At 41.3% G+C, this 144,179-nt stretch overlaps 2 protein-coding genes across 2 annotated transcripts; one reads left to right on the top strand and one right to left on the bottom strand.

The window, feature by feature from the left end:
- Positions 1-44,734: 44,734 nt before the first annotated feature.
- Positions 44,735-111,749, top strand: ZNF280C (zinc finger protein 280C). Its single transcript, XM_010354802.1, has 19 exons — positions 44,735-44,922; positions 53,137-53,183; positions 66,306-66,452; positions 69,501-69,566; positions 69,667-69,803; positions 73,969-74,080; positions 76,975-77,145; positions 77,291-77,397; positions 82,872-83,095; positions 84,462-84,619; positions 85,812-85,912; positions 86,685-86,831; positions 93,080-93,211; positions 97,800-98,110; positions 98,875-99,015; positions 104,750-104,812; positions 109,066-109,184; positions 109,328-109,364; positions 109,485-111,749. Exons 2-19 carry the CDS (start codon positions 53,153-53,155, stop codon positions 109,498-109,500), a joined length of 2,220 nt encoding a protein of 739 aa, XP_010353104.1. The 5' UTR covers positions 44,735-44,922; positions 53,137-53,152; the 3' UTR covers positions 109,501-111,749.
- Positions 111,750-128,567: 16,818 nt separating this feature from the next.
- RAB33A (RAB33A, member RAS oncogene family) lies at positions 128,568-141,868 on the bottom strand. Its single transcript, XM_010354801.2, has 2 exons — positions 141,181-141,868; positions 128,568-129,152 (listed from the first exon to the last, which is right to left on the bottom strand). Exons 1-2 carry the CDS (start codon positions 141,436-141,438, stop codon positions 128,697-128,699), a joined length of 714 nt encoding a protein of 237 aa, XP_010353103.1. The 5' UTR covers positions 141,439-141,868; the 3' UTR covers positions 128,568-128,696.
- Between the last annotated feature and the right edge of the window lie 2,311 nt (positions 141,869-144,179).

The raw sequence follows: 144,179 nt of genomic DNA, 5'->3' as shown, positions 1-144,179 counted from the left end.
AGGTTGCAGTGAGCCAAGATCACACCATTGCACTCTGGCCTGGGCAACAAGAGTGAAACTCCGTCTCAAAAAAAAGGGTGAAAGACCCAATTAGACACTATTCCAAAGAAGATATACAAATGGTAAATAGATACATGAAAATATAATCAACATCATTAGTCAATAGGGAAATGTGAATAGAAACTGCAGTGAAATACCACTTCACACCCACTAGGACAGCTATAATTTAAAAAGAAATAAAACAACAAGTGTTAGCTAAGATGTGGAAAGTTTTGAGCCATCCTACAATCCTGTGAGGAATATAAAATGATGTGGAAAACACGTGGCAATTCCTCACAAAGTTAAACATAGATTTACCATGTTACCCAGAAATTCCACTCTTAAGTACATACCCAAGAGAATTAAAACATATGTTTACACAATAACTTATACACTGATGTTCATAGAAGCATTATTATTATTATTATTATTTTTTTTTTTTTGAGACAGAGTTTTGCTCTGTTGCCTAGGCTGAAGTGCAGGGTATTATGAAATCACAGCTCTCTGCAGCCTCAAACTCCTGGGCTCAAGTGATCCCCCCACCTCGGCCTCCAGAGTAGCTGGGACTACAGACAAATGCCATTACAGCTGGCTAGCTTTTTCTCTTTCTTTCTTTCTTTTTTTTCTGTTGTAGAGACAAGGTCTCACTATGTTGCCCAGGCTGGTCTCAAACTCCTAGACTCAAATGATCCTCCCACCTCGGCCTCTCAAAGTGCTGGGATTAGAGGCGTGAGCCACCAGCATTGTTCTCAATACAGAAAAAGTGGCAACAACCCAAATGTTCATCAATTGATGAATGAATGAACAAAATGAGACATACGCATATAATGGAATATTATACAGCTATAGAAAGCAATGAAGGTGAAGGACTGCTAACGCTACCAACAAGGGTAAACTCTGAAAACAATATGTTAAGTGAAGGAAGCCAGGTACAAAAACCTATGCATTGTGTGATGTCGTTTATAAGGAATGTCTGGAATAAACAAATCTATAGAGACAAGAAATAGATTTGTGATTCATTAGAGCTGTGGAATGGAAGAAGAGGGCAATGATACCTAAAATATATGGGGTTTCTTTTGAAGCAATGGAATGGTGCCATAAAAAACTGTGGTTATGGTAGTATATTTGGAACTAAACAAAAGCAATTAAATTTTACAGCTTAAATGTGTCAAATGTGTGTATTTGATTTATATGCCAATAAAGCTGTCTTTAAGCCAGTAGTATTTCTATATACTGGCATTGAATAACCTGAAACAAAAATTAAGAAAATAATTTCATTTAACTAAAAATGGAATAGGGCCTGGGCATGGTGGCTCATGCCTATAATCCCAGCACTTCAGGAGGCTGAGGCGGGCAGATCACCTGAGGTCAGGAGTTCGAGATCATCCTGGTCAACACGGTGAAACCCTGTCTCTACCAAATATACAAAATTGGGCAGGTGTGGTGGCAGGTGCCTGTAATTCCAGCTACTCAGGAGGCTGAGGCAGGGAGAACTGCTTGAACTTGGGAGGCGGAGGTTGCAGTGAGCTGAGATTGCATCACTGCACTCCAACCTAGGCAACAGAGCAACACTCCATCTAAAAAAAAAAAGGTACCTAAATGGATACCATTAACCAAGGAAGTACAAGGCTTGTACATGGAGAGGTGCAAATATTTTTTTAAAGTAAAGAAGACCCACATAAGGAGAAACGCATTGTGGCTTCTTCTTGGGACTAGAAGAATTAATATTAAGATGGTAATATTCCAAAATCTGTCTACATATTGAATGCAAGATCTATAAAAATATCACCAGCCTTTTTGCAGAAATGGGTGAGCTGATCCTAAAATTTACATGGAATTGTGAAGATCACTGAACAGCCAAAATCTTGAAAAAGAGAAACAATGTAGGAGGATACACTTTCTAATTTTAAAGTGTACCTGAAAGCTGCAATAATCAAAACACTGTGGTCCTGACACAAGGATAAAAAAAAAAACAGATTGGTGGGATACAATGATTGTCCAAGAATAAACCCATATATATGTAGTCAAATACTTTTTGATGGATAAGGTTTCCATGTAAATTTAATCTGAGCCGGGCACAGGAGCTCGTGCCTGTAATCCCAGCACTTTGTGGGGCTGAGGCAGGTGGATCACCTGGGGTCAGGAGTTCGAGACCAGCCTGACCAACATGGTGAAATCCTATCTCTACTACGTACAAAAAATTAGCCGGGTGTGATGGCGCATGCCTGTAATCCCAGCTACTCAGGAGGCTGCGGCAGGAGAATCACTTGAACTTGGGAGGTGGAGGTTGCAGTGAGCCAAGATTGCACCATTGTACTCTAGCCTGGGCAAAGAGTGAAACTCCATCTCAAAAAAAGATAAAAGAAAATTTAATCTGGAAACTATAGTCTCCTCAACAAACGGTGCTAAGACAACTGGATAAATACATGCAAAAGAATGACATGGTCCCCTACCTCAGAATGCATACAGAAATTAACTCAAAATAGATCAAAGACTTAAATGTAAGGCCTGAAAATACGGAAATCTTCGAAGGAAACATGGTGTAAATCTTCATGATCTCGGATTAGGCAACAGTTTCCTCAATATAACAAAATCACAAGGAACAAAAGAAAAACTAGATGATTAGCATTCTTCAAAAGAAAAAACTCTAGGCCTCAAGGGCAATATCAAGAAAGGGAAATACCAAAAGTGGGAAAGGAGAAGGATGAAAGGCAGCCCCCCTGGCCGGAATTGGCTGGGAGCCAGGAGTGACTTCCCAGTGCAGGGAAGGGGTGAGTAAGAGTCTACCAGTGACCCACATCCCCAACATGGAACCATGCAATCCTGGCCACAGAACTCCTTGTCCCTCCCAACCTCTGAAACTAACATAGGAAGCTGCTGGGAGACTGTGGGTCAGAATTGTTCCAGGCAGGGAGATCACATTGGGTCCCATACCCTTGCTGAGACCTAAGCAGCAACAGTCAGGCATCGTTTTGAAAACTAGCCTCTGGCAACTACATGTGGTTATGGTAGTATATCTGCAAGTAGGCAAAAACAATTAAATTTTACAGTTTAAATGTGTCAAATGTGTGTGTATTTGATTTAGACGCCAATACAACTGGGGGTTTTGGTTTTTTCTTTCTTTTTTTATTATACTTTAAGTATTAGGGTACATATGCACAATGTGCAGGTTTGTTACATAGGTATACATGTGCCATGTTGGTTTGCTGCACCCATTAACTCGTCATTTACATTAGGTATTTCTCCTAATGCTATCCCTCCCCCTGCTTTTGACAAACCTGACAAAAACAAAAAATGGGGAAAGGATTCCCTATTTAATAAATGGTGCTGGGAAAACTGGCTAACCATATGTAGGAAGCTGAAACTGGATCCCTTCCTTACACTTTATACAAAAATTAATTCAAGATGGATTAAAGACTTAAATGTTAGACCTAAAACCATTAAAAAAAAAAAAAAAAAAAAAAAAACCCTGGAAGAAAACCTAGGCAATACATTTTTTTTTTTTTTTTTTTTTTTTTTTTTTTGAGACAGAGTTTCGGTCTTGTTGCCCAGGCTGGAATGCAATGGTGCGACCTCAGCTCACTGCAACCTCCACCTCCCGGGTTCAAGGGATTCTCCTGCCTCAGCCTCCTGAGGAGCTGGGATTACAGGCGCCCACCACCACGCCTGGCTATTTTCTTGTATTTTTAGTAGAGACTGTGTTGGCCGGGCTGGTCTCGAACTCCTGATCTCAGGTGATCCACCCACCTCAGCCCCACAAAGTTTCTGGGATTATAGGCATGAGCCAACGCACTCAGCTCAAAGCTGTTTTTTCTTTTTTAAGCCACTAATATTTCTAGATACTGGCATTGAACAACCTGAAACAAAAATTAAGAAAATAATAAGTCTTGGAAGTGCTGGGACTGAAGTATTATGGAAATTTGGGCTATCACTGCTGAGATGTGGGAGTGAGCTGGAAGTTCTACTGCAACCAGGGTTAGGAAGTGACTAATACCTGGGCAGCAGCGGCTGGTGCTGGAATCTAGGACAGGGACATAGGCAGGACATGAATTGCTGCTGGGACTTGGTCACAAGCTGACAGTGGGCTCCTACAGCCAGGGGTAGGGGAATGGGGGAGTTGAACCCCACAGGGACTTGGGTGTGAAGGAAATACACATTCTCTATTCCTCAGCCCAGGCTATGACCGCTAAGGGAGGCCCCACCCTCTCCAGTAGCAGAGCCTCTGCATAGCTGCTACCACCCCTCACTCAAGCACTACAGATGGGGCCTGAGGAACTTCCTGCCCCTGCCCTCCATGGCTGATGCCTACTCTCACCACTGGGGGACCTCAGCACAACCTTCTTAACCCAGGTTTTCCCTCAATCCCCAAGAGACAGAGGACACAGCCTGGGTTCCCAGGAATTGCCAAACTCAATCCAACACCTTGGATACCTGAGCACTCCTCCTGGGTGCCTGACGTTGGGTTTAAACTCCCAGCTACTACCACCTCAGCTGGCACCTACCTGCAGGAACTACCACCTGCAGGCCTGGAGACTGTCCTACCAAGCCAATTGCAGCCACCACCAATATCAATGCACACATTTTGCGACCCAGAGAATCATTTCACCATTGCTATTCTTATTGCCCAAGCCACACCAGCTGCCCAGAAACCTGAGAACTCGCCAACCTGCCCAGTCCACTGCTTCCAGTACTGGAATCTGATCAAGCCACCCTAAGGCAAAAGAATAGACCTGCCAGTAACTGCCAACAAAGGCTCCAGTGCACTCTGCCCTGCAGCACAAAGATAGGTTCACTCAGCCCACTACCACCACCACTGTGCCCTGAAGCCTGGCCCGCCTGCCATCTCAGACCCCAGCACAACTTCACCACAGCCTCCACTAATAATCACACCCTCACCCATCAAGGAAATCACAGGTACTACTAACACTGTTTACAGCCAAAGAAATCATACAGAGACTACACTACTGCATGCACCCAGAATCAAAGCTGAAGTACCCTACTGAAACAACATCATACATATATCTTCAGGAAAAAGTCCTCCCCTATGAAAGTAAATTTGAAAATAGCAAGAAGTGAGAATAGTTTGGAGGGTCCTCAGAAAAACGAAAAATAGAGCTATGATACAATCCTGCAATCCTACTGCTGGGTATATACCAAAAGAAAGTAAATCAGTATATTAAAGAGATATCTGCACTCCCATGTTTATTGCAGCACTGTTCACAATAGCTAAGATTTGGAAGCAACCTAAGTGTCCATCAACAGATGAATAGATAAAGAAAGTGTAGTAAATATACACAATGGAGTACTATTCAGCCATAAAAAGGATTGAGATCCAGTCATTTGCAACAACATGGATGTAACTGGAGGTCATTATTTTAAGTGAAATAAGCCAGGCACAGAAAGACAAACATCACATGTTCTCACTTATTTGTGGGCTCTAAAAATCAAAACCATTGAACTCATGGAGATAGAGAAGGATGGTTACTGGAGGCTGGGAAGGGTAGTGGGAGTGGGTGGGAGGTAAGAATAGTTAATGGGTACAAAAAAATAGTTAGAAAGAATGAGTAAGACCTAGTATTTGATAGCACAACAAAGGAACTATAGTCAATAATAATTTAATTGTACATTTTAAAGTAAGTAGTAGAGTATAATTGGATTATTTGTAACACAAAGGATAAATGCTAGAGGTGATGGATACCCAATTTTCCATGATATTATCACTATGTGTCGCATGGCTGTACCAAAATATCTCATGTACCCCATAAATATATACACCTACTATGTGCCCACAAAATTAAAAATAAATTTTAAAAATATATATTTAAAAAGCATTAAAAATAAATTAGTTTCTAAAAAGGTACACTGCTTAGGAATCATTTTAACCAAGGGAGTACAAGACTTGTACACTGAAAGCTACAAAATGTTGTTGAAAGAAATTAAAGAAGGCCTAATTAACTAAAAAGACATCTATTTTTATGGACTAGAAGGCTTACTATTGTTAAAATGCCAGTATTTCCCAAATTTATTTACAGTTTGAATTCAAGGTTTATCAAAATATGATCTGGCTTTTATGCAGAAATAGACGACCTGATCTTAAAATGTATATGTAATCGAAAAGCATCCTGAAGAATAAAAACCGTCTTGAGAAAGAATAACAAAGTAGAACTTATTGTTTTCAATTCCAAAATATTATCAACCTGCAGTAATCGAAACACTGTGGTCATGCCATAGGATTAAAAAGAAAAACAAAGCAATGACATACAGTGAGAGTCCAGGAAAAAGCCCATGCATTTATGGTACATTGATTTTAAATTTTGTTACCATGACAATTCAATACAGAAAATATAACCTTTTCAAAAAATGATTCTGGGAAAACTGGATACCCATGTGCAAAATAATGTATTTGGCCTCTGCCTCATACTGTGTTCAAAAATTAACTCAAAATGCATCAAAGATCTGACATGCAAGACCTAAATACTCTAAAATTCTTAGAAAGTAATGCAGGTGTGAATCCTCATGAACTTGTATTAGGCAATGATTAATATAATATTGAAATCACAAACGACAAAAGAAAAAAAATAGATAAATTGGATTTCATCAAATTGTAAAAGTTTTGTGCCTCTAGGAAACTATCAAGAAGGTAACAAGACAACTTAGGGGATGGAGAAAATATATGCAAGACACATATCTCATAAAGTTGTAGTATCCAGAATATATAAAAACACTTGTAACTTAAAAAGATGGGCAACTTCAGAAAAAAAAAAAAAGGCAAAGGACTTGAATAGACATTTTTTCTTTTTTTCAAGTTCAGATTCCTTTATTTATTTACTTATTATTTTTTATTTTACTTTAAGTTCTGGGATACATGTGCAGAACGTGCAGGTTTGTTACATAGGTGTATATGTGCCATGGTGGTTTGCTGCACCTATCAACCTGTCATCTAGGTTTAAATGCATTAGGTATTTGTCTTAATGCTCTCCCTCTCCTTTCCTCCCATCCCGACAGGCCCCGGTGTGTGATGTTCCCCTCCCTGTGTCCACGTATTCTCATTGTTCAAAAAAGATAAACCAATGGTCAGTAAGCACATGAAGGGGAGCTCAACATCATTAGTCATTAGGGATATACACATCAAAACCATAATGAAATACCATTTCACATCCACTACGGTAGTAATTATTAAAAATTTTTAACAACACAAGTATTTGCAAGGATGTGAAGTATTGGAGCCCTGATACGAGGGTGGTGAGAACATTCTGTAGTACAGCTGATGTGGAAAACAATTTTTTACAGTTTTTTACAAAGTTTAGCATAGAGTTACCATGTGACTCATCAGTTCACCTCCTAGGTATAGACCCAAGAGAATTAAAAACATATTTTCAGACAATAATGTGTCAACAAGTGTTCATAACAGCATTATTCTTTTTTTAATTTTTATTTTAAGTTCACGGGTACATGTGCAGGATGTGCAGGTTTGTTGCATAGGTAAACATGTGTCATGGGAGTTTGTTGTACAGATTATTTCATCACCCAGATATTAAGCCTAGTATCGATTAATTATTTTTCTTGATCCTCTCCCTCCTCTCACCTTCCATCCTCCAAAAGGCCCTGGTGTGTGTTGTTCCCCTCTATATGTCCATGTGTTCTCATCATTTAGCTCCCACTTACAAGTGAGAACATGTGGTATTTGGTTTCCTGTTCCTGCATTACCTTGCTAAGGATAATAGCCTCCAGTTCCATATATGTCCCTGCAAAGGACATGATCTCATTCTTTTTTATGGCTGCATAGTATTCCATGGTGAATATGTATCACATTTTTTTATCCAGTTTATCATTGGCGGGCATTTGAGTTGATTCCATGTCTTTGCTAAGCAGTATTATTCTTAATACACAAAAAGTAAAAACAACCTAAATGATTATCTGATAAATGGATGAACAAAATTAGGTATAGCCATAAAATGGAATATTATACAGCCATAAAAAGTAGTGAAGTATGGCTACATGCTACCACATGAAAAAAAAAAAAAAAAAAAAAAAAAAAAAAAAAAAAACCTTGAAAACATTATGCTTGGTGAAAAAAGCCAGACACAAAACTTACATATTTTTTAATTCCACTTATATGAAATGTACAGAATAAGCACATCTAGGGAGACAGCAAGTTGATTAGTGGTAGATTATATTTTGGGATAATGGAGAGACACTGAATCACATGTAAAGTGCACAGCTTCTATTTGAGGTGATGAAAATGTGCTATAATCGGCTGTGGTGATGTTTCCATGTATCTGTGATTATACAAAAAACATAGAATTATAGACTTTGTGTGGGTTAATTCTATGGTACGTGAATTATATCTTAATAAAATGCATACATATCTAAAAATGGTTGCTCTTTTATATATTGCCATTGAATAACCCAAAAGCAAAGTTAAGGAAACAATTGCATTGAAACTTGTCTCATAAAGGATAAGATACTTAGGAATAAATATAACCAAGGAAATACAAGATGAATATGCTGAAAACTACAAAATATTACAGAGAAGCATTAAAGAAGATTTAAGTACAAAGACACCTGGTTCCATGAATTAGAAGACTTAATATTGTTAAGATGGCAACACTCACAAGATTTATCAAAATGCCAATGCCCCCCCCTTTTTTGCAGAAATGGGCAAATTGATTCTAAAATTGATATGGAATTGCAATGGAATAGCCAAATATCCAAAACAGCCTTGTAAAAGAGCAATAATGTAGCAATACTCACATTCCCAATTTCAAAACTTACCAAAAACCTGCAGTAATCAACACTGTGGTTATGCCAAAAGAATACATATTAAAATATTAGCTGACAAATACAAACAGAGTCTAGAAATAAAGCCCATATGAAAAGAAAAAAAATAGTGTCTTCAACGAATGGTCCTGGGACAACTGGATATAAACATGCAAAAGAGTGAATTTGGGGCTGGGCGCAGTGGCTCACACCTGTAATGCCAGCACTTTGGGAGACCAAGGCAGGCGGATCGCTTGAGGTCAGGAGTTCGATACCAACCTGGCCAAAATGGTGAAACCCTGTCTCTACTAAAATTAAAAAAAAAAAAAAAAAAAAAAAAAAAACACCAGGCTTGGTGATGCATGCTTGTAATCCCAGCTACTCGGGAGGCTAAGGCAGGAGGATCACTTGAACCCGGGAGGCGGAGGTTGCAGGGAGCCGAGATCATGCCACTGCACTCCAGCCTGGGTGACAGGGTGAGTGAGACTCCGTCTCAAAAAAAAAAAAAAAAAAGAGTGAATTTGGCCCTTGCCTCATACCATACAAAAAAATTAACTCAAAATGGATAAAATACCAAATTGTAAGAGCTAAAACTATAGAACTCTTACAAGAAAACATAGATGTTAATCATTGTGACTTCAGATTAGGCAATGCATGCTTAATTATGATACCAAAAGGACATTTAGAAAAGAAAAGTAGATGAATTGGATTTCAACAAAATTAAAGATTTTTGTGCCTCAAAAGATACTATCAAGTAAGTGATGAGACAAACCACAGATTGGGAGAAAATATTTGTAAATCACAAATTTCATAAGGAATTAGTGTCCAGAATATATAAAGAACTCTCTGAACTCAAGAGTAAAAAGATAAACAGCCCTGTTTAAAAATGGGTAAAGGAGTTGAAGGATTTCCCCATAAAAGTTATATAAAAGGCCAATAAGCATGTGAATAGAGGCTCAACATCATTAATCATTAGGGAAATGCACAATCCAACAACCACAGTGGGCTACCACTTCATACCTACCAGGATTGTGATAATTTTTCTTGAGTAAAGTGTTGGCTAGGATGTGGAGTAACTGGAACCTTCACGCATTGATAATGGGAATTTAATATGATACAGTCACTGTTGGAAACACTGTAATAACCCAGTCATTCCACTCTAAGATATATACCCTAGAGAATGCAAACATATTCACACAATAACTTCTACGCAAGTGTTCGTAATACCAGCCCCAAAGTGGAAACAACCCAAATGTTCATAAACCAAAGAATGGATAAGCAAAAGGAGATATGCTAATACAATGAGATATTTTTCAGCCATCAAAGGGATGAAGTACTGCGACATGCTACCACATAGATGAACCTTGAAAATATGATGCTGTGTAAGATAAGCCAGTGACAAGAGACTGCATATTGTACCATTCCATTTGTATAAAAGGTACAGAATAGGCAAATCTATAGAAATATCAAGAATGGAGTTTGCTTATAGCTGGGGAAGAAAAGGAGGTTAGTAATTTACTACTTAATGGTATAGGTTTCCTTTTCAGGGTGGTTAAAATGTTCTGGCATTAGATTGATGACAGTTGCACAATATTTTGAATATACTAAAAACGACTGAACTGTATACTTTAAAATGATTACTTTTATGGTATGTGAATTTTACATCCCAATTAAAAATGTTTTCCATAATGAAAAATATAGAAACCAAAAAAAACTTATGTTTATTTCTAATCCCACCAAACAGATAGCCAGTAAGGACTTTTTGGTATATATTCTTTTCCTTCTAATCTGTGTGTGTGTGTGTATGTGTGTGTGTGTGTGTACATATATAGCACATATTTGAAAACTGAAAGTCAGATCTTATTTTAAGTACAAGTTTACAACCTAATGATATTCTATGAAAAAATTTATACCCTTATCATGTGGATACAGCAGTATAATTAACCTCCATGTACCTACCATTTAGATCAACAAATATTCAACTCACAGCCAATTTTGCCTTCTCCTTACTTCTTGATTAATTTGAAGGAAATCCCAGATACCAATTCATGTTGATGGTATCGGCTGCAGCAGGGAGGCGTGGCTGGGGCTGCCCACTCCGTGGAGCAGGCAGGAGCCCCACCCTCCTGGGTGGGGCTGCAGCTGCCCAAACTGTAGCTGTAGATGTGAACCTCCCTGTGCTCCTGGTGGGTGCCAGGAGCAGGCAAGATCTCTGCCCTCTCAAATACAGCTGCAGCCGCCTGACCTGTGGTTGCAGACCCGGGTCTCTCGCTCCACTCCACAGACAGTAGCTGGGGACAAGCGGAAGCCCCGCCCCTTCTGAATTAGCTGGACTGGAGCTCCCCGGATGCAACTGCAGCCACGCTCCCAGGTACAGGACCCTGGCGGCTCTGCAACCTGCAGCCTCGGGGGTCTGGAAGGCCCTAGCCCCCTGTGTCCCCGCAGGCTCGTGCATGTTTTCTGCTGCTGCCTGGCTTCTCTCTGCTCTCAGTACTCCCTCTGATCTTGGAGCAAGTTTGGCGCTGAGCTCCTGTGCTGTCCCACCCTGGCCGGGTGTGCACTGGTTCGGTGCAGTGTTGACACACAGGCCCCCTGCCGTCTGGCACCCTCCAGACTTTAGGCACCAATGAGCACAGGAGGGAAGCCAAGATGGGGCCGGGGGTAGCTCAGCACTGACCTGCAGGTGCCCCTTGTCTCTAGTGGTCTGGGCGCCATAGGCAGCGGCAGGAAGCAGACAGGCTCCTGGGCAGGAAGGGATGAGTCGCCCGGGCAAGGCCCCACCTTCAGGCCAGGGAGAACCTGAAGGCTGGAGGCCAGGCTGCCAGACCTGCTGACCAGAGTGGAGTCTTGTGGTGCCTCTTCCAGGCTGCCCATGGCAGCCCATGGACCAATCAGTATGAACTTCCTCCCCTCTGAGTTCCATAAAAGCCCCAGGCTCAGCCAGAGCAGGGCAGAGGACAGAGAGATGATGGGAAGACCAGTGGCAGAGAGGAGCTACCCTCTCTGCTGAGAGCTTCAGAGATCTGCAGAGACCGCTGAATGACCTGCCAGCAGAGAGGAGCCAGCCTCTCCAGGGCCTCTTCTCTGTTGAGAGCTGCACAGTCCACAGGATGACCTGCCTACAGAGAGGAGCTACCCACTGTGGGTCTCCTCTGAGTTGTTCTAACATTAAATAAAGCTACTCTTCATCTCATTCACCCTTCACTTGTCTGCATACATCATTCTTCCTGGACACAGGTCAAGAATTCAGGCAAAGGTGCCACCAGTCACAGAGGTTTCTGGGAAGAAAATTAATACCCTAAAGATCTGGTAACAATTTTATCCATAAATATTTCACATACATATCTAAAAGATAAGGACACCTCTAAAAATATATAACAATAATACCATTAATATACCTATACTTTTCATAATTTTTAATAACATCAACAGTCAGTGTTCAGATTCCCCCCAACTGTATCATGAATGGTTTTGTTACAGTTGATGTGTTCAAATTGAGATCCAAATAAGTACCACACACTATGTTCGTTTGATATGTCTTAAGCATCTTTGAATCTAGAATGCCTCCCTTCTTCTCTTTCAATTTATGTGTTGAGGCAATACTAGAATATCTGTCCTATAGAGTTTTCCATAGTCTAGGTTTAAAAAAATTATCATTTAATGTGTTATTTATCCTCTGTATTTTCTGTAAATTATTATATACATTTAAAGGCTTGATCAGAGTTTAGTTTGAATTTTTGCAAGAATACTTCATATGTGGTGTTGTATATATGCCATCAGGGCAATAATGTCTGCTTGTCTGTTGTGAAGTTAACCACCATTGCAGATTCTTTCTATCCACACTGTTTCATTGGGGGTAATAATTTCTATCATTTCTTCTTCACGTATTAGTTGGAATACTTCTGTGAAGAGAAATGTCCTTTTATCAACTATGATTAATCTGAGGTACATCATGCATATGAAAGGTAGAATAAGTACTTGTTTCATTCTATTTTATTTTATGGTCTTCAAAATAGTAAGTTGATTCCCTAGCATTGTTTTGGAATATCAATCTGAACAAATGCATTGAAATCGATTTGATATGTTCCAATTCATTATAGTTATTATACTAATTGATGCTCAGGTTGTCCTCTCTTTGAATCTTCAAGTTGGCCCTTTAGTCCTTTTTGACATGATTCAGTGGTCTTTGGTACTTAATTTCTGGTATGACAAGATGTTCCAGGAGTATCTTGTAATATCTTACTTCAATTCTATTTAATGTCTAACGAAAGCCTGGTCAATTGGCTCATTTATGGCCTGGCACATAAAATAAACTAGGGTATATCATTTGCCTATTAGAGACATATGCCTCTAGACTGGGGCTTGCAAACAATGAATTAAAAGGTGGTAACAGACATGAATAAAACCTCTTTGTGGTGAGGGAGGATATGTATATATTTAATCCCTGATACTCATTAGCCCCTAAGGATATTCTGCTTCTTGAAATGATAATCCCTCTGACAATTCCTGGACATTTCATCATCAGTCAAGAGGATAAGACTTTATGAGAGTATGATTACTGAAAGATTTTTGTTGGTAGGCTTCATTGAAGGTGGCTTACTTCTTGTTCACCTGTGCAAGAAGTTGTTATCAAAAAATGACTCCTTACTCTTAAGAATTGTAAACAGAAAGTCAGTCTCTCCCAACCACCCAAAACTACCTATTTGGTTGCTTTGGTTAGCAATATTTGTGTTAGCTAAAATATTAGGGTGAATTGAGCCACCTTATGAATAAAGGCAATTGGTAGATATTTTGGAGTACTGAAAGTTTTCTTTAATTTTTGCACGTGATACTTCTAATTCTAATTGATACATCATGCAATCTGCCTCTTTCCTATATAGAATATTTGAAAGCTATTTTTCTAAGAGTCCTGGACATGGACAATAACTCTTGTCTTTAGGAAAAACTGAAGCATTCTCCAGAGGGAAGCCAGCACATGTTTTTTCATATTTTATTTCCACATACTCTCTGTAATGATTTTAAGATTCAGTTTATCCCTATTTTGAAAGAACGAAAGTAAAGTCTGTGGGATAAAAGTACTTTTGGTCAAAATTCATTACGTAAAAGTAATTGCAACTAATAGGTATATTTTTAGAAAACAGAAACGACCTTAACCTATGGAAGAGTTCATAGAGGAAGTGACTCACCCTTCAAATTATAGGGACCTCAGGCATGGAATGCTTACGCAGAACTCAGTGTGCTTGAAACTGTGTAGAGTGTACATGCTCTGCTGACATGCTGTTTATAATCTCCTATGCCAAAATAGAAAACTGGTGTGCATGCATTCCTGTAGGTTATTTTGTCCATTTCTGTTTCTTTTTGTTTGTTTTGTTAATCTTGGGGGAAGGGGTATGTGGATAAGTAGGGCTGCCAGATAAAATACAGAACATACTTATATCAAAAAAAAGATTCACTGTTTATTTTGAAAATCAAATTTAACTGGGAGTCTTGTATTTTTATTTGGTAACTCTAGCAACCCTATGGATGAGTAGAGAGTAGTGGTGACTGATCTTTGAAAATTAAAAAGGACTACATATTGTATAAAGTAGAGCAGTACTTCTAAACTTTTATGTACATGCAAATTATCTGAGGTACATGTTAAAAAGCATATTCTGATTCGGAAAATCTAGAGCGGGACCAGAGTTTCTGCATTTCTGACAAGCTTCCTGTTGATGCCAAACCTGCTGGTCTGTGGACTACTACAGTTTGAGCAAGGTTGCAGTGGAAAGGGGTGTGTGTGTGTGTGTGTGTGTGTGTGTGTGTGTGTGTATTTACGGTCCAACATCTGAACTCACTTTCTGCATCAAGGGAATTAACTAATATATGAGTCTTGAGGAAAAGTTCAGCCTGGTACCCACTATGGAAGCTGATAGAAGGCATCAAATACTCACTTTACCAGCCTCCCACACAGCCTGGATTTAGTTGTGTGGCCTACACTCTACCAATCAAAAAACCTGCACAGGAATTTGAGTTAGGAGCTAGTCACATAACAGCTAGGATAGCAGTGAGTTCTCTCTCTTGCAACAGCCACAGTCGTGGGCAAATTGATCTCCCAGAGCAATAGTGGTGGTAGAGGAAGGGGCAGAGTCCAGGACATTCAGTAGCATGAGTTAAAGCAGTCTTCTCACTGGACTGAGTCTACAGCATGATTTCAGGCATCGTTCCTGGCTACAGAGGCTTGAGTTTGGTTCTCAACCTTCACAAGATTCTGTGAGCTGTCCAATTTCTTTCCCACCTCAATCACTCAGAATTGGTATTTGTTGCTTGAAACTAAGAACACTGATCAAACCAAAGTGTCTGCCAGAGGCTAACTGGCTTGTACAGCTGGCAGTATGTGTGTGGGATCACCACTCGGGGTAATCTCTGCGTCACTGGGTGAGGACCATTCTGAAAGAGGAGTAACCTTCACTTGTAAGAAGGATATCTCTTTCCTGGTATATGCCTCTATGTCTCTTATTATTGCCTCAACTGATGACTAATCTTGGCACAATAGGACTAGATACATATGCTAACCCTAAAATAACTAGTCCTCTGTTTCCTTGGCAGTTAGAGGGGGCTAAGACAACTACATCGTTTTACTGTTGCATTTATTCATGTTATATCCTTATTATTTGTTTTTCCAGCTTCATTGATGTACAAACTACACATCATAAAATTCACCCATTTCAAGTGTACAGTTCAATCATTCTTAGTAAATTTACCAAAATGTGCAATCATCACCATAATCAAGTTTTAGAACATTTTCTTCTCTTTAATAAAATCCCTCAGGCTCCATTTACAGTCAATGCCCTTATCCACCTCCAACCCCAGTTAATCACTAATCTACTTTCTGTGTCTATAGATTTTATTTTTCTGGCCATTTCAAGTAAATAAGATCATAAAATTATAATTATTTGTTACACAAGTTTTTGCTGTTAGATGGTGAGTTCCCAAAAGACCTGTGTCTAAGAGCAGAAATCAATGAAATTTAAAACAGAAAAACAATAAAGAAAATCAATAAAACAAAGAGCTAGATCTTTGAAAGGATCAATAAAATTGACAAACCTCTGGCAAGTGTGACAAAGAAAAAAAGGTACAAATGGGCCGGGCGCGGTGGCTCAAGCCTGTAATCCCAGCACTTTGGGAGGCCGAGACGGGTGGATCACGAGGTCAGGAGATCGAGACCATCCTGGCTAACACGGTGAAACCCCGTCTCTACTAAAAAATACAAAAAACTAGCCGGGTGAGGTGGCGGGCGCCTGTAGTCCCAGCTACTCGGGAGGCTGAGGCAGGAGAATGGCGTAAACCCGGGAGGCGGAGCTTGCAGTGAGCTGAGATCCGGCCACTGCACTCCAGCCCGGGCGACAGAGCGAGACTCCGTCTCAAAAAAAAAAAAAATACAAAAAAAAAAAAAATACAAAAAAAAAAAAAAAAAAAAACTAGCTGGGCGACGTGGCGGGCGCCTGTAGTCCCAGCTACTTGGGAGGCTGAGGCAGGAGAATGGCGTAAACCCAGGAGGCGGGGCTTGCAGTGAGCTGAGATCCGGCCATTGCACTCCAGCCTGGGCGGCAGAGCGAGACTCCGTCTCAAAAAAAAAAAGGTACAAATGACCAATATCAAAAATGAAACAGGGAATATCACTGCAGATGCTGAAGACATCAAAAGGTTTGTAAGATAACAATACAAACATTTCTACACAAATATATTTTAGAATTTCGATGAAGTTGACCAATTGGTTGAAAATCACAAACTAGGCTGGGCGCAGTGGCTCACACCTGTAATCCCAGCACTTTGGGAGGCCAAGGTGGGCAGATCACAAGGTCAGGAGATCAAGACCATCCTGGCTAACACGGTGAAACTCCATTTTTACTAAAAGTACAAAAAATTAGCCGGACGTGGTGGCACACGCCTATAGTCCCAGCTACTCGGGAGGCTGAGGCAGGAGAATTGCTTGAACCTGGGAGGCAGAGGTTGCAGTGAGCTGAGATTGCACCACTGCACTCCAGCCTGGGCGACAGAGCAAGACTCTGTCTGAAAAAAAAAAGAAAGAAAGAAAAAGAAAATCACAAACTAACAAAATGCACCAAAGAAAAAATAGATCATCTGAATACTCCTATAACTATTAAAGAATGTGAATTCATGGCTGGGCGCGATGGCTCAAGCCTGTAATCCCAGCACTTTGGGAGGCCGAGACGGGCGGATCACGAGGTCAGGAGATTGAGACCATCCTGGCGAACACCGTGAAACCCCATTTCTACTAAAAAATACAAAAAAAAACTAGCCGGGCAAGGTGGCGGCTGCCTGTAGTCCCAGCTACTCGGAGGCTGAGGCAGGAGAATGGTGTAAACCCAGGAGGCGGAGCTTGCAATGAGCTGAGAACGGGCCACTGCACTCCAGCCCGGGCGACAGAGCGAGACTCCGTCTCAAAAAAAAAAAAAAAAAAAGAATGTGAATTCATAATTTAAAACCTCAAAAGACATCTGCACACTCAGATGGTTTTATTTGTTTCTACCAAACACCTAAACAGAAATAACACCAATTCTCACAATCTCCTCCAGAACACCGAATAGGAGATAATACTTCCCAACTTATTTTATGAGATCATTATTACCCTGATGCCAAAACCAGACAGACAGTAAAAAAAAAAAAAGAAGAAGAAGAAGAAGAAGAAAGAAAACTACAGATTCTAGACTAGGATCTAACAGGAAGTTAGATGCAAAATTCTCAACAAAATACTAAGAAACTGAATCTAACAATGTATAAAAAGAATTATATAGTATGACTAAGTGGGATTTATGTCTCATATGAAAGGCTGGGTCAACATTTAAAGATCATTCAACATTTCCAATGATATCAACAGACTAAAAAAGAAAAATCCTATGATTATATAAATTTACACTGAAAAAGCATTTGGCAAAATTTAACCCTCCATTCATGATAAAAACGCTCAGTAAACTAGGAATAGAGGGGAACGTCCCCAACTTGATAAAGCATATATACAAAAACCTACAACTAACATTGTTCTTCACAATAAAGAGTATCATACATAATGGTAGAAGACCATTTTCCTAGGGGAGTGAAATATACCTGTCTGGCCCCAAGAGAGGAGCTAGGGTCCAGTCCACCCGCCTCTCTCTGCCCCCAGGCTTTAGGTGGCACCCACAGCCCCAGAGAAGGGACAGTGGTCCAGCACAGCATGAAGTCCAGGGCATCAGCACCTTTGTCTGCAAGGATGAGTGGCAGGGCATTAGCCTAGGGCTAGTTCACAATCGCCTCACCCAAATAGTCTCAACTCCCACACATGTTCCCTTTTCATACTGCATTCTCTCTTCCCCCGCATTCTCCTTTGGACCTTCTCCAGGTTTGGATCTTGTCTTCTGAACACCTTGCTATTGCTTTCTAAAGTGAAAATAAATGAGGAAAAATGCCAATGTTGGTTAGAATTAGCAATTAGCTAATTCTTTAGCTAATTAGCATTTTTTGCAAATAGCAATTAGCATTTTTGTCAAAGTTTTTACTAAATCTTAGCATTTTTGTCGAAGTTTACACTAAATCTTCCACCATCTTCAGACTTTCTTAAAAGACTGGGAGTAGAGTGATGCCCTAGAGGTGCCTCGATAAGGAGGAAGAAAATGAGTATCCATCTTGTTTTTTTAGAGACTGGTGGAGAACTCTTTCCATATTCTTGAGTGTTCTTATTAAGAGGATATCAAGCTGGTGGGTTTCTCACTTGATTTTCAGCTGTGGTACATTCAGAGAACTTGTATATTTTTCTTTTTATATCTGGAAGGGGAATAAAACCAGCACCGCTCTCCTGCACAAGTTTTCAGACTTATGAGGCCACAATTAATATGCACATCAAAAGGAGGGAAATACTGTATTGTACCTTATTTTCTCACTTGAATTACATCCTCCTGAGACCATGGCTGACCCTTAGGCCTATGGTATTCCTGAATATAATTGGCATGCATAATTAGCAGCCTAGTAAGAGAGAAAGAAGAAAGTGCTGTCAAAACCACTACACACGGACATCAAAACAATGGCTCGAGAGATTTAATGGGCCATCCCAGCTCTGCTACAGACACCCTCTGGTACTTATGCAAAGTCAGATTATCTCTTTGTCTTTCTTTCTTCCTAGTAAATTAAATAAAACTATTCTCACCACTCCCTACTCACAAGTATGTTGTAAAAAGAAACTTAAACAACTGAGGTAAAAATACTAAATGTTTTGTTTTGGGAGTTAAACAGACAGAAGATAAAATGCACTCTCTGAATGGAAGATTCAGTAAAAGGAAGCCATTTGACCTTCATTCCAGAAACCAATCATTTCAACTAAACTCAGTACATGTCTGTTGAGTACTAACTCTGTATATGCTGTGTTCTGTGCTGTATGCTATGTGGCTTTTATGGGACTTATAGTCTACTGGAGTCACACACACTCCAACATACTCTGACCTTCTCCCATGCCTTGTTTCAGGAAGTCAGGGACCCCGAACGGAGGGACTGGCTGAAGCCATGGCAGAAGAACATAAATTGTGAAGATTTCATGGACATTTATTAGTTCCCAAAATTAATACTTCTATAATTTCTTATGCCTGTCTTTACTGCAATCTCTGAGCATAAATTGTGAAGATTTCATGGACATTTATCAGTTCCTCAATCAATACTCTTATACTTTCCTATGCCTGTCTTTACTTTAATCTCTTAATCCCATCATATTCATAAGCTGAGGATATATGTTGCCTCAGGACCCTGTGATAATTGCGTTAACTGTACAAATTGTTTGTAAAACATGTGTGTTTGAACAATATGAAATCTGATTGTAAAACATGGGTGTTTGAACAATATGAAATCAGGGAACCCTGAAAAAGAACAGAATAACAGCAATTTTCAGGGAATAAGGAAAGATAACCATAAGATCTGACTACCTGCAGCGTCAGGCAGAATAGAGCCATGTTTTTGTTCTTGCAGGGAGATTATAAACAGACATGTGAGTGGGAGAAATATTGCTGAATTCTTTTCTCAGCAAGGAATATTAATAATTGATAACCCTGGGGAAGAAATGCATTCCCAGGGGGAGGTCTATGAACGACCACTCTGGGAGTGTCTGTCTTATGCAGTTGAGATAAGGGATGAAATACGAGCTGGTCTCCTGCAGTGCCCTTAGGCTTACTAGGATTGGGAAATTCCAGCCTGGAGAATTTTAGTGAGACCAGTTGTCTGCTCTCGAACCCTGTTTCCTGTTAAGATGTTTATTAAGACAATGCATGCCCAGCAGGACATGGACCCTCATCAGTAATTCTAATTTCGCCCTTGCCTTGTGATCTTGCTCTGACCTTTTGCCTTGTGATCTTTCATTGCCCTTTGAAGCATGTGATCTCTGTGACCCATTCCCTATTCGTACACCCCTCCCCTTTTGAAATCCCTAATAAAAACTTACTGGTTTTGTAACTCGGGGTTGCCATCACAGTCCTACCAATATGTGATGGCACCACCGGAGGCCCAGCTGTAAAATTTCTCTCTTTGTACTCATTCTCTTTATTCTCAGACTGGCCGACACTCAGGGAAAATAGAAAAGAACCTACGTTGAAATATTGGGGGCTGGTTCCCCCAATATCTGGTGCCCAATGAAATCAGGGCCTGATAATGCCTGAAGCAGTTTCCAATGCTGAGCCTGGGCCATTTTTATTATTTCTCTATTCATGCTCAAAGGCAGCAGAGTATTGCTAGATACAGGCACAAAATAGCACTGTAGTTGGGGTTTCCCACTTGATCCTAAGCTATGGCTTAGAGTTTAGACATGTCTGAGAGGCAATATCCCAGAAGTATGTTACTTCAGTGATTGAAGAGCCTCCTGGGAGAGAATGTCTTCAGGGAAGAAGGAGCTAAACACAATGAGCTTGAACCAAAAACAAAGATTAGGTCGTCAGAAGAGAGAGATTCTCTAAGTCCAGTCTTGTGTCTCCTGGCCCTCGTCTGAGTCTGGTGGGAGATGGGATAGGGATGGGGTCAGGGAAGAAAGAGGGAGATGGGGCTATAGCTGAAAACTGATGAAAACTGAAATATCGGTTTCAAACTTTTCAAATCCCACACTCCATATTTATAACACATGCTCTTCCTTTCTACCTTACTAGAAAAGATCGAGGCATCAACACAATTGCAAGAAGCACCAGAAGACCTAACCAGAGATGACTTATTTTAAAAATAAGTATTTATTTTTAAAATAATTATTTATTATCTTATAAAATGAGTTTGGGGAAAGATGGTTCCAAGGTAGGTCAATCGAGTAAACCAAAGATGTTATCAAGGACTCAAGTGAATTTTCTTTCTGTTCTGCCACCTACAGTGTGTGAGTAATATTCCTCTTACCTCCTGTCATTGCTGTAACATGGCTTCAGCATTGCTTGGTGTCAGATACAAATGGGAGCACCTAGCAAAGGAAAGGGATACTACCTTCTATACCTATGATTCATTCTCTCTCTCTCTCTCTCTCTCTCTCTCTCATCTATATCTCTGTTTCTATCTCTATCAACAAAGGAAAGAAAGTCCTTTCCAGAGACCTCTAGCAGAATTTTCCTTGGGTCCCATTAGGCAAAATTGTGTCACACGTCTATCCTAAACTAATTCCTTGTAAGGAGAAGGAAACTAATCAAATCCACACCTCATCACTTTCCCAGAGCAGGTGGTAGGGTAGGCTCAAAACAACACCAAATTTTGCCAGAAAGAAATAAGGAAAAATGGCTGTGGCTTAGAACCTAACAAATTTTTTCACCCTCTCTCTCCTCCTGTTAAACCATAATTGTACATACTCCCCCAGCTGCAAAATGTTTCTGTACCTACCCTTCTTCATCACCTTTAAACTGGTCTATCTTCACCCAGATTCTTTAGTATCTCAAGAGGAGTGGTAGTCCCCCTTCCATTTCAAGATCTAGTGCTCTATCTCTCTACCTCATAGATTCTTGACCCTGTTCTTGTCCTAGACCTTCACACTGGTCCCTGAACTATACCTGCGTCCTGTTCTACTTGTCACTCCATTAGTGATAATCAGAGGAGATCTAACGTTCTTTCCTTTTTTCCAGGAGAATCCAGATTTAAAGATGCAAGAACATTTTCAAATCCTATTAGGTGAGGCAGGAGTAGGGGTGGGAAAGCAAGGACCAGAAGCATGCTTTATTGTTTACTTCCAGGATTCTGTACATGAGGATTCTCTGTCCCACTGTGGGATGTAAAAGTACCATGTGGTATCCTCAGCCACTTGTCTGTTGTCTGCTTCTGTCCCCTCTCCCCTACTCCCTGATGGTCCCAATCCCCTGGAGATTGGATTCCACTCTAATTTTCTGTGTCCCATCCTGGAGGAACTCTAAAAATGACTTGGCTTGAATCTGAAACTTGTTCCATTTCTTTTGTATACTCCCATTCATGTATTTATTCATTCAACAAATATTAAACTCTATTCCAATCACTATGTCTTTGGTAGATGTTGGTAAATGAGCTATGGTTCCCTGACTTCATGGAACTTGCATTCTGTTGGGGTAACTTTGTCTCTCCCACAAGACGTGGCTGGAAATTTATGGCTCTCTCACAAGGACCAGAATGGAAACAAACTTAATAACAATGCTGGCGAGGCACAGTGGCTCACACCTGTAATCCCAGCACTTTGGGAGGCCAAGGTGGGTGGATCACCTGAGGTCAGGAATTCAAGAAGAGACTGGCCAACATGGCAAAACCCCAACTCTACTACAAATACAAAAAATAGCTGGGCATGGTGGCAGACACCTGTAATCCCAGCTACTTGGGAGGCTGAAGCAGGAGAATCTCTTGAACCCAGGAGGCAGAGATTGCAGTGAGCCAAAATGGCACCACTGCACTCCAGCCTGGGCAACAGAGTGAGACTCCATATCAAAATAAACAAACAAACAAAAAAAAAACCCCAGTGCTGAGTTATTAACTATACAGCATCCCTCATGTCATAATCCTTCACAAACAACTACTATTATAAGTTTAAATTATTTTAACCTTTACGCAACTAATAACATATCACCTTTTTCACTGAGGCCATTGTTTTAGACAACTACAGTTTCTACAAAGATAAGCAGATCACAGAGCAATGTACTCGTAGTACAGTATGCTTTATTAATAACAGGGTTTGTCATCTGAGCAGGTTATGGATAGATGATTACAACAAAAATTGAGCCTATATCTGATCTGAGTTTATGTATTATCAGAGTTGTTAGCCTTTCTTTTCTCACAGTAATCTGTCAGATTCTTCAGCAGAATGGTTTATACATACATTGTTAGGAGATAAAATATTTACTGTTACCTCTCCTCCTCCTTTGGCTATACTTGCTTGAGGATATATAGTAAAATAGAATTATAATTTCTTTTTTACATTTCAAAATTCACCCGTTTAATATTCCCATTTTTGCTCTTAGAAAAAAAAATTAAAAAAAGGAAGGACTCTCAAAAAAAAGTGCTACACTATATGGAAATACAAAACTGCTTTTGTGGCCGGGCACAGTGGCTCACGCCTGTAATCCCAGCTCTTTGGGAGGCTGAGGCAGGCAGATCACCTGAGGTCAGGAGTTCGAGACCAGCCTGGCCAACATGGTAAAACCCCATCTCTACTAAAATACAAAAATTAGCTGGGTGTGGTGGCACACACCTGTAGTCCCAGCTATTTGGGAAGCTGAGGCAGGAGAATCGTTTGAACCCAGGAGGCGGAGGTTGCAGTGAGCTAAGATCATGCCATTGCACTCCAGCCTGGGTGACAGAGCATGACTCCATCTCAAAAAAACAAAACAAAAAACTGCTTTTGTATGTTCTACCATTTAAGGTTCTTCAGATGGTATCATGGACCTTTGATGTCTAATTTATCCTGAAAGAAGCCAATTCATAATGCAGTCCTGAAGTATGAGTCCAAGAAGGTAGATGTAGCAGAAGTGAAATCAGAGCATTTAAATGAAATATGACTCAGTCCAGGCTGAGGCAGGAGGCCACTTGTAGCTTACTTTTATCATAGTACTTATATGTTTGTAAACCCGTTTTCACCACTTGAATGTCAGCAATTTGAAGACAGAGACTGTGTCTCATTTATCTCAGTAGTCCCAACACGTGACATGGTGCTCAATAAACATTTGCTGCATGGATGATTATGTACATGAATAAATGAATAAGTATTTAAACTCATTTCCCATAACACTTGTGTTACCAGTAGAGGGTCTTGTCTGCAAGTTGTCCAGGTTCTTGTCATTTTGAACAAAGAATTGGACAAAACACACAGCAAAGGAAGGAAAGAATGAAGCAACCGCAGAATGAAAGCAGAGATTTATTGAAAATGAAAATACACTCCACAGTGTGGGTGCGGGCCTGAGCAGTGGCTCAAGGGCCCCAGATACAGAATCTTCTCAGGTCCAAATCTCCCTAAAGGTTTCCCATTGGCCACTTGGTGCTCACCTCTTAAATGAAGTGGTGGCCCGCAATCAGAGGCTGAAGTGAAGTTACAAAGGTCACACCCCTGTGCAAATGTCTGATTGGTTAGAGAAAGTGCTTTCAATTTTCCATCTGCTGAGCAGAAAAGGTAGGGGTTTGCAAATGGAGTAGCCTCTAGTCCTTTTGTTACTTAGGCATGGAAAGTTAGAGTTTTCCTTTCAAATTATTACTAGGAAGTCAATGGGAAACGACCTTAGGTTCCCTGCCTCCAGAACCTATTCTGCCTCATCTTCCCCTGAAAGATGTGATCCTCATAAATCTTTATAGGATGCAAAGGGCCTGACAGTCTTTCTTCTGTAACTGCATCTTGCTGACTTGGGGCATAGTCCCTACCTGTTGGAGATCACAGAACTTTTGCCATACTCTGTCTAGCGGAGACCGGGTGGCTTCTTGATGGCTGGGGGTGGTTTCTTCTCCTGGAACTAGCTGGAAACCTTGTTGCATGAGCATCTGAAGCTTGATGGTCTCTATGTGAGGGGAAATGAATTCAGTTAAAAGATTTAATGGGAACTTTGGGGGTGGATACCTATGCTGTCAGGAATGTTTGTTACAGAATTGTATTGAAAACATTCTGCTTAATTACTACAAAGGTAGTGATTCCATCCATTTGGAAGAAGGCAATTAAACTGCAATAATTAAAAATAAATGGCTACTATTATCCAGCCTACAGTAACTATGAAACAAAGACACCAAGGAAGTTTGGTAGGCATTTCAGCTGTCTTCTAAACAGGTACTTCAGATCTTCCACACTTTCACAGGTGTAGTGGCTGATGGGAACTTCAGGTTCCTGGTCCGGAGCTTCTGGTTTTGCTGGTTTGATCCTTGAGAGATATATCTAACTATCTAATCCTAGTACTTTGACCACAGAAGGCATGGCCAGTGTTACTGAAAATGGTCCCTTCCATTTGGGTTGTAATTGTTGAGCAGGTGATCCTTCCTTCCATGTTTTAACAAGTACCTTATCTCCTGGCCTGATTTGGGGTTACTGATTAGTTCCCAGTGTGGAAATCCCTTGAATTACAAGCTTTTGTAAAGCCTACTGAAATTGTCCTAGGTTGACTAGGTATTTTACTAAACTGGCTGTTTCTGGATCAGTAATTAAATTACTAGTTAAGAATGGCCTTCTGTATAACATTTCGTATGGGCTTATATTAATTTTTGCTCTAGGAGTATTATGGATCCTTAAGAGGGCTGTGGGCAGCAAGCCAACCCAAGTTTCTGATGCCTCCTGACATAGCTTAGCTAACACTCGTTTTAGAGTTTGGTTAGCCCTTTCTACTTTCCCAGAGGATTGAGGCCTCCATGCTGAATGTAAATAGTATTTGATTCCAAGAGTCTTAGCAACCCCTTGAGTTATTTGGGAGATAAAGGATGAGCCATTATCACTTTGGAGGCTCTGATGTAACCCAAACCAGGGGATTATTTCTTCTAAGAGAAACTTTATAGCCTCATTAGCCTTCTCTGTTCTGGTAGGAGAAGCTTCGACCCAACCAGTAAAGGTATCCATTAGCACTAACAAAAACTTGTATCCTCTTCAAGCTGGCATATGGGTGAAGTCTAATTGCCAGTCTTCCCCTGGATAAGTTCCTCTCCTCTGGATTGGTTCTATTGGAGGAGGCATTTTGTTTCCTAGGTTGTTAAGTGCACACAGTGACCAGGCTTGGCAGACCTGCTTAGCCACTGAAGCCAAGTTAGACCCAGTAAAGGGCTTATTTACCATGGCCAGAGTTGCATCTCTCCCCACATGGAAAGAGACACGCAGGGCTTTTATAACTTTCCACTGGGCTGTCTGAGGGAGATATATTTTTGATGCCAATACCACCGGGATCCTTGTTTTTGTCCCCCTTGTTCCTTTGTTAACTGTTCTTCCTGTAGTGTGTACTCTGGTTATAATGGGGAATCATAGAAAGGAAGTAGTGCTAGGATCTGTTGGGATTGCACCCTGAGGGCTGTGGCTTTGGTTTCTCTGTCATCCTTTCTGTTCCCTTGTGCTATAGGTGTTAAGTGCCTTTGATGTCCCCTATAATGGATTATAGCTATGGCCTTTGACAGGTGTATTGCTTCCAACAGCTGAAGAATTTCAGGCCCATGCTTTATGGGGGAGTGTTTGCTAGTTAGTAATCCCCTTTCTTTCCAGATTGTAGCATAAACTACCACAGGGAATGCATATTTAAATTCTGTATAGATGTTAAACTTTTTCCATTCTCCCAACATTAATGCTCGAGTAAGAGTAATGATTTCAGTCTTTTGTGCTGATGTGCCAGGGGGCAATGGCTGGGCTTCAGTAATTGTGTTATGATTCACTACTGTATATCCAACTCAGCACTCCCCATTTGACACAAAACTACTGCCATCTGTGAATTGGTCATCCTCAGAATCTGGGAGACGCTGATCTTTGAAAGCAGGACAGCTAACATATGTGCAATGACCTGCTCATAGGAATGATCAGTTATTGGGCCTGTGGGCAGCAATGAAGCTAGATTCAGAGTGTTAAAGGTTTTAAGGATTACAACTGGATCATCTAGGAGCATAGCTTGGTATTTGGTTATCCTTTCCCCTGTCATCCAGATGTGTCCCTTTATCTCTAAAACTAACTTTACCCGATGAGGGACTAGAACTTGCAGTGGTTGGCCCAGGGGAATTTTAGTGGCTTCCTCCACTAACATAGCAGTAGCTGTTATTGCCTGCAGGCAACTTGGCCACCCCAAGGCCACTCCGTCCAACTTCTTTGAAAAGTAGGTGGTTGGCCGGGCGCGGTGGCTCAAGCCTGTAATCCCAGCACTTTGGGAGGCCGAGACGGGCGGACCACGAGGTCAGGAGATCAAGACCATCCTGGCTAACACGGTGAAACCCCGTCTCTACTAAAAATACAAAAACTAGCCGGGCGAAGTGGCGGGCGCCTGTAGTCCCAGCTACTCGGGAGGCTGAGGCAGGAGAATGGCGTAATCTCGGGAGGCGGAGCTTGCAGTGAGCTGAGATCTGGCCACTGCACTCCAGTCCGGGCGACAGAGCGAGACTCCGCCTCAAAAAAAAAAAAAAAGAAAAGAAAAGTAGGTGGTTGGTCTGGGTTCTAATCCAAATTTCCGGGCTAGCACTCCCACAGTTATGCACCTCTTCTCTGCTACATACAAAAAGAAGGGCTTAGTTAGGTCTGGGATTCCAAGAGCGGGACCCTGGGTGAGAGGCTGTTTTAACTTGGCAAAGGCTTCTCTCATTTCCGGGGTCCATTCCATTAGCTGATTTTCAGGCCCACTTGTTGCTTCATACAGGGGCTTTGCTCTGAGTCCTAAATTTGGTACCCATGTTCTGCAAAACCTGGCAATTCTCCAAAAATAACAAAGCTGTTGCCTGGTGTTGGGGGGTCCCCAAACCATATATGGCTTGCATTGATTCTGGGAATATTTGTCAGGCTTCAAGTGTTAAGACATACCCTAAATATTGGACCCATTAAAGGGTAATCTGTGCCTTCTTTTTGGACACTTTGTACCTCCTGTCTGCCAGGAAAATCAAAGTTTTTATAGTATTTTGGTCAGAAACTCCTGAGTTGGGCTACACACAAGAAGGTCATTCACATACTAAAGTATACTCCCATTCTCTAATTGCAGATCCCTCAGACCCCTCTCTAAAGCCCAGGCATAGAAATGGTGGCTATTCCGAAAGCCCTGAGGGAGCACTATCCAAGTGTATTGTTGCTTTTCCCTAGTATTAGGATTTTCTCATTAGAAGGCAAAAAGGTATTGGGACTTTGGGGCCAGGGGAAAAAAGAAGAAATCATCTTTTAGGTCTAGGACTGAGAACCATTTTGCATCCCCTGGCACCTAAGCCAGGAGAGTGTACAGAAATAACAGCTTCATTAATTATTCTGAGATCCTGTACTAACCAGTATTCCTCTGAAGGTTTTAGAACGGGGAGAATTACAGGGTTTTTTATTTATTTTTAGACGGAGTTTCGCCCTTGTTGCCCAGGCTGGAGTGCAATGGCATGATCTCGGCTCACCACAACCTCCACCTCCCAGGTTCAAGCAATTTTCCTGCCTCAGCCTCCCGAGTAGCTGGGATTAGAGGCGTGCACCATCACGCCCAGCTAATTGTGTATTTTTAGTAGAGTCGGGGTTTCTCCATGTTGGTCAGACTGGTCTCAAACTCCTGACCTCAGGTGATCTGCCCAACTCGGCCTCCCAAAATGCTGGGATTACAGGCGTGAGCCACCATGCCTGAAGAATTACAGGGTCTTAAAAGCCCATGGGTAAGTAATACCTTAACTATTGGTGTTAGACTTTTCCTTATTTCCTGCTTAATTGGGTATTGTTTACAACTGGGAAAATAGCTGGGGTTTTTAAGCTGTATTTTGACTGGCACTGCCATTTTAACCTTCCTCGGTTTTCCAGTACACCATGCCAGTGGGTTAACCTGTTTATTAATGTAATCTGGGACACACTGTAATTTTGACTATTAGCAATTTCACTGGGCAATGCTTAAATTGTTGTAGTGCCCTTGTTTTAACCATAATATCTCTTCCCAACAGGGGGATTGGGCAGCTTGGTACTACTAGGAATTCCTGCTGGAAGATTTGTCTGTCAAATTGAAAAATCAAAGGAGGAATTAAAAACCTTGTCTGTGGCTTCCCTTTCATTCCCATAACACTCATGGACTGAGAGGCAAGTTTTCCTGCATAAGCAGTAAGAACAGAATAATTTGCCCCTGTATCGAAAAGAAACTGAATTTGGGTGCCTGTGATGTCCAGAGTTACCTAAGGCTCCTCAGTAGTAATTAAAATGTTCCTGGACAGGGGCAGTGAGGAAGAATCCAGGCCCCTTCAGTCTTCATCTAATTCCTCCTTTCGCACTGCTAAAGTTTTGCCTGACTGAGCCCCTTGGTGGGAGAAGGGACAGTCAATTCTCCAGTGCCAGGGGCCCCAACTGGTGCCTTCACATTGACAGCAGGGGCCTGGCTGGGGCTTAGTACATTCCTTTGCCCAAAGCCCATTTTTCTTGCATTTGAAGCAAGAGCCTTTACTGGCATTATCCTTATGGCCGTTTGGATTTCCCTTCGACACTCTTTGAGCATTCAGGGCATTGCCAATGATGGCTGCCACAATTTTGGCTTGTAATTTTTCTTTATTCTGTTCCCTTTCTTCCTTCCTCCAGGTCACAATTGTTATACACCATAAAGGTGGTATCAGGAAGCTGATTTTGATTAGTTTGTGGCCCCATTTGTAGCTTTCAGAGCTTACATCTAATGTCTGGGGCAGATTGGCTAACGAAATGCTGTGCCATTAATGTTTTGCCTTTGGGAAAGGAAGGGTCCAGATTGCTATTTTTTAAAGGCTTCCTCCAGCCTGCCATAAAACATGGCTGGGTTTTCCTCCCTGCCTTGCATAATCTCCCTTACTTTATCATAATTGACTGTCTTAGTTATTCCCCTTCTCATTCCTCAAAGGAAAGCCTCAAGAAATTTAGCCCAGCTGTTCATTCCCACAAGGGTGTTATATTCCCAGTTAGGATCAGCAGTGGAAACTGTGTCTGGGCCTGAGCGATTACCCTGAGAGTTTTGGGCAAATAATTTGTCTGCTTCCTGGTGGGTGGTCTCAAAGACTCTTTCCTTTTCTGAAGGAGTGCAACAGGTTGCTAGAATGAATTGAACATCTCTCCATGAGAAATCAAAGGCTAAGGTCAAAGTTTGGAACCCATCTGCAAATTTCCTAGGATTCTCAGAATAGCTTCCTAGCTTTTCCTTATATGATTGTATATCAGTTATACAGAAGGGGGCCTGTACTAGGACTGACCCCTTGGCTCCTACTAATTCCCTAAAAGGTAGCAGGGTTAAGAGTTAAATACGGTGTTCTCCTCAGAGTGTGAGGGGGACTTAGTAGGGTCTCCAGTGTTTGCTCCTGGGTTTTAGCCTCAGGAGCACTTGGCAAGGGGCTATATGGGGTGGTCGCTCTTCACCCTGAGAAACAGGTGGCCCTTGTAAAAGGGGGTCATCTATAATATCTAGTTCTGCCTTAGAACTTTCCTTTGTGGAGGTGAGTTCTGGGAGTCTCACAGATGGTTAGGTTTGGTATAGGGTCATGAAAGCCTTTACATATAGGATTTCTGACCATTTGCCCTGCCTCTTGCAAAATAGGTCTAATTGCAGGATGATGTCATAATTAAGCTACCATTGACTGCCCATTGTTCCAGGCTGGGCAGCTCATAATGGGGCTAGACAGTATTGTAGAAAAAATTATGCATTTTCTCTTTAGATTGTCAGAGTCAAATTGATTCCAATGGTGGATGATGTAACCAAGCAGGGAATCAGGTGGAATAGGTAGAGAGTTGCCCACAGTGGAATCAGGTGGAATAGATTGAGAGTTGCCCATAGTGGTCTAGAAAAGAGAAGAGGACTTTGAAAAGTGGAGGGCTCACTAGGTGACCCAAATTTTATCTAGGTGTCCCTGTGGAAAAATTCTGGGCCCAGGCTGGGTTCCTTGAGGGCATCCCTCCTTAAGGGCCCTAACTTAGTCTGTCAGATATCTAACCTTAGATGTGTGGCAGCACCACTTTGGAATGGTTCCCTCCACCTCTGAGGACCTACTATGAACTTTCCTTAAGGTTTTTCTATCCCACTGAAAGCAACCCTTTAACTCTCATTTGAGGCAATAATAAATTCCCTTTCATGAATTCCCCTCCCCACCCCCCACAGACCACCTACCACATACCCAGACCCTCTGACTAGTATAACACCCCCTTTTTTTTTTGGCATAGCTAGGTGGGGTTTCTGTCCTTAGCCAGTCGAGTGGGGTAAGGGAAGAATTTAGCATAAGAAAAGGAGGTTTGCTATTGTGAATAGTGCCGCAATAAACATACGTGTGCATGTGTCTTTGTAGTAGAATAATTTATAATCCTTTGGGTATATACCCAGTAGTGGGATGGCTGGGTCATATGGTACATCTCGTTCTAGATCCTTGAGGAATTGCCATACTGTTTTCCATAATGGTTGAACTAGTTGACAATCCCACCAACAGTGTAAAAGTGTTCCTATTTCTCCACATCCTCTCCAACACCTGTTGTTTCCTGATTTTTTAATGATTGCCATTCTAACTGGTGTGAGATGGCATCTCATTGTGGTTTTGATTTGCATTTCTCTGATGGCGAGTGATGAGCATTTTTTCATGTGTCTGTTGGCTGTATGAATGTCTTCTTTTGAGAAAAGTCTGTTCATATCCTTTCCCCACTTTTTGATGGGGTTGTTTGTTTTTTTCTTGTATATTTGTTTGAGTTCTTTGTAGATTCTGGATATTAGCCCTTTGTCAGATGAGTAGGTTGCAAAAATGTTCTCCCATTCTGTAGGTTGCCTGTTCACTCTGATGGTAGTTTCTTTTGCTGTGCAGAAGCTCTTTAGTTTAATTAGATCCCATTTGTCAATTCTGGCTTTTGCTGCCATTGCTTTTGGTGTTTTAGACATGAAGTCCTTGCCCATGCCTATGTCCTGAATGGTACTACCTAGATTTTCTTCTAGGGTTTTTATGGTATTAGGTCTAACATTTAAGTCTCTAATCCATCTTGAATTAATCTTCATATAAGGAGTAAGGAAAGGATCCAGTTTCAGCTTTCTACTTATGGCTAGCCAATTTTCCCAGCACCATTTATTAATTAGGAATCAACCCAAATGTCCATCTGTGACAGACTGGATTAAGAAAATGTGGCACATATACACCATGGAATACTATGCAGCCATAAAAAAGGATGAGTTTGCGTCCTTTGTAGGGACATGGATGCAGCTGGAAACCATCATTCTTAGCAAACTATCACAAGAACAGAAAACCAAACACCGCATGTTCTCACTCATAGGTGGGAACTGAACAATGAGACCACTTGGACTCGGGAAGGGGAACATCACACACTGGGGCCTATCATGGGGAGGGGGGAGGAGGGAGGGATTGCACTGGGGAGTTATACATGATATAAATGATGAATTGATGGGTGCTGATGAGTTGATGGGTACAGCACACCAACATGGCATAAGTATACATATGTAACAAACCTGCACGTTATGCACATGTACCCTAGAACTTAAAGTATAATAAAAAAAAAAAAAAAAGAAAAGGAGGTTTAAGTCACCTGAAACATGTGTGAGTTCACCCTGGATGAACTGCCGCTGCCAACTGCTTCACACGTAGGGATCAGGGACTATCACTGAAAAGGATAGAAAAGAGTCTTTCCCCCTTCTGGGAAGGGCAGCCATCCCTGCTCTCTCCTTGGCCTTCAGACAACAACAGAGAGTGGCCCTAGCCAGTTCCCCTCAATTACCAAGGAGCTACTAGGAAACGGCCACTGAAAGACTGCAAAATGAAAAAGGAAAACTCAGAAAAAGGAAAAAAGGAATAGGACTCAGAAAAAGGAAAACAAGGAAAAGGACTCGGGTCCCTTACCCAAACCGGGCGGTGGTGGTCAGGCGCTTCCACATGGAAGCCTTTCAGTTTCACCAGAGAGTGGACCTGGCCAGAAAGTTGCAGTTGTCTGCATGCTTAGGTGCTGCCCCCTGAGGGTCCTGAGTTAGGAAGGAAAAGAGAGAGACAAAGATTTCCCTGCATGTAAAAGGGGAAAAGAGAAAAATAAATCCCAAACTTTGGACATGCTTTCTCCTGGCTGGCTTGCCAAGATATGTTACTGGTAGAGGGTCTTGACTGCAAGTTGTCCAGGGTTCTTGGTGTTTTGAACAAAGAATTAGACAAAATGTACGGCAAAGGAAGGAAAGAATGAAGCAACCACAGAATGAAAGTAGAGGTTTATTGAAAATGAAAGTACACTCCACAGTGTGGGTGCAGGCCAGAGAAGTGGCTCAAGGGCCCCAGATACAGAATCTTCTCAGGTCCAAATACCCCCTAGAGGTTTCCCATTGGCCACTTGGTGCTCACCTCGTAAATGAGTGGTGGCCCACAATCAGAGGCTGAAGTGAAATTACAAAGGTCACACTCCTGTGCAAACATCTGATTGGTTGCAGAAAGTGTCACGCACATCCATGTGAAGAGACCACCAACAGGCTTTGTGTGAGCAATTAAGCTTTTTAATCACCTGGGTGCAGGCGGGCTGTGTCCGAAAAGAAAGTCAGCAAAGGGAGTTAGGGGTGGGGCAGTTTTATAGGATTTGGGTAGGTAGTGGAAAATTACAGTCAAAGGGGGTTGTTCTCTGGCGGGCAGGGGCGGGGCTCACAAGGTGCTCAGTCGGGGAACTTCTGAGCCAGGAGAAGGAATTTCACAAGGTAATGTCATTAGTTAAGGCAGGAACCAGCCATTTTCACTTCTTCTGTGATTCTTCAGTTACTTCAGGCCATCTGGATGTATACGTGCAGGCTTGGGCTCAGAGGCCTGACATTCCTGTCTTCTTATATTAATAAGAAAAATAAAACGAAATAGTGGTAAATTGTTGGGGCAGCAAAAATTTTGGGGGTGGTATGGAGAGATAATGGGTGATGTTTCTTAGGGCTTCTTCAAGCGAGATTAGGGGTGGCATGGGAAGCTAGGGTGGGAGAGATTACGCTGAAGGAAGATTTTGTGGTAAGGGATGATATTGTGGGGTTGTTAGAAGAAACATCTGTCATATAGAATGATTGGTGATGGCCTGGATATGGTTTTGTATGAATTAAGAAAGTAAACAGAAGACACAAGGTCTGAATAAGGGAAGGAGAAAAACAGGTATTAAAGCACTAAGAATTGGGAAGACCCAGGACATCCAATTAGAGAGTGCCCACGGGCATTCAGCATAATGACTTGCTTGGTTGGCAAGTTGGACGGTCCGATTTTCAGTGGGGTCCTGCACAGATGGGACATGGCTTAGGAGGAATCCCAGGCTGCAGGCATTCCTTGGCCCAGTGGCCAAATTTCTGGCACTTGAAGCAAGATCCTGATGGAGGAGGTCCTGGAGGAACACCTGGCCACTGTGGCTTAGGCGTTTTGAAGTTCTTATGTGCTAGAGATGTGGCTGGGTTTTGTCTCACAGCAGAGGCAAGTAATTGTAACTCTTTTCTATTATTGTACACCTTGAAGGTGACACTAATTAAGTACTGTTTGTGGGGTTTGAGGGCTGGAATCTAATTTTTGGAGCTTTTTCTAATGTCGGGATCAGATTGGGTAATAAAATGCATATTGAGAATAAGACAGCCTTCTGACCTTTCAGGGTCTAGGGCTGTAAAGCATCTCAGGGTTGCTGCCAAATGAGCCATGAACTGGGCTGGGTTTTTATATTTGATGAAAAAGAGCCTAAATGCTAACTGATTTGGGAGAGGTCAGATGAAGAAATAGGAGCATTAACTTTGACTATGCCTTTAGCTCCAGCCACCTCTTTAAGAGGAAATTGTTGGGCAGGTGGGGGAGGGCTAGTTGCCGAACGAAATTGTAAGCCAGACCGGGTGTGAGGAGGGGAGGTGATAGAGGATTATAAGGTGGAGGAGCAGAGGCTGAGGAAGAATTGGGACCTGGCTCAGCCCAGCGAGGAGCAGCCTGGGGAGGAGAGAAGAGGTCAGATGGGTCGGTAGAAAGGGAAGATTGAAAAGATTCAGTGATGCTTGGGATTGGGACTGAGGGGACAGGTGGGAGGGAAAGAAGAAAGATTTGGGACGAGTTGCATTGGGGACAGAGACGAGAGAGGGGCCGATGTGTAAAAGAATGCCTGGATGTCAGGCACCTTAGACCATTTGCCCATTTTATGACAAGAATTATCTAGATCTTGTAGGATGGAGAAATCGAAAGTGCGATTTTCTGGCTATTTGGAATCATTGTCGAGTTTGTGTTGGGGTCAACGGGCATTGCAGAAGAAAATAAGGTGTTTAAGTTTTAGGTCAGGTGTGAGTTGAAGAGGTTTTAAGTTCTTGAGAACACAGGCTAAGGGAGAAGAAGGAGGAATGCAGGGTGGAAAGTTGCCTATAGTGAAGGAGACAAGCCCAGAGAAAAGAGAGGGTAGAGACACAGAGAGAAGGGGTGGGGGGTACTTGCCCCCTCGGAAAGTGGTACTTGCCCCTAAGGTGAAGGATCAAGGCAGGTGTCCTTGTGGTGATCAGACACCTCTGAAACATGGGTGAATAATCCCACAGTGATTAAACACCAAGGGAAGACTGTCTTCCCGAGTCTGTGACTGGTGCCAGAGTTTTGGGTTCACGGATAAAATGTGTCTCTGTCTCTACCAGAAAAGGAAAGGAACTGAAATTACGAGAAGGGAGAGATTGAAGGGTGGCGCCAAGATTGAAAGGGGAAAGAGGTTGAGGGATAGTGAGAGAGGTTGGAGAAGAGAGTAAAAACAGGCCACTTACCCGATTTAAAATTGGTGAGATGTTCCTTGGGCTGGTTGGTCTGAGGACCCGAGGTCATAGGTGGATCTTTGTCATGGAGCAAAGAGCAGGAGGACAAGGGATTGAGCTCCCAAGGGAGGTCCCTTGATCCAAGTCATGGCACCAAATGTCATGTGCATCTGTGTGAAGAGACCACCGACAGGCTTTGTGTGAGCAATGAAGCTTTTTAATCACCTGGGTGCAGGCGGGCTGAGTCTGAAAAGAGACTCAGCAAAGGGAGTTAGGGGTGGGGCAGTTTTATAGGATTTGGGTAAGTAGTGGAAAATCACAGTCAAAGGGGGTTGTTCTCTGGCGGGCGTGGGTCACAAGGTGGGGGAGCTTCTGAGCCAGGAGAAGGAATTTCACAAGGTAATGTCATCAGTTAAGGCAGGAACCGGCTATTTTCACTTTTTTTGTGATTCTTCAGTTACTTCAGGCCATCTGGATGTATACTGCAGGCTTGGGCTCAGAGGCCTGACAGAAAGCAACCAATCAGAGGTGCTTTCAGTGTTCCATCTGCAGTGCAGAAAGGTGACAGTTTGCAAAGGGAGTATCCTCTGGTCCTCTTGTTACTTAGGCATGGAAAGTTAGGGTTTTCCTTTCAATTTAGTTCTAGGAAGTCAGCAGGAAACGGCTTTAGGTTCCCTGCCTCCAGACCCTATTCTCCTGCCTTGCTCATACACAACATTTCCTCTAATCAGATTGGTCCCATTATTGTCTCAGAGAAGCATTCTTTTCAATTCTGTCTCCTTACATTTTCCCTGTCACTGTTCTTATCTGAAATGCCACTTCTTTGCCTTATTAAATTGTATTCAACCTTTGAGATCCTGCTTAGACTAAACTCAAGCTTAAGGGCAAGCCTTCCATGTCTACTTCCATCTGCTGTAATTTTCCATTTCTCTGAATTTTTTTCTGTACTGGACAGTCTGAACCACACAGAGTTAATAGTTGATTATACATGTTCTTGCATTGCTCACTCATCATTTCTGGGGCATTGGGCCTAACTTGCCAATAGATGTTAATGCTATAAGAGAAGCATCTATGTTGCATACTTACTTGTGCCTTTCCTCTGACATATAGCATAATGCAAAGTACTGATTACATACATTTAAACCTTTCACTTTGAAAGGCTAAGTCAATCTATGTATACAGTTACCAGAGGAGTGTGAAAACTCTTTTCCTAGAAATTATATAAGTGGCCTGATCATCCTTGGGACTAGCTCAAGAGTCCTCTACCACTAAGTGGCTTAATCAGAAATGTGAGAGGCATGGAAAGGCATTAATTGCAATCTTAGAGACCCAGGTGATTAAGCATATCCCTTCCACCAAACCTTTGATAGGAATAATTTTTTCTTCCTGGGAGATACATTCTACTGGCTACTTACTCTATTTCACTTATATTTGGTTCTACATGAAGACCGCAGGGTGTGATATTCCCTCTGTTATTTAAAACATACCCCAAAACCTCCAATCTTGGTGTCTCATGCTATTTATATGCTTATTCATTTATTCACTATATTTATTGATTGATCACCTAAAGAGACAGGATAGTATAATTATATATATATATTTTTTGATCACCTAAAGAGACATATATTTATTGATCACCTAAAGAGACAGGATAGTATAATGGCTAAGATGCCAGCTGCTAGAACCAGAATGCCTGGGTTCAAATCCTAGTTTTACCACTTTCCAGTTTTGTGACAACAATTTATTTGATATCTCTGTGCCATCTGTAAAGTGGGATGGTAATAAGAGTTCTTTACTGATAAAGTTGTTGTATGAAATAATTCATATTTATAAAGTACTGGGAACAGTGCTTTGCACACAGTAAGTGCTGTACAATTTTTATCCACAATTTTTGTCATTTGTATATATCCGGTATCTCTACTCCTGCCTATTTTCTTTCCTTCCATTCACTAAAGTGAATACCTTCCATTCACTAAAGTGTTCTGAGGGGGCATTTTCTCTAGAAGGCCCCACTCATAATAAACATACGTTCCTGGGAACATTTATTATTTTATTAGACAGACTACTTGACATACTCATTTTTGATGGGATGAGAAACAGAACAGGAAACATTTTAATTCAGTGTTATAAGTACAAATGGGAAGAGCATTGGACTGGGATTAAGGAAACCTAGGTTCTAGCATTGCCCTGCCTTTTTCTCTTGTCCCATGTGCGATGTTGAATAACTATTTTAACCTTTCTAGGTTTCCATGAACACATCTTCAAAGTTGGTGGCTTGGCCTAGAACAACAGCTTTCAAATGTTTGTCATTTATTTCATATCGGTGGAAACTTTTCTTTAAAAAAAAATTAGGAAGAAGCTCAAAATGTAAACATGGAGTTGCCGCTTTGGTTTAAAAGAATAGGAGGAGCTTTCTGAGGCACCTTTACTTAAGCATTAGGCCATAGAGACTGAAGCCATAGAATTCAACCAGGGGTTTGTGCTGGTAATCCAGCTCTCAGTAGTAGTGTTTGTTGATTTCCTGTGGTGTTAATACTTTCACCATGGCAAGTTTCAACCTGTCAGCATGACATAACTGAACAAGTCAAGAAGAGATATCTACAGTCAGCTCTTCTAACGTGAGTAGGGGGCAACTCCAGCATTTTTAGACATTTAGATTCCGGCCAAGGAGAGTTTAGGGGACCTGGAGTTTACGTGGATAGGCAGAATGTGGGGAAGTGATATGTGCTCTTGGATGCCAGATGAGAAGGGATATTTATTTATTTGAGATGGAGTCTCACTCTGTCGCCCAGGCTGGAATGCAGTGGTGCCATCTCAGCTCACTGCAACCTCTGCCTCCCAGTTTGAGCAATTCTCCTGCCTTAGCCTCCCAAGTAGCTGGGATTACAGGCACCCACCACCATGCCCAGCTAATTTTTGTATTTTTAATAGAGATGGGTTTTCACCATGTTGGCCAGGCTGGTCTCCAAACTCCTGACCTCAGGGTCCTCTCACCTTGGCCTCCCAAAGTGCTGGGATTACAGGCATGAGCTACCACGCCTGGCCAAGATATTTAAAAGAAAGATAAAACTAACAAGAGTTAGTTTTAACATTTTGCCTTGGCCGGGCGCAGTGGCTCACGCCTGTAATCCCAGCACTTTGGGAGGCCGAGGCGGGCGGATCACAAGGTCAGGAGATCGAGACCACGGTGAAACCCCGTCTCTACTAAAAATACAAAAAAAAAAAAAGCCGGGCGCCGTGCCGGGCGCCTGTAGTCCCAGCTACTCGGGAGGCTGAGGCAGGAGAATGGCGGGAACCCGGGAGGCGGAGCTTGCAGTGAGCCGAGATAGCGCCACTGCACTCCAGCCTGGTGGACAGAGCAAGACTCCGTCTCAAAAAAAAAAAAAAAAAACATTTTGCCAATGTCACTTTTGAGGGCATATGACTAGGGGTTCAGCACTTTGTGTATTTCCTTCCAACCTGTCTCCATATTCAGAAGGAGAATGAGCTGACCAAAAGCCACTGAGGATCCATACTTATACTGAGAAAAAAGAAAACAAAACAACAATCTTAGGGACATTTTTTATAATAATAAGTAGAGTAAATTGAAAACACAAATAATCTGTCAGCCCACTTCATGATGTTGCCTGGGAAGCCCAATAAATATTCCTATGTGACCTGCTTCAAACTTCTCTGTGCTTGGTAACATTATAGCTGCTAGATGTACACAAAACACCTGCCTTGGGCATCAGGCTCGGCCCAAATTCAGGCCAGGAAAGAAACTGGAAATGAAACTAGAGGAAGGGGTTCAACTTTTTCAGGTCATGGATAATTCTTCCTTCCTCTCCATCCTTTCTTATCTCTTCTCCTTCCTTCTATCCCTTCTCATCCTCATCCCCTGTCCTCTCCTCTGTCCTCTCCCCCCATCCCTCTCTTCCTTTACCTCCTCCAACCCCTCACCCATGCCATCTTGCTCTAGAAAGAGGCTGTTTATTGGGCTTCTGTGTACCATCCTAAAGCACAGTGATATCAAAATAAAAATGAGAATGCCTCAGGCTCAGGCAGATGGCAGATCTGAGGCTTAGTTTCCCTGACCTGTTCCCAGTTCCTGTGTTACATGGATGTTGAATGGAGAACAAGTGGGCCCACCAGAGTAGATCGAAGGGTGAAACCTGGGACCAATGGACTGACTATAGGAAGTGGCAGAAATTCTGAGATTAGAAGCCATCAGAAACCATGGCACTACTTTACACCCACTAGGATGGCTATAACCAAAACAAAAAAATGGAAAATAGCAAGTGTTAGTCAGGTTGTGGAGAAATTGGAATCCTAATAAATCCTAGTGGGAATGAAAAATGGTTCAGCCACAGTGGAAAAGTTTAACAGTCCATCAAAAAGTTAATTATAGTTATATGACCCAGCATTTACACTCCTAGTAACATAACAAAGAGAATCAACACAAATGTTTATCAACTGACAAACGAATAAACAAAATATGTTATAGTCATGCAATGGAATATTATTCAGTCATAAAAAGGAAATAAGCACATGCTACAACTTGAGTGAACCTTGAAAACATTATGCTAAGGGAAAGAAGCCAGTCACAAAAGACAGCATATTATATAATTCCATTTATATGAAATGTAAAAAAGAGGGAAATCTGCACAGACAAAAAGTAGACTAGTAGTTGTATAGGGCAGGAGGGTAGCTGAAAGGAGGGGTGGGGTGAGTAAGGATATGGTGACGAATGTGCACAGAATTTCTTTTTAGGGCGATGACAGTGTTCTAAAATTGACTGTGGTGATGGTTGTATATACCTGTGAATATACTAAAAACCACTGAATTGCACACTTTAAGTGCACAAATTGTATCTTATGTGAACTTTATCTTCATAAAGCTTTTTTAAAAACCTTGTACACTGGCTGGGCGTGGTGGCTCATGCCTGTAATCCCTGCACTTTGGGAGGCCGAGACAGGTGGATTGCCTGAGGTCAGGAGTTCGAGACCAGCCTGGCCAACATGTTGAAACCCTGTCTCTACTAAAAATACAAAAAATTAGCCGGGCATGGTGGTGGGTGCCTATAATCCCAGTTACTCAGGAGGCTGAGGCAGGAGAATCGCTTGAACCCAGGAGGCAGAGGTTGCAGCGAGCCAAGATCATGCCACTGCACTCCAGCCTGGGCAACAAGACTGAAATTCCATCTCAAAAAAAAAAAAAAATCTTGTACACCAGTTGATATGGTTAGACTTTGTGTCCCCACACAAATCTCATCTTGAATTGTAATCCCCAGGGTTTGAGGAAGAGACCTGGTGGGAGGTGATTAGATCATAGGGGCAGTTTCTCCCATGCTGTTCTCATGATAATGAGTGAGTTCTCACAAGATCTGATGGTTTTATAAGTGTTTGACATTTCCCCCTACACACACTCTTTCTCTCTCCTAGCACCTTGTAAAGAGGGTGCCTGCTTCCTCTTCCTCCATGGTATAAGTTTCATGAGGCTTTCCCAGCCATGCAAAACTGTGAGTCAACTAAACCTCCTTTGTTTATAAATCATCCAATCTCAGGTAGTATCTTAATAGCAGTATGAGAACAGACTAATACACCGATATTCATGGCTACATTATTTATAACAACCCAAAAGCAGAAACCACCCAAACATCCATCAACTGAAGAATGGATAAACAGAAAGTGATGTTTGTACAATGAAATACCATGCAATAATAGAAAGAAATGAAGTGGCCTGGGCACAGTGGCTCACGCCTGTAATCCCAACATTTAGGAAGGCCGAGGCGGGTGGATCACTTGAGGTCAGGAGTTCAAGACCAGCCTGGCCAACATGGTGAAGCCCCATCTCTACTACAAATACAAAAATTACCTAGGCATGGTTGCAGGACCCTGTAATCTCAGCAACTCAGGAGGCTGAGGCAGGAGAATTGCTTGAACCTGGGAGGCGGAGGTTGCAGTGAGTGGAAATCGCCCCACCGCACTCCAGCCTGAGAGCCAGTGCTAGAGTCAATCTGGAAAGAAAGAAAGGGAGGAAGGAAAGAAGGATGGAAGGAAGGAAGGAAGGAAGGAAGGAAGGAAGGAAGGAAGGAAGGAAGGAAAAAAGAAAGAGGAAGAAAGAAAAGAACGAATTGATATGTGCTACAACATGGATGAACCTACTTCAGAAACATAATAGTGAATGAAAGGAGCTAGACACAAAAAAACTACATATTGTATGTTTGCATTTATATGTGATATCCAGAACAGGCAAATCCATAGATACAAAAAGTTAATTAATGATTGGTGGGAGGATACAAATAGGAAGAAATTAGGAGTGGCTACTAATAGGTTTGAAGGTTTTTTGGTGGGAGGTAACGAAAATACTCTGGAATTGGATAGTGGTGATGGTTGTACAATACTGTAAATATATATAAGAAATCACTCTATTGTACACTTCAAAATGGTAGATTTTTTTCATGTAAATTTGTCTCAATTTTTAAAATTGTCAGAAAAACTTGTACAGGAGTAAGCCCTCATTTACTGGAAATGCTGAAAAATAAAAAAAAACATACAGCCAGCTAGTCAAGAGAACCAATATAGAGTGGTTTTCTAGAAGCCTGGGTAAGAGTTTTAAGAATAGTTAAAAATCACCCAAACAATGTCCCATGTGTTAATTCCATTCTCACCAGACATCCTTTTAATTATTGTTATTATTTAGCTTCTCAAATTTTCATCTTGATAGAAAATTTGCTGACCAGAATCTGCAGAGTCAACTGACCAGAGCCTGCTGGCCTTCTTGGCAGTATTTTTCATGAAAAAAAGAATAAGTTAGATTTAAATTTGGGTGTGTAAGTGTTTTCTGGTCATCCTGCTGAGGTATTTTGACAATTCCTCCTCCTAATTTTAGGTCGGATGTGGACACTCGTGACACTAAATATACCAAGAGAATTTAAGAGAAATTTCATTACCCTGGGGACTAGTGGGGGTAAGTGAGGAGGGGTGGGTGCTGCAAACAGGTCTGGGCTGGTTTGAGAGAGGCGGAGGAAGTTGGATGGGCCTTTATAGCATATTGGAAGTGGGGCTGGTGAAAATGCTGCACAGGCTGTAGATTTGCAAGTTTTAAATTTCTCAGCTGCGCCCATTTTTGCTGCCAGTTTTAAATTTCCCGCCAATACCAAAGAAGGAGGCAGGCTGGAGAATTACAAGTTTTAAATTTCCTGCTAGAACCAAAAGCAGAGTCATGCGGGCTGTAGATTTCCTAGTGTTAAATCTGCTGGCATCAAAGGAAAAGGTGCCCGGACTTTCTTATCACCCTGACTGGAAGCAGGGACCAACTATGCACGCCCCAAGATTTTGGGACTTTTCACTTTTTTGTTTATTTTGATTATTCTCTGTCTTCTCCTGTAAAGCTTACTTTCAGGGTCAGAAGCAAATAGCTGTATCGATAAGAAAGAAGAAACTAGCTCAAATTTAAAAAAACGGTAGTGATTTGCTTTAATGCGACCCCCAGAGCAAATGCCAGAGAAAAGGCAAGTAGGCAAGGCAAAAAAAAACTTTATTTACAAGCCAATGTGAAGGAGGGAGCGAGGTTCACCGGTCTCCGGCGGTGGAGGCCGACGAAGTCGCTCCGGCGTCCTCGGGCAAGGTTCCTAGGTCCGCACAGGAGCAGGGGCCAAGGAAGTTTGCACCGGCGTTCTCGGAGGAGGTTCCTGGATCCCGCCAACGAGGAGGGGCCAAGGAAGTTCGCACCGCGCACCCTCCGGGAGCGGCTTTTATGTCCTGGGCCCGGGAGTGGGCGGGCAGTGGGCGGGACATAGGCGGGTCGGGGGCGGGGCGGCAGGCGTGGCTAGGCGGGTTCCGGTTTCTCTCCGTCGGAGGTCGGGTTGCGCCTGCGCAGTCGACCCGTGTCTTTCCCGGGCGCGGGAAAGTTGATGGTGAAGAACCCTGAACTGCGCCATCTTGCCTCCATTTGTCCAAACAGGTAGGATTCAGTGACTAGATTTATGTGTGTGTTATGTGAGCCACACGATATTTTCAGTCTGGGCAACTCTTAAGGGATGAATCGGGTCAGGCATTACGCCTGTAATCCCAGCACTTTGGGAGGCCGAAGCAAGGGGATCACCTGAGGTGGGGAGTTTCAGACCAGCATGACCAACATGGAGAAACCCCGTCTCTACTGAAAATACAAAATTAGCAGGGTGTGGTGGCGCATGCCTGTAATCCCAGCTACTCAGGAGGCTGAGGCAGGAGAATCACTTGAGACCGGGAGGCGGAGGTTGCGATGAGCCTAGATCGCACCATTGGACTCCGGCCTGGGCAACAAGAGCGAAACTCCGTCTCAAAAAAAAAAAAAAAAAGAGAGAGAGAGAGAGAGAAATGAACCAGTACTGCTGTAAACCTTGCAGAGAAAGTTGGGAGAAGAAACTTTTACAGTTCAAAGCAGTGTCTAGAAAATGTTTCTGTAAACAGTATTTTGGCAAGTGCTTTTCCTGTAAACGTATTTACAAGTTCTAGTGATTCTCCCGCCTCAGCCTCCCAAGTAGCTGGGATTACAGGCATGCACCACCACGCCCAGCTAATTTTGCATTTTTAGTAGAGATGGGGTTTCACTATGTTGGTCAGGCTAACTGGGCCTGACTGGGGTTCAGAGAAGGATGAGGGAAAAGAAGAGGAGGAAAGGGAGGTGGTCTCGAACTCTTCACCCCAGGTGATCCACCCACCTCAGCCTCCCAAAGTTCTGGGGTTACAGGCATGAGCCACCGCACCCAGCCGTAAATGTATTTTTCCTTGGCATTTTTGTAACTGCTATAGGCATCCATATGGCAATTAGAAGTAACAGACAAGCAAAACCATGTTTAAAACAAAACGTGTTAAAAATAACTAGTATTTTCAGACGTGTTTCAAGTACAGTATTTCTAAAAAACAATATATATATATATTTTAACGTTAGCCCTCACACACAAGGAAGACCCGGAATTCATGTTTCTCTGTAGTTAGGTACAACGTGTTTTTTGGGATGACAACTCCAGGTTAAATAGAAGGTTTGCTTAAAAGAGCTGCATGCACGCTGGTCAATTGCACTTGCTCGGCCCCCGTCGACGGTAAGTAAAGTAGCTGCACAAGTAAGTACCAGCCGTCCGTGGGCGGTTAGAAAAGGCCCCGGATGTTCAGGGGGTGGAGTCGGCGTCTACCCATGAGGCAGCGCGCGCAGTTATATACTCCTTCCCCCCCGGCTGAGGCGCCGGTTCCGCGCTGGAAGTCTCTGCGGGAGTCGCTGTTGCTGAGGCTGTCGCCCGAGGTTTTCGCGCTCCTCCCTTTCCTCCTCCTCTTTCTCCTCCTCCTTATCCGAACCCCAGTCAGTCCGATCTGCTCTGCTCTCGGTAAGCGGCCCCCGCCCCCGCCTGTGCCGCGCGGAAGCAGGCAGCAGCTCTCCCGCGCGGCCGAGGCAGCCTTACCCAGAGGGCGGTTCTGAGGGCGGCGGGCTGAGGGTCTCTATGCCGGTGCGGATCGACGGGGGTGCGGGGGAGGGGACAGGCTTGGCGGCGTGGTAGCTGGTGGGCCACCATCTTGCGCCGGGCCCTGAAGGGGGAGGGTTTTCTGAAGGTAGAGCCTGGCGGCCCGCGGCGGGCAGTGGTTTCGCGGGCCGAGGCAGCTGCGGCAGCCTTCTCATCTCCTCAGTCCTGCCGGTCTGTTTCCAACCCGGTTTGGGCTTTTCTTTCTGGAGGCAACTCCCTTTCGTCTTTTGTACGGTTGATACTGATGTTTGACGGAGACCCGCCCACCCTCAAGTCTCTTAAACGAAAAGAGACTTGAAGGGATTCCGAACTTTCAGGCGTCAGAGATCCTGTGACCCCTTCTTTCTGCCCAGGTTCCCTTCACACAGGACCGGTCATTCCATGCCCACAACCTTGTTCTGGCCAAAGGGACTTCCCTTCTCTGTCACAGAAATCGTGCCCCATTCCGTTATTGTCTAGAGGATAAGAGCCCTGAGGAGAAACGTGGAGTTAAATACACTATATTCTAACTAGGAGGTTTGCAGGTTTCACTTAAAGAGATGGAAAAAATTATGCTGAGGTATACTCCTGCTCTAAAGATGGAAGGAGTTCCTCTCAGCTTCTGTCTGGTTTTAATGCTTTTTAAGGAGAAATTCGAGAGGAAAATGTCAAGTGAACCAGCTTCTGCAAGCATGGGAGACCCTCATCCAAGGGATTCTCTTTGTTTGGAAAGATGTTAGTTTTGTGGAGTTTTTCAAATCTGCGACCTTACATTTTTTTTACTATTGCTTTCAGGTTTGCACTATAAGTTGTAATGTCTTTTAGTGCCCCTAACATAAAATTGAAACCTAGAAGTAGAGTTTTAAACTACTCTCCTCAAAAGTCTCCTCAGTATTTGTGAGGTATCCTGGTTTGGGGGTTACTGTGCAAACTTAATCTCCTTAAGCAGAAACTTTACTGAGCCTACAAAGGCACTGCTTTGCTTATACAATTAGGGCTGTGTACCTTTGATGTTTCTACAGCAGCACAAATTCCATTATAATCGTATCTTGCATTTGTATTTTTCATTGGTAGCACCCCTTTTGAGATGGGCTGTAGGGTGTTGATAGAACTGTTTGAAGATGAGGAAACAGCCTCAAGGACAGAACTTTACCGAGGTCATGTCCCTAGGAAGTGATGGAACCAATTCTTAAACCTAGGCTTTCTGACCTTCATCTCATGTTCAGTTTGCTATATTATGTCTCACTTTTTGTGAGAGTGAGGTGGTCACAGAATAAGCAAGGAGGCTCACTTAAAAATTTTAAGAAGTATTATTCAATTCCCTTTTCCTTTATATTTTTAAGGCTTCATTTTTTCTCAACTTTTTAATACTTTAATATTATTTCTAAGCATGTTGAAGAGTTGAAGAAGTAAGTCTCAGCTACTTGGTTTTCAGTGAGTTTGTCTTAGGTAATGATTCAAAAAGATTTGATTTCCTCAGTAATTTTTTTTTTTTGGAGACGGAGTCTCGCACTGTCGCCCGGGCTGGAGTGCAGTGAGTGGTGCGATCTCAGCTCACTGCAACCTTTGCCTCCCGGGTTCAACCGATTCTCCTACCTCAGCCTCCCGAATAGCTGGAGTTACAGGCGCCTGCCACCACGCCCGGCTAATTTTTGTAATTTTAATAGAGATGGGGTTTCACTATGTTGACCAGGCTGGTCTGGAACGCCTGACCTCGTGGTCCACCTACCTCGGCCTCCTAAAGTGCTGGGATTACAGGAGTGAGCCACCGAGCCCAGCCTTCCTCAGTAATTTGAATCAAATATGTTTGTCTAGATTTTTCTTCCCACTGCTCTGCACAATCAGAGAAACATCATTAGGAATGAACTGTAGAAATGACCCCTGAAAGTATAGTGTTCGTCTAGACTTTATTCTTTCGCTGCAAAGTAGTTTTCTTTTAAGGAGTATATGTTTTTTCATTTTTTTTGTTTCCTTTTTAATTTTTTATTGGCAAATGATTGCGTGTATTTATGGGGTGCAATGTGATGTTTTGATATGTATACATTATTGAAAGAGGCTAACATAGCCATCACCTTACCAACTTGCCATTTTGTTATGAGAATGTTAAAAATCTATTTTAGCAATTTTGAAATATACCATACATTATTAGTATTAGCTGTGGTCACCTTGTAGTGCAATAGATAGCTAAAACTTACTCCTCCAGTCTAATTGAACTTTGTACTCTTGGATCAACATCTTTTCCCCATCTGTCCCACCCCCGAACTCCCAAGCCTCTGGTAACCATCTTTCTACTCAATGTTTCTATGAGATAAAGTTGTTTAGATTCCACATGTAAGTGAGATCATACAGTATTTTTCCCCAGAGACTGATAAGAGAATCCAGCTGCTTTTTATTAAGATAAATATTAAAGACATTTGCAAAAATGTAAATCCATGTTACTTTTCTCATTAGATTTCTTTTTTAAAAGTTATTCTCATTAAAAGTATTTTTATTAACTTGTAATGGGCTTATAAATATTTTAAATAAAAACATTTGAAATCTGTCTCAGTTTCAATTTCTAATATGGGAAATATCAACACATACTGTCCATATAAACATAAAGCTCATTGGGGTTCTCATTAAGTTTTAAGTGAAAAGAAATCCTGGGACAAAAGGTTTTGAGAACTACTGATGTGATGCAATTTATTTATGATATGATTTTAATTGAGCTCTTTATGTGAACTAGATTTGTTTTAAGTGCTTGTACTCATCAACTTATGGTATGACTTCAGGTAAAGAAGGAGAAGTTGAGAAAAATAGTGCAAAGTACTGTTCAGTAATATTTCCTGTGCTTTATTTAATGTTCACACTAGCGCTGCAAGGAAGGTATTACTGTTTTCGTTTTACAGATAGAAAAACTAAGGCTTACAGAGGTTAATTATACTTCTTATAGATTTGGCAGCCAGGAAGTGGTAGACCAGAAATTCCCACTCAGGTTTTCAGTCCCTGTGTCCAGTGTTCCCATCAATGCACTTACTTGACATTTTCCCTGGTGGATAAGTTTTACTCCTATAAAAAGCAAATTAATTAATAATACATACTTCTTGAGGTTACTTTAGGAATTAGTGACTATAGAATATCTTATGAAACTTACATAAAGTATTTACTATACAGATTCGCTTCGAAAGGCCAGTAATTGTACATTCGTCTTTTCCGCATGTTATATCTTTTACATAGGAATTATAATAAAAGACTATGCCTATAGAGTCTTTACCCTGAATATAATACAAAACTTATTTGTAGAAGTATATTTTATTATAGTGCCCTATCCCAAAGCTGACATAAAATGTTTTAAAATATAGGCAAACTTTGCAAAGTATTATGCTAGTGAGTTTTAAATCCTAGTGTAAACCAACTATTTTCTACAAATAGATGAAGTATGAAAATTAACAGAGACAAAAGTTGAAAACAAATAGGATAAAAATAATAAAGTTATTAAATGTCTTCTCAAAATGTACCTGGACTTATGTGTTCAGCCTTTCAGAAAAAAAGATAATTTGCATAGTATAAAAACTTGGACAAAGGAAAGGTGAAGAGCCTCTATTTTCTTTCTGAATTGTATGTGATTTCTTCCCAAAACCTACTTTGAAAGTTTCAATCGTTTAGATGCCGGCGAAATTGTCTAAGGAACCAAGATATAATCCAGTTTTCTTGGATTTCAGTACTATACCAATTCTTGTTATAAAAAAAAAAATTTCACAGACACCCCTGAACTTCAAATGTTTGAAACATTCTCAGAGTTCTTACACAACCATAAAACAAAGCAGTCAAGTGAAACTACAAAATCATTGCCATTTAAATCAGTTTTCATATATTGAATATGTATTTTGCTGAGTCACTGCCTACTTGTATGGAGTTTTTCGTACCTACTTGTATATACTATATGTATACATTCTCTACTTTATATATATAAATAATAGCAAGGTTTTTTATTTGAACCCTTTCAGTACCTTCATTTCTATAGCTAACCGTATTTTCATTGCCCTTCATTTAGTGCAAATGCGTCATTTAGTTATATAAGGTGGTCACCCAGGGAATCCCCAGAGCAGGCTTATGTTAATTTTTTTAGATAGCAAAAGATAGCAAAACAAAAAGAGAATTATATTGTTATAGAGCTCTCTTGCACAACCTGGAATATATCTATTTTCCTGAGAGGTCTGTTGACCCTGGTTTGAAAAAGAGGTAGTCCATTGATGAGTTTATTAATAGTTTTAAACACAGTTGCCGGAAACTTAGCTCAAAGTAGATTAAACCAAAAATAATTATTTTCTCTCTTAACTGAAAAGCTGTTGTGGATAATTTGCTGCAGGCATGGCTAGCTTCAGGTGTTTAAATGGTATCATCAGGACTTGAATGTTTACCTACTCTCCCTTTCTCTACTCAGAATCTTACAGCTTTGCTATCTTTGTTAGGTTCTTTCTTTGGTACTTTTTCTCCACATCACTCCCAAGCTTATATCCTACCAGCTGATTATTTTCTTTCTTTTTATCTTTTTTTTTTGTTTTTTTTTAAGATGGTGTCTCACTCTTGTCTCCCAGATTGGAGTGCAGTGGTATGATCTCGGCTCACTGCAACCTCCACCTCCCGGGTTCAAGCGATTCTCCTGCCTTAGCCTCCTGAGTAACTGAGATTACAGGCACTTGCCACCACGCCTGGCTAATTTTTGTAGTTTTAGTAGAGACAGGGTTTCACCATGTTGGTCAGGCTGGTCTCGAACTCCTGACCTTGCAATCTGCCCTCCTCTGCCTCCTAAAGTGCTGGGATTACAGGCGTGAGCCACTGCGCCTGGCCTTATTATTTTCTTAATAGCATTATTGAGATACAATTCATATAGCATACAATTCACTTATTTGAAGTGTGCAATTCAATGATTTTGTATATTCACAGTTGTGCAGCTAGCACCACAATTTTAGAACATTTTCATCACCCCAGTAAGAAACCCTGTACCCATTAACAGTCACTCCCCATTTCCCACCAACCCTCCCAACCATATGCAGCCACTACTCTACTTTCTGTCTATGGATTTGCCATTTCTAGACACTTCACACGAATGAAATCATACAATATATGGTCTTTTTGACTGTCTTCCTTCATTTAGTATAATGTTCTCAAGGTCCATTCGTATTATAACATTTATCAGTGCTTCATTTCTTTTTATTACCAAATAGTATTCAGTTGTATGGATATATCACATTTTGTTTATCCATTCCTGAGTTGATGGGTATTTGAGTTGTTTCCACTTTTTGTCTCTTGTGAATAATGCCACTGTGAACATTTGTGTGTGAATATTTGTGTGGACATATGTTTTCAGTTGTCTCCAGGAGTGTAATTGTTGGGTCATATGATAACTCTGTTTAACTTCATGAGGAACTGCCAAAATGTTTTCCACAGTGGCTGCACCATTTCACATTCCCATCAGCAGTGTATGAGGGTTCCAATTTCTCTACATCCTTGTCAACACTTGTGATTATCTGTCTTTTAATTCTAGCCATCCTAGTGGGTGTAAAGTGACATCTATTAACTATTCAAGTGTTTTTTATTGTGGCAAAATACATATACTATTTACCATTTTAACTATGTTAATCTATTATTTTTAACTTTTTGTAGAATAAACTCTTGTAAAACATAGTTGAGTTTTAGATACATAAAAGCTGAAACCAAAAAATAACTATATAGGAATTATTTATACAGGCAGTCTTCAAAAAAATGAATGGGTTGTGTTCAGTAGGTGTTTCCTGAGTCAGTTATTCAGAATTCATTTTTTTCCCCCGGAAGAACAGTGTATTAAACATGGGTATAGTGTCTCCACCTGAATCAGTAGCTGAAATATGGAGTGTTCTTTCCTCTTGTGCCTATTTTGATGCCAACTCTGAGTTGCAGAACCTAGAGACCCTCCGGAGTTGCTATTATGGGAGTTCTAAGATGCCCGCTACATATATTTGCTGGATATTCCATTTCTCTGACAGCTTACTTAATCCCCCATACAATTCCTTCCCCTGCCACCAAAATTCTGATGTGGTGACTTTAGGGGTTTTTGTGATAGTTTTAGAAGGCTGCAGTCCTTCCCCAAAGGAATCCATGCAATTGTATGTATTTGTTTATTTTAAAAACTGGAACTAAGTATGGTAGTATTCTATTGATGTGTTGTCCCATAGAAATTCCATAGCTGTGTCATCCACTGCAGTAGCCGCTAACCACTTGTGGCTTTTGAGCACTTGAAATATGGCTAGAGTGACTGAGGAGCTGGATTTTTATTTTTTAATTAAGTTGAAGTAGCCACATGTGGCTAGTGGCTAGTGGTTACCTCATTGGATAGCACAGCTTTGGACTGAAGTTATGGCTCTAATGGCATCCAGAGATTTCTGACTTTTTAGAGCGTTTATGAGCATACCAATTAAGACTTTGGTGGCTGCATTGAGCCTCAAAAGCTATCTCTATAGCCATAGGCAGTAAATATGACTTGTTTATATAGTCTACTTGTATGTTTAGTAATCATTTTAGGATGGTTATGCTAATAAATATTTTATATGATCATTTAATTAAAGTGTTAAGCCAGGCACAGTGATGTTCACCTGTAGTCCTAGTTACTTGGGAGGATCACTTGAGCCCAAGAGTTCAAGGCTGTGGTATGCGATGATCAGTCATGCTTGTGAATGGCCGCGGCACTCCAGCCTGGGCAACATAGCGAGACCTTGTCTCTAAAAAATAAAAATTAAAAAAAAAAAATGTGTTACATGAATCTCATAGGCTGTACAATTGTGACTTTAAAAAATTCTGTGCTCTTGGTAGCAATAGATCCTTAATGTTGAGGAAGAATTGTCATGTATTTACGTGACGTATGTATTACCTTAATTCTAATTTAGGAACAAGCACTAACCAAGTAGTTGAGTTTGAAGAGATTTGAATAGTCAGACCTCAGAACTAGGGACATGTACCTAATTACAGAATTCACTAGAGAATCTTGTATTAGAAATCCAAACGTTTATACAAGTAACTTCTTCTGGAGTTAAAGTAATATTTTCCCCTTTGGTCTAATTCAGTCCAAATAATTTGGAATTAGGGAAAGTTTGCTTTTGCCAGTTAGAAGATAAAGACAAATGTGGAGACTGAATTAGCTTTGTATATCCTACTTCAGATTTCTGATGTTTGATTTTTACCTTTTTTGTTTTATAACTGAAATAGTATTTTAAAAGTGTGTATTCTGTATGTAGAATATATGGTATGTGCAGTGCATGAGAACTCAGGATACAAATTCCCGTTTTAGAAAACAATTCGATTTTTTTTTTTATAATGTTTAACGGCTTTTTGAAAATCCTGAAGAATCGTAGGCAGATTGTAAACTTCTGAAGGCAAGGACTATGACTTATTCATCTTTGTATTTTCCCTAGAACCTAGCACAGTACTCTGAGCACAAAAGGCAATGAGCAGTTACTTTATAGTGAATTGTTCTGTTATGCAATTTATCCAATTTTCTGTTACTTTTCGGTTCAGAGTTGATTCAAAAAACTAAAAATATCTAAATGTATGTGTTTTCTTATAGTAATAATATTTCTGAAACGTGAATAGGAATCAGTTAAAGATTAATGTCACTTAGCATTTCAGAATTCAGATTTACTAAAACATATATTACAGGATAATTACTCATTTTTGCATAAAGATGCCTTTTGAAGTTTATTTGTAATCTGATAACTCCGATTTCTTCAAGTAGTAAATTACAGAATTCTGTACGTTAAATGTATTCATTTGGGAATGAATCAGTTACAGAAAATGAATTACCTGTGTGTATCAAACATATCAAACTCAAAAGGTGGGCTTTTGTAGGAGAAAGAGACTAAATTAGTGTGCATTTAATTTAACAAAATCCACACTAGTAGTAGACATCTTCATTTTAGAGGGTGGAAAACTGAGACCTGGCTTACTATCTTGTCTGGAGTCATATGGTGAGTGTGCTAGAGATCAAAATTAGACCCAAAGATTTTGGATCTCAGGTTTCATGTTTTAGTACTTGGTATTACTTAAAGTGACTCATAACATTGATTGATGTCATGTGTTGGTACTTAGGTGACCTTGCAACTTCATGGATGACAACAAACCTTTTCAACCAAAAAGTAAGTATTTCCGTTGTAGTTGATACTAATAGGCATGGTTTTTGTACTGTAAACCTTTCAAAACAAAAGATTAGAGACAGAAATGGGCACATTTTCTTAAAAACAAATATTATTTATTTATTTATTTATTTATATTTTTTTTGAGACAGAGTCTCGCTCTGTCACCCAGGCTGGAGTGCAGTGGCGCGATCTTGGCTCACTGCAAGCTCCACCTCCTGGGTTCACGCCATTCTTCCACCTCAGCCTCCTGAGTAGCTGGGACTACAGATGCCCACCACAACGCCTGGCTGATTTTTGTATTTTTAGTAGAGACAGGGTTTCACCATGTTAGCCAGGATGGTCTCGATCTCCTGTTCTCGTGATCCACCTGCCTCGGCCTCCCAAAGTGCTGGGATTACAGGCATGAGCCACCGCACCTGGCCTGTTTATTTTTAAGACATTCTCACTCTGTCACCCAGGCTGGAGTGCAGTGGCATGATCTCGGCTCACAGCAATCTCTGCTGCACAGGTTCAATCTGTTCTCATGCCTCAGCCTCCCAAACAGCTTGGATTACAGGCACCCGCCACCACACCTGGCTAATTTTTGTATTTTTAGTAGAGATGGGGTTTCACCATGTTGGCCAGGGTGGTCTCGAACTGACTGACTGATCCACCCACATTGTTCTCCCAAAGTGCTGGGATAACAGGCGTGAGCCCCTGTGCCTGGCCAAAACAAATATTTGTTAAAGTAATACATATTCCTAGTTTAAAAAAAAATACAGTAAACATGTTGGTAATAGATATGAAATGTTTCCTTCTCATCCCCAGAGATAACTACTGTTGTAGGTTGAGTATACATAAACACAAACTTTTTTCTATGCATAGACAAAAAATAATTTCTAAATAAGATCATACTATATATGCTATTATGTGCCTTTTAAAAATTTTTGCTCAGTAGTATATCTTGAAATTAACAATGGCAGAACTCAGTTAAAAAGCATGGGGAAGACCTATTATTTGTTCCCATAATATCATCACAGTGGTATCAACATGAATGTAAATTATTTTTTTAATTATCAGTATATATGAGTCTCCCTTACTTCTTCTTTTTTTTTTTGTTGAGACGGAGTCTCTCTCTGTCGCCCAGGCTGGAGTGCAGTGGCCAGATCTCAGCTCACTGCAAGCTCCGCCTCCCGGGTTTACGCCATTCTCCTGCCTCAGCCTCCCGAGTAGCTGGGACTACAGGCGCCCGCCACCTCGCCCAGCTAGTTTTTTTTTTTTTTTTTTTTTTTGTATTTTTAGTAGAGACAGGGTTTCACCGTGTTAGCCACGATGGTCTCGATCTCCTGACCTCGTGATCCGCCTGTCTCGGCCTCCCAAAGTGCTGGGATTACAGGCTTGACCCACCGCGCCCGGCCTCCCTTACTTCTTTAAATCTGGCATTGCCTGGGTTTACCTAGTTTCTTACCCTATAGATAATCATATGTTAAGTACCTACTACGTATCCAATGCACTACTGTGTGTAGGAGGAAATACAAAGAAAGAAAATATGTTCTTCACTCTCCAGGAGCTTACTTTGGAGTTGAACATGTATAATTAAGACACACGAAGAAGTAGTAGGCAGTTTGAGATCATATATATTAAATCTTGAATTTCTTAGCACAGACTGTCAGTGCAGTAAGAGGTTAAAGAAAAACAAGTCTGATGGTTTGCTGAGGAAGTTATAATTGAACTAAGAGTTGGGAAGGGGCAAGGAATCAATTTGAAGTTAGATACTTATTAATATGGCATTTTCCTGAATCTCTGTTACCACTTCTATTAGGTAGATATTGTGCTCATGTTAGAGGTGAGAAAATAGGTTCAAGTAATTTCTCCAGAGTCACATAATTAGAAATGGTGCAATGAGGATTTGAACTATTCAATTTGATGTCAAGTCCATGCTCTTTCCACTATACTCGAATGATGTGGACAGTATAAGGTAAGGAGAAAGGATATTCCAGGTGGAAGAAGCCGTACGAATGAGGACTTCAGGGGACACAATGAGTGCGGTATTTTCAAGTATTCAGAATATACAAATACTGAAATATGAATTAATACTTTTAATTGTCTGACTTAGAACATTCTATATGTTTTTTTGAGGTGGTATTTGGAATAAAAGGGTCAGTTCATAATATTGGTTACTTTTGGGAGAATGTGAAGATTTTTTGTTTTGCGGGTTTCTTTGTTTGGTAGGCAGACTACTGAACATGAAACAGTGTTATGCCAAGCCATGATATCTGGCATATCTGTATAGAAGAGGAAATCAAAATGTTGTAAAAGAATGGAACCAATTTGTTAAGAGGTTTTGTTTGTGTCCTATCCTCAAATCATTGTTTTCAAGTTTTACATGTTAAGGCCATGCTAAAGGATGGTCTTAATTTTTGAGTCAAAAGTAGAAATGGCGTTATTTTAGTATAGTAAAATTACTGTTAGGAATGACTGCACTTGAAAAACAAAGATATCATTGTTTAAACCAGAACCCTGAAGTTGTTTTATATTGTTTCTATTTATTTATAGTTGTCCCCCACAATCCACATGTCTCTCCATCACTTATATACATTCCCATTTTTATTATTTATTTATTTTTTATTTTTTGGAGACAGAGTCTAGCATTGTGGCCCAGACTGGAGAGCAGTGGTGCCATCTCTGCTCACTGCAACCTCTGCCACTCAGGATCAAGTGATTCTCCTGCCTCAGCCTCCCAAGTAGCTGGGATTGCAGGTGTGCCCCACCGCTCCCGGCTAATTTTTGTAATTTTAGTAGAGACGAGGTTTCACCATGTTAGCAAGGCTGGTCTCAAACTCCTGGCCTTATCTCAGTCTGCCAAAGTGCTGGGATTAAAGGTGTGAGCCACCGTGCCCAGACTCTATTGCTGTTATGTTAGTTTACATCTCCTTCACTACTTTTTAACCTAAACAATACAAACAATACATGATCTTTTTTTAAAGTCAAACTAACTTGAAAAGACTTTTAAGTTACATAAGCACTGTCTCTTGAAGGGAGGGAGTGAAGGAGAGAGAGGTAGAGATAGGTGTGTATGTGTGAGCGCATGCACGTACCTATATCCTCCCTGTTTTTCAAGCTAAAAAAGTGAAAAGCATGTACTTTCAGTTGTATAGCTGTTTTTCTAATACTTACTTCCACATTTCTCAATTTTTAAAACTCATGTACATACAGTTGTCTCTTGAATCATGTTTTGCCATTACCTAGTGATTTTCTATCAAGGAAGATGAGGATTTTAGTTTTCTTAAAACTTTTTCTTCCTTTTAAGCATCTCTCAATATAGTTATATCTTAATTTTTGAGTAAATCATATTCGATGATTTTATGATGACCATAATACTGTTCACAGGTTAGCGTGGTACTGTATTAATGTATTATGATGGATACATTTCCTTTTCTGTTTTTATATATTGCTCAATTAAAATTTTCGTTTTATAAGTTAGCAAAGTTTATTAAAACCTGTAGCCACTCACACCCTTCCAGAGCCTCTTTTCTTTTTTTATTTTCTGAGACAGAGTCTCACGCTGTCGCCCAGGCTAGAGTGCAGTGGCTTGATCTCAACTTACTGCACTCCCGGGTTCCAGCAATTCTCCTGCCTCAGCCTCCCTTCTAGCTGGGATTAAAGGCGTGCGCCACCATGCACTGCAAATTTTTGTATTTTTGTTTTCAGTAGAGACAGGATTTTGCCATGTGGACCACGCTGGTCTCACACTCCTGACCTCAAGTGATCTGCCCGCCTCAGCCTCCCAAAATGCTGGGATTAAGGTCGTGAGCTACCACGCCCTGTCACTTCCTAGTCCCCTTTTTTTCTTGAGATAAAGTCTCCCAGTCACCCAGACTGGAGTGCAGTGGCACGATCTTGGCTCACTGCACCTCCCACTCCCAGGTTCCAGCGATTCTCATGCCTCTGCCTCCCGTGTAGCTGGGAATACAGGCGTACGCCACCACCACACCTGGCCCCATGGCCTCTTAATTCACTTTTCCTACACTGTGAAACTTGTCAGGTAATCTAACAATTTAATGTTTAGTATTTTAATAATATTTGGGGGGATTGGCAGGTTCCTGGGAGTGAGTAGTATTCTCCTGCACTACTCTGGCTTGTTGCTCTGTAGGCCCTACTGCACAGCTATTGTCCTGGGACTTTCTTTTGTTTTTGTATTGTGCTGAATGTCAGATTTTCTGCATCCTGTGTCATTCTCCTTAAGTCTTGTTTTGGTGGATTCTTACTGAGAAAGGGTGAATGAGAGGGATTTGTTGTATAATATTGCTGGTCTGTATTCTTTTTTTTTTTTTTTCTTTTTTTTTTTGGAGATACGCCCTTACTCTGTTGCCTAGATTGGAGTGCAGTGGTACCTTCATGGCTCACTGCAGCCCCCACCTCCTGGGGCTCAGGTGATTTTCCCACCTCAGCTTTCTGAGTAACTGGGGCTAGAGGTACATGCCACCATGCCTGGCTAAGCTGTTCTTTATTCTTGTTTGTTTGTTTGTTTGTTTGAGACAGAGTCTCACTCCATCACCCAGGCTAGAGTGCAGTGGCAGGGCCCAGTCTCGGCTTACTGCAACCACCAGCTCCCGGGCTGAGGCAATTCTTGTGCCTCTGCCCCCCAAGCAGCTAGAATTACAGGTGTGCACCACTGTGCCCAGTTAATTTTTGTATTTTTGGTAGGTACGGGGTCTCACCATGTTATCCAGGCTGGTCTCGAACTTCTGGCCTCAAGTGATCCACCTGCCTCGGCCTCCCAGAGTGCTGGGATTACAGGCCTGGGCCACCTCACCCAGCCACCTGGCAATTTCCAGTATTCTGAAATTTCATATGTCTTTCTAGTGTAGTTTTTATTCTTGATCATCATGCTGACTGCTAGTGGGCCCTTTTGATTCTGTAGATTTGTATCCATGAGAACTGGGAATTTTTCTTGTATTTTCCTTTGATTACTTCTTCTCTCCTTTTTGTCTTACTTTTGTTTTTCCTGGAACTTTTGTTAGGTACATTTTATACCTTTGAAATTGATTTTTCTACCAATCTTGTTTTCTGTGTTTAATATATGTGTTTTTTGTCTTTTGGCTTCACATTTATTCAACTTTGACATTTGACTTTTTTTTTTTTTACTTAATTTTGGCTGTCTTTATATAATATTGTTGTCTTATCTCTCTAAAGATGCTAATTATATCCTATCGTCTCTTGCCCTCTGTATTATCTCTGTCTTTTTTTAACTTTTAAGTTCAGGGATACATGTGCAGGTTTGTTATGGGTACACTCCTGTCTTGGGGGTTTATTGTATAGGTTATTTCACCACTCAGGTATTAAGCCTAGTACGCATGAGTTGTTTTTCCTAATCTTCTCCGTCCTTCCACCCTCCACCCTCAAGTAGGCCCCCAGCATCTGTTGTTCCCCTCTATATGTCTGTGTGTTCTCATCATTTAGCACCCACTTATAAGTGAGAGCAAGTGGTATTAGGTTTTCTGTTCCTGCATTAGTTTGCTAAGGATAATGGCCTCCAGCTCCATCCATGTTCCTGCAGAGGACATGACCTTGTTCTTTTTTATGGCTACAAAGTACTCCATGGTGTATATGTACCGCATTTTCTTCATCCAGTCTACCATTGATGGGCACTTGGGTGGATTCCATGTCTTTGCTCCTGTGAATAGTGCTGCAGTGAACATACGTATACATGTGTCTTTTTGATAGAGCAGTTTACATTCCTTTGGGTATATACCTAGTAATAGAATTGCTGGGTCTGATGGTAGTTATGTTTTTAAGTCTTTGAGGAATCACCACACTGTCCTCCACGGTGGTTGAACTAATTTACACTCCCACCAACACTGTATAAATGTTCCTTTTTCTGTGCACCCTCCCCAGCGTCTGTTATTTTTTTGACTTTTGAATAATAGCCATTCTGACAGGTGAGAGATTATATCTCAGTGTGGTTTTGATTTGCATTTCTTTAATGATCAGTGATGATGTGCTTTTTTTAAATATGCTTGTTGGCTACATGTATGTCTTCTTCTGATAAGTGTGTGTTCATATGCACTGCCAACTTTTTAATGGGGTTGTTTGCTTTTTATGTTATAAATTTGTTTAAGTTCCTTATATATGCTGGATATTAGCCCTTTGTCAGATGCATAGTTTGCAAAATTTTTCTCCCATTTATAGGTTGTTTACTCTGTCTATAGTTTCTTTTGCTGTGCAGAAGCTCTTTCGTTTAATTAGAGCCCATTTGTCAATTTTGGCTTTTGTCATAATTACCTTTGATGTCTTTGTCATGAAGTCTGCCCATTCCTACGTCCAGAACGGTATTGCCTGGGTTGTCTTCCAGGGTTTTTATAGTTTTGGGTTTTACATTGAAGTCTTTGATCCATCTTGAGTTGATTTTTGTTTATGGTGTAAAGAAGGGGTCCAGTTTCAGTCTCTTGCATATGGCTAGCCAGTTATCCTGGCACCATTTATTGAATAGGGAGTCCTTTCCCCCATTGTGTGTTTTTGTCAGTTTTGTCGAACGTCAGATGGTTGTAGGTGTGTGGCCTTATTTCTGGGCTCTCTATTCTGTTCCATTGGTTTATATATGTGTTTCTGTACCAGGACCATGCTGTTTTGGTTATTGTAGCCCTGTACCGTTTGAAGGCAGGTAGCATGATGCCTTCATCTTTGTTCTTTGTGCTTAGGTTTGCCTTGGCTGTCCAGGCCTTTTTTTGGTTCCTTTTGAATTTTAAAATAACTTGTTCTTGTTCTGTGAAGAATGTCATCGGTAGTTTGATAGGCATACCATTGAATCTATAAATTGCTTTGGGCAGTATGCCATTTTATCAATATTGATTCTCCCTATTAATGAGCATAGAATGTTTTTCCATGTGTTTGTGTCATCTCTGATTTCTTTCGGCAGCGTTTTGTAATTCTCATTGAAGAGATTCTTTAACCTCCCTGGTTGGCTCTATTCCTAGGTATTTTATTCTTTTTGTGGCTATTGTGAATGGGATTGTGTTCCTGATTTGGCACTTGGCTTGACTGTTGTTGGTGTATAGGAATGCCGGTGATTTTTGTACATTGATTTTGTATCCTGAGACTTTGCTGAAGGTGTTTATCAGTTTAAGGCACTTTTGGGCTGAGACTACGGGGGGTTTTCTAGATAGTGGCTCATGCTATCCGCAAACAGGGGTAGTTTGACTTCTTGTCTTCCTATTTGGATGCCATCTATTTCTTTCTCTTGCCTGATTGTGGGACTTCCAATACTGTGTTGAATAGGAACGGTGAGAGAGAGAGCATCCTTGTCTTGTGCTGGTTTTCCAGGGGAATGCTTCCAGCTTGTGCCCATTCCATATGATGTTGCCTGTGGGGTTGTCATAGATGGCCGTTATTATTTTGAGATGTTCCTTCAATACCTAGTTTATTGAGATTTTTTTGTTTGTTTGTTTTTGTTTTTTGTTTTTTGTTTTTTGTTTTTTTTGTTTTTTGAGGCAGAGTCTCACTCTGTCGCCAGGCTGGAGTGCAGTGGCACAAACTTGGCTCACTGCAACCTCCGCCTCCCGGGTTCAAGCCATTCTCCTGCCTCAGCCTCCCAAGTAGCTGGGACTGCAGGCATGCGCCACCACGCCCAGTTAATTTTTGTATTTTTAGTAGAGACGGGGTTTCACCATATTGGCCAGGATGGTCTCGATCTTTTGACCTTGTGATCCACCCGCCTCGGCCTCCCAAATTGCGGGATTACAGGCCTGAGCCACCACACCTGGCCGTTTATTGAGAATTTTTAACACGAAGAGGTGTTGAATTTTATTGATAGCCTTTACTGTGTCTATTGAGATAATCAGATAGTTTTTGTTCTTAGTTCTGTTTATGTGATGAATCACATTTATTGATTTGCATGTGTTGAACGAACCCTGCATCCCAGGGGTAAAGCCTACGGGATAGTAGTAGATAAGCTTTTTGATGCGCTGCTATATTCGGTTTGCCAGTATTTTGTTGAGGATTTTTGCATTCATATTCATCAAAGATGTTGGCATGAAAGCTTTTTGGTTTTTTGATTATTGGTTTTTTCGTTTTTCGTTTTTCATTTTTTTCTGAGACAGTGTCTCACTCTGCTGCCCAGGCTGTAGTGCAATGGCACGATCTCATCTCACTGCAACCTCCGCCTCCTGGGTTCAAGCAATTCCCCTGCCCCAGCCTCCCAAATAGTTGGGCTTACAGCTGTGCACCATCATACCTGGCTAGTTTTGTATTTTTAGTAGAGACAGGGTTTCGCCATGTTGGCCAGGCTGGTCTTGAACTCCTGGCATCAAGTGATCCGCCCACCCCGGCCTCCCAGAGTGCCGAGATTAAGGTTGTGAGCCCCTGCGCCTGGCTCCTTCTGTCACGTGTGTGTGTGTGTGTGTGTGTGTTTCAGACGAAGTCTAGCGCTGCCTCCCAGGCTGGAGTGCAGTGTTTGCACCTCCCCTTCCTGGGTTCCAGAGATTCTCATACTCTTCCTGGGTTCCAGAGATTCTCATTCCTTAGCCTCCTGGGCAGCTGGGACTAGAGACATGCACCACTACCATGCCCGGCCCCATGGCCTCTTAATTCACTTATCCTACACTGTGAAACTTGTCAGGTTATCTAACAATTTAATGCTTAATATTTTGGAAGTTTGTCAAGTCTCCTGGAAGTGATATTCTCCTGCACTGCTCTGGCTGTTTGCGCTGTAGGCCTACTGCACAGCTGTTGTCCTGGGACTTTCTTTTGTTTTTGTATTGTGCTGAATGTCAGATTTTCTGCATCCTGCATTGTCCTCCTCCTTAAGTCTTGTTTTGGTGGATTCTTCCTGAGAAAGAAAGGGTGAATGAGAGGGAAATGTTGTATAATATTGCTGGTCTTTATTCTTCCTTTTATTGTTTTCTGACAGGTCCTTTATCTTGCCTAGACTGGAGTGCAGTGGTGCCGTCATGGCTCACTGCATCCCCAACCTCCTGGGGCTCAGGTGATTCTCCCACCTCAGCATTCTGAGTAGCTGGGACAGAAGTACTTGCCATCATGCCTGACTAAGCTGTTGGGTTTTTTTTTGTTTTGTTTTTTGTTTTTTTTTTCTTTTTGAGACTCAGTCTTACTCTGTTGCACAGGCTAGAGTACAGTGGTGTGATTTCATCTCACTGCAACCTCTGCCTCTTGGGTTCAAGTGATTCTTCTGCCTCTGACTCCCAAGTAGCTGGGATTACAGGCGTTCACCATCACCCTGGCTAATTTTGTATTTTAGTAGAGATGGGGTTTCACCATGTTACCCAGGCTGGTCTCGAACTCTTGACCTCAAGTTAACCGCCCACCTCGACTTTCCAGAGTGTTGGGATTACAGGTGTGAGCCACCGCGTGCAGCCAAGTTTTTTTGTTGTTGTTGTTTCTCTTCCAGGTTTTGTTATCAGGACAATGCTGGCCTCATAGAATGAGTTAGGAAGGACTTTCAGTAGAAATAGTACCAGCTCTTCTTTGTACATCTTGTAGAATTCAAGTGTGAATTCATCTGGTCCTCACCTTTTTTTTTATTGGTAGACCTTTTTTACTGGTTCAATTTCAGAGCTCGTTATTACTCTGTTCAGGGATTCAGTTTATTTCTGGTTCAGTCTGTGGAGAGTGAATGTGTCCAGAAATTTATTCATTTTTTCTGGATTTTGTAGTTGGTGTCCATAGAGGTGTTCATAATATTGTCTGATGTTTATTTGTATTTTTCTGGGTTCAGTTGTAACATCTCCTTTGTTGTTTCTTATTGTGTTTATTTGGGTCTTCTCTCTTCTGTATTAGTCTAGCTAGTGGCCTGTTTTATTAATTTTTTCAAAAAAACAGCTACCGGATTTATTGATCTTTTGAATGGTTTTTCTTTTCTCAGTCTCCTTCAGTTCAGCTCTGATTTTGGGCATTTCTTGTCTTCTCTGTCAGCTTTGGGATTGGTTTGCTCTTCTTGGTTCTCTAGTTCTTTTTGTTGTCATGGTAGGATGTTAAATTGAGATGTCTTTTTGATGTGGGTGTTTAGTGGTCTCTTTACATAATCCCGTACTTCTCAGAAGTCTTGTTTGTTCCTTTTCATTCTTTTTTCCCCTATATTTTTTTGGCTATCTTAGAAAGCCAGTCTTCAAGCTCTGAGATTCTTTCCTCTGCTTGTTCTATTCTGCTATTAATACTTGTGATTGCATTTTGAAATTCTTGTGTTTTTCAGCTCTATCAGGTCAGTTGTGTTCTTTTCTATACTGGCTATTTTGTCTGTCAGCTCCTGTATTGTTTTATTATGATTCTTAGCTTTCTTGGATTAGGTTTCAGTGTACTCCTGCATCTCAATGACCTTTATACCTGTTCATATTCTGAATTCTTTTTTCTGTCCTTTCAGCCATCTCAGCCCCCTTCAGAACCCTTGGTGGAGAGCTAGTGTGGTTATTTGGAGGAAAGAAGGCACTCTGGCTTTTTGAGTTGTCAGAGCTCTTTTGCTGGTTCTTTCTCTTGTGGGCTTATGTTCCTTCAGTCTTTGAAGTCGCTGTCCTTTGGATTTTTTTTTTTCTTCTATCTTATGACCTTAGGAGTTTGATTGTGGTATAAGGTAGAATCAGTCAGCTGGCTTCATTTCTAGATTTTAGGGGGCCAGGGCTCAGCTTACAACTCCTGGAGTGCATGCTCTAATTTTGCAGGACTGATATTGGGCCTCCGCTTTTTTCTCTGGCTTCTCAAGTTTAGGAACCCACTGTGCTAGGGGGACTGAGGTGCTCATGTACCTCTTGTCCCAGCACGCCAATGGGTGGTGCCAGCCAAACTATTTTGTAGGGCAGTGACAGCAGGGTCCGTTCCTGTTCACATATGCCAGTGGCAGCAGCAGCACAGCAGAGTGCACATTCATCAGCTGCTGCAGGATGCTAGCGGCTTCTGCGTGGACTTCCGCAGAAGCGGCAGAGGCAGCATGGCTCAGGGGTGCAGGGGCCCCAGCCGGCAACTGTGCGTATGGTCATGCTGGTGGTGACATTAGCGTGGGGATGGGTCACTGGCCAATGCAGGACTGTATGCACTCTTTGTACATGTTGATACAAGCAGAGATGGCTGCTCAGGGTCAGGAAGGGTCCACTGTTCTCTGTGCCTAGTTACATTCTAGTGGCAGTGATGGCTCAGGGTCAGGGTGCTGGTGGGTACAGGGCTTGCGGGCTCTGTGCTCACCAAGGCTCCGACTACAATGGCATTATGGCAGAGGAGGGTAGGCGGAGTGCACTCCCACTGGCAGCAGGCAGGGCAAGGCACACATATACATGTGTGCTTACAGGGCAGGGAAGGCATGATCCACCTGCGCACATACGCACTGACTGGCAAAGTGATGTGGAGGGAGGCCGTGGACCCCAGGTAAGCAGGAGTGGGGAGAATGAGCAGGTGGGCCGGAGCATGGCCACACGATGAACTGATCTTTGTTGGAGATCAGCTGGAGCTCTGAGTTTATTTCTTTTGCTACCATGTACTGATTACAAGGCAGAGATGGCCACTCAGGGTTGGGAAGGGTCCACTGTAGACCATGCCTGTAGTCCCAGCTACTCAGGAGGCTGAGGCACGAGAATCAAGTCAGTAGGCTGGGCGTGGTGGCTCGTGCCTGTAATCCCAGCACTTTGGGAGTCCGAAGCAGGCGGATCACTTGAGGTCAGACCAGCTGGAGCTCTCTGCTGGTCAAACCTGGATGGCCAGCTCAGGAGCTATGATGTGGGCCATCAGGGCACCCTAGGCTGTACTGCAAAAGGGAATGGGCAGGCTGGGGCCCCATGAGAGGACAGCAGACCAAAGAGTGCTCAGGTCAGACCGGTCCTGTCTGATGGGCAAGGCCACCCTGCAGAGTTCAGGTCTGACAGTTCCTCTAGTGCTACAGTATCTTATAGAGACAAGCAGAGCCTAGGGGGATGAACATCCCAGGCTGTGCTCCAATACAGATGCTCCTGCAGCAAACCCTCTGGGCTTCACACTGTCTCACGTGCTGCCTCTATCGCTTCTCTAAGCAGCTCTCCCTGCCAACCAAAGTGTCCGTGATGATCGAGGGATTTTCTGCTGCCGGGATCCCAAGAGGTCCGTGGCAAGAGTGAGTTGCTCCTTGCCAGTTCAACTCACCCATTCCCCTGGAGTCATTAGGGGCCAGGAACCAGTCCCTGTGCACAGTAGCCCCATGTGGGCTTCCCAGTTTTCTCCCGCTTCATTCCAGCTTCTGTGTCTTCCCTCAGCCTACTCAGTGCCTCCCCTTTGAAGATCTGTTAGGAGTGCACCAGTCGTCCCAGTTTCTTGGTGGCAGCTATTCCACCTAGCTGTATCTAGTCTGCCATCCTGCCTTATCCCTGCTTTGCTCTGTGCCTGATATACCTGAATCTGGTTCCGTTTTTCTAGTATATCTCCTACCTATTTTCTGTTAGTTTATCTCCCTTGTTTATACAAGGTTTTTTTTCAGATAATAGCTACAATCTTTGTTGTAGATATAATCATTCTAGTCATATAACTAAAACTCACTTTGGATTTGATCCTAAAATGTATTGGCCACTGTAAATGACTACTATCCTTCATTATCTATCTGTCTAGCCAAGTTTAACTAGTTTAGATCTTAGAGATTTAGTTCTGAGTTTATTTCTTTTGCTACCATGTACTGATTACAAGGCAGAGATGGCCACTCAGGGTTGGGAAGGGTCCACTGTAGACCATGCCTGTAGTCCCAGCTACTCAGGAGGCTGAGGCACGAGAATCAAGTCAGTAGGCTGGGCGTGGTGGCTCATGCCTGTAATCCTAGCACTTTGGGAGTCTGAAGCAGGCAGATCACTTGAGGTCAGGAGTTCGAGACCAGCCTGGTCAACATGGTGAAACCCCATCCCTACTAAAAATATAAAACTTAACTGGGCATAGCAGTGGGCACGTGTAATCCCAGCTACTTGGAAGGCTGAGGCAGGAGAATCGTTTGAACCCAGGAGGCAGAGGTTGCAGTGAGCTGAGATCATGCCTGGGCAATAAGAGCAAAACTCCGTCTCAAAAACAAATATCGAGTCAGTAATTGCTATTAGGATTATTAAAGTGCATCTTAAATATCATACTGTGTATTGCACAAAAAATATTTTTCTCTTTGAAAACAAAGTTTGCTTCTCTCCTTTTCAAAATTAGACATTTCAAAAATGGCAGAACTCTTTATGGAATGTGAAGAAGAAGAGCTAGAGCCATGGCAGAAGAAAGTAGAAGAAACTCAGGACGAGGATGACGATGAACTGATCTTTGTTGGAGAGATATCAAGTTCAAAACCAGCCATTTCAAGTAAGCATTTACTTTCAGTGAAGTAACGTTTCATAAGATGGTTGTTTCTAATGGAAAATATATGGAATATCTTATCTGTCCTTGATACTGTTGTTCTTCTGTAAGGAGTTAGAGGTAACAGGGAGAGTAAAGGTCTGTAAGAACTTGTGAGAATCAAAGCGAGAATGTAGTTGAGGACTGGAGTAAGGAGGTGAGAGGTTAAAATATCAGATGTGAGCAAAAGGAAATAACTAAGTTAATTGAGGGTTAAGATGACCTGAACAACATTGTAAGCCTTCTGAGATTGAAAATCATAATTTCTAATGGAGCCAAGTAGCCTGTTTGTTAATTTTTTTTTCTCCCTTAAACTCATATGTACAGAAAATGAAGTATTTGGAATACTTTTCTTAAAATATCATAATATGCTAAATAAGTTTGTGTTAGTGTCTCATGGGGGTTCTAATGTCTAAGCAACTGCCTCATCAAAGTATCATCTTGATATATGACTATAAAATGCATAGGTGCTGCATCATTATAGAATCTCTGGTCTGTCTACCAGCATGTGCTGTAGCCTCTGGCTATACCCATCTTCTGCAACTACTGTTTATATTCATGAAGGAGGGAGGGCCTGGTTTTCCAGCACTATGCTTGGACAGTGCAGGCAGTCAGCATACGTAAATCTTCATGGCTTTCTAGCAAAACATGTCCAGTACCTTTGTGGATTGTTAGATTTCTGTTAGAGTAATTAGACTTGGCATTATTATAATGTTAAAGTGAAGATATTGGTGATGCTTGTTAGAGTATCTTCTCCCTGTAATCCTAGCAGTTCGGGAGGCCGAAGTGGATGCATCACTTGAAGCCAGGAGTTTGAGACCAGCCTGGCCAACATGGTGAAACCGCCTCTGTATATAAAGATACAAAAATTAGCCAGACATGGTGGCACGTGCCTATATTCCCAGCTATGCAGTAGGCTGAGGCATGAGAGTCTCCTGAACCTGGAGGCAGAGGTTGCAGTGAGCCAAGATCATGTCACTGCACTCCAGCCTAGGCAAGAGAGCAAGACTATGTCTCAAAAAAAAAAAAGTCCTCAAAAGTGTGTAAAGTGCAAGGGACAACATAACTGAATTTCAGGAGAGAAAAAGGAAACAGATCCTTTTTCATTTTATTTACTTTTTTTAGGCCTGGAGAAGTCAAGGAATGTAGCCAGCATACCAGTCTTCTTACTTACCATGGCAATGAGTAATAGTGTGGTTAAGAGATGAGTTTTAAATTTTCTGAAAGCCTAGTTCTTTCTTCTCTTGGCTCTAAACTTGTGATAGCATTTCTACTCAGTTTTATCAGAGGCAGAATAATTTAGCTATTGAATTCTCAATGTCATTTCCTGTGGCAAATTGGGAGGTTCTAAGTGGAGAGCCACTTAAATTATTAAATGAGCTAGACATATTTGGCATATTTATTGTTGATAGTAGAATAGAATATTCTCTTACTTCAAGTCACTGTTTTAATGTTTATGCTGAAATATTACCATATTTCAAAATTATCACTCAAATCATCTTATTGAAGCATGACAATTAAGATTCAAGTTGGATTTATATTGATTGTAGATGACTTAGCAGTACTCAACCAAAACAATGTGTATTAGTTTTAAGAGATTCTACCAAAAAGGGTATTGGACCCAATATTGATAACTCAGAATTTAAGTGATTTTATTGATGTTTTATTTGTGAGCTATAAAATATTTTAGCATATGGAATATCATCTAAATGTTTCTATGGAACTGCAATGAAGGCAGGGGAAGGAGAGGAAAAAACTTGTGATTGGTAGACTATAACCACCAAAAAGTAAAAATAGCTCTTAGTGGATTAATACTTACCCTGAATTTCTGAATGAAAACATTATCAAGTTGTTTGAGGAGATTTTTCTTCTAGAAGACTTCTGTAATGTTTACTCATAGAATACTAAATTTCTGTGATCAGAAAGCAACCCTACTTTTGTGTGACCCTTCACTTTTATCCTGACCTCAAGTGATGCACCCACTTCGGCCTCCCGAACTGCTAGGATTACAGGGAGAAGATACTCTAACAAGCATCACCAATATCTTCACTTTAACATTATAATAATGCCAAGTCTAATTACTCTAACAGAAATCTAACAATCCACAAAGGTACTGGACATTGATAGAATTGTTTCATGGGATCTGGTTCTTTTCTCTTTTTTTTTGGAGACGGAGTCTCGCTCTGTCGCCCAGGCTGGAGTGCAGTGCGCTATCTCAGCTCATTGCAAGCTCCGCCTCCCAGGTTCACGCCATTCTCCTGCCTCAACCTCCCGAGTAGCTGGGACTACAGGTGCCCGCCACCACGCCTGGCTAAATTTTTTGTATTTTTAGTAGAGACAGGGTTTCACCGTGTTAGCCAGGATGGTCTCAATCTCCTGACCTCGTGATCCGCCTGTCTCGGCCTCCCAAAGTACTGGGATTGCAGATGTGAGCCACTGCACCCAGCGGGATCTGGTTCTTTTCTACTAGGAGAGAAAAAAGGAAAATTGTTGAGGTTTTATGGGATTTGTTAATGCTTTGTACCTTTTCCTGATAAGCAATTTTAATCAAATCACTATTCTTCCAAATTTCAGTTTGACCCCTCAGTAACCTAGAAGTTATGGAGTTCATTATGGGTACAAGGGTGTGCAATCTTAAACTGATCCAGAGGGTTTTGTGAGGCTCAAACTGATTTCTAGTGTGGTAATAGATTTGAAACCCCTTACACTAATCAGACACTCTGGAACTACAGGTTTAATTTAGTCTGTAGTCTCTGATAATTTCCTATTCAGAACTCAAGAGGAATGGTACAGAAAGTTAATCCAGTCAGCCCTCCCATCATGAAACTTCCAGATGTTGGGGAAGGGTTTGATTTCAAGTCACGGGAATCTGAATCTGTACACAATCCTGTCACCATTAAAGGAAAGAAATATACTTCAATTATTGGTTATGTAAAGATATATTTTTGGAGGAATTTTTCTATTAGTATAAATTTCTTTCACATAACAAATTTTAAAATAAATATAATTTTATAGATATTTTGAACAGAGGCCACTCCAGCTCATCTTCAAAAGGAATAAAGAGTGAGCCACACAGTCCAGGTACAGTATTACTGTAGTATTTCCATTTTAAAGTGAAATATTTTGATATAATTGGTTGTGTAGAAATATATTTAATATGTTGTGTAATTTTAAAATACAGGTATTCCTGAAATATTCAGGACTGCAAGTCAACGCTACAGAGACCCACCATCAAATCCAGTGGCTGACTTGCCTAGATTTCATCCTGTATCTAAACCTTCACAAAGCTCTGTTACTGTTGAGAATGTGTCTAAACCTGTAAGTGTTTATAAAATTACACAATTGGCTGGGCGCGGTGGCTCACGCCTGTAATGCCAGCACTCTGGGAGGCCAAGGTGGGAGGATCACGAGGTCAGGAGATCAACACCATCCTGGCTAACACAGTGAAACCCCGTCTCTATTAAAAAATACAAAAAATTAGCTGGGCGTGATAGTGGGCACCTGTAGTCCCAGCTGCTTGGGAGGCTGAGGCAGGAGAATGGCGTGAACCTGGGAGGCGGAGCTTGCAGTGAGCCGAGATCACGCCATTACACTCCAGCACTCCAGCCTGGGCAACAGAGTGAGACTCCATCTCAAAAAAAAAAAAAAAAATTACACAATTAATTCAGGGACACATTGGCTGTTACAATACTGTGTTAAAAATGTGATCTATCAGGCGGGCACAGTGGCTCATACCTGTAATCTTTGACACTTTGGGAGGCCAAGGCAGGCAGATCGCTTGAGCCCAGGAGTTCGAGACCAGCCTGGCCAACATGGCAAGACCACATCTCTACAAAAATACAAAAAATTAGCTGGGCATAGTGGTGCCCCACTTGTAGTCCCAGCTACTCAGGAGGCTGAGATGGGAGGATTGCTTGAGCCCTGGAGGTCAAGGCTGCAGTGAGCCAAGATCATACCACTGCATTCCAGCCTGGGTGACAGGGTGAGATCCTGATTCAAGAAAAAAACAAAAGCCAACACAAACCCCCAAAATTGTGAACTATCATAGCTAGTTACCTTTTCAGTAGAAAAATTATCCCCATCTTTATGATATAACTCAACCAAAACCCAAAATAATAACTGCAGGAATTATCCAACATGTTAATAAATCAGCTAATAAATAGAGTATTGAAAACTATACTATCTAAACATGAGTGAAAAAGTATGATCAGGTTCGGCATAGTGGCTTACGCCTGTAATCCTAACACTTCGGGAGGCTGAGAGAGGTGGATTGCTTGAGCTCAGTAGTTTGAGACCAGCCTGAGTAGCATGGTGAAACCCTGTCTCTCTTTAATAAAAAACAAAAGCCGGACACAATGGCTCATGCCTGTAATCCCAGCACTTTGGGAGGCCGAGGTGGGTGGATCACCTGAGATCAGTTTGAGATCAGTCTGGCAAACATGGTGAAACCCCGTCTCTATTAAAAATACAAAAAAATTAGGCGTGTTGTCGCATGCCTGTAGTCCCAGCTATTTGGGAGTCTGAGGCAGGAGAACCGCTTAAACCTGGGAGGCGGAGGTTGCAATGAGCTGAGATCACGCCACTGCACTCCAGCCAAGGCAACAGACTCCATCTCATGAAAACAAAAAACAACAAAATTAAAAATTAAAAAGTTTAATCAGTAATGAAATGTTGGCATATTTGCAACATGAATAATGCATAATGGCAACATTTTTAAGTTAATAAACTGAAACAGGTGGTCTTAAATTGGAAAAAGTGTTCTGAAGTCATTATTGCTGCTTATTCTGAAAAGGTACTTTCATAGTTTAGCTTTAAAAACTTTTAGTAAAAGTAATAGATAATAATACTTAACATTTACTGGCCTGTTAATATGTACAAGTCTTTGTGCTAATCTTACTTAATTCTTATGGCATCTTTATGAGGTAGGCACAATTTTTATTTTTTTATTTAATTTTTTTTGAGACAGTGTCTTGCTGTCTCCCAGGTGGGAGTGCAGTCGCACGATCTCAGCTCTCTGCAACCTCTGCCTCCCAGGCTCAAGAGATTCTCCTACCTTAGCCTCCTGAGTTGCTGGGATTATAGGCATGCACCACCACACCCAGTTAATTTTTGTATTTTTAGTAGAGACAAGGTTTCACCATGGTGGCCAGGCTAGTCTCGAACTCCTGACCTCAAGTGATCTGCCCCCACTTGGCCTCCCAAAGTGTGGAGTTACAGGCGTGAGCCACCGCGCCAAGCTGAGGTAGGCACTGTTATTATTCCCATTTTATAGTTGAGGAAACTCAGGCTCAGAGAGAATAAATGATTCACTCAAGGACACACAGCTGGTAAGTGATGGATCTGGTATTTCAATCCAGGATAACCCAGAATTTTTAAAACATGCGTATACACACATCCATTTATACATTTAAGCATATACTTTATTTATTTAGGGACAGGGTCTTGCTCTGTCACCCAGTCTGAAATGCAGTAGCATGATCATAGCTCACTGCAGCCTCCAACTCCTGGGCTCAAGCGATCCTTCCACTTCAGCCTCCTAAGTAGCTGGGACTACAGGCATGTACCACGATGCCCAGCTAATTTGGCTTGTAATTGTTTTTTAGAGATGGCGGGGTGGGGGGTGGTCTCACTATGTTGCCCAGGCTGGTCTTGAACTCCTGACCTCAAGCAATCCTCCGCCTCAGCCTCCCAAAGTGTTAGGATTACAGGCGTGAGCCACTGCTCAGCCCTATTAAGTATGTACTTTTTAAACAGAAGCACTGCCTTAGAGCATTGGTATACCCTTACAGTTCCGTAAGTCTCTTTCAGGGGTCTGTGAGGTTAAAACTACTGTCACAGACATTTGTGCTCTTCACTGTGTTGACATTGTAAAACTCTTCAAGTGATTGTAATGTGCAGCCAGAATTGAGAATGACAGACAAATATTCTCGAATGAATTGAGAATCCTACATAAGGAAATTTTGTTTAAAAATTTTAAATCTGTTTCATTATCTGTGTCTCAACTCTTTCAGGCAGGGAAGGAGAGTATTATCTCTCTTAAAGCGAGTGTGATACAGCTTAAGGACACAGACTTTGTAATCAGGCAGACCTTAGTTCTGATTCCAGCTCCTTCATCTGTAACAGACTGGGTTGTACTGGGAACCTTAACTACAAGATATTTTAGTTTACCTGTTTATAAAATGTGAGATAATATTAGGTCTTTATTAGTACTGTTATGATAGCTATTAATATAATACATGTACTGTGAAAGAGGCAAGTACATTTTAAATACATAATTTTTAGTGGCTCTTATTTCAGTTGGAAAGGTAAATAACTTGCAGCTCAGAAGTGGCTTGCCCAAGGTAACATAGTTAAATAAATGGACAGGTCTTCTGAATCTCAGCCTATTGCCTAGTCTGCCTTACAGTTATATTTGTTACCTTTCTGAAATATTTTATGAGACATAAGAAATTCCCAGTTGGAGAATTATTTAACAGGTTATTTGTTGAATAACGTGTCTGCTTTCTGAAATTGTGGTACTTAATTTATCAGAGATATCACCTCAGAAAAGGTTGAAAGTGCTACCTTTATTCAGAGTAACTTCTGTTAACCATTTTTGGAAATTGCAAGTGGATATTTTCCACTTTTAAACTTTTAAATAAAAAATATTTAGAGAAAATATTTATTTTGTGGTAAGATTACACTTAGTCACAATTAAGTCATAGTCTAAAACCTAATCATCTCTCAAATGGTAAGCACAAAATAAGCAAGCAAAATCTTTATATCCTCATTATAAAAGTAATGTGTAAGGAGGGGTAGGTTAGAAAAGAGACAGGGAAGAGTACATACTGTATTTTGATTTTTGTTTTCTGTAGATGGTTAGGGTGACATCAGAGTATATCAGTCAGGGGACCATATTAATATATATTTGATATCCCTCATTGTTCTCTGAACATTGTACTGGGAACATTGTTCTTTGTCATTGGATATTTCCAAAAAATATGATGTATGTGATAGTATCATTTAATTTATTTAGTCATTTCTTTATTGTTAGACATATAGGTTTTCAATTTTTGCTATTACAAATCATTCTTCATTAAACATTTTCATTTCTTTAGCATAGATTCTTAGAAATGGAGTAGTTGGAATAATTGGACCAGAGAATATGAACTTTTTTTAAAGACCTTGTTATAGACACTGCCTAAATTTCCCCGCAGAAAAGTTGTTCCAAAATATAACCTCTACTTTGCCAGTAATATTATTTTTACATTTTAACGTTTTATTTCAAACTGATTTTAGATTTACAGAAAAATTGCAAAAATAATGCAGAGTTTCCATATACCTCTCACCTAGTAGATGCTAATTTTGCAAAGACTAATAATTACCTTTGTGTTTTATACCGTATTAGTAATTGGGTTATTAAGATTCTTTATAGTATTGACGTACAACTAAATTTACCTCTATATAAAAGTTCATGAAACAAAATAATCATAACTTTTTACAGGATTTTACAAAGAATTCACAAGTTGGATCAGATAATTCTTCAGTTTTACTGTTTGACTCGACCCAGGAATCACTACCACCATCCCAAGACATACCAGCAATTTTTAGAGAAGGTTTGGTTTACCACTCTTTCATAAAAATTATAAATAGAGACTTGTTGAATATACATATGGAATTGAATTTCTGTTTTGAAGCCCATACCTTCCTGTTAAGATTTTCATATATTATAACATAGAATAGAGCTAATCATTCCTGAATGCCTTTCTCGGGTGATATATAAAAGTGTGTTTAGTAATAGAATATTTTATTTATTTCTATTAAGTTAGCTAGCACATATTCTTTGAACTCTTTTTCACTTGGAACCAGCCATGGACTGAACAATCTTAATATAATTTCTGTGAGTCAAGGAAGTCCCCTGATGCCTTAAATACTCTGTGAAAACAAGTAGTAATTATTTGGAAAACACTTAGTATGAGAAAAGGTGCATGGTTATAATTGATTTCTCAATATGCTAATGTTTTTCTATTCAAATAAATGATGTAGATGTGATAAACATGATTATAGAGTAGTATTGTAAAATGAAAGAACTAAAGAAACAGTGATTTCCACATGGTAAGTACTCAGTAAATATACTTTGAAGTAATAATGGAAATTTTTCAGTTGAAGTGTTAGAGTTCTTTGATGTCCACCATAACAAAGTTCTTCATTAACCTAAAATAAATTAGTATCCCAATAAAGGAATTTTGTCTCACTCAAAAGCTCTCTATAATTAAAGCAATTATTGTTCTCTATATTAGCTAGTTTAATATGTTTCACTAAATGGAAAGAGGAACACAATTTTTTTGAATATGTAAGTATTTACTCATAAATTAGTATATAACCTTTACCAAACCAAAACAAAAAAATTATAGTCATATGAATGCCAAAAATATTTTCCCATTTTGATATTACTTGGTTTGATATGCACCTATCTAGGTGTCACTTGTTAGTAAAATAACCAAGAACCAAAATAAACAGGGAGATAAAATAGTTGTTTTAACTCGGGTTTTGCAAAACACATGATCTTTATTCATAGAAAAAGTCTGAATTATTGAAACTTCCAAAGGGTAAAGACAGTGACTCCTACTGTCTCTCTAAGATTAATACAGCAGAGAGTGGAACTTTGTCCTGAATGGTAAATAGGGTTATAGTTAATTGGGAAGATACAGGTTTAAGCCTTTATTCTAAAGATTTCTGTGGCCTTTATCAAGTCATCTAACCTCTGTATACCTCAGTTTTCTCACATTATTAAAATACTTTTGTTTTTCTCACATAAAGCATTTATTCTCCAGACCTGAAATGAGCCATTTGGGTATTAAATTTTAATTCTTGCAATCTCAGGGCTTTTTAGAGGCCCAAAAAAATAAGTGGAAAGTGAAAAATGCATTACCAGTTATAAAGGATTTGACAATAAAGTTGTTAGAATCATAATCATGAATGATAATATGTGCTATATGTTCAGAAACATGATTAATAGACTCCTGAGATGATCATGGAAAGTTCTTAGAGAAAGTTGGATTTGAACTTGATTTTGAAGAATGAGGATAGGATTTTTATTAACACAGATAAGAAGAGGTAGGGAACACCGCAAGCCAAACACAACAGAAATAAATAAAGAGTCAGAATTTAAAACTATTGAACTCAGGTTGATTTTATTTAACTTAGATTTATCATGCTTAAAATAAGCATATTTAACAGTCTGTTTTTATTATCCAGCTGGTTATATAATCAGTTGCCTAGTCCAAAGTACTAGCACCTGTTGGTTGTTCAAGTAACCTAAGCATCTCAGAAAAATGTTAGTGATTACACAAAAATTAGTCTTAGGTGCCTTCAGTATAGCTGGCAGTAATTATGTGCTTTGAGGATGGAAAAAATCATTTCTGTTTAAGGAAAAAATCATTTTTATCTCAAAGAATGAAACATAGATTTAACAGAGGAACCCACTAATGTAATACTTATTTTCCTGGCATATATCTACTCTACTGCTTCTCCTATTAATGTAGTTGTGAGCTTTTAAAACATGACGTGCAGTTTTAGAAACCTTATCGCAAAGTACAATTGTATATTATTTTCAAAAATCACTTGTGTTGGGTCTGGTTATAGCCTAAATAGCCCCACTTGTCTTGGGAATGCCCTGAATTATATAATCCTTTGGTCTTTAAGGTGGTGGCTCTCAAACTCAGAACCATCTTTAGCAATGAAATTCTTACTCAAAATTTATGGAGAAATTAATAAAACGTAAAAGGGTTTCCTTATCTGACATACCCATTATATTTTTTAAGATAGACTGATTGGATTAAGGGGAACATACTTTGAAAGTCATCATATTAACTCTAAACCTTTTCATATGAATGAGTGAGGTATTATCATTCAAGATTAGTTGTTTCTACTTTGTATATAGGGAGTAAACAAGATAATTTAAACCACCTGTTAGGTTGTTAGGTGGAAAAAGAACCAATTTGAATTTTCCATTACACATCCTAAGTTTTTTAAAAAACATTTAAAAGTGTTTCTCTAAATGTTTAGAATAAATTTTTAAAATATTTTACAAACTCAAATGCATTTAGGCATCTAAATATAAGTTGATGTGTAGAATTTCAGCTCAGAGTATTCTCTGTGCTGTAACTTTTATTTATTTAACTTGGAATTTGTTTTGTAACTTTTTTCATGATACTTGTTTGTTTTCTTTATTTGAAAGCATTTTTAGAATTTTTGTGTATAAAGTTTATTTTGTGAAGTAAAGATATGTAGTTCATAGTAGTAGCTGTGCAATTTCTACTTGCTCATAAATTTTAATCATTATTGTCATTTGTATGTTATGCTTATTAAATTATATTACCTTTAATTTTGTTCCAAACTGTTTTTGCTCAATTTTAAATGTAAAGCCATTTTGGTAGCAGTTTTACATAAGCAATATTCCATACTGAAATATTTAAAAATATCTTTCTCACTATTTAAATCTTTATAGGTATGAAAAATACTTCATATGTATTAAAACATCCTTCTACTTCTAAAGTAAACAGTGTTACTCCAAAAAAACCAAAGACCAGTGGAGATGTTCCTCAAATAAATCCCTCCACTTCATTGCCTTTAATTGGTTCTCCTCCAGTGACATCCTCCCAAGTTATGCTATCAAAAGGTAAACATGAAATCTGGCATGTAAAAAAAAATATTATTTATACATACATTTTAGAAATGGTGATGAATTTTAAAACCATTATTAGTGGTCATTTAAGGTTTTAAAAAGATGAATTTGAGTCTTAAAAGTCCTTATTTTATTGTAGGTACAAATACCTCATCTCCATATGATGCTGGAGCACATTACCTAAGAGCTTGTCCTAAGTGCAATGTTCAGTTCAATCTTTTGGATCCTTTGAAATACCACATGAAGGTAAAACTTTTTTCAAAATTCGGTTGTTAAAAATGTTCATAGATCCTTGAAAATATTAAAAATTAATATACAGTAAATACTGGTTTATCCAGATATTTAGATAAGAAACCTTCTCATATTGGCATTTCCATATAACTTAAGTTAAAATTGATATTCACAATGATTATATAAGATTTTAAAGTCCTTTCCAATGATGAAATTTTTTAAATTAAGTTATGGATAGAACTGGAGGCCATTATGTTAAGTGAAATAAGCCAAGCATAGAAAGACAAATGGATGTTTTCACTCACATGTGAGAGCTAAAAAAGTTGATCTTCCAGAGGTGTAGAGAGTAGAACAATAGTTGCCAGAGGCTGGGAAGGGTATGTGTGGAGGGGTAGGGGAAGAGGAAGAGAGGTTGGTTATTATGCACAAAGATACAGTTACATAGGAGGAATAAGTTCTAATGTTTGGTGCAAAGTAGAGTGAAAAATTGCTAGGAGAGAGTAAGATGCTGCCAACGCAGAGACATGGTAAATACTCGAGGTGATGGATACCTCAGACATCCTGATTTGATCATTACATGTTCTGTGCACTTAACAAAACATCACATGTACCCCATGATAATTTACAAACATTATGTATCAATTTAAATTTTTAAATTAAGTTCATATGCACTACAGTGTATGCATATTGTATTTTATTTTTGTTTGTTTGTTTGTTTGTTTATTTATTTATTTATTTGAGACAGAGTCTTGCTCTGTCGCCCAGGCTGGAGTGCAGTGGCACAATCTTGGCTCCCTGCAGCCTTTGCCTCTCCAGTTCAAGCAGTTCTCCTGCCTCAGCCTCCCGAGTAGCTGGGATTACACATGGCGCCACCGTGCCAGGCTAATTTTTTTTTTTTAGTAGAGACGGGATTTTGCCATGTTGGCCAGACTGGTCTTGAACTCCTGGCATCAAGTGGATCCACTGGCCTCAGCCTCCCAAAGTGCTGGGATTACAGATGTGAGCCACCGCATCTGGCCTGCATTTTAATTTTAAATGAAAATAATGTACAAATTGGAATATTTTATTGACTAAATTATGCCATTCTTCAAACTTCCTGTAAAGCAGGTGTTTTATTAGGTGCTTAATCTGTTGTGTAAAGTAAAAGCTCCTTTTGTTTAGCTTATTTTTTGCCCATGGTGACATATGCACGTCACATTACCCTAAGAAAAGCTTGTTTTTGCCCATGGTGACATATGCATGTGACATTACCCTATGAAAACCTTAGTCTTACGTTTTAATTTTCAACACTCAAATAAATTTCTAATGATGGAGCATTTCATATGAAATGATAGTTTTAACTCAATCCATAATGTGGTTTATATAGTTATAAATGAATTCTAGCTTTCTATTAATATAGGAAGCTCTTGAAATTAGGTTTTAGGTAATTTTCACAGTACTAATGGAGTATGGGATTAAGGTAACACTCCACTTAAAATATTTTAGTAGATATTACAGTATTCTGTTATGTGTGTATAAAGATGGTCTGTATTCTCTTTGCATGCCCAATGTAAATGACAGGAAGGGGCAAAGGAGGCAAGAAAAAAGGTCAGTGTTGATTATATGTGGGAAAGAAGTAATGAGAAGAGTGCAAAGCAAAGAAGCAACTTAGAAAAAGGAATTGTTCACTATTTCAAAGATTGGCAAATTTTTATTAAAATTTGGCATTTTACAAAAAAGGAATTCTAAAATTCCAAATACAAACGTCTTTACTCTGATGCAAGACTGTATTGAGTCTTTTGCTATTTCCACCTCCCTGAGTGTGTTTGGGAAAGGGGAATCCAAGTCTCACATTACCACTATTTTCCCATGGTATCTTCCAATTCTGTTTCATGGTGGTGTTCTTTAGGACATAGATGTATCCATCTTTTATGATTCATTGTGAGTGCACCCTTTAGCATTTTTATAGTGTCCTTTTTGTCTGTTTAATGCTGTTTGTTTGGTATCAGGCTCACAACCCTTGCTTTCTTATTGTTTCCACCTGCCTGTTTTATTCTTTGCTTATCCTTTTACTTTCAACCCTCCCAAATCACTTTGTTTTTCTTCTTTCTTGCTTTCACCAGAGTTGTTTTTTCTTTTGTGATCCTATATGAAAACTTTTCTTTTAGAAGTGGAGTTAAACCCATGTATATTCATTGGTAGGAGAAATTTAACTGGTCTGATAGGTTTTGTCTTAGTTTTGTCACAATGTTTTATAATGCTTCTTTGTCCTTTTTTTTTGAGTCTTTCACTTTGTGATTTTAGGGAAGTTTTTTCTTTTGTTTTCCACTCTAACTTGTTTTAGTATGTAGTCTTGTCTTTATTTAACACTTTATTTAGTATTTCTTTAGTATGTAGTCTTGTATTTTTTGTAACATTTTATTGAGATATGATTGACCTATACAAATCTGTATTTAATGTATACAACTCGATGAATTTGGAGCTAAGTATACATCCATGAAAACATTACAATTTGTGTCATAAACATAACCATCACCTTCAAAAGTTTCCTCCTACCCTCTATTACCTTTTTGTGATATGAACACAATAGGAAATCTATGCTTTTAGCAGATTTTTTTTTTTTTTTTTTTTTTTTTTTTTTTTTTTTTTTGAGACGGAGTTTTGCTCTTGTTGCCCAGGCTAGAGTGCAATAGCGCAATCTCAGCTCACCGCAACCTCCACCTCCTGGGTTCAAGCAATTCTCCCTCCTCAGCTTCCTGAGTAACTGGGATTATAGGCATGTACCACCACACCCAGCTGATTTTGTATTTTTAGTAGAGATGGGCTTTCTCCATGTTGGTCAGGCTGGTCTCGAACTCCCAATCTCAGGTGATCTGCCCGCCTTGGCCTCCCAAAGTGCTGGGATTACAGGAGTGAGCCACTGCACCCAGCCAAAGTTTTTAAGTATGTAATACAGTATTGTTAACTATATGCACTATTCTATATAGTAGATCTCTAGGACTTACTCATCTTGAATAACTGAACCTATGTACCGTTTGACTAATACCTTCCTATTTTGCCCTCCCTCTAGCCCCTGGCAATCACAATTCCACCCTCTGCATCTATGAGTTTGACTATTTTAGATTCCTCATGTAACAGAAATTATGTAATATTTGTCTGTGACTGGCTTGTTTTCCTTAGCATGTTTTCCAGATCCATACATGTTGGTGCAAATAAGATTTCCTTCTGTTTTTACGGGTGAATAATATTCCATTTCTATGTGTGTATATATATACCACATCTTCTTTATCCATTTGTATATTAATAGACGTTTAGATTGCTTTCATGTCTTGGCTATTATGAATAACCCTGCAATGAACATGGGAGTACAGATGTCTCATTGGGATTCCGATTTCAGTTCCTTTGGGCGTATACACAGAAGTAGGATTACTGAATCATATAGTAGTTCTATTTTTAACTTTTTGAGAAACCTCCCATGTCTTCCATAGTGACTGCACCAATAAAATTCCCATCAACAGTGTGAAATGGTTCCCGTTTTTCCACATTCTTACCAACACTTATCTTTTATCTTTTTGATGTAGCTGTTCTAATAGGTGTGAGGGGGATAGCTCATTGTAGTTTTGGTTTGCATTTCCCTACTGATTAGTGATGTTGAGCACTTTTGCACATATGTGTTGGCTACTCGTGTGTCATCTTTTGTCTATTCAATTCCTGTGTCCATTTTTAAATTAGTGTATTTGGTTTTTTGCTATTGAGTTGTAGGAGTTTCTCATATATTTTGGATTTTAACGCTTTCTCAGATACAGTTTCTCCTATTTTTTTCTCCAGTTATTCTTAGAGAATTCTTCTAGAGAAATTCTACAACTGTAAAATATACCCAATAAATAAATTAGTTTTATCTCATTGAATAAAAAAGGCTTTTGTATGAAAGTATTCCACATTAGGATCAGTTTATATGATGTCTTGATTTTATTCATGAGGTAGATTTCCCCTTCAGATATTTAGGCATTCTAGATAGAATATGTTGAGATACTCAAAATGTAACTGATGCTTCTTTCTTTGTGTTCCACACATTTTCTAGCATGTTAAGTCTGAAGAATAGCAGGTTAGCTGTGCTCAAAGTCTGGTTCCAACCAGGCTTCACTTAAATATTACTGTGTTATTTTATAATCAAGTTTATACATAATGGCATATAAAACTGCCTTTTAAGCTTTTTTTTTTTTTTTGAGGCAGAGTCTCGCTCTGTCACCCAGACTGGAGTGCAGTGGCGCGACCTCAGCTCACTGCAACCCCTGCCTTCTGGGTTCAAGCAATTCTTCTGCCTCAGCCTCCTGAGTAGCTGGGACTACAGGCACGTGCCACCATGCCCGGCTAATTTTTTTGTATTTTTAATAGAGACGGAGTTTCACCATATTAGCCAGGCTGGTCTCGAACTCCTGACCTCATGATCTGCCTGTCTCAGCCTCCCAAAGTGCTGGGATTATAGGCATGAGCCACCATGCCCGGCCTGAGCTATTTTTTTTTTTTTTTAATTATTGTAGATTCGGGGATACATGCGCAAGTTTGTTAACAAGGGTATATTGCATGATGCTGAGGTTTGGACTTCTGATCCTGTCACCCCAATAGTGAACATAGTACGCAATAGGAAGTTTCTCAGCCTCTGCCCTCTTCCCTCCCTCCCAACTTTTGGAGACCTCAGTGTAGTTTCCATCTTTATGTCTGTGTGTACTGTGTTTAGCTCCCACTTGTAAGTAAGAACATAAGATATTTAGTTTTCTGTTTCTGTGTTAATTCATTTAGGATAATGGCCTCCAGCTGCATCCATGTTGCTGCAAAGGACATTATTTCATTCTTTTTTATGGCTGTCTGGTATTCCATAGTGTATGTGTACCACATTTTCTTTATCCAATCCCCTGTTGATGGGCACCTAGGTTGATTCCATGTCTTCGCTATTGTGAAGAGTGCTGCAATGAACATACAAGTGTAGGTGTCTTTTTGGTGGAACGATTTATTTCCCAGTGGGTATATACCCAGTAATGAGATTTCTGGGTCAAATGGTAGTTTGATTTTTAGTTATTTGAGAAATCTACAAACTGTTTCCACAGGGGCTGAACTGATTTACATTCCTACCAACAGTGTATAAGCAAGCACGTAAGCTGTATCTTGACACATGTGAAATGGGTGATTTTGGGCCAAGAAAAAAATTATTAAATATTTACATCTAAAAAGAAAAATTATAAAGAAAAAATATTAGATATGTAAACATCCCTGATCTTAAGGTTTTCAATTTGTTTTTGAAGTTATTCCTTTATTAAGATAGTAGGTGTTTATTGTTTGAATTTTTTTTAGAATATATAAAAATGGAAGCCACAATTTTGGTGAATATCTTTCTAGATACATTGCCAAGCATAGTTTTATATCATCTGGCCTTAGATGTAAACTCAATCGTTTTTTGGTATCTTATCTTTAAAAGAGCTATAGACAAGGCTCATATTTTTTTCCTCTTTCAGCATTGTTGTCCAGACATGATAACTAAATTTTTGGGAGTAATTGTTAAATCAGAACGTCCATGTGCTGAAGACAAAAATAAGACTGATTCAGAGACAGGAAAGTTGATCATGTTAGTCAATGAGTTTTATTATGGAAGGCATGAAGGAGTCACTGAGAAAGAGCCAAAGACTTACACAACCTTTAAATGCTTCAGTTGCTCGAAAGTTCTTAAAAATAATATTAGGTATGTAAATATTTATTTTTATTTCTGTTTGAAAGTTGGAATATGGCAGATAAGAATATAGTATCTTTACTTTGCTGTGCCATCCTCAGTAAGTAATTATAATACTTTCTACTAAGAACAGAGGCAGATTATCATGTTGGAAAGTTTTTGTTCCTTCTTGTATTTTAAGAGTTTGACTCCAGGATCCACCTAATTGTATTGTTTTCAGATAGCTTAAGAAAAGGCAAAATGTATTTTAATTTAGGGGGAAATTATTTCTTTTCCCTACATTTATTATTGAACTAGGAGGTTTCATGAGAAACTTACATTTTCTAGCTGACTTTGAATCTTACTTTTCTTCATGTCACCAGAAGAACCACTATGCAGCATGACCTCCTCCATACTAACCTTATTTAAAGCTCAAATTTTTCAATTTTAAAATAAATTTCAGACATTTACCAAAACCAAAGAAGTGTTTTGGAGGTGTAAAAAAAGATAAAAACCCAAACCTTCACAATAATTGCTATCTAGGTTGATGACATTATCACTTTGTTTCAAGATTATTTTCTTCAGTGATTCATAATTGTAAATAGTTGACACAGTTTTAAAATTGTTGTTTACATTGAATATGCTTACTTTGAAATTCAGCAAAAAGTTTTAGTAAGCCCTTTGAAAACAGTATGTCCATTTATATTGTACTCTCTGCCATTGAACATCATAGTTCCTTCTCTTCAGAAGCCTTTTAGAGAAGCTAAAATAGCAGACGGTAAAACTGAAAAACAGGCGGTGCTACAAAGGGCACAGCCTGCTAAGAAAAATGAATAGTTTGTGCTAACAGTGAGCCAGTATAATTAGATAAAACAAAAGGTTCTTGTAATTAGAGGCATTAAAATTGCTATTGCATGCATTTAGAAACCGAGACACAAATAAAAATATACCAGCAGTTTGTCTTTTGAAGCGCTGAAACCTTCAAAGCTTTCAAAGATTTGTCTATTCCCTGTAGCTGTTTTTGGTGGTAGGGTTTCCGTCCTTTCAGTATTTTATTTTAAAATGTAAATAGTATTTTATGTATGGAAAAGAAGCCTGCTATTTTTCTTTGCTAAAAAAAAGTTTTAAATCTAAAATAATGATAAAGTGTTACAGCGAATTAGTGTTGTTTCTTACGACTACGTTAATGGATTATTTTTAAAACAAAGATGAAAAAAACCTTACTGAGCCACTTAATGAAAATAAATTATTTAAAGTACACACTTTTCTAGAGGGCTTTCAGGCCTCAGAGATGTTATTTTGAGTAATAGAATTACATTTTTAAAATTTAGGTTCAGAGACTTATCTTTTCTTTGGTTATAAGTCTGAATTTTTGCTCTTATTGGCAAATTGTTTATAGGTTTATGAACCACATGAAACATCACTTGGAACTTGAGAAGCAGAACAACGAAAGCTGGGAAAACCACACCACCTGCCAGCACTGTTACCGGCAGTATCCCACACCCTTCCAACTGCAGTGCCACATTGAGAGTACACACACTCCCCATGAGTTTTCTAGTAAGTGAAAGTTTCTTTGGAATCCTGAATATTACTGACTTTGATCATCCAAACTGTGAGGAACCCTTAAAAATTCTGACAGAAAAATAAAAATAAGAAGTAGACTTTGTAATTTGAGGGCAAAATTGAAAAAAAAATCATAACTTTTATAAACTTAGATTAAATGTGTTACTAAAGCCAGGTGTGATGATGCATGCCTATACTCCCAGCTACTAAGGAGGCTGAGGCAGGAGGATCACTTGAGCCCTTGAGTTCAGTACTGTAGATTGCTGTGATCAGTTGCACCTGTGAATAGCCACTGCACTCCAGCCTGAGCAGCATAGTAAGACCCTGCCTCTACAAAAAAAAAAAAAAAAAAAAGTAGAAGAAAAAATTGTTAAAATTGAAGTCCCTCGGTCAGGCGCAATGGCTCATGACTGTAATCCCAGCACTCTGGGAGGCCGAGGTGAGTGAATCACCTGAGGTCAGGCGTTAGAGACCAGCCTGACCAACATGGAGAAGCTCCATCTGTACTAAAAATACAAAATTAGCCAGGCGAGGTGGCGCGTGCCTGTAATCCCAGCTACTCGGGAGACTGAGGCAGGAGAATCACTTGAACCCAGGAGGCGGAGGTTGCGGTGAGGCAAGATGGTACCATTACACTCCAGCCTGGGCAACAAGAGTGAGACTCCATCTCAAAAAAAAAAAAATTGAAATCTTTCTTATAAACAATTCATTAGTGGAAACTTCCTTGGCATAACATGCATTGTGTGTAGGGGACTAAATTAGAACACCCAGATTCCATGGTTTTCAAATTTGAAATCAATTGTCTTGATTTACACTTTAGACGAAAAGTAACTGCAAAGTTAGTTAAGATTTAGAGTCTGAGAAGCGAACAGATTTGGTTCAGATTCCAACTTTGCCTTTTACTGCAACTGTGAGATCTCAAGCAAGTTACTTAATTTTTCTGTGCTTCTGGTTCCTCATCTGAAAAATAGGAATAAAAAAAAACAGTACCTTCCTCGGTGATGTTACGAGAATTAAATAAGCTAATATATCCTTGGAACAGCATTACAGAGTTAACAGCTATAAAATTGTTAGAACCACATCACTATTCTACTATCATTATTACTTGTTGTTGTTATGGATGTACAAAATGAATCTTTTTTATACACATCCTTAAATGGTATAATGTGTTTTTTTCCACTTTCAGCTATTTGCAAAATCTGTGAATTATCATTTGAAACAGAGCATATTCTTTTACAACATATGAAGGACACCCATAAACCTGGTGAAATGCCATATGTTTGCCAGGTACACACACATTTTATTGTGTAGTTAAGTGTTTGTTTAATTTTCATATGCCATGAAATAGTATTGTTCTTTTGATTTTTTTAAAGCCATTTAAATAAAATTAGTTACTATGCTAAAATTGAAGACCCTCTTCATTAGTGGAAACCCCCTTGGGATTAACTCATGCATTATAAGCAAGGGGGTGGAGTAGATTTTGCCTGTGGGTTGTATTTGCTGACCTCTGCACTAGATGAGGAAATGCCCTACTAGAGAAAGACAAATATGTGGGTTATCATATAGGGAAGATTATAGATATGCTAGAGAAATAGGAAAATCTCTTAGTTATAGAAAACCGATTTAAATGCTTTGGGATCAGTGTTCCAGAATTTGAAGTGGCTTCCAGTAACAAGGAAGTGAGATAAAGATAAATTGACACTGGCATAGCATGGATGCTATTTAAAATCTGAAGAAGAGAGTACTCTGTTTTATATAGCAGGAAAAACTTTTTAGAACAAGATTTGGCAGAGCTTGAAAATTCGCATCAAGATAGGGGTGGTAGATTTGAAAAGAAGAAGAGAGTCTTACTGTGTTTTGGAATATATGCCTAAACTTTGAAAGATATCTTTCAAATGTTTATTACTTGCAGTAATATGATTATTATTAGTTGTATAGGTGGCAGAGCTGTACTAGTAGTACATGTTCTTCCAAACAGATGACCTGTTATTGCTACTTTGATGTAATTGCAAGAAGTTATAAAATTTCAAATTAAACTAAGCCTTCTTTATATTTCTAGGTTTGCCAGTTTAGATCATCAACATTTTCTGATGTAGAAGCTCATTTTAGAGCAGCACATGAAAACACTAAGAACTTGCTATGTCCATTTTGCCTCAAAGTTAGTAAAATGGCAACCCCCTACATGAATCATTACATGAAGCATCAGGTGAGATTAAGCAGTTCTTATTTGTTCATGTTGTCTTAGTGAAAAGATACAGATCTATATACATCTATATCTATCTATAACTTAGAACATTGGTTAGATTTGTTCTGGACAGAAAGCAAAGTTGTTCTGAATGACAATTAATTTATAATTTATGCTGAATAACTTGTGAGACTTTCACTTATTTTCCTTGCTTGCTTTCTGGTGACACTGAGAATCATAAATAGTCAAAGTTCTGAAAGATAGCTAGAAATAGGAACCCCAAAGTGGAGGGAAAAACAGAAGATTCATGAAATACTTAAGTTAGATATTTCAGGACCTAAGGGTGGTGGGACTGGGAATGATTTTGGAGGTGCTTATCAAGAGCAGGAAAAAATAAGTTTGAATGGAGGAACATAAGATTAAGGACTCATAGCCTTGTGTTTTCCTCTTTCTCTTGAAATCTTATTTCTACTTTCTAGCCCACTTTTTATTATGAGACATGTGGTTGTCATCAGTAACCCAGAATTAACTTTTGTAGCAGCCATTAACAAAGGAAACAGCAAGAACACTTATGCCCAGATATGTGAACTACACCAGAGAACTATATTTAGGTTGTAACTTACTTCCTTTGTGACTTTTGCCAGTTCTGCTATATAATTTCTGGGATACCAGTATTGATGCTTGCATCTTTCCCTTGAATTCTGATTTTATGCTTACTGATTCTTTTCCTCAATTAGAGCATCCTGTGGGCTGAAAACTTTGATGAAACAGTGGGCCTATTCTTGCGTGTTTGAAACAGCAATAGTGTCTTTGCCAAAAATCAGAAGTCAATGGATTTACTAAATCTGGTCATGTAATCGAGTTTTGCCTCCTCACTGATTAGCTCATTACATTTTCTTAGTATTAATTGCATTGTCTCGGCAAGTTCATTCAGTACCAGCGCTAACGTGGCCCTTGATTGTAGTCGTTGGATGATCATGAAATCAACTTGTAGTTAATTGGAAAAAAAGTCATAAAAATAGAATTTCCAAATATGTTCAGATTACCTGTGTTATGACTTATATGATATCAGTGTCTTTTTTTTTTTTTATCCTGGTAGGCCATCTCACCCTTAAAAACCTTTGGCAAAATCTTTCTAGGGTTTCCCCCAACAGTGTTCACTCAGATGTTAATAAGTGTTTCCCTCTTAACTTGTTCCTAGTGAAAGAAATTTAGTGAATGGCTGGATTTACAAAATTCATAGGGGTGTTTTTTCTTTATTTTTAAAAACAAGACTTTTCAGAGCTTTCAATATGCTAATATTGTAAATCTCTAAGCAAGGGATATAGTATGTAATGGTCCTCAAACATTTTTAACCTTTGAGCCCTTTATTTTCACAATACCTATTAACATTTCTTGAGGTATAGAGTTTGGGAAACACCATTCTTGGTGGTCTGTATTTCATTTTTTGGCCTTCAATTTTGAAAAGAAGAATGGAGCATAAAGCAGTATCTCTGACTGTCTAATTATGGGTCTTCTAACATAATTCTTTTGCCTATGCTTTACTAAGCTCTAGAGTGATATAGATGTAGATTCGAAAGGAGTGATAACATGCTTAGAAAGGTAAGAAAGACACAGTGAACCCACTTTGTGAGCTGTGTCTCATAAGTGGTTTATCTGATCTGTAGTCATTCTTCATACCCTAAGTTGTATGCCTTAACTTACCGTATGTATTGGAAAGAGTTACCCAGCAGGTCTGAGTTGCTCAAATATTGCACAATTTCAGAAGTGCCTGCTTGTATAAGTGCCCCTTGGCTAAATGTTAGAAATTGAGCTCCTAAAATGTTCTTAATTGATAAAGAGTGTTTTACATGCCTGGAACCTTGAGCCATGTTGTACCAGTTTGTCAAGAAAATTTGCACCAAAAAAATACGGTTATGGTAACCACTTGCTTTTCTTGCAGTGGAGGGAGTCGTCTGAAAATTTGGTGGCTTACCCCTATGAAAAACCTAAGCTCTTAGACTCAAGAGAGCTTTCCTGTCAAGCAACACTTTATAGGTGTTACTGCAGTTCAGTGCTGAGGGATTATATGCGTATTGCTGCAGTTCATTGCTGAGGGATTAAGTGTGTCCTGTGTGACTCCACTGGAATAGAACTCTTAGAAGCTGGCACCTGGTAATCCTCTGGAAGCTATCCAGTGCATCATTTTCCTTTATTAATCCTGCTCTGTACCCTTACACTGTACTAAAACATAGCCGTGAGTATAACAGTATCTTAAGTCCTATCGATCCTTCTGCTGAATCATCACATCTGGGAGTAGTCTTAGGGACCACTGAGGTGCCACAGGTGCTATCTTAGTCTCTTTGAGCTGCTATAACATGCTATGATACCACTGACTGGGAAGCTTAAACAACAAGAACTTATTTCCCTCTGTTCTAGAGACTATAAAGTCCAAGATCAGGGCACCAGCTGTTTAGTGTCTGGTGAGGACCTGCTTCCTTGTTCATAGATGGCCATATTCTCACTGTCTCTTCACATGGGGGAAGGGGTGGAGAGAGCTCTCTGGGGTCCCTTTTATAAGGACACTAATCCCATTTTGACAGCTCCACCATCATAATCTAAATACTTTCCGAAGGCTCCACCTCTCAATACTACAATATTGGAAATTAGGATTTTACCATATGAATTGGGGGGCGGGGAGGGGGGGCACAAGCATTCAGTCCATTTCAGGTGCTCAATTTTTTTTGTTAAGTTTGGAGTACCTAAAGAGTAGGCAGTCAGCAGTGAAGAGGTAAGATTCTATTGATGAGGATCATCAGGCTTCTCTGAAGGTATTTGCAGTTTGCATAATTATTCACAAAAGACTCAAAAACCTGAGCTGACCAGTATTATAAGCTTGTAATTGAGATGGCATTATTAGTGCAATTTTATATAATAAGAATTATTGATTCTATTTTATTCTTTTTGAAGACTTGGATTGCAACTTTTTTCTAAAAATATATTATTATGTCTTGAGTGATTTTGGAGTTAGCAATGCAGTTTATACATTTTTTAACAAAGGATGAAAGACTCCAGATGTGTTACATATCCTCATTAGCTCTTTAATAATAACAATAAGCAGTTAACATGTACTAATCACTTACCATTTGACAGCCACTGGTGCTTTTACATGCATTATCTTGTTTAATCTTCACAGCCATCCTATGAGGCAGGTATATGATTGTTTTCATTTTATAGTTGAGGAAACAAAGCTTTATAGAAAGTAATTTGCCCAGTGTCACATTCCCTAATAAATGGTGGAGTCAAAAATTGATTTCTAGCCCACGCTTCCACTGCAGACTCATATTCCACATTGACATTAGGTCTAAAGGCAGAAATTACAGATAGTTACCCTTGAAAATCCCTCAAATTGGCCAGGCGCAGTGGCTCATGCCTGTAATCCCAACATTTTGAGAGGCCGAGGCAGGTGGATCACCTGAGGCCAGGAGTTTGAGACTAGCCTGGCCAACATGGTGAAACCCTGTCTCTACCAAAAATTAGCTGGGTGTGGTGGTGCATGCCTGTAATCCCAGCTACTTGGGAGGCTGACGGGGGAGAATCGCTTGAACCCCGGAGGCAGAGGTTGTAGTGAGCCAAGATCATGCCACTGCACTCCAGCCTAGGAGACAGAACGAGACTCCGTCTCAAAAAAAACAAACAAACAAACAAACTCTCGTATCACCCAAAACCATATAGTATGCATGTAAAGAAGCTCAACACTTAACTTTTTCTCTACCCTTGGAACAAGTTACTGTTTCTTTGGTTAAACATTTTATTTTAAAAATGTATTAGTTGGGCATGGTGACTCACACCTGTAATCCCAGCACTTTGGGAGGCCGAGGGGAGTGGATCACTTGAGGTCAGGAGTTCGAGACCAACCTGGCCCCATCTCTACTAAAAATACAAAATTAGTGGGATGTGGTGGCAGGAACCTGTAATCCCAGCTACTTGGGAGGCTGAGGCAGGAGAACTGCTTGAACCCAGGAGGCGGAGGTTGCAGTGAGTCAGGGTCATGCCATTTCTCTCCAGCCTAGGCAACAAAAGCAAAACTGTATCTCCAAAAACAAAAAAAAAGTATAATCATCCATGATCATTCGCACAATGCAAGCATACATACATAAGAGAGATATGCAGGACTTGAGTCCAACTAAGGGAATAGTAGATTAATGTCTCCCATCTTGGGGCTCTGGACAAATAAATACTCATTGAATGAAATGGCAGACACTTTGAACTAGTTAAATTGTGCCTGCTGCTCATTTGTACTCTGTCAGTCTCTTGCCTCACTTTATTTCTTTATTTAACAAATATTTGAGTGCCTAATAAATGTCAAGGACTGTTTTAGGTACTGGGGATACAGAAGTAAGCAAAGCAAGGTTTGTGCTCTCTAAATTATGCATCATGGTAAAGAAGGATTTGTGTGTGTGTGTGATGTCTGAATGTATATGTGTGCCAGCTGATGGTAAGTACCATGGGAAGAAAATACAGATAGAGGGAATGCCAGGGCTCAGGTGAAGGAGTAGTTTCTGTTTTTTAAATGGTGTGATTAAAGAGGGCTTCTCCAAAGGGAATGAGAGAGTAAATCATGTGGCTTACTCATCTGGGAGAGAATGTTCCAGGTAGAGGGAACAGTAGTAGGTAGACAGTGAGGTGAACATATACCTAGGATATTCAAGGAAGAGCAAGAGGCCAGTGTGGCTGGAGCACAGTAAACAAGTGAGAGGAAACATAGTAGTAGATGAGGTTGTAGCAATAGAATGTAAACCAGATCATTTAAGGACTTGTGAGCCAGAGTCAGGATTCTGGAGTGTTATGGAAAGCCATTGGAGGGTTTAACCATGTGAAAGTTCTGTAACATTTTAAGATCAGTCTGACAGCTGTGGGAAGAATAGACTGTAAAAGGAGAAAGGATGGAAATAGGGAGAAGATAGGCTATTGCAAGAGTCCTCGTAAGTGGCTCAGACAAGTATGGTAACAGTGATTGGAGGTGATGAGAAACTGAAAAATTACAAATTTTTTTTAAGGTATCACTGACAGGTTTTATTAATTTGTTGAATGTGGGATGTAAGAGAAAGAGAAGAGTTAAGAGTGACCAAGTATTTTTGTCCTGAGCAGCTGCAAGAATTTAGTTCCCATATACTGAGATATTGGGAAGAGTAGGGAAGGTACAGATTTTGTGCCCTAGAATTCAACTTCTTTGTCTAGAAGTTCTACTAGAGTCAACTTCTTTGACTCTAGAGTTCAACTTCTTTGTCCATGTTGATTTGAAATACCTATTAGACATCAAGAGATGTCAAGTAGGCAGTGGGTGGATGCTATTTAAAGCCATGAAACTGGATTGGAGGTATAGGTAGAGAAAAAAATTTGTGGGAACTATACTCTGGAGGAACAGTCTCTCCATCATCTTAATTTGCTGTCTGTTACTTGGCTGCGTTTTTCTTCTTTTCCCTTCTCTCTTGAGCACCTACAGGTAAATCTGTTTGTGTTTACTGTACCTATGGTGTGATCACACACCACACTTCTAAAATAGTCTGAAGGTCAAACTAAAATAGTAATGCAAACACCTTATCTTTATATATTGCTTTGACCTTTGTAAAGAGCTTTTATTTAGCAAATGCCTTTTGTGCACCAGTAACTCCACTAGGTACTTTCATACATGTTACCTCATTTGGTTTTCCTAAAAGATTGTGTTTTATGTGCAAATAATGATGAGCTGGTGGAGATACATCTTTAAAGAAAGCGTTCTTTTGTATTTGTATGTTGTTCTAAATTTATAATAACTGTAAAATATATTTTAATTAATGAGAACAGATACATAAAGATTGCAATTGATAATGTATAGTAGAAAGAACACTAACCAGCTATGGGCAAGTGACAAATTTCTCTTGGGTCCTATTTCCCATTGGTAAAATAATAATGGGACTAGGGTTTGAGGAGGAATTTAGTCAAGGGTTTCTCAAACAATAGATTGGAATCCATTCTTATTTATGCCACTACAATCAGTACAGAACTTTTCCAATTAAAATCTAATTATATACTTTTTATGTTTGATCCTTATATGGTAACTAATGCTTTTGAAACTCAAATACTAACACAAGGAGTACTTTTAAATAATAGATCATTTCGAATTGTCTGTGGTGGGAGATGATAAAATTCTGGTTGTAAATTTATTTAGATTTTAGAATTAAGAGCAATTTCAGGTCCTAGGATTTGTGGTGGTGGAAGTTATTATATCTAATCTTTTCTGTAAACAGAAAAAAGGGGTTCATCGTTGCCCAAAATGCAGACTACAATTTTTGACCAGCAAGGAGAAAGCTGAACATAAGGCACAGCATCGTACATTTATAAAGCCTAAAGAACTAGAAGGATTGCCTCCTGGAACAAAAGTGAGTTTGTGAGGGGGTTTTTGGTGTTTTTTTGCACATTCTATTAATTTTTTTTATTTTTTATTTTTTATTATTATGGATAGAAGGAATAAGATCTAGTGTTAGGAAGCTCACTGGGCAACGGTAGTTAACAATAATTTATTGTGTATTTCAAAATAACTAGAAGAGTGGAATTGGAATGTTCCTAATACAAATAAATGATAAATGCTTGAGGTGATGGATACCCCAGTTACCCTGATATGATCATTACATATTGTATGCTTGTATCAAAATATCACGTGCACCCCAAAAGTGAGTTTTAAATATGCTGTATTTTTAACATTTTGTATGATAATAGAAACAAACTACTGCCTGGTTTTACCTATTGAATATAATATTAAAATTGACCTCTGATTGTTATTAAGACTTTAATTTTAGGTTTTATCCTTCTTATGCTTGTAAAGAAAAACTTCTAACCATTGTTTTATTAGTTGATTGACGTGGTTTGTTGGAGGGGTATTTCTAGTGCAACTAGATTGTAGACTAAGTCAGCAGGTTGTTTCAATGTTCTGTAGGCTGTTTTTGAGCTATTCCAGTTGTCAATGTGTATGTCTTTCAGTTGCTAGACTATAAGATACTTAAGATCAAGAATTAATATTTATCTTTGTGTCCCCAGCATCTGTCGTAGTGCCTTGAATGCCACAGGTTTGTTGAAGTTGGTATTACTAATCTCTCAGAGAAGCAAGTTTTGCTCCTGAATAGCATAGCATTGCTGTTTTTCATGAGCAAGCACACATCAGACTACAAATTTCTTTCTCCTTGTTTGCCTTATATACATAAGTTTTCTCTGACTTTTTTTTTTTTTTTTTTTTTTTTTTTTTTTTTTTTTTTTGAGACAGTCACTCTATGCCTCAGGCTGGAGTGCAGTGGCGCGATCTCAGCTCACTGCAGCCTCTCCCTCCCGGGTTCGAGTGATTCTCGTGCCTCAGCCTCCCAGGTAGTTGGGATTACAGGCGTGCAGCATGATGTCCAGCTAATTGTATTTTTAATAGAGACCGGGTTTCACCAACATGGCCAGGCTGGTCTCAAACTCCTGGCCTCAAATGATCTGCCCGCCTCGGTCTCCCAAAGTGAGGGGTTACAGGCATGAGCCACCACACCTGGCCCTCCGACTTCTTTACATAAAGTTAGCTCTTGAATATTTTCTCCAGTGAAGAGATATGTAATCCAAGGTGAGATAATCCCCACATATTTGTATTTCATTTTGAGTACATACTTTTGAATGCGAGTATGTCTGCCATTTAAATTAACAAAAATAATATAAAACAATTATCTGAATATCTAGTGTAAGATAAACCATCTGGCATCTTCTGTGCAATCCATTTGTTCCATGTTGATATTAGACATGCAGAATATTAATGTAGGCAGAACAGTCCTCTCTCACATCTTCCCTTATTAATAAGATACCAGTAGTAATGGTAATATTGGTAATAATGATACTATATGTCTTATAATACTTTAGAATTAAGTGTTCAGTGTGCCTTTCCATACATTTTATTATTTAACATTTGTGATGATCCAATGAGATAGACAAGGCAGGTATATCCCCACATTAGAGATGAAGAGGTTCAGAGAGGCTAAATTCCTTACTCAAGGTCATGTAGCTAGGACGAGGTAGTACTAAGATTCTTAAACTTGGATTTTTTGACTTCTCCAGTGCTTTCAAAAAATTTATTTTCTGTTTGCAAGCTAACAAGTTCTGCTTCAGTGCTTTTCTGTGATACTTCATATATTTCATAGGACTTCACAGAAGCTGTTCTTCAAGTACATGGGGGAAATGTAGTCAAATGATTAAAGAGAATGTTAGTGGGTGACTGTTTTCTGTTATTAACCAATAGATACAAACATTTTCTTTTTCCAAATAGTAAATGATAAATTTTATATGTTACCATTAAGGAAATTCTGAGCATTATTATAACTACCATGCTGTATGATGAATTGATGTAAGCTCCACCATAACCGTGGAAGCTGAAATCGTGCCCCCTGATCCACCAGGAAGAGGTCACATTTACTGAAAATCTGTTTTATAGTTACCAGAGTGTAATTCAGGCCTCTATTACATTTTGACCTCTCTATTTGTGAAAGCCTTTTAGTTAGGGTTTTTTTTTTTTTTTTTTTTTTTTTTGAGACGAGGTCTCTGTCACCCAGGTTGGAGTGTAGTGGTGCCATCTCAGCTCACTGCAACCTCTGCCTCCTAGGTGCAAGCTGGGACCACAGGCCACAGGTGGATGTCACCATGCCCAGCTAGTTTTGTTGCATTTTTGGTAGAGATGAGTTGCCCAGGCTGGTCTCAAACTCCTGAGCTCAGGCAGTCCACCCACCTTGGCCTCCCAAAGTGCTGGGATTGCAGGTGTGACCCACCACACCCGGCCCCTTTTAATTCTGTCAAAGTGTAAAATAGCTATGGAATGTCCTCTTTCGATATTCATCTAATTTGTACTAACTCCTAATTATTTGTTAATATCTGTTAACATACAACTGTTATCAATATAAAACTAATACTTACAACAGTAAGTAAATATCAAGATAAATTTCATTTAATCGGTATGACCATTTAGAATAAGTGGAAGGCTTATCTGATTGCAGTTTTATACTTGCCACTTTCAAAATAATGATTTTAACTTTTTGTATTGTAGTGATTTTTTGGTAACAGTGTTATTGAGATGTAATTCATATATCACACAATTTACCCATTTACAGTGTACACAGTTCAGTGGTTTTTAGCATATTCAGATTTGGGCAAACATCACTACAATAAATTTTAAAACATTTTTATCACCCTCAAAAGAAACCCCATACCCTTTAGCATGCACTATTTCCCCTCCACTGGCCCTGTGGAAACTTTAGTCAGCTTTTAGTCTCTATGGATTTTCCCATTCTGGACATTTCGTGTTGAATCATACAATATGTCATCTTTAGGGACTGGTTTCTTTCGCTTAGCATAATGTTTTGCAGCTTCATTGATACTGTACCATGTTCCAGTACTTCATTCTTTTTTGTGGCTGAGTAATACTGCACTGCATAGAAATTCTACCTTTTATTTATCCTTTCATCTATTGGTGGGCATATCCATTTGTCTTTCTGATCATCCATCTTTGCATTAATTCAATGTGCAGTGGGTAATACTGCACTGCATAGATATTCTACCTTTTATTTATCGTTTCATCTATTGGTGGGCATAATTCTCTTTTCTATATACATCCACTGCAGTTTTTGCAAGTACAATACTAACTGTAACAAAGCCTTTGTAAATCATATGATGAGGTAAGAAACATGTAAACTGCCAATCAAAATTGCCATTTGGGTCATTTGTTTTTTGAAAACACAGTTATCCTATTGGAATTTTTACATCCACTGCAAGTAAAGCTAATACAAGTAAGCCAAGGGGACGTATAGCTAAGTCCAAAGCAAAACCCTCTTACAAGCAAAAGCGAGAGCGCAACAGAAAAAGTTTCCTCTTTTTGGCTGTAATGCTGCTGTAAAAATTCATGTACAAGTTTTTGTGTGAACATATGTTTTCATTTCTCTTGGGTATATACCTCTGAATACAGTGGTGGAGTCAAATGGTAACTCTTACCTTTAATATTTTGAGAAACTGCCGAACTGTTTCTCTTTTTTTGTTGTTTTGTTTTGTTTGAGATGGGGTCTCGCTCTGTTGCCCAGGCTGGAGTGCAGTGGTGCAATCTTGGCACACTGCAACCTCCGCCTCCTGGGTTCAAGTGATTTTCCTGCCTCAGCCTCCTGAGTAGGTGGGATTACAGGTACCTGCCACCGTGTCTGGCTAATTTTTTGTATTTTTAAAAGAAATGGAGTTTCACCATGTTGGCCAGACTGGTCTCAAACTCCTGACCTCAAGTGATCCGCCCACCTCGGCCTCCCAAAGTTCAGGGATTACAGGCCTAAGCCACCACACCTGGTCTGCCAAACTGTTTTTCATTGTAACTACACTGTTGTGCATTCCCACCAGCAGTGTATGAGGGTTCTCATTTTTCTATGTCCTAGCCAATACTTGTTATTTTGTTATTGTCTCTTTATTACAGCCATTCTGGTTGGTGTGAAGGGACATCTCATTTGGGAATTGATTTGCATTTCCCTGATGACTAATGATGTGGACCATCTATCTCTTCATGTGGTTGTTGGCTGTTTGTATATCTTCTTTGAAGAAATGCCTGTTCATCTATTTTCTCTTTGGTTGCTTGTGCTTTTGGTGTCATTATATAAGAAACCATTGCCTAACTCACGCTCACAAGGATTTACTACTGTATTTTCTTCTAAGAGTTTTGTAGTTTTACCTTTTAAAATTTGGTCTTTAATACATTTTGAGATAATTTTTGTATATAATATGAGGTAGGGATTCAAATTCTTTCTTTTGCACATGGATATCAGTTTTTCTAGCAGCATTCATCAAGACTATTTTTTGCCCCATTGGAAATGTTTTGGGACCCTTGTCAAAAACCAATTTACTGTAAATGTGAGGGCTTACAATGATATTTTTAATACTAATATGATGGTTACTTTCTAAAAATACATATTGGCTTTGTTTTTATAGGTTACTATTCGAGCTTCACTTGGACCTCACCAGTCAAAATTACCAACTGCACCTTTCGGTTGTACTCCAGGCACTTCTTTTCTTCAGGTCACACCTCCGACATCTCAAAATACAACTGCTAAAAATCCTAGAAAATCTAATGCCAGTAGATCTAAGACAAGTAAGCCTCATGCACCTACATCCACTGCAAGTAAAGCTCGTACAAGTAAGCCAAGGGGACGTATAGCTAAGTCCAAAGCAAAACCCTCTTACAAGCAAAAGCGACCACGCAACAGAAAAAATAAAATGAGCCTTGCTTTGAAGAACTTAAGGTAATATCTTTTATTTCTGATATACAATACAAATTTAATCTTAAGTATGAAATTTACCATATCACAGAACCCTCTTACACATTTAGATGATAATCACTTATCTGGCATAAAGACCAAGCAAATGAGAAAAAGGTACTTTTTACAACTACTGAGCAGAACTTGAGTCATTGTGTTTATTCTCTAATTTTCATCTTTTATACTAATCTTTTATTTTATGCTTTTATCTTATGATAGATTATGGGTTTATTTGATCCCTTTTATTCCAGGGAAATGTTAACTGGTGTTAAATTTTTTGCACTTATTCTAGCTTGTTTCAAAGCAAATTTTCAAATTATGAGTCTACTTAAAGATCAATTTAGGGCCGGGCACAGTGGCTCAAGCCTGTAATCCCAGCACTTTGGGAGGCCGAGACGGGCGGATCACAAGGTCAGGAGATCGAGACCATCCTGGCTAATACGGTGAAACCCCGTCTCTACTAAAAAATACAAAAAACTAGCTGGGCGAAGTGGCGGGCACCTGTAGTCCCAGCTACTCGGGAGGCTGAGGCAGGAGAATGGCATAAACCCGGGAGGCGGAGCTTGCAGTGAGCTGAGATCTGGCCACTGCACTCCAGCCTGGGCGACAGAGCGAGACTCCGTCTCAAAAAAAAAAAAGAAAAAAGATCAATTGAAACATTTTGGGTTCAGTTAGTAAAATGTTAATAAGATTTTCCCCTATTATTTTTGTTTTATAATCTATTTTTATCTTTTTTCCATCTCCATAAGGTGTCGTCGGGGAATTCACAAGTGCATTGAATGTCATTCCAAAATAAAAGATTTTGCAAGCCACTTTTCTATATACATCCACTGCAGTTTTTGCAAGTACAATACTAACTGTAACAAAGCCTTTGTAAATCATATGATGAGGTAAGAAACATGTAAACTGCCAATCAAAATTGCCATTTGGGTCATTTGTTTTTTGAAAACAGAGTTATCCTATTGGAAGCAAGTTTGTCACATCAAGGAACTAAAAGGGTCTAGCAATAGGAACTTCTAAGATGTTCCTTGTACTATTTTCCAGCATAGTAACTCATAAAATTACTGGGACAAAAACTCTTGAAAATTAGACTAATGAAACTAAAATGAGTTTGTTAGGGAAATTTGTTTTTCTATGGGACTTTTTTTTCTTTTATGTCTTTCAAAAAGTGGTTATTTTTCAACATAAAATAAGTGTTTTCAATATATTTATCAAATAAATATGGTCAGCTCTTGCATTCCACATCTGTGGATTCAACCAACTGTAAATCAAAAGTGTTTTAAAAAATTACGTCTCTACTGAACATGAACAAACCTTTTTCCCATCATTCTCTAAACAATACAGTATAAAACTATGTAATAGCAGTTACATTGTATTAGGTATCATAGGTTTACAAATAATCTAGAGATGGTTTAAAGTGTACAGCAGGATATGTATAGTTTATATGCAAGTACTATGCCATTTTATATCAGAGACTTGCGTCTCTGCAGATTTGGATGCCTGCAGAGGAGGTCCTAGATTGTAATCTCTTGAGTGTTATCCTCTTCAAAGCGATCACTTTGAGAGCCTCCAGGCTTTTTAATGATGCTAAGAACATTATCCTCTCTCTGTCTCCTGCATCTGTCTGTCCATTTGTCTTTCTGATCATCCATCTTTGCATTCATTCAATGAAACATAAGTGACTGTAGGAATATTCCAGTCATGATGCTACCATTAGAATTCCTTTTTTTTTTTTTTTTTTTTTTTTTTTTTTTTTTTTTTTTTTGAGACGGAGTCTGGCTCTGTCGCCCAGGCTGGAGTGCAGTGGCTGGATCTCAGCTCACTGCAAGCTCCGCCTCCTGGGTTTATGCCATTCTCCTGCCTCAGCCTCCCAAGTGGCTGGGACTACAGGCGCCCGCCTCGTCGCCCGGCTAGTTTTTTGTATTTTTTAGTAGAGACGGGGTTTCACCGTATTAGCCAGGATGGTCTCGGTCTCCTGACCTCGTGATCCGCCCGTCTCGGCCTCCCAAAGTGCTGGGATTACAGGCTTGAGCCACCGCGCCCGGCTAGAATTCCTTTCCATGCATTGATTCAACTTAATTTGAGCACCTATGATGTACTCTACACAAGGGAAAGACTTCAGAGCCCCCCTTTCATTTGAGCCTCATTCGTAGGGGCTTGCCTTATTCTTTCAGAATGGATTTTATTTTAAATAACCAAAAAGTGTCCAGATACAAAAGTTGATTATTCCAATTAAGATAGTTCCATTTATTTTCAGTTAGAAATAAATTATAACTAGCCAGGCACAATGGCTCATGCCTATAATCCCAACACTTTCAGAGGCCAAGGAGAGGGGATTGCTTGAGCCTAGGAGTTCAAGACCAGCCTGGGCAACATAGCAAGACCTCATCTCTATTTTTAAAAAAGAAAAAAAAAATAGGTATAACCAATGAAGGTGGTTTTCTTGCAGATTATCAAAAGACCTCTATATTATTTTCTGCTCATAATCAGCTACCACTCTGAAGGATTCACCCACATTTTGATGGCTTCAGCACCTGGCTTGCAGGGTTTTTTTTCCCTTTGGTGATCAGCCTGACCTTATGATACCTTTACTTCTTTAGTGCTAGCACTTTACATCCCTTTCTGCTTTGTTGTATCCCCTTTCTTAACACCGTCCCATTTTACCTCATTGTAGAGAATACTTACTTTGAATTCTCATTACCCCATGACTTTCAGGGTCTTGACTCCTTTTTTCTAGTCCAGTAGTATCAATTCAATTTTGTAGCCAACCACACCCTTAAGGTCTTCTGTTTTGAATGCTGCTTTGTTTCTGTCCTAAATTCCTTTGTATCTTCAGTCATACTTAGTCTTGCTATCTTTGCATCTTTTATCCTTTTTGATGTATCCCTATCTCGGTTCTAGACTACCATACCATGCTGAATTCAGTCAGCTCTGAATTCGTGATCTTTAATTTGGTCCTGCCCTTTTAAAAATACCGCTTTGTGTTTTGTTTGTTTGCTTTGTTTGTGTTTTTGAGATGCAGTCTTTCTCTGTCACCCAGGCTGGAGTGCAACAGTGTGATCTCGGCTCACTGCAAGCTCCGCCTCCCGGGTTCACGCCATTCTGCTGCCTCAGCCTCCCCAGCAGCTGGGACTACAGGCGCCCGCCACCACGCCCGGCTAATTTTTTTTTTTTGTATCTTTAGTAAAGATGGGGTTTCACCCTGTTAGCCAGGATGGTCTCAATCTCCTGACCTCGTGATCTGCCCGCCTCGGCCTTCCAAAGTGCTGGGATTACAGGCGTGAGCCACCACGCCCAGCCAAAAATACCGCTTTGTTTTTATCTACAACATCTGTCAGATTTTATTCTAGTCCCTCAGTTGTTAACCTTGCCTAATAATTACTCAGAGGTCATACTTTTTGTTTTTCTCAAGATTAACTTTTTCGTGTCTCAAGGTTTTTTTCCTTCAGCCATTAATCTCAAAAAACAGACATTTTTAAGTTAACCCTGTTCATCATCTCTTGCATTTCCTCCACATCCTTATTTCAGTACTTTGGACCTTCAGTTCATCTCTTTCTCTCTACCACATTCATTGTGTCTGCAGATATTTTCAGGCATATTTTTAGGATGAGGAAAATCTGCCTTTACTTTGCATGTTTTCTTGTCCTCATTTTACCATCAACATTTGTAAAGAGTATTCTTTACTAGCCTGTTTGTCATTTTTTGACCCTTTGTGATTTGAGTGTCGCCCACCGCCCCCACCTACATACAGCTAAAGCTGCTCCTTTAAAGGTTATCAGTCATATCCTAACCACTGGATATACTCATTATTTTTCATTCTTACTCCTCTATGACTTCTTCAGAGTATTTGACATTTTTGATCACTTACTTTTGGAACTCCTCAACTTCTGTTAAACTGTTACCACCGTTTTTCTTCTTTCCTTTTGGCTACTCCTGCTCTATGTAATTATCTTTTCTCCCTTCAACTGTTCTTGTCCCCTTATAATCCCTTTCTTGGTACCTTAACCATTCTTAAGTTTTCTCTTTTACCTTTCAACTGTAAATCCTCTGATTTCAATGCTGAGTTTCCCTGAGACCCAACTCTGTTTCTTACTAGGATTCAAACCACTTTTACTTCAGTACCCTTTAAGCTCAGTCTTGACTGTTTCAGGGCATCATTTGCATAAACATGGAGCACCAGCTAGAAATAATTTACTATCCCAAGTTTTTGAAACCCATTGAGTTCTGTTGATTTACCACCGTACATTCTAGCTTCCTGAGAGTTCACCTTCTGCAATATTCCAGTCTGCCTCTTCCACTACTATAGTGGTTCTGCACCTATACCCCAGTTTCTCTAAAGCAGACCCTAGCCAACCCTTCCCCTAGTACACTGCTATGAGTAATGTTGTTCTCTTATTCTGTGCCAAACACTTGGCTGCCCTAATGAGGCTTTAATTCTGCCCCTAATTTATAGAGGATTAAATTGGAAAACATTTTTGGCATTACTTAAACCCATGTGTCATTCTGTCCTCCTCTCTCCCATTTTCCGTAGGCTTACCAACTGTCTTGTAGAACCTTCAGCCCCATTCTATCCCCAAACATTCCCAACTGACCTAAAGTTACCTTCATAACCTTTTCCTAATTTCTGGTGAGCCCCTGCACTGTCATCACACACATTGAGCTCTTACTCATGGTTAACCTCATCTAGAACTGAAAGCTTCCACTTCTTCTCTTCTAAGGGCCTCACAGGTCCCTTTGCTTTTCCCCTACTTCAAGGGCACATTGTTTGCCTCATTACTTCAGGTACCTCCCTCTGAATGGTGTACCCTCACTCCTACTCGGTGTGGACTTTTGTCATAGGTTTGAGTTCTGTATGTTCAGAGGCTTCATTTTCTCAGAGGTTGAGTACCTTTATTCCCAGGCTATGCCAACTCCATTGCGAGAAGACAGGCCCCCAAAATTGATCTATCTTCCCCAATGTATAGGTTCTTCATATTCAGTATCTAAAGTAGTTTTTTCTTGTTCTTGATTATTCTCTGGAATGCTCCTCTCCTTCCCTCTCATTTCACCCTCTACGAAGTATCTGATCAGCACAGCCAGTCATAGGAATCATTCCTTTCTTTGAGTTCTGTAACATTCGCTCTTCTGCCTCACATGTGTCTCTATTATCTCTGAGAGAGAAGCTGTTTCTTTGTATTCACCATGGTGCCTATTCTGAGGATATTTTCTTGGAATTACAGCTAGCCAGAATCTTTATTTTCCCATGCATATATAGTATGCTGGTGATGGTTACCTTGGGTCTGAGGGTAACTGTTGACCTGCTGTGTGGGGTCTGTCAGTGCAAGACAGGGCTAGTGCTTCTCAAACTAGCTTGCATAAGAATCAGCTGGAAAACTTGGGAAAACAGATTTCTGGGCCCCACTGCCAGAGATTGGTTCACTATGTTTGTAGTAAGACCTTAAACTTTGTGTTTCTAACAAGCTTCTAGGTATGCTGATGATGCTGGTCCATGGACCACACTTTGAGTAATACTGTGCTAGGCTAATCCTGGCTAATCTTGCCTGGTTTTCTTACACAGGAAAGCTTTCCTTATCAATTTAAAGGGAGGCATAAAATCTATTACCATTGGCTTTGAAGTTTGATTAGTGGTTTTCTGATCTGTGCATAGGAGAAGCATTGTTTTAATTCTTGAGCTCTGCTTCCCTTAATTTGCTCTCTTTGAAAGTTCTGGTAATTGCAAAGGATTCTTTAAATGTTTCATGTATATTGAATTAAGCAATGGCATTTATCTCAAGTAGTGTTTACTTCCAGGATCATTCAGATTATCCCCCTCCCCAAACATACTAAGATTAAAATGTAATGAATAATTATTATTCTCCAGCCTGGGTGACAGAGCAAGACTCTGAAACAAAAAATAATTATTTTAACAATTTCTACCATAGCAAAATACATTATCAAATATCTTTTAAATTGTTCTTATAATAGTTAAAAAAACTTTTGACAATGCATTTTTAACTCAAGCATTTTTTTTTTTTTTACTAATGGTGAGATACTGATCATCTAAGAAAATTCTCAGGGAAATACGTAATTAGAAAATATACAGGTAAAGTGGAATGTAAGTTAAAATTCTTGCATTAAACAGAGATGACTATCTTCGTCCATTCAGGCTGCTATAACAAAATACTATAGACTGGGTAGCTTATAAACAACAGAAATTTATTTCTCACAGTTCTGGAGGCTGGAAAGTCCACGATCAAGGTGCCGGCAGATTCGGTGTCTGGGTGAGGGCCCATTCCTCATAGTCAGCACCTTCTCACTGCGTCCTCACATGGTGGAAGGGGCACACTGGCTCTCTAGGATCTCTTTTATAAGTGCACTAATCTCATAAGGGCTCTGCCCTCATGACCTAATCACCTCCCAAAGGCCCCACCTCTTAATACCATCACTTTAGGGGTTAAGATTTTAACATGAATTTTGGGGTGACACAAAAATTCAGATTATAGCAGTAACCAACAGCATTTTATTATTTAGATCATGATCTTTTATTCAAAACTAAGAAATTAGGCATTGGCTTGAAATGTCATAAAATTAATATGGCGTTGTATAATAAAATTAATAAAATCTTGTTGTCTCATGTTTCTCAAGCTCTCATAGCAACCATCCAGGTAAACGGTTTTGTATTTTCAAGAAGCATTCAGGAACTCTCAGGTAATCATTGATCTTTTTTTGTTTTTCTTTCCATTGAAATATTGCAGTAACTTTTTAAAACTGATGTTGGAGTGCCTACTTTGGAAAGGATAGAGTTCTGTTTATTATATCCTTAGACCAAAGTTGGAGAGATAGCCTATCATTTCTGACTAAACTCTCTGTAGTGTCAAGCATTAAGATGAAACCTTCTTGCATATGCGTTTGTAAAATAACAAAAATAAGGTTCTCCAACCATACCTGAATAGAAGGAAGTTTTTGAAAATACCATAATACTTGAAATCAATATATAGCCTTCATAATTCTTAATGCTTTTAGAATTAAAATATATAACTTTTTTACTGTACAGAAAAAAGTACTGATAAATATTTCTAAAGGCATTGATAATTACCATTGGTTACACCACATACACTTAGCTCAGAATCCACTAAAACATCTATTTTTTTTACATTATTTTGATATCTTTTTGACTCCATCTTCCTTTGTTAATTATTTTGCTCATGTTGACAGATGTTTGCCAGCACATAGTACCTGGCACATAGTAGGCACTTGGTAAATATTTGTTGAATAAGTTAATGTATATGTTGAAAATGAACTATGTGGATAATGTTGGACCAAGAGCTCGTAGAGGAAATTTTTATTGTATTTTTAAAACATACTCATGTTAGGCCAGGTACGGTGGCTCACACCTGTAAACCTAGCACTTTGGGAGGCCGAGGTGGGTGGATCACCTGAGGTCAAGAGTTCGAGACCAGCCTGGCCAACATGGCAAAACCCTGTCTCTACTAAAATTACCAAAATTAGCCGGGCGTGGTGGCTATAATCCCAGCTACTTGGGAGACTGAGGCAGGAGAATCACTTGAACCCGGAAGGCAGAGGTTGCAGTGAGCCGAGATCACACCACTTCACTCCAGCCTGTGCAAAAGAGCAAACAAAACTCCATCTAAAAAAAAAATTTATGCTATTTTTAAAACATTCGAGGAATTAGAAAAGAGTAAAATATATTAGGTGTTACCTTTACTGGAAAATGCTTTATAAGAATGAAAAGACGGTGGCTCAAGCCTGTAATCTCAGCACTTTGGGAGGCCGAGACGGGTGGATCACGAGGTCAGGAGATCGAGACCATCCTGGCTAACACGGTGAAACCCCGTCTCTACTAAAAATACAAAAAACTAGCCGGGCGAGGTGGCGGGCGCCTGTGGTCCCAACTACTCCGGAGGCTGAGGCAGGAGAATGGCGTGAACCCGGGAGGTGGAGCTTGCAGTGAGCTGAGATCCGGCCACTGCACTCCAGCCCGGGCGACAGAGCAAGACTCCGTCTGGAGAAAAAAAAAAAAAAAAAAAAGGAATGAAAAGAGATTTAATTCTAAAAATGAGATTTCACTTTGATTTTTACCACATGATGGTCAAGCTCAATTGTATGCTTAGTTTTTAAATTAGCTATATGATTTGAAAGATCTGAGGCGCTTTTTTTTTCAACTCGAGTGGATCTCACATCTAAATAGAAAATTGGTCAAATTCTGTGTATGGGCCGGGTGCAATGGCTCCCACCTGTAATCCCAGCACTTTGGGAGGCCAAGGCGGGAGGATCACTTGAGGCCAGGAGTTCAGGACCAGCCTGGCCAACATGGCGAAACTCCATCTCTACTAAAAATACAAAAATTCGCCTGGCATGGTGGTGCATGCCTGTCATCCCAACTACTTGGGAGGCTGAGGCACGAGAATTGCTTGAACCTGGAAGGCAGAGGTTGCAGTGAGGCAAGATTGCGCCACTATACCCCAGCATGGGTGACAGAGTGAGACTCAGTCTCAGAAAATTTTAAAAAAAAATCTGTGTATGGACATAGCATTTTATATTTCTATAAACAATTTTTTCATAATTACTATTTTGTTAAAATGAAATATTCATTCTTTAGTTATTTATTGTGCACCTATCATATATAACACAATGTAGCAAGTCCTATACAGATGACCGTGATGAAGAAGAAGGCTTATACCAACCTTCAAGGAATGTACAATTTATTAAAGGGATAAAAGGTGTGAACATAAATAACTACAGTAATACAAAGAGGTTTCTAGTAAGTGCAATAAGAGATACTGATTTCAAAGGGGAGAGAGGTTTCTACTTAAGAGGCACAAGGGCATTCTAGTTGGAAGAAATAACACGAATAGAAGTTCAGAAAGGAAAAAACAGAAACTATACACATTCTTCTGAATCACAATGGAGTAATTTTGGAGTAACTAGGAGTAAAATTTGGATGAAGCACGAAGTTCATATAGCATAGTATCTTAAGATCAAAGGTGGCCGGGCGCGGTGACTCAAGCCTGTAATCCCAGCACTTTGGGAGGCTGAGGTGGGTGGATCACCTGAGGTCAGGAGTTCAAGACCAACCTAGCCAACATGGCAAAACCCTATCTCTACTAAAAATAGAAAAAAATTAGCCGGGCATGGTGGTGTGCACCTGTAATCGCAGCTACTTGGAGGCTGAGGCAAGAGGATCACTTGAACCCAGGAGGTGGAAGTTGCAGTGAGCCGAGATCGTGCCTCTGCACTCCAGCCTGGGCAACAGAGTGGGGCTCCATTCCAAAAATAAAAAAAGATCAGTCTGGGGAGATAGTTTTGAACTTAGATCCAGATTGTTGAATCCTTGAAAACAAGGCCTAGGGAGTTTGGGCTTAATTTTTTTTGGAAGACATTGGGGAAGCCATCGATGTTTTGAGTAGAATCAAGGGTGCTGAAGGAAGATCACTTTGGAGGAGTATACAAGATGAGTTGTAGCTGCATGAGACACATAGACTGGTTAAGGCTATTGTAGTGGTTAAGACTTACTTAATAAAGCCCTGGGCTAAGATGGTGAGGTGGTATCACATCATGTTTAAGAGCATGGGCTTCAGAATCAAAGGGCTCAATTTCCAACCTGATCCTGGCCTCAGTAGATCACTGAAACTAATTCTGTCCTCTGTAAAAGGGTAATAATTACAGCACCTATCTCTTTGGGTTGCCGTAAGATTTAGATCAGACAATACGTCTAAAACCCTCAGACTGGCATAGAGTAAGTACTCAATAAATTGTTAATATCATAAAATGTTTGAAATATTGAATGTTTTATGTAAGAAGTCAGAGATAACTAGAAATTTGAGCTCCAGTTTTAGGGAAATGGCATCATAAGAGAGACTTTTCCCCCTAAATTTCATGGGTAAAGCACATGATTCCAGTTTTGTGAAGATAATTTTTGATGTGCAGGAGTTCTGGCTAGGTGTAAATCCACAACAGGTTGTTAAAACTAGAGAAGTCAATCCAAGGTATGCCACTGGTTTCCTATACAGGTGAAATATTTAAGTTTAAAGTATCTGATGAACTTCAAAAGTATATGTATGCTTTGTTAATAAACTGATAATGATAATTACATGATTTTAAAACCTTCACATTTCTAAGTTTATCCTCATTTGACTAAGATACTAGATTGCAGAATCCACAGACTGTACCTTTTTTGGTTACTATTGTATCCATAATACCTAGTAGTACAGTGTGGGTGAAGAAGGTTCTCAGCAAATGTATATTTATATATTTCAGTGAATGAATATTACATCCTTGCTTTGCAAGTAATAACTTGCACACATTACTTAAGTTGTTAAGGGAGACTGGGCTTTCAGTCTCTTGATGCCTAGCTTTCAGCTAGGCACAAGTTGAGAGGTGACAATTTATAAAGCACTGAATGTTAGCATAATTTGAATGTGGCGATGCCATTTTCTTTTCCTTGTTTTTTTTTTTGTTTTTGTTTTTTTTGTTTTTTTTTTTGAGACGGAGTCTGACTGTCACCCAGGCTGGAGTGCAGTGGCACAATCTTGACTCACTGTAACCTCTGCCTCTTGGGTTCAAGCAATTCCCCTGTCTCAGCCTCCAGAGTAGCTGGGGCTACAGACGCACGCCGTGATGCCTAGCTAATTTTTGTATTTTTAGTAGAGACGAGGTTTCACCATATTGTTCAGGCTGGTCTCGAACTCCTGATCTCAGGTGATCCATGCACCTCGGCCTCCCAAAGCGCTGGCATTACAGGCGTGAGCCACCGTGCCTGGCCAGCAATGCCATTTTCTGGAGAACCATTTTAGATATATCAAGTTTATATAACAAAGTTGGAAAATGACGGTTGTGGAGACTAAAATGCAGATCAAGTTAGTACATGGAAAAATAATTATTGAGCTCATATGGATTTTCATAAATGATAATATTTTTTACTGTCTTCTTTTTTTTCGTAGGGGCATTACTCTAGTGTGCCTTAAATGTGATTTCCTAGCTGATTCTTCTGGCTTAGATCGTATGGCTAAACACTTAAGTCAACGTAAAACTCATACTTGCCAAGTTATAATAGAGAATGGTATGTATATATAATTGTGTTTCTTTGATTTTCTGATACTTATTTCAGTATTTTTGATCGGACACCATATGGACCCATGTATTACATTGATAGTCTCACTCTTCATATATGCTATTGTAAATGTAAAACTCTTTTGATTTCAGTTTCCGAAAGTACCTCAACTTCTGAACCCGCTTCTGGGTAAGTTTAATTTTCCTTCAGTGCAGTTTGCTTTGATGGACTTTAGCACTGTTGTATTTTTTAATGTATCATTAATATAAATGAAAAATATTAAAGTTGTTTTTGTTTTTGTTTTTAAAGCTGCTCATTGAAATAGATTCCTGCTCCATGGAGTTCATGCAACCTGGTGCAAGACAAGTTGGAAGTTCCTAAGTTCAAAGTTCTGAAGTGTTTTCTCACACAAAAGGCAGTTAAACAGCCAAGTTCATGACACTAGCTCTCATTCAGCTCTTTCCAGCTTTCAGATGCCACTAGATTCTCACTCCACCTTATCTTTGTGTCAGGTTAACATATCTTAACACATTTTTTTCTCCAGTTGGCTCTCTCCAAAAATACCTTTTGTTTTTCTCTGCTATACTTGACTTGTCTTCATAGTACTACATTCCAGATAATATGACTGTTCATCTTTTTCTGTCTGTTTTGTCCGCTTTCTTAATTTCTTGTAAGTCTTACATGTTTAGGTCAGATAGCCATTTTTTCTTCATTCCTTGTTCATTACTCTTCTATTTTTCATATTTTTCAAATGAAGAAGCAACGCATAAGTTTCAAAAAATATCCAGGGTACTCCTGGACAATGTCCCCTTTTGATGGACACGACTGATGCCTGTTCTTTCTTTCCAAGAAATGTGAATTATTTGACTGTGAGACCTCCTCTAGTTTGTGGCCTTAAGAAATCAGATCTTGGGGAGAGTCCCTTCCTACCTGACTGACCTCCCATAAGGTTGATGCTGATTTGGCCAGAGATGACCTCAAGGCCCACCAAATAGAGCACAACTTCCCACTGGGGGCTTTGGCTTTTGATCTTAAGCTTATGGGTCGATTCTAACCAAGAAAAAGTCCATGAGATCACTGCTTCAACATCCAGGTTGACGTTTAACCGTTGTGGCTGCTGCTCTTTAATCTTCCTCCAGCAGGCATGCAGTCCAAGGAATATAAAAATTCTTGTTGTATGGGAACCAAGGTTACTTTCCTGTTCTTGGAAAAAGAAAATTTCTACAATTACAGTTCCCAAAGTCACAGCTCATGTTATTTAAAGTTTTATCCAGTATTCTAGGAATTTTCAGCAATACTAATATTCACATTTTTAAACATTTTTTACATTTTATTTTATTTTGGTAGCTTGGTTTTATATTGTTTTTAGATCAGTGCTTCAACATCCAGGTTGATGTTTAACCATTTTGGCTGCTGCTCTTTAATCTTCCTCTAGCAGATATGCAGTCCAAGGAATATCAAAATTCTGGTTGTATTGGGAACCAAGGTTACTTTGTTTTTGGAAAAACAAAATTTCTACAATTACGGTTCCCAAAGTCAGTTATTCGTGTTTTCATTTAAAGTTTTATCCAGTGTTATAGGAATTTTCAGCAATACTGATATTCATTTTTTTTTTTTTTTTTTTTTAAGACAGAGTCTTGCTCTGTCTCCCAGGCTGGAGTGTGCAGTGGCGCGATTTTGGCTCACTGCAAGCCCTACCTCCTGGGTTCACGCCATTCTCCTGCCTCAGCCTCCCGAGTACCTGAGATGACAGGCACCTGCCACCACGCCCGGCTAATTTTTGATTTTTTGTATTTTTAGTAGAGATGGGGTTTCACCGTGTTCGCCAGGATGGTCTCGATCTCCTGACCTTGTGATCTGCCCGCCTCGGCCTCCCGAAGTGCTAGGATTATAGGCGTGAGCCACCGCACCCGGCCAATATTCACATTTTTAAACATTTTTTTTTTTATTTTATTTTGGTAGCTTGGTTTTATATTGTTCTTAATCAAATTTATTTTACTCTATTTTGTTTTTCTGTCACTTCTTTGTCCCAGATTCATGAAATTTGCTGATGTCCATTTTATGTCTACTTTTGAATTCTTTGTGTTTGTTTTGTTCTTATCACAAACTCCAAGACATTTCTTAGAATTGTCTACAGATTTCGTGTAGCTACTTATTGGTAGCTTCTTAATTTCATATTTGTCCAGACCATTAGACATTACATGCTCTATCTTGGGCCTATCATTAACATTAGCTTAGGGATTCTGATTTCAAAGACATAAAGAATTGGCAACGCTCTTCTTACCTTAAAACAAGTTTTAAAGGTACATTTCTGTTCATCTAATACATAATATCTTCTTAGCCATTAATGTAATTCCTCTGGATAAAGATAATATATTCAAAAAATATTGGGACCAAAAATTGCACTTGTTTCTTGCTCATATATATATAGATGTATATTTTTTTTAATTTGTTGTTTGTTTATTTTGGTTACATTGAATATAGATTTGCTGAACAGTTTTGATGTTATTTTTTTAATAAAATTTGTATTGTTAAAGTGCCTTGGAAATTTCTAATAAATAACTTCATATAAAAGCTGTCATACAACTATAGGAGCATTGCTTTGCTCCTAGTTCCGTGGAGCCTGATTGCTTGACCCGCAGACTGAAAGCTCTATCTACTGAGCACATCTTGCACTTTTTCCTCCAGCACAGTTAAAAACAAACTATTTGTACTTTACTAATGTCTTGAGCAGCTAGCAAAAGCCCCCTTTGTGATCTTAATAATCGTGAAGGTGGGCAGGCTCTGAAGTCGTTTGACTCAATGTGGGTGTTTTTTAACTCCAAAATTAAAACTGGACTGGATACAGTGGCTCATGCCAGTAATCCCCAATACTTTGAGAGGCTGAGGTGGGAGCCAGGAGTTTAAGACCAGCCAGGGCAAGATACCGACACTCTTGTCTCTACCACACACACACACACACAAAATATATATATATATATATAAAAGCTGATGTGGTGGCATATGCCTGTAGTCCTAGCTACTCAGGAGGCTGAGGCAGGAGGATCGCTTGAGCCCAGGGGTTCAAGGCTGCAGTGAACTATGATCATGCCACTGCATTCCAGCCTAAGCCAGAGAGCAAGACCCTGTCTTTAAAAAAAAAAAAAAAAAAAATCAAAACTGCTTTGATGATATACTTTGAAACATTGAAAGCCAGTGTCAGTGGCCACTGCCATGTAGTATACTCCTTGTAATTCATAGGAGTTGAATCGATTAATTTTAATTTTCCGAACAGATTTCTGCTGTAAGTGATTTTCCCAAATCTCCAAAAGGGGCTTATGTCATAGTCGTGGACTTGGTGATACTCCTTTCTTTCCATACCTGTCTCTAGGATGTTTTGTCAAACACCATTTTCCTACCCATTTTTTTTATTGTGGTAAAATACATGTAGTATAAAATTTGCCATTTAAAACCATTTTCCATTCAGCATTAATGACACCTAACTTTAAGTTTTAAACTTTTTCCCAGAAATAGCAACTTATTTGCATTTTTAGCATTGGTCCTCTTTTAATTTACAGATATTTTCCGTCTCTGACAGTTTAAAAATACGAAAAACCACATTCTTGCTATAGCAGTATTTTAGGTAGAGGTACAGCTTTGTGTTCTTCCATAGGATTTTATTTCTTATACTATGTATCAGGTTATTTTTCTTAAAATTTAATGCTCTGAAAGTTATGTGTCCCATAGCATCACTTTATTTTTTACTTTGTTTAAAGAAAACGATTTATGCAGTCAGTGCTAAGCTTACTTGTTATAAGCAGTTGAGTTTTAATAGGTGTTAATGAGTTTTAGCTTGACAATCTGATCCCTCTTTACCTTGAGGCTGTTAGAGTTATTTCACCTGGTTCAAAAATAGCCATCTCATGCATGTGTCCTTTTTTGTTTTCAACTGAATAAAAGGTATGATTGGATCAGTTTCAGTCCATCACTATTATTATTTAAAAGAAAAAAAAAACTAAATGACAAAGACTTAGATTCTTGCCCTTCTTTTTATCACATTTTGGCAAAACACCTCTTTCAGTTTTTTTTTTTTTTTTTTTCTAGACAGAGTCTCGCTCTGTCGCCCAGGCTGGAGTGCAATGGCATGATCTCAGCTCACTGCAAGCTCTGCCTCCCGGGTAGCTGGGACTACAGGCGCTTGCCACCACGCCCAGCTAATTTTTTGTGTTTTTAGTAGAGACGGGATTTCACCGTGTTAGCCAGGGTGGTCTCGATCTCCTGACCTTGTGATCCGTCCGCCTCAGCCTCCCAAAGTGCTGGGATTACAGGCGTGAGCCACTGCGCCAGCCCCTCGGTCTCATTTATTCAGTAAATATTTATTACCTACTATGTACCTGGCACTGTTCTAGTTGTTGGAAATACAAACTGAAATCTCTGGCTTCATGGGACTTAGATTTCAGCTGTGGGAGACAGACAATAGAAAATAAAAACTTATAGTATGTTAATGGTGATGAAGACTATGGAGAAAAATAGGGAAGGGAGATAGCAATGTACAGGTTGGTGGTTGGGAGGCTGCCATTTTAAATTTGATGGTCAAGTTGGGCCTTCTTGAGAAGATGGCATTTGAGTAAAGACCTGAAGGAGGTAAGGAAGTGAGCCACCTGGGTATCTGTCAGAAGAGCTTTCTAGAGAGGGGAAACAAGTGCAAAAGCCCTGAAGCAGAAATTGGAACCCTCATGTATTGCTGGTGGCAATGTAAAATGGTCCGGCCACTATGAAGAATAGTTTGGCAGTTCCTCAAAAAGGTTAAGTGTAGAATTACCATGTGACCCAGCAATTTCACTCCTATATACTCAGTCGAAAGCAGAGACTCAGATACTTGGATATGCATGTTCATAGCAGCACTATTCACAATAGCTGAAAGATAGAAATTGCCTAAATGTCACCCACAGATAAAGGGATAAATATGGTGTGTTGCCAGGCACGGTGGCTCATGCCTGTAATCCCAGCACTTTGGGAGGCCAAGGGAGGCGGATCACCTGAGGTCAGGAGTTTGAGACCAGCCTGGGCAACATGGCAAAACCCCGTCTCTACTAAAAATACAAAAATTAGCTGGGTGTGGTGGTGGGCGCCTGAAGTGCCAGCTACTGGGAAGGCTGAGACACAAGAATCACTTGAACCCGGGAGGCAGAGGTTGCAGTGAGCTGAGATCACACCACTGCACTCTAGCCTGGGTGACAAAGCAAGACTCTGTCTCAAAAAAAGTATGGTGTGTCCATACAATGGAATATTTTTCAGCCACAAAAAACGAAGTACTGATGCTTGCTACAATGTGTATGGACCTCTTAAACATGTTAAGTGAAAGAAATCAGTCACAAAAGGTCATATGTTGTATGGTTCCATTTATATGAAATACACAGGCACGGAAAACCAAATACCACATGTTCTCAGAGCTAAAAATGGGAACTCATGAACACAAAGAAGGGAACAACAACAGACACTGTTGAGGGTGTTCATGAACCACTTCTAAGGTGGAATATGTAACTGGAGGCTAGCAATAATCATTTTCATGCCAGGCGCTGCAGCTCATGCCTGTAATTCCAGCACTTTGGGAGGCCGCGCTGGGTGGATCATGAGGCCAGGAGTTTGAGACCAGCCTGGCCAACATGGCAAAAACCTGTCTCTACTAAAAATACAAAAATTAGCTGGGTGTGGTGGTGCACACTTGTAATCCCAGTTAGGAGGCTGAGGCAGGAGAATCACTTGAACCTGGAAGGTGGAGGTTGCAGTGAGCCAAGGTCGCACCACTGCACTCCAACCTGGGTGACAGAGTGAGACTCCATCAAAAAAACACTTGTCACAAAGCTAAAGTAATCAAAACAGTGTGGTCCTTTCATAGGATAGAAACATAGAGAAGTGGAATAGAATGAGAGTCCAGAAGTAAACCCACACACTGCACTCAAGGGTGACAGAGCAAGACTGTCTCCAAAAGTCATTTTCATATTTTTAGAAATTATATCAGGAAAAATAGTATGGTCATTATTGTGTTTGTGAAACCTAAGGAATACATAACTGCAACAGTCACTTCACACAATTTCAAACTTGAGAACTTTCAGACTTAATCGTATCTAGCTTCTCTCTATAACTCATGCTTCACTTATTAATCTACCTACTTTTCTTGGAACTATTAGTATTTTCAGCCTATTATTATCCATTAACAAGTTTCTTACTCTGTAAAGTCTTCCTGCTTAAACAGCTTCAAGAGAGTTTCTTAATATTAGGATTACAAGGTTCGAGATTCAATACCTGACTAGTAAACCCTCTCTGCACCCTTAAAGGTGCAGTGCAGTGGAGTGGTTAGAGCCCAGGCTCTGCAGCAGACTGCCTAGGTTAGAGTTCCTGCCCTACCAATGATTAGATTTGTGTGACTTTAGGCTCTGTGTCTTGTTCTCCTCATTTGTAAATTGCATGTAATAGCATCTACTCAGAGTTGAGGGAATTAATTGAGTGAATACAGTATATGTATATCGCACTTAGAACAGTGATTGGCACACAGGAATGCAATCCAACATTGTTACGATTATTGCTACCTTGTGACTACCTTTCCTGATTTTATTTGTCTTAATTTTATTCAGATAGAAGTAGCTCGAATCTTCACCCAGTTTTTTATTCCAACCTCCTCACACCACCTTCACAATCAGTGACTGTTAACTCTTTTCCTAACCCAGTGGCTTTCTTGAGGGTCATAGTTGAAGCACATAGTACTAAAGATAGGCATACCATTATATTTCTTGGTTTCTCAAGCTCACCAGACTAATATTTTTAAGGAATGTCAGTGCTCCTGGGTTTGCTTTAGCCGTGATTGTCATTTATAAATATTAGGTTAGTGCCAAAGTAATCACTGTTTTTGCCATTATGTTCAATGGCGCAAAAACCGCAATTACTTTTGCACCAATCTAATAGTATTAAGATATTTCCCCTAAATTATACTACCTTATACTTGGCCACACCATGGTTCACCTCATGCTGATACTCATACACTTCTCTGATTTTGAAACCCTTCTGCAGTCTGATTCTTGTCAGTTTGATATTTGACCACCTGAAAAAGCTTAATATCAACAGACTTGGAGAGGCTGCTGTGCATGTCTCCTACTGTTTCCAATCCTCCACACTGAAAAATATCTGTCTATCCATACCACTGTGATATACGGTGGCTGGGGGGCTGCTGAAGAGAGTGCATCCTCGAAATAACACAGTCCTAGGTTTCAATCCTGGTTTTGTATCTAAAAGCTGTGTAGCCTTGAGTAAATTACCTGAACTTGTTCAGTCTCAGCTTCCTCATCAGTGAGACGCATGTAATGGTGATATTCTTGCAAAGTTGTTGTAAGGAATATATAGACACAAACGCTCCTCAACTTACAGTGGGGTTACATTATGACATACCCATCCTAAATTGAAAATACCATCAATTGAAAATGCATTTAACACACCTAACTTAGCTGACATTGTAGCTTAGCCTAGCCTACCTCGAATGTGCTCAGAACACTTACATTAGCCTACAGTTGGGCAAACTCAACTCGCAACACAGTACGCTGTGTTTTTGGTGGTTTACCCTTTGTGATCTCGTGGCTGCCTGAAAGCTGTGGCTCTCTGCCATTGCCCAGCATCACAAGATGATACCCTACTGCATATTGCTAGCCCAGAAAAAAAATTGAAGTATGGTTTCTACTGAAGGCGTGTGTATCCCTTTCACAGCATCATAGAGTCAAAAAATTGTAAGTTGGCTGGACATGGTGGCTCATGCCTGTAATCCCAGCACTTTGCGAGGCAGAGGCAGGCAAATCACCTGAGCCCAGGAGTTCAAGACCAGCCTATCAGGGGAACCAGCCCAGGATATTTCAACGTAGGTTCTTTTCTATTTTCCCTAAGTGTCAGCCGATCTGAGAAATAAAGGAAAAGAGTACAAAAGAGAGAAATTTTAAAGCTGGGTGTCCGGGGGAGGCATCACATGTTGACAGGATCCATCCATGAAATCTTCACAATTTATGTGCTTCTGTCACAGCTTCAGCAGGTCCCTCAGTTTCGGGGTCCCTGACTTCCCACAACATCAGCCTGACCAACATGGCGAAACTCCGTCTGTACTAAAAATACAAAAATTAGCTGGGTGTGGTGGCACACACCTGTAGTCCCAGCTACTCTGGAGGCTGAGGTGGGAGGATCACCTGAGCCCAGGAGGCAGAGGTTGCAGTGAGCCAAGATAGTGCCCCTGCACTCCAGCCTGGGCAAGGGAGCAAGACTCTGTCTCAACAACAACAACAACAACAACAACAACAACAATCATAAGTCAAACCATTGTAACTCGAGGACCATCTGTATATTATATATGTATAACGTTTGGCTCTGGCATGACAGAGTAGACAATGAATAAACAATGCTGATGTTACTGCTACTCCTGCTGTTGCTTCAGCTGTTGTTGCTGTTATTTCTGTTGCTGCTGTTACTGTCACTACTGCTGCTACTGCTGAGACCCTGGAAACGACACATCGGTGGAATCTTCTCTGACAGTTTTAGTGACAATCCATCAACATTGTGGTTATTCGTAACTTTGGCTTGTAATTCCCAGGTCTTGAAGTACATTCCTTCAAACTGTCGAATGGATGACATCTTATCACAGTGCTTCAATTACAAGTGGCATAATTCTCTCATGTCGGAAATGAGTGTAGCTCTGGCTTTTTCTGTCTAAGGACTATGAAACGACACTGCCTTGTTGAAAATTAGTACAGAATCCTGTCTGCTCTGGAGGGAAGCATTCCTTTTGTGCTAAAGAACCCCTTCTTTAAAAGAAAGTTCTTTACTCATTATTACCAGGAATTCATTTCCAGAAAGAAATGAATCTTGAATCAGTGAAATCTTGACTACTTATTCAATACAATTAATTATATGAAAACATGTAATTTTTTTCTTTTTTTTGAGACAGAGTCTCGCTCCGTCACCCAGGCTGGAGTGCAATGGCACATTCTCAGCTCACTGCAACCTCTGCCTCCCGGGTTCAAGCGATTCTTCTGCCTCAGCCTCCTGAGTAACTGGCATTACAGGCGCCCGCCACCATGCCCAGCTAATTTTTAGTAGAGACAGGGTTTCACCATGTTGATCAGGCTGGTTTTGAACTCCTGACTTCACGTGATTCACCCACCTCGGCTTCCCGAAGTGCTGGGATTACAGACGTGAGCCACTGTTCCCGGCTGAAAACAGGTAATTTTAAATAGCGGTAGTCAAGTGTTCTTTGGTTTTGTAGGACTTTCAAAATGATTGAGAAATACCTTGCTTTCTCAGAGAGTAGGGATATTTTCACTCAATCTTGAAATTGTCCTTTTCTGTTTTCCCCTTATCTCCATTTTTCCCCTCATCTATCTTCTCCAGTATGTCCACCTAAATAGATTATCATAACATAGAATCAAAGGAAAGTGTTAAGTCGTACAAGTTTCTTTTTTCTTGATAAAATAACAGAATGGGATATTTCTATCTAGCAAACCTTCAAGCGCCTCAGAACATAAGATTCCTTGACAAATTAGTAGATACCTTGGAAAACTCAGCTACTTAACCAGTTGTCTTATTGATTGAGTCAAATCCTTAAAGGCCACAATTTGAAGTAATTTCAAAAAGTTGATTTAGTTCTCTTAGTAACTTCCAAGTGACTTTGTGGTCAAGTTACTTCAGTTTTGAATAATTTAAAAGGAGGACATATTCAGCACAGCTTCATTTTTAAAACTGAATGATTGGGAACTACATGAATGATCTTCCATTTTCATTCTTTCCAAGTGTCCTTTATGTCAGGGGAATTGGATAAGGAATAATACACAAATGTTTATGCACAAAATACATTTTATATTTTGTCTAAATTCAAGGAAATCCCATAAAGGTGATTTTCGATTCCATTACGCAAATGTGGAAACTGAGGTAACATCATTCTGAAAATAAATGGTTATCAGGAAGTACTGGCTTGTTCATACTATAGAGCACCATTTTTCCTGCTCTGGTTTTAATCTCTTCCCTTTCTTTAATGAAAGGTCTGTACTATTCAAAGCTGATTCTGATCTGTTGACAAGTAAACAGTTCTTATCTGGAGACCTAAAACTTCATTCTCTTCATAGCTGTCTTAACATGCAATGGCCATAGAAACCAGTGCACAATCACACTATTTTTGTTGTTCAGAGGAATGGAGAACTGAAAAGGACCTTAGAGGTCATGCCTTCCCATCCTTCAAATGGTGCAGGAAGCTCCTCTAAAATACCTCTTTTTAAAAAGTTACGGTTGTTCAAGCTGGCCCACCCGTTCCTAGACTTTCCAACCCCCTGCAGTGCCCTCCCCTCCTGGGAGGATGATTTGTTCCTCAGGAGTCTGCTTAGCCCTTACCCCCAGGTTCTGGGCCTAAGCCTGACCTAAGAATGAATTCAGCTAAGAATGAAGGGAATGAAGTTGTCGATCTCCAGATAAGGATTGTTTACTTGTCGACAGATCAAAAGTCAGCTTTGAATAGTACAGACCTTCCATTAAAGAAAATGCTCTGATTTGATTAAAACCAGGGCAAGGAAAATGGAGCTCTATAATGTGAGCAAGTCAGTACTTCCTGATAACCATTTATTTTCTGAATGACAAGTGACCTCAGTTTCCACCTCTGCAAAATGGAATTGAAAATCATTTTTACAGGATTTTCTTGAATTTTGATAAAATAATATCTGGCATCTAACATCAACTCCCATCTAATCTACTAGTTAATCCTAAATGAAGCAGAGATGGGACCATTAACCTCAGGCCCAGGAGCACATCCTCCTTTCAGGGTTGGAATGTGCTCTGTTGCCCAGGCTGGAGTGCAGTGGCACGATCTCAGCTCACTGCAACTCCTGCCTCCCGGGTTCAAGCAATTCTCCTGCCTCAGCCTCCTGAGTAGCTGGGATTACAGGTGTGCACCACCATGCCCAGCTAATTTTTGTATTTTTAGTAGAGACGGGGTTTCACCGTGTTGGCCAGGCTGGTCTCAAACTCCTTACCTTGTGATATGCTCACCTCGGCCTCCCAAAGTGCTGGGATTACAGGCGTGAGCCACCGCGCCTAGCCAGTGGTCTCTCTTAAAGACTTCCAGGATTGGCCAGGCGCGGTGGCTCATGCCTGTAATCCCAAGACTTTGGGAGACCGAGGCGGGCAGATCACAAGGTCAGGAGATCAAGACCATCCTGGCTAACACGGTGAAACTCTGTCTCTACTAAAAATACAAAAAATTAGCTGGGTGTGGTGGCGGGCACCTGTAGTCCCAGCTACTCTGGGAGGCTGAGGCAGGAGAATGGCGTGAACCCCAGAGGTGGAACTTGCAGTGAGCCAAGATTGCTCCACTGCACTCCAGCATGGGCGACAGAGCGAGACTCCGTAAAAAAAAAAAAAAAAAAAAAAAAAAAAAAAAAAAAAAAAAAAAAAACAGACTACTAGGGCTGCTTACCTATCCAGCTTCAAAATCTGTCTCCCTGGGCAGGTGAGGTCTTTCTCAATGTCTCCTCTCCGTCCCTCCCTGCTGCCAGGCTAGTAGGTTTCACAGACTCCCCTTGGGAGAGTTAAGCCCTAGTGATTTGGCAGAGGTAGCTTCAGGGCACTCCCAGCCCATTCCCTTTTATGAGTAACCCCTCTAGCTCCAGGTGTCTAAATGCACAGATTGGGACCAGGATTAGCTCCTTCTGTTTGAGTGTCCATCCCAGGAAATGGTCAGTACTGGTCAGAAAAATACTGGAAACTTTCCTGCCTCCTGCCTTCACTGATCTTACCAGCAGGAGGCGCGCGGCAGACATGCAATCTATTTTTTCTCAATCTCATCTTGAGCCTTGTGTCCAGAGTGGTTGGTACTCAGATTATTCTCGGAATTAGTCTTCGGCTGTCTCTTATAGTTAAGAGGTTCTTGCTTCCTGGTTTCAAGGGAACAACCCAGGGACATTGGGTATAACTGGAACTGTTTCACTTACCCTAAGTTTAAGGCCTGAAAAGATCCACTTTACCAGGTTGAGTTCCCCCATTACCCAGATTGCCCTGGGGTTCACACAGCTGGCTTTGAAACTCTGACTCAGGAAAAGTCATTTCTGAGTTTAGGGCTCGCTAGGAAGCCTAAGGGAAACGACCCCGCCCCCACCCTACCCCTGCCCCAGACCTGGAGGCACATCAGAATCAGCTGTGGACATTCTAACACTACAAATTAATTCCTGGGCCTGCCCCCAAGATCTACCTGACCAGAGTGTTGGGAACCGCAGCCCCAGGAATCTGTACTTTAGCAAGTCCCTCACTGATTTCATGCTGTCAGCTGTGAACTGGCATTTGGGAACCACGAATCTAGGGGAATCTCTGGGAACCCATCTCAGTACTCCTGCCCCAGCACCGCCTCTTAGGGGCACAGAAGTCAAGATGACTTGGAGTCAGAACAAGGTTTTTTTTTGTTTTTGTTTTTGAGATGGAGTCTTGCTCTGTCGCCCAGGCTGAAGTGCAGTGGTGTGATCTTGGCTCACTGCAACCTCTGTCTCCCTGGTTCAAGTAATTCTCTTGCCTCAGCCTCCCGAGTAGCTGGGACTACAGACATGCACCACTACTCCCGGCTAATTTTGTATTTTTAGTAGAGACAGGAGTTCACCATGTTGGCCAGGCTGGTCTCGAACTCCTGACCTCAGGTGATCCACCCATCTCGGCCTCTGCCTGGCCCAGAACAAGGTTTTAACTCATGTGGCTGTGCCACTTGAATCATGCTGAGATTTTCAAGGGACTTGGAAGTGGTTCAGGAGACTAGGGAGGCCCTTTCAGAGGCAGCAAGGCCCCTTCCAGTGAGGCATTGAGGGATGGTGTATAAAGGAGGGGCCTCTTTAAGGTAAGGCGGCAATTATGTTCCCTCAGGTGGTACAAGCGGATAAATACTGGCCTCTCTCTGCATCTGCTGGTGACAGTTGCAGAAGCAGCTGAGCCTTGCTTTCCAGGGAGCTCTCAGCACATCTGCGCTCTCTCCTCTGCCGCCAGCACACACTGAGGGTGGGCTCAGTCAGCTTCCCTCAAGGGGTGGGAGCTGCTCCAGCTATTCTGGGCTGGGCATCCATCCCTGGCACTGCTCTAGGTGGTGGTGCTCAGAGCAGCATCTGGTCCTGGGCTCTCTGATGGAAGGACCCTGGCAAGACAGTCCCCAGGCTGGATCCAGGGGCCTGAGCAAATGAGCAGGTATTGGGGAAAAGGATAGTTTGGGGGGCCCAGTGGCAAGATGCTATAGCCCCAAAGACAGGACAGCAGAGTCAGCTGGCTGTGTGGTCCCCAGCTTCTGTCTAAGGCAAGGACATCCTGAAGACTCCTTTGGCCCAGAGCTGACCGAAGTGTCAACCCACTAGGCTTCCTGGAGGTATCCAGTCTGCGGCATCTGATTCAGGGCGGAATGTACTAGACAGGCCTCCTGGGTAGTGAATGGCCTGCTGGCCAAGCCCCCATGGGTCAGGGAAACTGGCTGGGGTAAACCTGGCATCCCTACAAGAGTCCCAGAGCTGGGAACTGGCTAGAAAGACAGTGTAATATCATAGAAAGAGCCGAAACTTGACGTGAGACAGATCCCCATTCATCACTTACTACATTGGACAAGTCACTAAGTCTCAGTGCATCCATGTTCTTTGTTTGTACAATGGAAATCAGCCAGGCATGGTGTCTCACTCTTGTAATCCCAATACTTTGGGAGGCCAAGGCAGGAGGATCACTTGAGCCCAGGGGTACAAGACCAGTTTGGGCAACATGGCAAGACCCCATCTCTATACAAAAACCGTTTTCTCTCTCTTTTTTTTTTTTTTTTTTTTTTGAGACAGAGTCTTGCTCTGTCACCCGGGTTAGAGTGCAGTGGTGCCATCTTGGCTCACTGTAACCTCCACCTCCTGGGTTCAAGTGATTCTCCCACCTCAGCTTCCCGAGTAGCTGGGACTACAGCCGCGTGCCACCACGCCCAGCTAATTTTTGTATTTTTAATAGAGATGAGGTTTTCCCATGTTGGCCAGGCTGGTCTCGCTGGTCTCAAACTCCTGACCTCAGGTCATCTGCCTGCCTTGGCCTCCCAAAGTGCTGGGATTACAGACGTGAGCCACCACGCCCAGCCAAAACTTTTCCTTAATTAGCCAAGTGTGGTGGCACACACCTATGGTCCTAGCTACTCAGGAGGCTGAGACAAGAGGATCGCTTGAGCCTAGGAGTTTGAGGTTGCAGTGGGCCATCATCACACCACTGCACTCAAGCTTGGGCAACACAGCGAGATCCTGTCACTAAAAATAAATAATAAAAAATAAAAATAGAGGCCAGGTGTGGTGGCTCACACCTGTAATCCCAGCACTTTGGGAGGCCGAGGTGGGCAGACCACAAGGTCAGGAATTTGAGACCGACCTGACCAATATGGTGAAACCCCATCTCTACTAAAAATAAATAAATAAATAAATAAATAAATAAATACAAAAATGAGCTGGGCATGGTGGTGCGCACCTGTAATCCCAGGTACTCGGGAGGCTGAGGCAGGAGAAGCGCTTGAACCCGGGAGGCGGAGGTTGCGGTGAGCCGAGATCACACCACTGCACTCTAGCCTGGGCGACAGAGTGAGACTCTGTCTCAAAACATACATACATACATACATACATACATACATACATACATACACAAACAAATAAATAAATGGAAATCATTATCCTGCTCCATAGGGTTGAAAGAGCATTAAATGAGCTAGTGAATGAATGTAGAGTGTTTTAGCATGGTGCCTGGTACATTATAGGCATTCACATGCTAGTAATTATTTCTCCAGGTTCTGTCTCTGTAGCACAGGAAAAGTCCCAAAGGTACAAATGTAGATAGTGAAGGGGAGCCGTAGAAGAAAGATAGGGACCAACATGATTAGTTCCAGAGACACAGTAAGGCCAAATGATGCTGGAGGCACTCTCCTTCCTTTGAATCCCTCCACTCCTCACCAACCTCACAGAAAAAAGAGTCTCATGATTCTCTGACCTCCTGGGTCCCCTTCTACTGGGTATGCTGTGGGTCAAGGCCATTCCCGTATCCTCTCCCTCAATCTGAGGGAGGCCTGAGCACCTTCATACAACCGTGCTGTTGCCATCATTCAGTTCTGGGGCTGCAAAAGAGATCTCACTAGCTATTTGAGACCAGACTGAACAACATAGCGAAAGTCCATCTCTACAAAAAATAAAAATAAATTATCTGGACATGGTGGTACATGTCTGTAGACCCAGCTACTCGGGAGGTGGAAGGGGGAGTTGCCTGGGTTGAGATGTCGAGGCTGCAGTGAGCCAAGATTGTGCCACTGCACTCTACCCTGGGTGACAGAGTGAGACCTTGTCTCAAAAAAATAAAATAGGAGGCTGGGCATGGTGGCTCACGCCTGTAATCCCAGCACTTTGGGAGGCTGAGGCCGGTGGATCACTTGGGGTCAGGAGTTTGAGACCAGCCTGGCCAACATGGTGAAACCTCGTCTCTACTAAAAATACAAAAATTAGCTGGGCTTGGTGGTGCACCTGTAACCCCAGCTACTCAGGAGGCTGAGGCGGGAGAATCACTTGAACCCGGGACGCGGAGGTTGCAGTGAGCTGAGATTGTACCACTGCACTCCAGCCTGGGCAATAGAGTGAGACTCCATCTCTAATAATAAAATAGGAAAAGAAACGAAAACTCCCAGTCATGGCCCATAGGGCCCCCGTAGACCTAGCCTTACCTATTTCTGTACCTCATTTCTTGCCACTCTCCTTTGCTTGCTCTATTCCAGCTATCCCCATACTGGCCCCCTTTCTGTCCCTCAAACACACCAACGTTACACCACCTGCCTCTGGATCTTGACATTTGCTGTTTCTGCTGCTTGGGGTTCTCTTCTCCCTTTTTCTTTTCTTCTTCTTCTTTTCCTTTTTTTTTTTTTTTTTTTTTTTTTTTTTTTTTTTTTTTTTTTTTTTTTTTTTTGAGACAGAATCTCACTCTCTCACACAGGCTGGAGTGCACTGGTGCGATCTTGGCTCACTGGAGCCTTCACATCCCCAGCTTAAGGGTTCCTCCCACCTCAGCCTTCTGAGTAGCTGGAACTACGGGTACGCAACATTGCACTGGGCTAATTTTAGTGTTTTTTTTTCTAGAGACAGGGTCTCACCATATTACCCAGCCTGGTCTTGAACTTCTGGGCTCAAGCAGTCCTCCCACCTTGGCCCCCCAAAGCTCTGAGATTACAGGCATGAGTCACTGCACGTGTCCCTGGTTGCTTTTCTTCATTCATTTCTCAACTTAAGTGGCATCTCTTCAAAGATGTCTTTTGTGCCACTCCAGCAATATGTTGCCCTCCCCCACGTCTGTCACCTTCAATTCATTTACCCTGTTTTGAGAGTCCTTATCACTCTCTCAAATGAACTTGTTTAGGGGCCTCATTTCTTGTTTAGTGTCTGTCTCCTTTAGGAGAGCAGGACTTTGTTCATGTATGTAACACCAGGATTCAGAATAGTGGCACATAGTGGGTTCTCAATGAATGTTTGTTGAAAGCCTAGAAGGTGGCCAGGCACAGTGGCTCACGACTGTAATCCCAGTACTTTGGGAGGCCGAGGTGGGCAGATCACCTGAGGTCAGGAGTTCGAGACCAGCCTGGCCAACATGGTGAAACCCCATCTCTAGAAAAATACAAAAATTAGCTGGGCATGGTGGTGGGCACCTGTAATCCCAGCTACATGGGAGACTGAGGCAGGAGAATTGCTTGAACCCGGGAGGTGGAGGTTGCAGTGAGCCAAGATTGTGCCATTGCACTCCAGCCTGGGTGACAAGAGTGAAACTCTGTCTCGAAAAAAAAAAAAGAAAGAAAGAAAGAGAAAAGAAAAGAAAGAAAAGAAAAGAAAAAAAAAGAAAAGAAAGCCTAGAAGGTGTCAGAGGCGATCCTGGTTAGAGGACTCATAACACTAGGAATGTTGTCATCCTTGGCCCCTGTAACTGAAGAAAGAGGCCTGACCAAGAGGGGCCTGGACTCAAACTGAAATGTACCCATTAGGACAGACAAATGCACCTGTAGTAACTGAGCAGTGGCCTAGCCCTGCAAGCCAGGTGATGGCAACCAAAAGGCAACACAACAGCAGGTTGTGTCCTGAGCAAGGAGTCAGCGTCTGGAGTGTGAGACAAGGTAATGGGATGTTCCATCTGGGAGAGGCATAGCAACCAGGCTTCCAGCACACAGCTCATCCACAGACAATGGGAGCCCAGCCCTTTGGGGGAGATTCTGGGGCTGGGAGTTGGATGGGGACAACTAGTAAGAAAAGCAGCTCTAACTGGAGTGGTAGGCAGATTCCAAAGACTGAGATCCAGGCAAAAGTCAAGTGATGAGAACCAGACTGGTGACTGGACTGAGTCTGAGGCCACTGGGGGCTGGACTGAGTCTGAGGCCAGGTGGGGATGGGATGCGGTAGAGAGGGCTGCAAGGATGAGCCAGGCAGGACCAGACAAGCTCTTTATTTGGGTGGGAAGCACATCTGGTGTGTGTTACCCTTCACTGTCTAGGAACAGAGCTCCACACGCCTAACAGAGGAAAGTGTTCAGGAGCTGTCTTCCCAAGACCCCCTCAGAGCGGGATTCCAACAAGAGAGACCCCTGAAGGAGCACACCATCTTTCATGCAAAGAAATTCACCTGGAGCTATTGTAGACAAGTCTTTACTAGCCACTTTTAGTTACTTTCACAATTGGACAAGGAGCTTTCGTATCAATAATAGGACCAGATGTATAAGAAATAACTATAGGACTCGCCTGCTGGAAAACTACCAAGAGCTCTCATTGGCTCAGAGAGCAAGTCCGGGGTGGGCGCGGTGGCTCATGCCTGTAATCCCAGCACTTTGGAAGGCTAAGGCAGGCGAATCACCTGAGGTCAGGAGTTGGGACCAGCCTGGCCAACATGGCGAAACCCTGTCTCTACTAAAAAATACAAATGTTAGCTGGGCGTGGTGGCGGGTGCCTGTAATCCCAGCTACTCAGGAGGCTGAGGCAGGGAGAACTACTTGAACCCGGGAGATGGAGGTTGCAGTGAGCTGAGATCACGCCACTGCACTCCAGTCTGGGCAACAGAGCAAGACTCTGTCTCAAAAAAAAAAAAAAAAAAAAAAAAAAACTCCAAACTGTTCTGCCTGATGCACAAGCCCTCCCCAATCTCAGCTCCCACTAGCGCTGTTCAGCTCTCCTTGGGCCAGATCCCCAGTTGTCCTCTCTTCCAACTTCCAAGGTCATTCCTGCCCCCCTGATTTTGCCCACTCTTCTCCCCTCTTCTTTACCAATCTAAACCTTACACGTTAGTTAACATACAAAACAAATCTAAGTATTTTCCTGTGAGCCCTCCCTGATATTGAATATATAATGCTCTCACTTCCCACTGCACAACCTCACACTTGGTAATGTTGTCTAGTTTTTGTTTGCATGTAGTTTCAGTGTGTACATAGTTCCTGCAACTAGATCATAGGGTCTCTGAACATAGGGAACGTATCCTCTTGTAACATTTCTTCCCTAGCACCTAGCAAAGGCCTAGGGACATGATAGATGTTTGTTGCTTGAGCCCTGCCTATCCAAGAAAGGGTGGGGGTGGGGGTCACAGTGGGAACAGCCTTAGGGTTCAAGACTGATTAATGAAAAATAGGAAGCAGAATCTAACTATTCTGGAAGTAATCGGGCCCATTGAACGAACTGTCCCTTTTTTTTTTTTGACACGGTTTCACTCTGTCACCCAGGCTGGAGCTCAGTGGCACAATCTGGGCTCCCTGCAACCTCCACCTCTCGGGTTCAAGTTATTCTCCTGCCTCAGCCCTTAAGTAGCTGGGATTACAGGCATGTGCCACCATGCCTGGCTAATTTTTATATTATTAGTAGATACGGGTTTTCGCCATGTTGGCCAGGCTGGTCTCGAACTCCTACCTCAAGTGATCTGCCCGCCTCAGCTTCCCAAAGTCTTGGTATTACAGGCGCGAGTCACTGCGTCCGGCCATACTTTTTATTTTTAAACTGGAAAATACGGAGAGAGTAGTCTATCTGGGCATTCAAGGCACATATCTAGGGAACCTAGGAAATACCAGTGAATCCACATCTCCTTTCAAGACTTCTCTATGTCACTCTGCCTGTACTTGCTCTCTAGAAAAACATATCTGGCCTGTGCCCCAACCCCACCGGGTGTTTCTGCCCACTGATTACACTGAGTGAGAGAATGAATTAGTCCTGAAGAATTGACTCAAATGATGAGAATTTCAGAAAGCCTAGAAAGCTGGCAGGGAGTGTGCCACTGGCATGGGGAATATTACTCTAGTAAGACAAACTGCCTGTTCCACTCATCACAATCAGGAATGTCTTGGAGGAAAGCAAGACAAAAAGCCATGTGATAATCTATACAAATTTTATTTTGATATCAATTTGTATGGAAACAAGCAGGTGTCAGCATTATGCAGGCACAGAAAAAAGGGAAAGAAAAACTCCAGTGATAATTTATCTTGTATTTACACCGTTTGGTTTCAACAAGGACAGGAAGCTTTACTGTTAGCTTCCTGTGGGAACTCCAGTTTCTGCACCTTCCCCTGCTGCCTCTCAGCATCACGATACAGCAGGGATTTCTGGGCCTTCAATCGGCAAGCCAGGCACATGAAAATCGACTCCACGTTCTGGCTCTCTTTGGGGTCCTTGGCCGATGTCTCAAACAAGAGCATGTTGTGGGCATCAGCAAATTTCAGGGCTAAGTTGGAGGGCACCTGGATCTGTTCCCTCAAGTCACACTTGTTTCCCACAAGCACTTTGGGGACTAGTGGGGGCACAGCATGCCCATTGCATTCTTGGATCCACATTTTGAGGTTGGTGAAAGATGTCATCTTGGTAACGTCATAGACGAAGACCACAGCATGTACATTGCGGTAGTAATGCTCGACCATGCTTTTGCGGAAACGTTCCTGACCTGCTGTGTCCCACACCTGAACCTGGAACATACAAAAACGCAGAGACGGAGTCAGAAAAGGGAACATGAACAGAGAGGAGAAAACATGGTTTTGTAGCACTATAAAAATGAAGTGACAGGACGGGTGCAGTGGCTCATGCCTGTAATCCCAGCACTTTGGGAGGCCGAGGCGGGCGGATCACCTGAGGTCGGGAATTCGAGACCAGCCTGACCAACATGGAGAAAGTTCGACTCTACTAAAAATACAAAATTAGCCAGGCGTGGTGGCGTGTGCCTGTAATCCCAGCTACGGGGGAGGCTGAGGCAGGAGAATCACTTGAACCAGGGAATCGAAGGTTGCGGTGAGCCGAGATCGCGCCATTGCACTCCAGCCTGGGCAAAAAGAGTGACACTCCATCTCAAACCAAAAAAAAAAAAAAAAAATAGAAAAAGAAAAAAAAAATTGAGTGACAAGCCATGACACAGGAAGTGGTTCTTTGACAGATGAGCAGAATGGACTTATCAAAGCATAAAGAGAAGTTTCAGGATTTGTCAAGTTTTTCTTAAGATTGTTAACTGAAAATTTTGAGTTGAAAAAAATCTTAAGATTTTTAGTTGAAAAACTGGATGTAAATTGGTCAACTTTTCTGGAGAGCAATTTGGCAATATTATCAAGAACCTCAAAAATGTTCATAACTCTTAGGACCTGAAATCTCACTTCCAGAAATCTATACAAAAGAAATAGGGATGTGGTCAAAATTTTGTACTAATATTTTACAGTGTTATTTAGAATTTTTTTAAAAACAGGAAAAACCTAAATGCTCACCAGAAAAGGAATAGCTAAAGTTCATGTCTATACAGTGGGGCCGGGCACAGTAGCTCATGCCTGTAATCCCAGCACTTTGGGAGGCCAAGGCGGGTGGATCACCTGAGGTCAGGAGTTTGAGACCAGCCTGGCCAACATGGTGAAATTCCATCTCTACTAAAAATACAAAAAAAAAAAAAACAAAAAAAAAACAAAAACATAGCCAGGCCTGGTGGTGCATACCTGTAGTCCCAGCTACTCGGGAGGCTGAGACATGAGAATCACTTGAACCCAGGAGGCGGTGGTTGCAGTGAGCTGAGATCGTGCCACTGCACTCCAGCCTGGGTGACACAGTGAGACTCCGTCTCGAAAAGAATAAATAAAAATGAAAATATATCTGTACAGTGGGATATTATGCAGCCATTAAAAATAATGTTTTCAAAGACTAAATTGTAAGAGAAATGCTCACAAAATACAAGTAAGTGAAAATGCAGAATACAGAATTTTTCTTTTTTCTTTTTTTTTTTCTTTTTTCTTTTTTTTTGAGACAGAATTTCATTCCTGTTGCTGGGGCTACAGTGAAATGGCACGATCTCAGCTCACTGCAATCTCTGCCACCTGGGTTCAAGCAATTCTCCCACCTTAGACTCCTGAGTAGCTGGGATTACAGGCATGCACCACCACGCCCGGCTAATTTTGTATTTTTAGTAGAGATGGGGTTTCTCTATGTTGGTCAGGCTGGTCTTGAACTCCCAACCTCAGGTGATCTGCCTGCCTCGGCTTCCCAAAGCGCTGAGATTACAGGCATGAGACACCACGCCCAGCCTCAACATTTTTAATATGCTATGGTCTCAATTTTTTGTTTTAAATGTTAAACATAAATATATGCAAAGCACAGACTGGAAGTGTACACACCAAAACATTAATGGCTATTTATCAGCAAGGAGACTATAGTGATATTTATTTTCTTCTTTTTAAATATTTTTCCTTATTTTCTTCTGCAAGTATGCATTACTTCAGGGTTTATTTGGTTTTTTGTTTTTGTTTTTGTTTTTGTTTTTGAGATGGAGTTTCACTCTTGTCGCCCAGGCTGGAGTGCAATGGCTTGATCTCAGCTCACTGCAACCTCCACCTCCCGAGTTCAAGCAATTCTCCTGCCTCAGCCTCTCGAGTAGCGGAGATTACAGGTGCCTGCCACCACGCCCAGCTAATTTTTGTATTTTTAGTAGAGACGGGGTTTCACCATGTTGGCCAGGCTGGTCTCGAACTCCTGAACTCAGGCGATCCACCCACCTCGGCCTCCCAAAGTGTTGGGATTACAGTCGTGAGCCACTGCACCCGGCATTGCATTACTTTTTATTTAAAACATATATATATATATATATTGTAGAGACAGGATCTTGTTATGTTGCCAAGGCTAGTCTCGAACTCTTGGCCTCAAGCAATCCTCCTGCCTCGGCCTCAAAATGTGCTGGGATTACACGCATGAGCCACTAGCCTGCATTACTTTTTAAAGAAAACAGAGTTAGTGTTAAAATCTCACCTTCAAACCCTATTTATTTATTTGTTTATTATTTTGAGACGGGAGTCTTGTTCTGCCGCCCAGGCTGGAGTGCAGTGGTGCGATCTCAGCTCACTGCAACCTCCGCATCCCAGGTTCAAGAGATTCTACTACCTCAGCCTCCTGAGGAGCTGAGACTACAGTCTTGCACCACCATGCCCGGCTAATTTTTATAGTTTTAGTAGAGAAGGGGTTTCACCATGTTGGCCAGGCTGGTCTTGAACTCCTGACCTCAAATGATTGAGCCTCCCAAAGTGCTGGGATTACAGGACTGAGCCACCATGCCCAGCCTCCAATTTAATTTTAAGTTCACTTTTTGGTTATGTAAAAGGTAACTTAATTCACTGAATTTTTCTTCTGTATCTCAGCTTTTGGGATAAAGGCCAAATTGTGAAGAAAAAAACTGCTATCTGTAACATATGCAAAGACAAAACTCCCAGGAGATATACATTCAGCCCAATATATTTCCTTTTATATATCCAACGTCTTGGACAAGGGAGATTCATGCTCAGAATGATGGTCCCAAGGCCCTATACAATTCTCAGTTATCAAAGAAAATTTGATTATGGCCACTAATTGACTGCTATGGCTCTTAAAACGAAGTATAGCCTTTATTTGGAGTTAGCAGTCAGTAAGTATAATCTAGTAAATATAATTGAATCTGTCGGCTGAGTGAAGATTTTACAGGGCCCTAGAGTCATCATTCCAAATATCAGTTTTCATTGTCCAGGCTCCCCGTCATCTCCCTCTATTGACACGGTTTCCAAGTTCCTCTGGCAAGACCTTCAGATTGAACCCTTCTTCTATTCCGATTTCTGTGTCCCTCGGCCCTCGGCCAGACTCCTCTCTCCTCACTCCTGGACTAGAGCAAAGTATTTTGGATAGTGGATGTTTCCATTGCAGGGTCTCTTGAACACTGCTTGCTTGCTTGCTTGCTTTTTTTTTTTTTTTTTTTTTTTTTTGAGATGGACTGTGGCTCTGTTGCCCACGCTGGAGTGCAGTGGCGCAATCTCAGCTCACTGCAACCTCCACCTCCCAGGTTCAAGCAATTCTCCTGCCTCAGCCTCCCAAGTAGCTGGGATTACAGGCGTGTGCCACTGCACCTGGCTAATTTTTGTATTTTTAGTAGAGACGGGTTTTGCTATATTGGCCAGACTGGTCTCGAACTCGTGACCATAGGTAACGAAAAAGTGAACTTAAAAATAAATTGGAGGCCGGGCACGGTGGCTCACGCCTGTAATCCCAGCACTTTGGGAGGCTGAGGCGGGCGGATCACGAGGTCAGGAGATCGCAACCATTCTGGCTAACATGGTGAAACCTCGTCTCTACTAAAAAATACAAAAAAATTAGCCGGGCGTGGTGGCAGGTGCCTGTAGTTCCAGCTACTCCGGAGGCTGAGGCAGGAGAATAGCGTGAGCCCAGGAGGCGGAGCTTGTAGTGAGCCAAGATTGTGCCACAGCACTCCAGCCTGGGTGACAGAGCTAGACTCCGTCTCAAAATAAAAAATAAAAAGTAAATAAAAACAAATAAATTGGAGGCTGGGCATGGTGGCTCACTCCTGTAATCCCAGCACTTTGGGAGGCCCAATCAATCCTGATCCACCTGCCTCAGCCCCTGAAAGTGCTGGGATTACAGGCGTGAGCCCCTTGCCCGACCTCTGAATACTACTTTCTGACCAGTTTTCCTCAATCCCTGCTTGTATCAGCATGCCATTCACCTCTTCAGGAAACTACTGTAGCCCTCTACTGCATGTGGCATCACATGGATTCCAAATGTGGAATTCTGTCTGCCATAATTTCACCCTTCCCAACCTGGTTTCAAGCTACTCAGCCACACCTGGTTGATTCCCTCCTCTGTACTTTGGGTCATGCTAGTCTACTCCTCCCCTATAGAATCGGCTGCCCCCTCATTGCCCTATCCAAATCTCACTCATTCTTCAACGTTAAGCTCATGCTTCTGGCTTCTTCCTCAAACCTTCGCCAACTTCCCTTCAATTTTCTTTTCTTAGGAATCTCTGTTGCACTTTGAGTCTGCATCATACCATTTCGAATAGATTTATGTTTTCTAATTGTCTCGTCAGTGCTCTTGGCATCTCTCCAGCAAGACTGTAAGCAGTCTTTTTCTGCATCAGACCACACTCGTCACTGAGGTTGTCACCATCATCATTATCAGCAGCAGCCACGTTATCAAAAGGCAGTGATGGCCTGAACCACTGAAACTACAAGCAGTCTGGCATCCTAGATATCTGCCAAGGCGATTTCAGAGGGAACGTCTGACTGTGATCACACAGAAAAAACATAAGTCCTCAAAGACTGATTTGCTTCTGCAAGCAAGAGACAGAAAAGATGTTCGTTTCTTCCACCTCTCCATGGTGTTCTGAACAGGAAGAAAGGGAGAACAGACCACAGGAGGAATGGAGGTCAGTAGGAAGACAGCAGGCATAGCCCAGGAATATCATTACCACTTGGCTCCTGATCCCCACTCCCCACCCCACCCCCCAGCAGTCTTCACTCTTGCCTTTTGCCTCTGAAGAAGGCTGAATCCCTACCAGCCCTCAGGCATGTGGCAGATGCTTTAACACCATGAGCTCAGGACTCTAAAAATACCTGCCACTAGCAGGAACACGGGTGGGAGTGTGTGAGGTGTTTGAGGCTGAGTGAGGTTGGCCATTTGGCTTTTCTTTGGCTTCATAATTGCATATGCCGCCCAAGTTGCCGGAACTGCCAGGAGGGCCCTCTCTGCTAGAGACCTCCTCTGTCTTTCCAATGCTATTGGGAGCCTTGAAGCTTTTATTTGGAGGCTCCAAATTTAAACTGCAGGCACTGCTCCCTTCCAGCTCTTTGTAAACCCCACCCTGAGTTCTTTGCAGACGTGTCTGTCATGAGAGGGGAGCCAGGAAGCAGGCTGCTCGCAGCAGAAAATAGAAGAACCAGTGGTGTGGCCTCAGAAGCATCAGAAAGGAAGATCACAGCAGGCAGGTTCCCTAAACACATGAAATGATCTCATTAAAAAAAAAAAAGTCGCCGGGCGCGGTGGCTCACGCCTATAATCCCAGCACTTTGGGAGGCCAAGGAGGGTGGATCGCAAAGTCAGGAGATCGAGACCATCCTGGCTAACACGGTGAAACCCCGTCTCTACTAAAAAATACAAAAAATTAGCTGGGCGTGGTGGTGGGCACCTAGTCCCAGCTACTCGGGAGGTTGAGGCAGGAGAATGGCGTGAACCCGGGAGGCGGAGCTTATGGTGAGCTGAGATCGCACCACTGCACTCCAGCCTGGGCTACAGAGCGAGACTCTGTCTCAAAACAAACAAACAAACAAACAAAAACATCAGACAGGGTCTCACTCAGTCACCCAGGTTGGAGTGCAGTGGCATGATCTCAGCTCATTGCAGCCTCAACTTCCCCAGACTCAGGTGATCCTCCCACCTCGGCCTCCCGAGTAGCTGGGACTACAGGCATGCACCACCACACCTGGCTAATTTTTGTATTTTTTGTAGAGATGGGGTTTCCCCATGTTGCCCAGGCTGGTCTCAAACTCCTGGGCTCAAGTGATCTGCCCGCCTGGGCCTCCCAAAGTGCTGGGACTCTAGGTGTGAGCCACTACGCCTGGTCTCTCTCTCTCTCTCTCTCTCTCTCTCTCTCTCTCTCTCTCTCTCTTTCCAGACAAGATCTCATCATGTCACCCAGGCTGGAGTGCAGCAGTGCAATCATGGCTCACTGCAGCCTCGACCTCCTAGGCGCAAGCAATCCTCCCTCCTCAGCTTTCCGAGTAGCTGGGACTACAAGCATGCACCAGCACACCCAACTAATTTTCATATTTTTTTTTTTTTATTTCGTAGAGATGGAGTCCTCCTTATGTTGCCCAGGCTGGTCTGGATCTCCCGGGCTCAAGCAACTATCCTGCCTCGGCCTCCCAAAGTGCTGGGATTACAAGTGTGAGCCACCTTGACTAGCAGTGATCTCATTTTGTTTGAGAGTTAGGTGTTCCTGTTCTCAGCATCTTCATAAAACCCTGGCCCCCGCCAAGCAGTGAACGCATCTCCTTCCTCTTTTGCAGCTGCCTCTCCTCTCACCCTTTCCTCCTTTCCTGTGGGCACCACATCCATACAGTGTATGGGGGTGAAGACTGCCTCTTAGCCACATACATGTACCCCAGATCCTTGTTTCTCTCAGATGGCCAATGGAGTATAGTGAAGTCAAATCAATTTGGGTGCAGATCTCGGCCCAAGTCATGTTAGTAAATGACTTGTTGGGTGTCCTTAGGTAAGTTAGGTGCCCTTAGGTAAGTTAGGTGTCCTTAGGTAAGTTACTTGCTCTGTCTTCAGTGTCCTCATCTGGAAAGTGATGATAACAATAGTAAGGTAGGGATGCTATGAGGATTAGTAGTCCTTGTAAGTACACGACCCAGTGCGTAATACTCCCTTCTTTCATGGCCTGAAATCTCCACCATTAAGTCTAGATGGGCAACAGTTTGAGCAGGCACTGTTGGAAAGGCAGCAAGCATCCCAGCTCTTCTGCTCAGAAGCTGAGTAAATGCCAGACAAGTCTTTTAATCTCCCTGAACTGAGCCTTGTTTTTCTCACCTCTACAATGGGACCTTGATCCTCCTATGGTTGCTGGGATGATCCAGTGAAATAACACATGAGAAAGGACTTTTGGAAAATGTCAAGCACTCTGCAAATATTAGTTGTTGCTCTGGTCTCAGAAAGGCCATCAAGCCCTCTTCTGTCGGTATGGTTCCTTGAATCCATTGGTTTCTCATCCTGGAAATCATAGAAAGCTTGGCTTCTCGAAGGTGAGACAGAGCTAAAGGCCATCCAGTGGGGAGGGGGAGGAGAGAGGAATGCTGGCAACATGCCATGGGTGGCCCGGGGGCAGGCCCGAACTGATGAGGTGCTAGAGGAGGATGGAGGGGCACAGCGTGGGGAACTGCCAAAGAGAAATCTAACCTTTTGAACTATTTTCTGGGTGAGCTTCAGCAAGCCCCCCACCCCCTGCATGTGCTCTTAGCTGACAGGGGGATTTCTTTTCCCTTGGAAACATAACTGGCATCTTTCTATAGATGAGGCATGAATGTCCTTTTGTTGGAGGCTGATGGGGGAGGGTAGAAGTGCAAAAAAAGGAGACAAATACATCTGTAACCTTTGGAGCACGCCCCAGTGGATGATGGGAAAAGTTTAAAAGAAACCTGTTTTCAACTAGCTGGACTGTCCCATCTGCATCTAAGATCTACACACAAAGCTGACACAGAGAATGGCAAAGGAGGACAGAGACAAAGAGAAACTCACACACAGAAAAAAGCAGCAAGGGAGACAGAGAAACTCACACTGATGGATAATTAACCATTAAGCTAACTGGCAGAAGATAGAAGCTCAGAAGCCCTAAGGAAGACATGATGTCATTCTGATTTCAGGCAGCTTCCAACGAGCACTTAGCTCAGCCTCCATCCACTTGATAATGTAACACAGGAAGGTATTTTTTTTCCCCAGTGATTAGTAGAGGAACAGAAATTCACAGTCCTGAACTGTACCTGCCCTTAGCCACAGCTGACTTGCAGTGTATCTGGTCCCCAGGGCTGGGGCACAGGGAGTGCCCAGCCTGTGGAAGGAACCAAACTATTATAGACAGAAGTGCAGCTTCCATGCAAATTTACAAAGAATGATTCAAAAATTAGTTTCTTAGCCTCCCCTCTACTACATACCCTCCCCCCCTACACACACACACCCCTATTCAGCATTTTCTAATGCATTTAGGAGACAGACTCAATAAATTTAGCTACATCTGTAGGTGACAGACACATCATAGTCATTAAGGGAAGTTCCACTCTTCCTTTGGGGGTTGGGGGATACCTCCACCCTTCCTAGGCTAATGTCAGGAAAGATTGTCAGCTATCTCTTATGATGTCCCTCTGAATTCTTGTCATAGGTAACCTTGTGGGTTGGATGGACCATGGAGCTAGGCTGGAGAGAGGATTTTGTGCTCTTCTAAGCCAGGCAGCATGATGTGTGGAAAGACCAGAAAGGGAATTAGGCAGATCTGAGTTCTAGGCCTGGCCCTGTGTGATCTTGGGCAAGTCACTTTCCCTCTCTGAGGGAGGTCTCAGCTTCCTATCTGCAAGAGGAGGACACTGGATTACAGAATCTGTAACGTCTCTTTTATCTCTGAACATTCTCTGCATTTCACACCTGAGTTGAGACAATCAAAGTGCAAAAAGTAAACCCAGGGCTCCCGCCTGTAATCCCAGCACTTTGGGAGGCTGAGGCAGGTGGATCACCTGAGGTCAGGAGTTCGAGACCAGCCTGGCCAACATGGTGAAACCCCGTCTCTACTAAAAATATAAAAATTAGTTGGGCATGGTGGTGGGTGCCTGTAATCCCAGCTACTCGGGAGGCTGAGGCAGGAGAATCACTTGAACCCGGGAGGCCGAGGTTGCGGTGAGCTGAGATCATGCCATTGTACTCCAGCTTGGGCAACAAGAGTGAAACTCCCTCTCAAAAAAAAAAAAAAAAAAAAAAAAAAAAAGTAAACCCAGTTGAGTTCCGTGTGTCCTGGATACAAATTGAAGGAGGCATCTGAAAGGCTCCTGGGGCCTTGGGCTATAACCCTAAGTCCCTGGCCTACAGGAAAGAGCAAGACTGGCTGACTGACATTCTACCTCCCTCTGTCAAACTCCCCCAATCTAAGGGACTGAATATTCCCCTGTAGAGTGGAATGCAGTGGTAAAGGGTATGGTCTCTGAATCTGGGTTGAAATTGTGGCCCTGTAACAGGAAAGGCAGGATAGTGAGGTGGCGAAGTGCTTGGGCTCAAGAGTCAAAGACTGAAGCTCAGATTCATAGGCCATTGAGTTATTTCATCTCTCTTAGCCTCAGTCTCATTATCTATAAAATGGGAATGATAACAATAGTGCTGATTTGATAAAGCTGCTGTGAGGAGCAAATAAGATAATGCATGTAAAGTGCCCAGCCTGGGCTCTTTGCTTATTCAATACATAGTTATTATTATTATTATTGCCTACTCATTGGAGGCTTTTCTTGGTGTTCATACAATTGAGTTCACCAGGACTCAATTGTAAATGCTTTGATGGGGTGAGGGTGGGGAACATAATGATTGGAGACAGCAAATGGGGCTTCAATACCCTAGAGATGGCCTTGAAAATTAATTACAGCGTGGCTTTAACTACACCAAATCAGTTGTCCCTAGCAGGGTTTCATGTATGTGCTACCCCGGGACACAGGCAGGCAGCCCAGAAGAGGCCACACCCTTGGTCTTAGACTGAGAAGAACTGGCTGAGATCTCTCTACCACTCTCCTGCAAGGGCTGGCATGTTACAGTCCAAAAGCCTTCTATTGCTGGCCATGGTGTAGGCCAGACCTCGGACTGTCACACCGGACTTTTCTCTCTCTCCCAAAGGGCAAAGCCCTTGGCAGTCATCTCCAAGCATGGCTTTGGCATGTATTCCTTGAACAACTTCAGGCTAGCCAGAGTGTGAGGCCAAATCTTCTCCTATCTAGATCATGTGCTAGCTGCCAGGCTCTGCCATCTTCCCACAGACATGCTGGTCTCTCGCCTGCCAGCTCTGGTCCTGAGACTGCAGCAGCTTTACAAGAAGCAGGTTCACCATCTCCCCACTCTCACACGCCACTCTGAGCTCCTTCGGAATCTGCCCTCAGAGGACTCCTCCATGGGCAGTGTCACAAGGCTTTGTCCTCTTGAAAATATCATCTTCCCAAAAAAAGCCTGTATTAAGCACTTATCTGCACGTGGTGTTGTGCTGAGTTCTGTTTCTAGTGAGTCACACTGTCACAGGCTCTGCCCTCTGGGAAAAAGTCTGGAATCTTTGCCAGAGACTGTAAAGTCCAGTTTGGCTAAGTACTGGGGTGTTGGAAGAGAAGGAATGGTTTAAAAATTCCTCCGAGGCCACTGGGTGGTGACTCTTCCACTCGTGTTCATCTCCCATCCCTCACTTTCTAGCTTCCTCCTCCCTCCTTCTTTAGATTCCCAAACACTTCATTTTTTCCATTTAAATTTCAGATGGGCTTATTTCCCACCTTTTAAATCCAGGGAACTCTTTGGCTCACTGTAGCACTTGATTTTAAGCAAATGAGAGCATTAGGTTTTTGAGGGTTTAAGAGCCCATCCGCAAAGATATTTCTACTTTGGATTACAAAGGCATGTTTTAGAAATTCTAGAATCTTATAGCCTTACATTAAAGAAGCCAGACACACTAGAGGAAGTCTTAACCAAGCAAATGTCAACAGCCCCAGGAAAGGACAAAGACAGATGCTGCCTTTGACTTTAAAAGGAAATGTAGCAATTCCCCTCCAAAATGCAAGGGGCAAAAAAGATCACGATTTCAAAATAATGTTCTATCTTCCTGATCCTGGGGCTCTCCCTTATCAGTACTGAGCTGTCCATCTTCCTGACATCTAGTGCGTTGGCCCAGTTTCTGAAGCCATTTTTAGAACAGGTTCATTTTAATAATCAAGGAGTCAGGAGTCTTGCACAGTTTCAAGTGTTTCATCAGTTACTCAGCCCTTCTTTCCACGTCACTCAGAGGAGGGGCCTTGTGGTCACTTTGGCCGTTTGACCAGCAAGAAGGAGGCTTACTGTCACCCCTGACTCTGTCTAGGGTCCAACCATACGCTCAAGGAAAGGCCAGCTGTGAGCCTAGAAGAGTTGTCTTCAGTGATTCCGTTGCCTTTATAGAGGCCCCCCTCTGCTCCCCTGAAACAGGAAGTTGCCCTTGTTATGTCCTCCTTCCCTCCATCCCCTGCACATTGACATATTCGTGTCATATCAGGTTTCTACCTTTTCTGAATTAAAGGTGAGCACAAATGGTCAGACAAGAATATTTGCACTTAGCCTATTACATAAACTCATGGAGGGGGAGGATTGAGCATTTCCCTGGCCCTCGGTTAAGTCACTGCATTTTTACGAAGACCTTCTGAAGACAATACCAACAGAATGAATAAGGAGCAGTTCATGTATTCGATACCCCAGACAAGTAAAGAAAATACCATTCCAGGGGGCCTGTTACAAAAAAAAAAAAAAAAAAAAAACCAAGTTTTGTTGATTACAAAGGGCTGGCTGGTGACCCTGCCTCAATTTCTTTAAAAGGGCTCATGGCTTTCCGCCAGAACCACCTCACTCCACCCCCATCTCAACTCAGCCCTAATCTTAACTATAAACTGCAATTTATAAAAAATAAAGCAGCTTTTTCATTCTCCGTGGATTTCCATCCTTTCCTTCCCTCTAATGCCTTGAGGCTTAGCTGAAGTGGGGTTTTGCAGCCTATCGGCACCCAAGCGGTAGAAGAGACATCAGGATGTGTAAAGTGCTTTGGGATCCATCCCACAGACTAGGACCCAGAGAAGCTTCCTGCCTCCCTCTGCCCACAGGTGCTGCTGCTCGGGCTAGGGGTCAAGGATGGGATCCAACATGCTTTTCCTGGCAGGACCTGTCAGGCAGGAGCAAAGGGTAATAATGCAACCATTCTCGACCGCCCTAAAAAACTGAGTGATATGGGGACGGGACCCCGCTGAGAGAGGTGAAAAGGGGTGAGGAGGGGCCGAGGGTCCTCGGCTCAGCAAGAGGCGAAACCGCCACGCGCTGGACGCTGGACGATGACAACCGCTACAGCTATGCCTCGGGCGAGGTCCCCTCCCAGGTCCCTCCCTTCCTGGACCTGACCCCCTGGATCACCTTGATCTTCTCGCCCTCGATTTCCACGGTCTTCTCCCTGAAGTCCACGCCGATGGTGGCTTCAGTCTTGTCTGGGAAGGTACCCCCGCAGAAGCGGAAGGTCAGGCAGGTCTTGCCCACGTTGGAGTCCCCAATCACGATGATTTTGAAGATGCGAATCTGCACGTACTGGTCCAGCGACGAGTCAAGCTCCAGGGACGCCAGGCCAGCGGCCGAGGCGGGCTCCAGGCTCCCATGGCCCAGGATGGGCTGCGCCATCTCCCCCGGACCGAACCGGGGCCCCAACCCCCCTCGAGGGCTCCACACAAAGAGAACGTCCACGTTCGTGCGCTCGAGGCGAGCGAGCTCTGTGCGTGTGTGTGTGCGCGCGTGTGTGTGTCCGCCCGTGTGTGCGTGCGCCGGCACCGTGTGCGCGCGCGCGTGAAGAGGATGCCTCTCACTCCGGGCCCCCCTCCTCCTCCTCCAGCGCACCCTCCTTGCAGCTTGGAGGCACCAACACAAAAGCCAGGGAGAGGAGGAGAGAGGGAGGAGAGTGGACGAGCAGCGAGCCTTCTGCCTGTGTGCGCCCTAGGACCGGATGCTCTGGCGAAGGACCCTACGGCGCTGCTCCAGCCGCCACCGCGCCTCGGCCCACACTCTCCCCTGCCTGGACCCCCGAGACCGACCGGAGGGAAGAAGCCTCAGGAGGAAAGGGAGGGGGTGGAGACAGCAGCACACGCCACCCCGGGATAGACTTCTTTCTCCTTGCCCCCATTTATGTTATAGGTTTCGGGCTCCCCATCCCCACTGGCTCGGAGCGCACGGGATCAGCGGGCAGGGAGCGCAGCTGGGGAGGACAAAGAGCTGCACCCTAAGGCATCACTGGATCACTTCGGCCTCCCTGGAGCAACGCAACTCTGCAGGGATGGGGTGGGGGCGAAGGCACCTCTTTCACTTCGGGAGCAGCCGGCAGCTGAGCCGCGCCTTCCCTGTCCCCGCTACCCCGTCCCCTCTACCCCCACCCTCTACCCGACCCGAGCCTTGGGATAAAGGGATGCTCTGTCTTATTGAGTGAGCAGGTGCACTCACGGGCCCCAGGCAGCCTGAGAGGGCGCTGCCAAGACACGCAGTGGGTTGTCCCGGGCCTGCACAGTTGAGAGGAGGGAGCCAGCGGGCGCGCGTGTGCGTGTGTAGGGGGTGTTACTGTTTCTATCACAGACTTGCCAGATGTAGGGGGGCGCGTACCAGGCGCCAACATCCCCTCATCACACCACGAGCACCCATCCTCCGAATGTTCAGGAGAGCGGCTCCTATTGGCTGCCGCAGTCGGTTGTGTTTGGCTGGCCAATGGGGAAGGCTCGCCGCGGGAGAGGGCCACACAGAGGCTAGGAGAAGGGGGGAAGCTAGTGGTGGCAGTTCCAGCAAAAGGGGACTTTGTTTATGGGGCTAGCCATTACTGGCCCAGGTGGAGGATCTTGGGACATGGCATAAGCTCCACAGTGCCTTCCACTCCCAAGCCCTCCATATAACCGTAAGTCCTTCCAGAAGGGTGGAGTTTCAGAGGGAGTTGGGAATCCCTAGGAGGGTTCACTCCCCCTGCAGCTGAATGTAGAACAAAGTGGTTGGGTCTAATTTGCCAGAAGCCTAGATTATGCTTGGAAGATGATAAATGAACACAATCTCCTTACAATATTAGGGGGCTGCTTCCCAAAGCTTACTAATCATCACACACATCTTGGTCAAGATCAGTATTCCCTCTCCCTAAAGTCATCCGCAGATTCAGAATTTGTTTGAAATTGACTTTATTGAGGGTACAATTTACATACGATAAAGTGCACCCATTTATTTTTAAGACTTCATTTCTCCCCCTACATATTTCATAAGCTAAGGTAACACTGACACATGTCACTAGCACTGACTTGTGAGTTATTGCTAATGCCATCAAGGTCAGGGACTCAAGCATCACAGTTGAGCTGCCATCTTATTTGGGAGGCTGAGCTGCAGGAAGAGACAAATATGACCAAATCCATTTCTGCTAAGAGAAAAACAGTTTAGTGCATAAGTGATATATCTGAGAGCAAACTGGAATGTAACTACTCAAGGACGTCCAAGTTACTCAGAATGGCATCTTCCGGTTAATAAGTTTATTAGCTGAGCTAGCAGATATATTTACAGCTAACCCTTTTATCATATATGCGGGTCGCCCTTTCCTAAAACCCTGGATTATACTACTCAGCATTAAAACTACCCAGATAAGGATTTAATCTTAGTTGGCTAATCCAAAATCATCCTTATGAATACCAATTTTCATTGTATTATGTATCAATCATCATTGTACAGTATTTTTGGTTTTGGTTTGCTGGATCGTTCCCCTCTGTATTGGAAGCTAATGCTCCTGATGATCTTTATCTACAGCACAGCTTTAAGGCAGAGAGGGGTAACTATTAATTAGGCACATCCTGTACACAAAGTAGAAAGGGGCTTTGCCCTTTGCCAACTCACAGCTAGAATTAATGCCAACTTCCTGAGAGATATAAAAAAATAAACATATGTACATAATAAGATTATTTCAATGTATGCTTCTAGCAAAAACTTGTCACTGAGTCTACTTTTGTAAGGAAGAAACTTTGATTTCTGAAAATATGATATCTCAAAATGGGCTTCTTGCCCTAATAAAAGGCGTCTGTTACTTCTGTGGGGTGAGACTTTGGGGGACTTCCACTTATATTTTTTGGAATTAATTCAATGAGTATATATTGCTTTTGCAAAAAAAAAAAAAGATAAAAATATAATTTTTAATTAAAAGGACAGGAAAACTACCGTATTGTACCTATTGTAAAAAAAACTTAAACATACTGTACAATGCCCTTTGTGTTAATTGTGCATTATTAAATTACTGACTTTCAAATACATGCAGTTGTTTTCATAGGTACCTGATTATCATGATTTTGACAGTGTTTTCCAGTCCCTTTCGCAATCAGATATAATTAACTTTGTATTTAATCAATCCATGATCACTG

This window comes from Rhinopithecus roxellana, chromosome 7 (assembly GCF_007565055.1).
Source record: "Rhinopithecus roxellana isolate Shanxi Qingling chromosome 7, ASM756505v1, whole genome shotgun sequence".
Classification (NCBI taxonomy): Eukaryota; Metazoa; Chordata; class Mammalia; order Primates; family Cercopithecidae; genus Rhinopithecus; species Rhinopithecus roxellana.
The sequence above is the reverse complement of the archived record's forward strand: the minus strand, read 5'-3'. Positions and strand labels throughout refer to the sequence as shown.

What these genes read in the sequence shown, in the direction of transcription:
- ZNF280C (XM_010354802.1), top strand. Translation starts at nt 53,153, where the DNA reads ATGGATGACAACAAACCTTTTCAACCAAAAA. An exon ending in ATCATTACATGAAGCATCAG is followed by an intron (nt 86,832 to 93,079) that starts GTGAGATTAAGC and finishes TTCTGTAAACAG; the next exon opens with AAAAAAGGGGTTCATCGTTG. An exon ending in CCAAGTTATAATAGAGAATG is followed by an intron (nt 109,185 to 109,327) that starts GTATGTATATAT and finishes TTTTGATTTCAG; the next exon opens with TTTCCGAAAGTACCTCAACT.
- RAB33A (XM_010354801.2), bottom strand. Translation starts at nt 141,438, where the DNA reads ATGGCGCAGCCCATCCTGGGCCATGGGAGCCTGGAGCCCGCCTCGGCC. An exon ending in TCGAGGGCGAGAAGATCAAG is followed by an intron (nt 129,153 to 141,180) that starts GTGATCCAGGGG and finishes TGTATGTTCCAG; the next exon opens with GTTCAGGTGTGGGACACAGC.